Source organism: Triturus cristatus, chromosome 5_1, assembly GCF_964204655.1.
Source record: "Triturus cristatus chromosome 5_1, aTriCri1.1, whole genome shotgun sequence".
Taxonomy (NCBI): domain Eukaryota; kingdom Metazoa; phylum Chordata; class Amphibia; order Caudata; family Salamandridae; genus Triturus; species Triturus cristatus.
Window position 1 is genome coordinate 793415091 of NC_140587.1, and position 144179 is coordinate 793559269.

The 144179-nt window shown below is 45.5% G+C and overlaps 2 protein-coding genes across 2 annotated transcripts; one reads left to right on the forward strand and one right to left on the reverse strand.

Annotated features, from left to right (window-relative positions):
* Window positions 1-25209: 25209 nt before the first annotated feature.
* LOC146831489 (uncharacterized) lies at window positions 25210-101550 on the forward strand. Its single transcript, XM_085605818.1, has 4 exons — window positions 25210-25310; window positions 76347-76488; window positions 99796-100175; window positions 100898-101550. Exons 1-3 carry the CDS (start codon window positions 25284-25286, stop codon window positions 100173-100175), a joined length of 549 nt encoding a protein of 182 aa, XP_085461944.1. The 5' UTR covers window positions 25210-25283; the 3' UTR covers window positions 100898-101550.
* LOC146831490 (uncharacterized) lies at window positions 100440-101976 on the reverse strand. The gene is made up of 3 exons (XM_085603924.1): window positions 101544-101976; window positions 101060-101247; window positions 100440-100508 (listed from the first exon to the last, which is right to left on the reverse strand). Exons 1-3 carry the CDS (start codon window positions 101974-101976, stop codon window positions 100440-100442), a joined length of 690 nt encoding a protein of 229 aa, XP_085460050.1.
* Between the last annotated feature and the right edge of the window lie 42203 nt (window positions 101977-144179).

Here is a 144179-nt window from a genome sequence, read left to right on the forward strand (position 1 = left end):
TTCATTCTGTGAATAGCAAAAGTAGTAAGTTCATTCTGTGAATACCAGAAGTACTAAGTGCATTCTGTGAATACCAGAATGGTACTAAGTTTAGGATTTAGTCTTAAGTTTGTTCTGTGAATCGGGCCCTAAATATTCTGATACATGTTTATACTACTATAATGTGCCTCCTTAACGTACAATAATCTATGAATGCCAATAGCCATGCATTACCCACAAACATAACAATGTAAAAAATGTCATTCTCATGAGATGATCACTATTTCGAGACATCACAAAGCCAATTTTGAATGTTTCTCAGTGCTAGAGTCGCAGATGTTGCTAATCAAATTAGATTACATGATTCATTTTGCAAAATTTAACCATGGATTAACAAACTCCCAATACATCATGGACTCTGTTGTTACTCACAATTATGCCGTTAAGCGTATGGATAGAAAATGGAAGCGAGGTCGTTGGAAGAACAGCATTTACAAAGATTCTCTTAAATACAAAGTGTGACCAACTTAAATATTTTCTATATTCAAATTCCTCTGTTTACAATTTGCTGTCCCAATCCAACATCAATCACTCTCACGTTATATATCATTAAGCTCAAACATATCTTAGTAGTCCAAATATCTGAATACATTTCATACAGTCAAATTTTGTTGACAAAAAATATCCTTTGGTTGAGTTAATGTCAAATTGAAACTTTTCACAAACCTTGAAAAGCTAATAAACTCAGAGAACCTTCATTAGCAATCCACCTTTTCTACCCATGATCGAGGTTGCACTTGATGGAGCGGGTAGTACAACATTTTGTATACCTCCCCCATTCTGCATGAAAATACTAATTGAATAATCTATTAATTATAATATTATTAAATGAGCTTGCATGAATATTAAACCAACACTACTAATGTCCGAATTACACGTGGGATTGCATATTGCATGGCTAAATAACCTTTATGACTAAAATCTGTATGCATATTAACAGTAGTATATGTAATAAATAGAATACTCATGATATATGTTGCTTTTGTAATGTCTCTGTAATGTTGCTCGAGAGGAGGAACAAAAGGGTGAATATAAATGCTTTAAATGTTGCTATACGCTACATAAATACAAGCACATAGAGGGATTAGTAAGGGGTTAACATTAGATTTATTATTTCTGTGCATTGTAAATGTAAATGTCAAGCTACTTATAGAGCGCACTGTCACCAGACGGCCACCTTGCGGTGTCGCCTTTGCGGTTTCCTGGTGCTGATACTCATACCGCTGTGGAACCCCCTCCTGGCTTTCCCTGTGAAGTGTCCACTCCTGGGCACCCCCAGGGTGAAGCCAGGCATCCTTAGCGCTGTTGGGGCTGGTGTGGAGGCTAAGCAAGCTATTGCCCAGAGTTGCAGCGTGGGGCCCGTGATTAGAATAGGCACCGAGGCGAGAATGGACAGGTCCGAGGAAATTGAGCCCGAGCCCTGCCGAGGCAGGAATCGAACCCTGGTCCCTGGCCAGAACTCTGCTTCAGGGTCTGCCGCTCTAACCATTGAGCCACACTCCTCTTTTGTGTTTGTTTCGCTTAAGTTGGCGTTTGGGCCTGAATTAAAAAATGGCCGCCGACGTGACACGACAAAGTGGCCACTGACCCACGAGGCATGGAGTGAAGTGCGCAGAAGCGACAAAGTCTTCCAGACCTCGTCGTGAACCCTGATCTCTGTGTTTCAAAAGCAAGGACACTGTGGGATGACGGCCAAGACGAAAGACAATAGACTTTCACAGTAAACCATAACGGACCGACTTGTGACATCACCCCTTGAACTGTACCAAAATCCCAAAAAGACTCAATCAAACGATCTCAACCAACCAATCACGACCGTAGTAAAATAACAAAATGTATCTTCTTGCTTTGATTTTATAAAAATACATGGTAGAATAGATAGGGTCTCAATCGTTCTTTCCGATGACAACTACGACGACGGTGATGCTACGCGAACTCTACTACTTAGGGTGACTGCTGCGCTTTCCTGAATCCTAGATGGTCCGGATGCTGCCCAATTACCTGATGACTGCAAACTTTTCCTAATTCCATGGGCACTGACAGATGCTTGCACGTCTCTGGTCTTTACTGATCTTTTGAGACTGTAGCGTGCTGAGCAAAGAACTTTGAACTTTTAGACTAATGACGACAGATTTGATATGCAGACCCAATGATTTAGAGGACTTCAGATAGCCAGATTAGGTAAATATGATGTTCTGCGATTTACTTGAAATTTGATATAAACTTCCAAACGCAAATTTAACTCTTTAAATAAATTTTAGATAAACAGATATTGATTAACAAGAAATGAGTTTGTGGTTTATTAAGAAGGGTAAGATCTAAATCTTAAGATGTGTTTTAGCTGGTTCTAGATCACCATCAACCAATCCAACTATTTGGTCCATTGACCACGTGGGAGGAGTGCCTTGATGTTTAGGATTGAGATCTGTAGGTGGAAGGGATATTGATGTATATTTTGAAAATTAACTTTTCTCTCCCTATAGGTTATAAGGTGTTCCCCTCACATGTCGAGTACTCGAACCGCTCATCCCTCCAACTGCGTGCAGACCGGGGAATGGTTAGTGTGGTTGTTGGTGTTATGGGCCCCACCAATGACTGCATGTGTGAATGAGTTAGTCATCATCATGAAAACTTTATTGCGGCTATTACAGCCATAAAAGCACAATGGAAGTTTACATCGATTTGGAATCCATACTAGATAAAAAGTAGAAGATCATAAAATACATTAGAGTATAAACGTGTATAGATAAAAATGCCATTACGGTAAATAAAAACAGAAAATCGTCATAAAAAAAAAATTCATAGCTTAAAACATATAATTTATAGAAATCTAAAAAAAGCCCGGGGTCGGCTTCCAACCTGCTAGTGGAAGCTTCTGCCACTCCCTTAGGTTTACCTCCAGTAACATCGTACTGGCCATAAAAATCACAGAAAACACAAGGTTAATCAAAGTGGTGGGTGCAAAGAGGGAGAAAGCTCAGAATTACTTGTGGTCTGATCTAGTTTTAGCAAATTCCTACGTATTGACCACATAGAAAAAAGGAATTTCGAAATTGCAACCACATGAACTGGGTCGGTGTCAGATTTTAGGATCCTAAAAAATTCACAATAGTTCCTAATGCCCAGGTTTCTACAAAGTTGGATGATCCATTTCAGCCTAATCTGTTTGTATGCCACGCAGAAAAGCATAACATGGACTATTGTTTGTTCCTACACGTGGCAACCAGGGAAAAGGCAGTGGGACACTGCCGCCCACTTATTTGTTATCGCATGTAGCGGTAGTGTCCCATACCTAAATTGCAAGAACAGCTTCTTAGCTAATAACGGTTGTATAGAATCCAGCACCTGCTCAAGTTCATAGTGACACTTAAAATCCAGAAACCCATAAATTAAACTCGTGGGATTAGCTGACTGCAAAATGTTTGTCAATTTATGCTCTTTCAGTGCAGTTGCCAAGATTTTTTTAGAAATGGCTGCTCAGAATTCTTCTGGATTGATCCATAGATTCTCCCTTCCAATTTCACGAAAGGAGTGCCTTACAAATGATAGCCAGGGTATACTGCCAGCCCAACTCCGGAGTGCTCCAGAGCCGCCGCCAATAAAGCAACGGACGGAACGAAATAAGATCCGCTAATGGAAGGATATTCGAATCCATCCTTAGCGGTACAAGTGGGGTATTTTTTGGTAAAGTCAGAATTTGTCTAATAAAATTATTTTCAGTTATTGAGAGAGCATTAAATGGACGGTGCCCCCAGAGTTCCGCCCCATATAGGGAGGCTGACCTAGCTTGGACTTTATAAATTTCAAGCGGTGGACTTATAATCTTCAAGATACAACTCTTCTGGACTTTTGAGATTCCTCCAGCAGCCTGGGCTAGCTTTAGATTAGTCTTATTGATTTGGGGACCCCATCCCATTTTATCGTTTAAGGTGAGGCCCAAGTAGTCAAATATGGAGACCCTCTAAAGGGCTCTATCATCCATCATCAGGTGTGGACCATGTATTTAGTTTTGTTGATGTTAACCACAAGGTTCCTCTTTTTACAGAACTGGCTGAACCCCTTTAACACACGCTGAAGTCCCATAGCTGACTTAGAGAGCAGCAGGGTATCATCCGCAAACATTAATGCGGGAAATTTACGAAGTGCCAGTTTCGGGGAATCTATATCCTTGATGGCAAGTAGATCTTCGATTAGCCCGTTGAGGAAGAGGGAGAAAAGGGTCGGCGCAAGCACACAGCCCTGCCTCACCCCCTTGCCAACGGGAAACGGTGCCGTCAACTGCCCGTTCTTGCCATACCTTACTCTGGCAAATGTACCTTCGTGAAGGCGTTTAAACTGGAAGCAAAGATATGGTGGAACTCCCATGGCTAGCAAAGTACTCCACAGCTGGTTACAGTCCACCATATCAAATGCTGATCTCAAATCCATGAAGGTTAGGTACAGGCTCCCACTTTCCAGAACTACATGCTTCCAGTAAATTAACTGAAGCCTAAACAACTGATCTACAGTGGAAGTTTTAGCTCTAAAACCTGCTTGCAACGGGGTCAGGGTATCATGGTCTAGAATCCATTCCTGCAATCTTTCCAATAGTACCCTTGCAAAATATTTTTGAGATACATCAATGAGGCTAATTGGCCTATAGTTGGCTTGTTCAATGGGGGACCCTTTTTTGTAGATAGGTATAATCTCTGCCCCAGCCCTTGTAGGGGGAGCTGGGAGACTGTGGAGAATTGCGTTAAAAAGTGATTGGAGATAAGGAGCCCACACTACCTGTTCGTTTCTGTACAGATCCCCAGGAATTCTATCTAATTCTGGCGCTTTATTCAATTGTAGCTTGCCCAAGGCTGATAATACCTCAGCCAAGGTACATGATGGTATATTCCATAAGGGATCAAGGGTAGAGCAACGGACTAAAGGCTCGCTCAATTCAATTGGCAGAGTTGAATATAACTCCCTAAAATGTAGACGCCAGGCTTCCTCACCAATATTTGGTTCAATATTGATCTTGCCCTCTATTTTTCCAGTGTGAATCAGATTCCAAAAAACTCTTGCGTCTTTTGAGTCTAGGGCAAGCTTAATAGCCTGCCATCTATCCATTTCCCATTCTGACTTAGCTTTAAGGAGAATTTTCTTAAAAGCAGCCCTGGCTTCCCTGATACACAAGTTGACATCCCCCTTAAGAGATGCTAACAGGGTTTGCTTTGCCTCTCTACACCCCGTGCTGAACCAAGGGTTTTTATCTCCACGGTGTTTACACTTGGGAGGCCTATTACTATAGAAGAAGTCTGCCAAGGTTGTAACCACTGCCTGGTGGATTTTCCCCAGGTCTTCACCCTGTCCTGGATTAGCAAGATCTCCGGATGCGAAGCTTGTCTTTTCTAGAAGGGGGATAATACTGTTGTACATTTTTGACATTATTTCCAGGGATTGGTTTATTGTGGCCCAGCGGATGCATCTCCCTCCATCAATCACTGTGAGATCATTTGTAGGGGGGTTTACAAGACCTTGATCCAATTCAGTCATACAAAATTCTAGCAATATGACCAAAGGATTATGGTCGCTTTCAATACGTGAATCAACACTGATGTCTGCCACTTTGTGCCAAATTTCGACACTAGATAAAAAATAGTCAATTACTGATTCCTGGCCTAATCTCTCAAAGGTGGGGTGCCCTGGATTATCTCTCGGAAATCGTCCATTGCAAGCCCCCAGAGAGAAGGTAAGGGTGAGAGATGTCATTTGGGGGACTAGTGGGGTCCACCCCCTTATCGGATATGTATTAGGCGCTGGGATTGACCAGATTGCATCCTCATCACTGGTAATAGGTTTCATAAGACCATTGAGGGGTTCATAGAGACAATTAAAATCCCCACCAATCAAAAAGAACACATTACCCGAGAGGGAGTTAAGAAGACTAGCCAAGGAGTCTAGAGTCGAGGATGTCCCCCGTACTGAACTGGCCGAGAATAAATATTAATAATGGCCAGTTTTGGTAGATTTCTGTGGGTCAGGAGAATGCAAATAATATTTGGGGAGTGGGTATCAACTCTTTTTACCACGCATCCGAGGTGAGTTCCCACCCATATACATAAACCCCCCGATGGTCTACCTCTAGGACCCTTGACGGCTGGCTCACAATACGCCACAAATCCTACTCTATAGAGGGAACTTAGGGCCCAAGTTTCTTGAAAGAGGCAGATCTCATGGGAGTCGATATAATCTCCCCAGTTCAGCAAATCAAGTTTGGCCGCAAGGCCCGCAAAATTCCATGACAGTATTCTAGGGCCACCGGATTGCAGTTCCAGACCACTCTCTGCATTTATCTCCAACCCCTCGCTATCTGACAGTCCAGGGAACTCAGCACAAAAAGGGGAGGGGATTACTAGTGCGGGTGTGATCTATCTTTACTAGATGGGATGTGTATATCCGTTAAAAAAACAGAATTCTCATCCTCTGCATCAAAGTCAACTGTGGGTGCTCTTTCACTATCAGTGGGGCCTATTGCTTCACTAAACAGATGGGCTCGATTTATCCCCCCGTCCACCTTTCCACTGGTGGTGTCCCTCAGCCTCTTGGGCATTATCACTGTAGGCGGGACGGTGGAAGGTAGTCAATCCACAAGATCTAGTACGCTGAATCTATTACTTACTGGGACACCTGGTGGATAGAGATTGCTACCCACCTCTTCTCTATGACCCTGCCTGACCTGTTGGCCTCACCATCCCCTGTTTCTACCATAGTAACCTGGGTTAGCACTATAATTTGGGGGACGGTAGAAGTAACTTAGATCCAAAGTCTGGATTCTAGATCTAAAGTTTTTAGGGAAACCCATACAAACGTATTCCACCACCCTACTGTTCTTAAAATTTATGACAATGCAATCCCCCTCTATATCTTTGGGTCTATGTCCTACCCAACTCACTCTTCTGGCAAATAGGATTTGGCATTGAACATTTATCGGGAGAGTTCTATTGTAGTTCAACCAGTGAATGGATTCAGTTCCACCATTTTCCAGTTCGGGGACCCCGGCCAAAACAACAGCATAGGGAGAGCTTTCGGGGGGTAGGTCAATATATGGAAGGGTAATCTTCGGATCTTCGACATTAGATTTCCCCTTCGACACTCCATTTGAGGTTTTCAACTGACCTTCTCCCGATTGTTGTTGGGTTTTGCTTATTATCGGTTTGCAAACTGTGGTTAAATATTCCTCTGGTCCAATAACAATACTTGAGTCGTCTGCAATTTCCCTAGTCACCATAGGGTCCATAAGGTTTGGTGGACAGGTGCGGGTCAATGGGGGTTTAGAAACCAAAGAACCCTCAGATACATACTTTGCTTGTACTTGCCCACACTTCGCCATTTTATCCTTAATAAAATCCGAACTAGCCCTAGAAAGTTCTTCGATTTTTGTTAGCCTTTTCTCGATTAACAATAATCTTTCCTCGCAAGGCTGCAATGCCGATGATATAAGGTCACCTATTTTCAGTAAAAAGGTCTCTTCCACCATAGATAGTGGGCTCACAGTATTGGCCACATGAGGACGGTTTATAACGAGTGGGGTCTCCAACGGGTCTTCGATGGCTTTAGGCCCCACAACAACCAAGTCATTATTATTATTACATTTTGGAGTCTTGGGCTTTCTTCCCCGCTGGACAAGTCCTCCTCGCTTCCTCTTGGGAACCACCTCCTGAGGGTGCCCCTGTCTCTGTAGAAAGGTACCGGGGGCTTCCGTTTTGCGAGTTACTATACTGCCATTGGAATTTGTCAATACTCTATCAATATTTGCATCCGAGTGGTACGACTCTCCGGTCAAAGAGATATTGCCCAAATCTTCTAATGACTGACAATTAGTCTGGTTCAGGGGCCCAGCGACAGCTGCCCTTTGCTGGCACCGCTCTGGTGTACAAGCCTTCGACAGGGCCCCCAACGAGGATCTTTTCATAAAAACTGGGTCCTGAGAGAGCCGGCGCTCTGTTACGGCTATCCCATGAGCCAAAACAGACGTGGCCCTCGTAATAAATTGGTCTAATGACCCAGCTACATAGCCACCCGTTGTTGCTTTCTGCCCCCTTCCATCGCGCCCAGCCATTATAAATAGAGATGCAAACAATGAACTGTTGACAGTCAATGAGTACTTACACAACAGTGAGCAGCCCACGATGATTTACATATTAGAGGGGAGGCCCGGCCGGTCTCCTCCGGGCTCCAACGCGTTTAAACGGGCCCACCCTTGGCACAGGCTTCGCCCGGCGCACGTCCGCGCGCGTCCACGTAGCGGATCACGTTACGCGTTAAATAGTAACAGTATTGGCGCCGATGCAGCAGGCTCAGGTGTGGGCTCTGGCACATGCCCCCTGGGACTTGTAGTTTCACTCCTGACAAGTACCAAAACGGGGAAGCGGCTCCCGCGCTAGCGGGAGCGGCGAGGCGTTATGTAAGGCGCCGATGCAGCAGGCTCAGGTGTGGGCTCTGGCACACGCCCCCTGAGACTTGTAGTTTCACTCCTGACAGGTACCAAAACGGCGAGGCGTTATGTAAGCGCCGATGCAGCAGCCTCAGGTGTGGGCTCTGGCACACGCCCCCTGGGACTTGTAGTTTCACTCCTGACAGGTACCAAAATGGCGAGGCGGTACGTAAGTGCCGATGCAGCAGGCTCAGGTGTGGGCTCTGGCACACGCCCCCTGGGACTTGTAGTTTCACTCCTGACAGGTACCAAAACGGCGAAGTTAGTGTGACGTCGGGTCTGTGACGCAGGGAGGATACTGGTACGAGTTTGCTTTTCCCGTTACCAGGGTTTTTGCGCTCCATCAGTTTTCTGGTAGCAAGATGATGGTTATATTGTTTTGGTTTGGTGATTATTGTTTGTAAATTGCTTATTGATTATTGATTATTATTGGTTTATGTATTAACACTCTATGTTGAGTTACATTGAGTTCTATGTTGTTTGACGACTTCTGGGATGTAGGAAGTCGGAAGTTTGTAACGGTTCCATAGTAGAGCAGAGGTAAGCGTGCTCTCGGGAAAAACGGAATTGTTGTTGCCCTGTAGGTACACAGGGAAAACGTGTGACGATTGGAGTTGCACAACGCATTGTCTGGGTTTGATTTGGGAACATCGTTGTGTGTTGCCATTAGGGACATTTTCTGTATGAGAGAAATGTATGGTAGCGAAGGTCACCTGTGAAATTTTGGTCTTAGGTACCAGGAGTCCAAAAGGAGCTCTGATTATGCTTATCACTGGAAAGGTAATAGGTGTTCCCTAAGCTTGCTAGCAGGATAAAGTAGAGGGAAGTGCTACTTTATGAACATGTGTCATAATTCTGTAGTAGGACAGACTGTTCGCTGTTCTCGGGAAAGACAGAATTCTGTGTGAATGTACTACATTTTCTGTGTGAAAGTGCGTGAATGAAAAGGCATTCAGGTTAATTGTGAAACTCTGGTTTTATTTCTCAGGAGCATTACGTCTCCAACTAGGTGTCTTAATTCTGGAGAAACGGTTAGCTGATGCTTGCTAGAAGGGTGAAGTAGAGGGATGTGCTACTTTATCAACGGAAGTAACGATTCCGTAGTAGGATAGAGGTAAGCACTGCTCTCGGGAAAGACAGAATTCTTGTGAAAAAGGTCATTGACTATTCTTTGGTTAGCGAAACAGACAATGGTGGTGTTTTTATGTCGTTACTAACAGATTTGTAAGTAAAAACAGTGTAAGAAAAGGTTACCGATAAATTTTGTAAAGGAGGGGTCAGCAGGAGCAGGAGCTGCGACAGCGAGAGAAGCTGACATCAGAAAAACCGCGCTGGGATTGGCTAGTCAGTAAGAAACATAGATGCCCCTGATTGGTGTGTTAGTGTATACCGCGCTAGGAATGGAGGATTAGAGGGTGACGTAGACGCTGCTGATTGGTGCGTTAGTGTGAGTCGCGCTACGATTGGTTAAAACAACAGAATAGTCGTAGGGAAAAACTAGCGATACACGGAAGACAAAATGATGTATTACGGTCCACCAGAGAAAGAGAAAAAGTCCTGGTTTGGAAAAATCAAGAGATTATTTAAAAAGGACAAACCGATTGTGACTAGAGAGGGACAGTTGCTTCCTCCACCGAAATCACCCGCATCCTTTATGGTTGCGAAATATGGATATCATACATGTATTTGGTTGGGCAATTGAGCGAAGTATACGAAAGATGATGGAGTTTTAGCATTTCCAGAGCATGGTTCATTTAATTTAGCGGTTTTGAGAAATTTGAGAGAGAGAATGATGAATCTAGAGCCGAGACCTAGACCGACACAATTTGAAGCATTGACGGAATGGGAAGATGAGATGCATGACAGAGAAAGACAGAGGAGTGGCGGGAGGTATAGGTACATGTTTGGTAGATCACATGGACAAGAAAATCATGATGACAGAATGAGGAGATGGCGAAGTGCAAATATGGCTGATGGTTTGTTTCCTGTGAGACATGTTGAAGACGCTAGTGGTAGAAAATGTACGGAAAAGAGACATAATATAGAATCAGGAGGGTATGGAGTGAATGAATCGGAGGATGATGTTCTTGATTACATGTTTTATAAAAATCCACCCCCGTATCAACCAGATTGTGAAATGTTGACACCAAGTGCCGCAATGAGAGAGACTTTGCGAATCATTAAGACTGAACCAGTACCCAAGAGTTAGGGAAAAATAATTCTTTCAGAGAAATAGAGAGAAAACAGCATAATAAGGTAAGTAGTGAAAAATCAGCAGAATTAGCAAAAAGCACCTTAGAATTAACCTAAAAGATTAGGGAGTTGACTAAAAACATAGAACTTTAACTGTTCCCATAACCATAGGTCCAGTAATGCCTATTGTTGATAAACAAAAAGATAATGAACACTGTTTGACGGTTCCTTATAACAGTAATAAAAAGACAGAGAGGCCAAGGATAAATTCAGAAGAGAACCCATGGAGACAAACAGTAAGTACATCAGAACAGAGTATGCCTAAAAATTTGACAGCAAATCCAGGTTTAATCGAAAGACTGATAATGACTACAGATTCATATCAGAAACCCCAAGAGACTCAGAACGAAGCAATGAGGAGAAACCAGTAGGACCTACTTCAGAAGAATTAAGTGAATGGTTAAGGAGTTAACAGAGAAAAGACAGAGAATCTCAATCTATAGATGTGGCCAAATTAAGGATGGTTTTGGAAGAGTTAATAGTAGGGACTATCCCCACAGAAAAATGTAAATCCTATCAGGATGAAGAATTACTCTTTTTGTGCAAAAGTATAACTTGGAGAGCAAAGAATCTACATGAGAGACTAGAGGAAGTAGCAAATGAAATAGGTATAGACATTGAAAAGGTAAAGGCTTTGCAAAAACCATATTGAGTAGATTTTACTGAGAAAGATATTGAAAATTTGAACACCACAGGACGGATAATCCAGATTAAAGACATAATCATTTTGTTGAGAAAATGGGGAGATGTGGATAAATGGAGAAAGAGATGGTTTAGAAAAAGAGATGATGCCTCAGAGAAAACGTTTGCAGCTTTCCCTGTAAGAGAAAAAGAAAAGATAGTGACAGAATGCCCTATGAGAGAAATTCCAGGAGGAGGATATGTACATGTTCCTTGGACTAGGCAAGATATTTTGTCATTTACAAATGATTTCCCTCGACTACGCGAAAAGCCAGTTGAGTGGTATAGACAAGTGGACAGATTTGTAAAATTGTCAAAAGTTTTGTGGATTGATTTGAATAGCCTATTTGACTTAATAGTGCCAGCGGATTTATGGACAGAGTGCAAAATTATAATAGACTGGCCTACAAAAGAATACATTAGAGATCCAAAGACAGGTGCCCCTGATCCGGAGGTGATGAAAAAGTATGAACAAGTAATTAACTTTTTGAAAAACAAAGTACCTCCTAAGGAGACCGATTGGGTAAAAATAGACCGAACTCATCAAGAAACTAAGGAGTCAGTGCATGCATATTATGAAAGGTTAATTCTTGCATGTAAGCAATTTAGTGGTGACGAAAATTTGAGTGAAAAAGATTTAAGTCATTTTGTATACAGATTTGTGTATGGTCTACGTCCTGAAATTAGTGAAATGATTAAGCAGCATACAGTGGATTGGCAAAAGAAGCTAGATGAAGTACTGAGACATGCAAAGTATTTTAGTGATGGAATTGAAGCCAAACAGCGTAAATTAAAAGAAAAAGCTATGTGGGCACGAGTAAAGGTAGCAGAAAGACAGGAAGCTCAGTTGATTGAACAAGCAAATAATGCAGGACCAAAACCTAGATTTAATACTGGAAAAGGAAAGGGACAGTTTAATATTGAAGAAGCCAAAAAGAAAGGCCATGTCATAGTTGCGGAAGAATAGGGCACTGGAAATCCGAGTGTAAATTTCCCCCGAATACTAATGGTGATAATGCATCATTGAATCCGCAGGTGCAGAAAGAGGTGAGTGGTCAACCACAGCGACAGCAGCAGGTTGTTACCCAACAGAATCAGGTGCCAAAACCGCCTATTCCACAGAGCGTAAATTCCCAGAAATACAGTAATGAGACAGGATTCTACAACGAAGAACAGTAAGCTGCCGCGCGCTAGAGCTGTTTCGCAGTATTGGCTACAATGCGATGAGAGTGAGTCAGAAGAAGGTTCTTGACGGTCCTGAAGGGAGGAAGAAGAGTGCGTACTTGGCGCAACTCTAGAAGTAGACCAGACAGGCCCTTTTGTGGACGGAAAGGTAAATGATGAAAATATTACTTTCCTGGTAGATACTGGTGCTACTCGATCAACTGTTAGGTCAGCTGATGTTAAGAATCTTCCTCTCTCGGATGAAACAATCCAAGTGGTTGGAGTATCCAACAGACAGATCAAAACGTATCTCACATAACCAGTAAAGGTCAATATAGGGAAATTTTCTGAAATGCACCGTTTTATCGTGTGCGATTCAAGTCCTTTAAATTTATTAGGAAGAGACCTATTGCGCAAAATGAATTGCACTATATTTTGTACCCCTGATGGTATAGCATTTGAGACCCCTGATGACGATCTACTGTATAAAATGACTATGGCTTATATGGAAAACGAGGTTACTGAAGCCTATGCTGTCTTCAACCCTGAAAAATTACCAAAAGAATTGAAACAGACAGTGAAAGCAGAAGTCTGAGATTTCACAGGAGAAGATGTAGGATTGATGAGAAAAGTGGATCCTGTAAAAGTAACAGCGAAGGAAGGAATAAGTTACCCAAATGTTCCTCAATATAAATTGACACCTGAAATAATTGAAGGAGTTACCCCTATAAATGAGAAAATGATTAAACAAGGAATTTTGAGAGAAATAATGAGTAGTCCATGTAATTCACCAATTATGGGACTGAAAAAGCCTAATGGAAAGTGCAGGATAGTGCAGGTTTTGAGACAGATAAACAAAATTGTTGTGTCATGCTGTCCTATTGTACCAAATCCATCTGTGATTTTGTATCAGATTCCTCATGATGCAGAATGGTACACAGTAATTGATTTATGTCACGCTTTCTTTTCCATCCCGTTGCACCATGATAGCCAGCAGAGTTTTGCGTTTCGTTTTGGCGAACGTATTTTGGCTTGGTGCCGAATCCCACAGGGGTATACAGAAAGCCCCTCGATATTTAATCAGATATTTAAAAAGTCTTTGGAAGATTTAGAAATGCCCGAGAATTCAGTGCTAGTCCAGTATATCGATGGCCTGCTTGTGGCATCGAAAACTCGAGAAGCTTGTGTAATGCACACCATAGCATTACTAAATCATTTGGCAGATGGAGGACTTAAAGTGTCACCATCGAAATTGCAATTTTGTCAGAAAGAAGTACAATATTTAGGTCACAAAATTGAAACAGGATTGAAGAAAATAACAACAGACAGAATCAGAATAATAAAAGGAATGAGAGCCCCAATGACGCAAAGAGAAGTGAGAATGTTGTTTGGAATGGTTGGATATTGTCGACAGTGAATATGTAACTTTTCCCTGATCGCAAAACCTTTGGTACGCCTGACAAGAAGTGATGTGAGAGATCCCATTGACTTAGATAGGGAAGAACTAGCAGCATTCAAGAAATTGAGAGACAGTTTGTGTGAAGCGCCAGCGTTAGGAATGCCTGACTATGAAAAGGAGTTCGAGTTGTACTGTAGTGAGAGGAATGGATGTGCACTTTCTGTATTGATACAGAAACATGGAAAATTGAGAAGACCAATTGCATATTTTTCAGCTATGCTAGACCTTGTAGCTGTACCCTTGCCAGGTTGTTTGAAAGCAGTAGCTGCTACTTGTAAAAGTCTGAAACAGAGCGAGGGAATTGTGATGGGATATCCTGTGCAAGTGTTTGTACCTCATGATGTAGCAAACCTTTTAACAATGAGTCACACTCAATTCATGACACATAGTCGGCTGACTAAGTATGAGAAAGTCATATTAGGTGCAACAAATGTGAGCCTTGTGAGATGCTTGAATGTGAATCCTTCTACGCTATTGCCTGATGCTGAGAATGTTGAAGTCAGGGACGAAGTGGATCATGATTGTTTGGATGTATTGGATTTCTGTACCAAACCACATCCTGATATAAAAGATGTACCTTTGTCTGAGAGTGACTTTGTGATGTTTGTAGATGGGTCATGTTTGAGAACAGACAAAGGAAATCTGAGTGTAGCATATGCAGTATGCACAGTTACAGCAGTAATGGAAGCATCTTACCTGAAGGGAGTAAAATCAGCCCAGGTTGCTGAACTTGTAGCCTTAACTAGAGCATGCAAGATCGGAAAGAATGTGAGAGTGACTGTGATAACTGATAGTCAGTATGGTTTTGGTGTGGTGCATGACTTTGGACAGATATGGCTGCAGAGAGGGTTTCTGACTTCAAGTGGAACTCCTATAAAGAATGCTGAAGTGGTTGGAAAGTTGCTTGAGGTGATACAGCTGCCAAAGCAATTGGCTGTTGTGAAGTGTGCTGCTCATGTGCAGACCGCTGATTATATCGCGGTCGGAAACAAATATGCCAACGATATGGCCCAATATTGTGTTCGAAATCAGAACTCAGTAATCAGGGCTAAAGAGAGGAAAATTAATTATTTACCTCTAATGTTTACTAACATTGTGGGTACCTGGGAAGAAGTGAGGCAATTGCAGGAAGAGGCAGGAGATGAGGAAATGAGACATTGGGTTAAAGCAGGATGTGCACCGAGAGAAACAGATCATGTGTGGGTTTATCGAGATGGAAGACCAGTCATGCCTGACAGCATGATATCTGCCATGGCACGGTTGTATCATGGACAGGGACACATAGGGAGGGACGCGATGATTTGGTCCTTCAAGCAAACATGGTACAATGCAAAATTTAGACTTGTAGCTGAGAGTCTTTGTCAAAGATGCCTTATAAGTCAGCAGTTCAATCCAGGAAGAAAAACAGTGGTAAGCCTAGGAACGATAGGTCCAGAAGGAGGGCCTTTCACCAGAATGCAGATTGATTTAATTGAGATGCCGCCCTGTAATAGGTTGAGGTATGTTCTAGTAATGGTCTGCTTGTTTTCTAGATGGGTGGAAGCATATCCCATAAGAAGGAGTGATTGAATTACTGTAGCAAAACTGCTTTTGAGGGAATTCATCCCTAGATTTGGGTTCCCAGCTACAATTGAATCAGATAGAGAAAAGCATTTCCATAATGAGATCATGAAATTGATTTGTGAAGCATTGAATGTTCAACAGAAACTACATTGTGCCTATCGCCCAGAGGCTTCTGGTGTGGTGGAACAAATGAATGGCACTATTAAAAACCGATTGGGAAAAATGTGTTAAGCCACGGGTTTGAAATGGAATGATGTCTTGCCTCTGGTACTCATGACTATTAGATCAATTCCAGATAGAACCACAGGTTTGAGTCCGCATGAAATAATCATGGGAAGAGCAATGCGCCATGTATTCATACCAGTCAACAAACTGTTGCCTATATCTGATGACTTGGTGTTGGATTACTGTAAGGGGCTGGCTGACGCAGTTCATTCTGTGTTTCATCAGGTGGGATTGGATGCCACCACCCTTGAAAAGAAGCAAGCTCATGATCTGAGCCCAGGAGACTGGGTGAGAATTAAAGTACACAGAAGAAGGAACTGTCTGGTCCCACGTTGGGGAAAACCACGACAAGTGATTTTGACTACAACAGCTGTGAAGTGTGCTGGAATCAAGAACTGGATTCATGCTAGTCACACACTGAGAATCCCAAATCCAGTTGATAACAAAGAAGGAGAATATTTTGAGGATTCAGAGACTAGTTCTGAATGGATGCTGAAGAAACAAGAACAAGAGAAAATCCTGAAAGGGGGAGTCGGAACCAAGTTCAATCATTGCCCCAGGGAATATTCCCTTGAGAAGAAGATTACAGATTTCTGATACCAGCTCAGACTCAGAGACAGAACAAATACCGTTATGCTCGGGAAAAGAGAGAAGCAGTGAAGAAACAATCAAGGAAGTTATTGATAAGGAGATTCCTGATGGAAAGCTGAGAGAAATTCCGCCTGAAATAACAAAAATAGATTAACAGGTGCAAGATACAGAAAGAGAGGGAGAGAGTCTTGCGGAAGACCCCCAAGGAGTTGTAGGGAACTCTAACATCCAGTTAGAGGAAGGGACAGTTAGTCAGCAGGAAGATATTGTGCAAGAAACACGAGGAGGGAAAGAAGTAGGGAAAATAAAAGAAGTGGTGGAAAGAGGAATAACTGAAAGCAAAAAGCAAGTTGAAACAGAATCAGAAGAAAGTGATGAGGAAGAACCAGAAGGTTGAGTCCTGAGAAAAAGAGCATGGAGAGCTAAAAAGAATAATAAATTGAAAAGATCAGCAAGAGATGAAATCTGGCCTAACAAGATAAAGAGATTAAGATATCGACTGACACGAGTAAATTCACCAAGAGCAGAGCAGGTGAATGAAGTATCAAGTCAAGAAAAGTGAAAACATTAGAAAATAACTACAGCAGACGAAAACAAGAGAACAAGAAAGCCCAATCAGAAGTATAAGTCGCCAGAATGGTCATATGTGGCCCTGCCTGAAATAAAAGAAGAGGCAGATAGCCAAGAAAATCAAGAGGTGACTGTACCGGAAGTGGTTGAGGAAGACGAAGAATCGGAAATCCTGAGAGTTATCTTGTCCGACATTGGAGAAGAGTCGGGTGTTCAGGAAGTTCTGTATCAAGATTATGAGATAAAAGTGAAAGACGATCAAATGCCAAACTGAACAAGACGAAAGCACTGATAATGGAAAGAAAATAGAATACTGGAAAAGACATAGCAAATAGAACCAAGTAGGTGCTTAGAGCCTTGGATTAGACAAAACTAGTTGTGAAGTAGAAGAGGCTAAGTCAAAAGACACTGATCATTTTGCAAAAATGGCAAACACTGAAAGTAAAAAAGCTAAATGTGTATTTTTAAAGAGATTGTTTAAAATGTGCTGTTGTTGTACAGGATTACTAATGCTTCTATGGAGTGTGTTAGCATTACTGATTTCATTTAAGGTTACGATAGACACAATAGGAGGACATAATGAGAATAAAACTAATATAGAGAAGGTTCAGAAAGTATATCCGACTAGAATAGATAGAAACTATCTACATAAGGACAGGTCTATAAATGATTTCTCTAACAATGTGTTTTCAAAACTTTTGAACGAATATGTAAAGACAATGGATGTGAGGGATTGCTACGTGTGTATGCAGTTACCTGCATCTGTATCGGAGGGAGTGACCTACCATCACCTCCCTATAACATATGGAATAACATGTGGTGTACTAGCTAGTTTATTTTACCAAATAGGGAAATTAGAATATTATTTTTCAGATGTAGTTAACATATTTTCACAAGTCCCTGCAAATAACAAGTTGAATAAAGTAAAGCCTGCTAAGGTGAATTTTTCTCAGAAACTAAAGAACTAACTTTAGAATATATATTTTGACGTTTTTGGATATGGTTGAAGAAAGGAGATTGAAAATGCAAAAGAAAGCGTCTGAGGGAAAGGAAGAAAAGACAGTCTGGGATGTTGAAATGGAAAAACACTTGAAGGGAGAAGCTAGTCCAACTATGGCTTTAGATTGGCTCCAGAAAGGTTAGTTGTGTATTAGAAGGAATCAAACTGCATATGATAATTACTTTGTAGGTAACAGTGAGTGCCATGATACATACCGAATCATGGGTGGATGGGGATATAAAGGAGGAAATGATCCAGTTTTTCCTGGGTTATATTTTATCTGCGGGAACAAGGCATATTATCGTTTGACGGACCATTGGTATGGCACATGTTATGAAGGTCTGGTTTTCCCAAAGATATTTCACATGGGAAGTGGAGAAGATGATGTACATAAGTTAGGTAGTCATCTAGCACGAAGAAAGAGAGAATCTTGGTCAGAAATTGTAGGAGACATATTTGGAGCATTGATACCAGCAGTGGGAATATCTCTGAATGCACACAAAATTAGAAAACTATCAACAGTAGTGGATCGCTTGTCAACAAGCACCGCTGGAGGATTTTTATTGGTAAATACCGAAATGGTTGCCATGAGTGCCATGGTAATGCAAAATCGACTTGCCCTTGATATATTATTGGCCAAAGAGGGTGGAGTCTGTGGAATGCTGAAAGTTCAACATTATTGTACTTACATTCCCGACGAAAGTAAAGATCTGAAAATCTACATTAAAAATATAACTGAATTGCATGAGGAAATTACATCACTGGAGGATGAAAGTGTTTGGGAAAAGATTGGGAAGAAACTTTCTTCTATTAAGGATTTCTTATTTAACTTAGGTGGTACCTTTATAGGTAGGATCTTATTTCCATTAACCTGTGTGATTTTCATAGTATTAATTCTAAGATCAGGATGTCTGTGACATAAAAGAAAGAAAATACAGAAAAAGATAAAAAGAGAAAATTTGAAAAGAAGGCAGAATAAGAGACGAGAGGGAATTTGAAGAAGTAGAATTGGAAGAGATGAAAGAAAGCATGTATAAAACTGCCAGAAGAGAAGAAATTGGGGAAACAGAGATGTAAACTAATTAAAGAGAATTCATTTCACTTTCTTGACAAATTGTTACAAAATGTAATGGTGTGGTGATAAAATCATCAAAGGGGAGATTGATGGAGCGGGTAGTACAAAATGTTGTATACCTCCCCCATTCTGCATGAAAATACTGATTGAATAATCTATTAATTACAATACTATTAAATGAGTTTGCATGAATATTAAACCAACACTACTAATGTGCAAATTACACGAGGGATTGCATATTGCATGGCTAAATAACGTTTATGACTAAAATCTGTACGCATATTAACAGTAGTATATGTAATAAATAGAATACTGCATGATATATGTTGCTTTTGTAATGTCTCTGTAATGTTGCTCGAGAGGTGAACCAAAAGGGTGAATATAAATGCTTTAAATGTTGCTATACGCTAGATAAATACAAGCACATAGGGGATTAGTAAGGGGTTAACATTAGATTTAATATTTCTATGCATTAATTACTCTTTTGTGTTTGCTTCGCTTAAGTTGGCGTTTGGGCCTGAATTCCACAATGGCCGCCGACGTGACACAACAAAGTGGCCACTGACCCACGAGACATGGAGTGAAGTGCGCAGAAGCGACAAAGTCTTCCAGACCTCGTCGTGAACCCTGATCTCTGTGTTCCAAAAGCAAGGACACTGTGGGATGACAGCCAAGACGAAAGACAATAGACTTTCACAGTAAACCATAACGGACCGACTTGTGACATCACCCCTTGAACTGTACCAAAATCCCAAAAAGACTCAATAGAACGATCTCAACCAACCAATCACAACCGTAGTAAAATAACGAAATGTATCTTCTTGCTTTGATTTTATTATAAAAATACATGGTAGAATAGAGAGGGACTCAATCGTTCTTTCCGATGACAACGACGACGACGGTGACGCTGCGCGAACTCTACTACTTAGGGTGACTGCTGCATTTTCCTGAATCCTAGATGGTCCGGATGCTGCCCAATTACCTGATGACTGCGAACTTTTCCTAATTCCATGGGCACTGACAGATGCTTGCACGTCTCTGGTCTATACTGATCTTTTGAGACTGTAGCGTGCTGAGCAAAGAACTTTGAACTTTTAGACAAATGAGGACAGATTTGATATGCAGACCAAATGATTTAGAAGACTTCAGATAGCCAGATTAGGTCAATATGATGTTCTGCGATTTTCTTGAAATTTGATATAAACTTTCTAAACGCAAATTTAACTCTTTAAAGAAATTTTAGATAAAAAGATATTGATTAACAAGAAATGAGTTTGTGGTTTATTAAGAAGGGTAAGATCTAAATATTAAAATGCGTTTTAGCTGGTTCTAGATCACCATCAACGAATCCAACTATTTGGTCCATTGACCACGTGGGAGGAGTGCCTTGATGTTTAGGATTGAGATCTGTAGGTGGAAGGGATATTGATGTATATTTTGTAAATAACTTTTCTCTCCCTATAGGTTATAAGGTGTTGCCCTCACATGTCGAGCGCTCGAACCGCTCATCCCTACAACTGCGTGCAGACCGGGGAATGGTTAGTGTGAGTGTTGGTGTTATGGACCCCACCAGTGACTGCATGTGTGAATGAGTTAGTGTGACGTCGGGTCTGTGACGCAGGGAGGATACTGGTACGAGTTTACTTTTCCCGTTACCAAGGTTTTTGCGCTCCATCACACTCTTGATGTTCTCCTCACAGCCCAGCAAAATGTCAACTTGCTACCTTCTAAAGTGGTTGATTTCTCAGACCACTTTCCAATTTTGTTCGAAATACTTTCCACCGATCCTCCGTTAGACTCCAATACTCACACACCAAAATTGTTGCCTTCTACAGTCTTCTACCTTATTTTGATCACATTTACCCAAGAACCACTATCAATAACAGTACAAAATAATATAACAAAATTATAATGTTGATGTTAACATATTAGCCCTGCTCCAGATAAAACTATGGTGCATAAGCTGTGTGTCAAAGACTTTTCACATATGAAAAGGAGAGCATGTTAGAACTGAAAGAATAAGTGATGAAAATGGAAATCACCAACATTCTGTACCAAGTAAAGGCTGTAAGAAAAGAATAAAAACAATTTAGTATCACCTGTAAGGCCAACTATATACAAAGCCAAAAAACGATCCCCAACCGAAATACAACTGTTTTTTCAAATTCATGATTGCAAACACCCTCATACCAGCCACTAACATTTGAATACATAAACAATTCAATTCGTTCATCTCTTTATTTCAAGGAAAGGTCAAGTTTGTTAGAGTAAAAGTCCCACTCGTCAATTTGGAAACAAAAGTCAGGTTTGAGGCAATGTACACAGCACCTTTTTTCATATCAGGATCATAATATTGACATGAATACAATTTCTTAGGAAGTGCAGAAGTCAAAAAAGGACAAACCTCTTTCCTTTTAACATCAGGGAGAACTCCTGAGTATTATATATTATATATACATTGAAGACTGAGCACATCCTTATGTATTACCCCAAAGTCATAAGACAAGAGGATCCTTATTCAGCTTTCAACAAACAATAGTATAATTGCAAAGACTCCTAGTTCATCATTGATTCCTTTATTTACAATTCTTTAAAAACATCTTGTCACCTGTAGCCAATCCGTTTCATCCAAACGGACTTCTTCAGGGCTACAATAGGTCTTTCTTCTTTCAATATTAAGAAAGTTCTTCTACAATCACCTACTTCGCACACTTTCAAGTTCATGTGAAATCCGTATTTTGGCAGCGCATAGTCCATCTCCTCAGTGGTTATACTTCATGATGACACCCACATGTGAGAATATTCCTTATTGTTATCGAGGGATGTGGTATTCCCTCAGATGTCTATGCTATATCGGATTCTTCAGATTTATCGAGGATTATTCTGATTTATCGAGCACCAATGCTGGCGATTCAAACCAACCACTGTGCCCCCTCAAGGGAATGGAGGTTATGCACAGGTTAATTTGGGGTTTGCTGTTGCCTTACCCTGACAAGGATTGTGGTTGCTACTTGACCAGGGCTCACACCCTATTCAATTAACAACCAATTTCTTACACTAAGTGTAAGTGTGTAGTGTCCAGAACTCAGAATCCTGTTCCTAGGGTTGTTGCGATCACACCTTTTTTTGTGATAAGTGTGTTACCCTTCCAGAATTACAGAGAGGTTGTTGGTTTCACAACCTTGAATCTTGAATTTTTCATGCAAAAATGCAAGCAACTGGATTTTCACCCTTGAGTCTCTGTTGTTTCTTTCACAACCTTGCGGAAGAGACCTGGTTATGTGTGATTTGATTCCCATGTGTGGGTTTTTGATTGTCTTGAATGTTTCTACTTAACATCAGTGGTTAGGCTAAGCACTTAGAATTGACTGCACATGCATGTGATCACTAACCAATGACCATGTAGCTTTGTCTGTTGTCTTTCTATTTTGCAGGTTAAATCTGGTTCAAGGTGCGGTTGATATTAAAAAGAAAATCTATGTGCTGAAGAGGTACAGAACGAGGTGAGCCATTTTAAACGAGTTCCTTTACCAAGAGCAGGAACAAAGTCAAGCAAATGGGCTGGGTCTTGGGTGTGGTTAAGTACTCTCGCACCCAAGATTGCAGCCTGTTCTTGCAAGGAATGAAGAGCTTGCTGTAGTTTTGTGAGATTTGCAAATCAAGTCCAGCGTGAATAACTGAAGCTGCAGGTTTAAGCAAATATTCTGGCTATATGTTTTGGGTTCTGGGAACCATATAAAAAACCTCCACACCTTTCATCTATGTGACCATGTGAGAATGGGGGCCCATTCTTTTATAGCAGCATCATAGTTTGAAATCCTGAAAACTAAGTGAATCCCTTTGCATTTGCTGGAATATGAATCCAAAACATTACAGCTGTCAGCTGAAAGAAAAACTCGGTTGCAGTTGTGTAAAAATAACTTAGAAGTCTCTAGTTTCATCTGCTCTAGAACCTCTAGAAGAATCCTCAGTTGCAATTATTTCTAAGGTGCCCTAAGTTGCTGGGAATGACCTCTCCCCTAGTTTTCAAAGGTAATGAATTTGGAATAGAACGGGCATCCTTAGCTAAAATCAAAAGTGGATAGAACTTTTAAAATTTCTTCAGAGAAGCAAATCAATCAACAATCCTTAGACTGTGCATCACTGATGGACATACATGAGACTTTTCCTTCATTAACAGACCTCAAATCTGTTACTCACCAAGGGGCATATTTACAACGAGGCAATAAAAAATTATCGCCGCTTTTGCGGCCGTTTTCGGCCGAAAAGCGGCGATAATTATATCACTATATTAGCAAGGTCACGCTAACGCGTGAAACCTTGCTTTAGCGTGGGGATTTCTAACGCCCATCTTTGCATCTCTAATGAGATGCAAAGTGGGCGTTCATGACCTGACATGATAGGAGAAATGTCGCTAGCGACATTTCTCCTGTCATCAAGCCCCACGCTATGAAGCATAGCGTCAGGAAAAGTAGCGATAACACCTGTTATCGCTACTTTCCTAACACCTGCTTCAGGACTGACTTAGCCATGATAAAGGAGGATATCATGGCTAAGTTTGTGAGTCCCTATCAACAAGCTAACGTGAGATTATCGTTGGGTTTCCAGCGATAATCTCACGTAAGCCAGTTAGCGTGAGGATTTTTATCGCTATTGAGATAAGCGTTGCTAATAGCACGCTATCTCAGCGATAAAAATCCACGCTAGCCGGCGATAATCATCCTAGCGCTAAGTGCGCTTTGCGATAATTATCGCCGGTTGTTGTTGATATGCCCCCAAATTGGCTGTCTGAGAACTTACCTCGCTTTTAACCATGCCAATTCTTCCAATGGAAGCCTGCTGCGACCATGTGGAAAAGGAAACTGAAAAGAGAGCACCATAAAGAATTTGGAAACAAGGCACTGGGAGATTTCAAGGGCATACCCTTCTTAGTTGTGGTAACTGGTTATGCTCAACTTATCCAGATGCCTCTCTTTCCAACAGCAAGAGACACACGTGAATATGAGCACCCGCTCCTCCACATATGTAAGGGGAAATTTACTAAAATGTGATGCAGTGCAGCTAATCAACCAAAGTTGCTGCAGTGCATTGTGCCAAAGGGAGAGTAAAAAAACAGTGGCATATCTACAAAGATATGAAGCTGTTTTTCTTTCCCTGATGATGGCGCATTTTAGGCAGCCAGGTGAACATGCACACACCTTTTCATTATAGTGCGAGGGTGTGTGTTCTGTGAAGCATAGGTTTTGTACTGGAAGGGGAGCTTTTTTTTTAGTACAAAAGCTAGACTTTAACACTTTTCCATGTTTCCAGTGTGTACAATTCAGCACATATGCAAAATTTGGAAAGTTTGGAGAATAAAAATATTTCCCCTCCATTGCTCCTGCCTCGAGGAGTCATAAAGTTTTGGCACAAACCACTGTATACAATTATTCTTAGAAAGGGATTGCATCAACACCCACAGGCAGTTGCACAGGAACACCCAGGTACCACCCATGGAACATTCCCTTGACACAAAGTAGCACATATCGCTAATTTGCATTACTTTAGTCAACTTAACAACAAAATTTCAGATTTGCGTCACAAAGTAAATTCCATCACAACATTTTCGTAAGGGTTTGCATTCCAAAAGTATGGAGGCAGCAGGCGGGTCCCACATGCTCTGTTGCTAGGACAAAATTCAACCCCTCCCTTCCCCCAAATCGTTTTGCATCGCTTCCGGCAATGCAGAGACGTGGAGACACGGTATACACAAAGCGGCGGTAATGGTGCTTTCTTGATGGGCATGGCTGCCGGGTTCAAACGGGACTGCAGCAGCCGCGGTCGGTAGTAGGAGTAACTGCAGGGCGGTGACGTGGGGAGGGGGAGGGGCAGGGTGGGGGGTAGAAACTATGGATTACGGAGGTTTACCGGTAATTTAACATATAAATTAATAAAAACGAATTTCGTTGTGTGCACAGCATCGCATTTGGGGATGCTGTGCACGCAACTAAATTCATTTTATTAATTTATATGTTAACTTACCTGTAAACCTCCGTAATCCATAGTTTACTACCCCCCACCCTGCCCCTCCCCCTCCCCACGTCACCGCCCTGCCGTTACTCCTACTACCGACCGCGGCTGGACTGCAGTGGTGCTTTGTTCTCCCTCGACAGCGGCGGGTGAAGCTGTCTGTCTCAGTGGAGAGAGGCTGTTGTTTTGGATGAGGGAGGCGAACACTTCAACCACAGTAAGTCTCCAAGATGAATTAATGACCCCAACAGGAAGTAAGGCCTTTGTGGGGTGCTGTGAGTGGAGAACCGCCAGGTTTTACACCAGGGTAAGTACCTGGCTGTGTATAGCCATCTGTATTGTTTACCTGGTAGTGGGTCGCTGGGCTTGTTTCTCCCCTATCTAATAGGCATCCCTTTGTGGGCTTTGGAGCTAGCTTGGAAAGTTATTCCTCCGTTTTTTAGTTATTTGTTTTTAGAACAGAAAGTACAGGAAAAAACAATAAAAGCCTAAGAACTTAAGTATGGGGAAGCACTTAAAGACAGGTAATTTGATTGGGAACCTGGATGTTGCCTTGTCACTGGTACTTAAAGCAAAGAAAAAACATGGACAGCCCAAGCAAAATCAGCATCTGCAGCAGCAAGAGCAGGGTGTAGTCTACAGCTGTGCCAAGGGTTAGGGCCAGCATTAAGTGCATTGAGCTCAGAGGATGACTTAGTAACAGGTAAAGAAGGTGGGTCAGCCTTGGCCAATCTCCCTCAAGAGTTGGCAGCAGCAGAAGGGGCCTCGGAGCCGTGCTTGCACATACAAATGGAAACACCATACCAGTGTATAGAAAACAGCAGCGCGATACAGCACAATGAAAATGAGGAAAACGAAAAGGAGAACAAAGCTAAAACAAAATCTCCTGCAGGTGTATACTAATGAAGTAAGTGATAACACAACTCTGGGTAAAACGAAACACTACCTGCTCTTCACAAAAGTGAAATAAATGCAGGTGGGGCACCAGGAGTCAGTCTCGCACACAGAGTTGGGGCTGCTAGCTATCCCACAGACTCTCATCCAAAGCTCTACTAAACGGCTAGCAGAGATCCAGGATAGTGATATCCAGCAACTCCTACAATCTCAATCTCCAGCACAAACGCAGTCCTTTAGTCTACCTGCTGTTTCAGAGACAGTCTTGGAAGACCAGCCCCAGTTCCAGGTCCTGGAGTCAGCTCGGTCGCAGGAGGTGCATCACTCTAATAAGCAGCAAGGTGAATGTGTCACAGGACAGATGGATATAAAGCCTATGTTGAACATTATTCTTGTTGAAATCAAAAAATGAAAAGCTTCCCAAGCAGTTGAAATAGCATCCCTGCCCCAGCGACTATCTAAATTTTAAGAAGCAATGGGGAACTTTCCTGAAAGAATGCAGGAGGCTAATTCAAGAATCTCGCAAATTGAAAGACCTGGTTAATGTAATGCAAGTTAATCTAGTACGGAAGCAAAAATTTTAGCTAAAAAAACTAAAATCAAGGAGTTGGAAAATACCTCACATCACTCTAATCTAAGACTGGTTGAAGTTCCAGAGGACTGTGAAGGTCCGCAGGTCCTTCAACGAGTTGATGTATTTATTAAGCGGCATGTTTTACCTGACTACTCAGGGATTCTGACAATCACACAGGTGCAGAGGGTTCCGGCTCAACTATTCTCTAACTCAAAACTGCCACGCACAATATTGGTGAATTTTTCTATTGCATAAAGGAGAGTATCTTAGCTAAAGCTATTGAAAAGAAACAGTTTCAACTGATGAAATACCTCACTGTAGTGTCTTTTCTGATATGTCGGTGGTGGTAGCCCAAAGGAATTTGCTCAACAGTCAAAATGAAGGGTACTGGTTAAAGGTCAGTTCCACTTGTTCACTAATTTGGGTGAAGCCCAGGAGTTTTGCAAAATATTTCTAAGTGTCTAGCCATTAATGTATAACAGTGGAAGTGAAATAGATGGTTATAATGTCCATATTGGAGATGGAGGATGTGTGTCCTCCAGAAGGGCAACATCATAGCACCCAGGGAAGGCGTTGATTGCCGCAAGAGGGGTATTGTGGGCTGTTCTCCTCTCTCCAGGGTCTAGGGCTTCAGGGGGGTCACAAGGTATCATGGATGGAGGGTGGTTCTATGAGTGGAGGGGAGCATGTTTAGCAAAAAAAGAGCAGAATCATATATATCTTCAAAAATGTATCATAAAGGGATGGCTCAATCCAGAGCAGGCTACCAGGAAAATGAGTCTTAAAGTCAGAATTATATTGTGACATGTCAACGGAACGTCCAATAAGCAGAACCAAGGGTATCAGATTAGATGGCGTAGCGGTCTATCTGGGCAAAGGGGTGGAGTAGTCGGTTGCCCAAGTTTGTAGGGACCTTAATGGCAGATGGATTTGGCTTACAGTCAGTGTTAATGGCAACCCTCTGAATTTGGTGAATTACTATGCCCCGATAGAGGACGATACAAACACATTCATACAGATCATTAACATGGTAAAGGGGGCAGTAAGTCCAATAATTCTAGGGGGGGGTAATTTTATTCAGGATTAATCTGGGATACATCTAATAAAACTAAAAAACAACTGAAGCCAAAAACTAAAAGGGTGCTTGATGTGATGACTGATCCATGGTGCAGAGACCACTTGGGAATCTCACAATATACCTGCCTCTCCAACCATTTTCAGTCAGCCTCTCGTATAGACAATTTCCTTATTTCCAGCTCTCTGAAAATGTGTAGGTTCAGAAATTGCAATTCATTTTCAGACCACTCTCTGGTCGGCATTGAAATTGAATTGGAGGTAGGAAAAGGGAAAGGTCCAGATGGCAGGTGGGCCGTAACCTTCTTGCCAAACAGGAGTGATTAAGAAGTATTAAAACATATATTGTGGAGTTTTTCAGCTGAATAAAACTACAGCATCATTTTTTTCAGTCTGGAGAGTTTTTAAGGTAGCAATTCGGGGTCAGATGGTGGCATTTATGGATTTACAATCTAAAAATCATGCAGCACGAATAGCCGAGCTCTAATCAGCAGCTTGGGGGCCACAATTATTAAAGGACACTCAGCTGGCTGAAGCACAACACAAACTGAGGAAATTGTTTTTATCTTAGAGGAGACCAATAGCTTGAGGCTGATCCAACAGAGAGTAAATGTGGAAAGTCAGATGGTTGGTGAATTTCTGGCTTGGCCAGCTAGGGTTAAACACCAAGCTCCAGAAACCAGGGACAGAGGTTGTGGTCTCTGACAAGATCGAGATGTCAAATATTTTCTTACAACACTATAAAAATGTGTATGCAAGCAAGTGAATACATGGTCAATACTTTCAGTCTATTAGGCTGACAAATACCCATGCAGAGGGAATGGTTTCAGATATATCAGTGTTAAAGCTCCAGCAGGCTTTGGCATCAATGCCTTGTGGGAAGGCCTATGGCAGCGATGGTCTTCCAATAGAGTTTTAAAACCATTTTCTACCGAGCTTGCACCACTCTTGATGGAGCTTTTCAATTTTATAAGAGAAGGAGTTGGGGTCCCATCAACTTTTAAGGAATCAACAATCATTTGTTTTTAAAAAAAATCCAAGAGATGTCAACTCATTCTGACCAATAAGTTTATTAAACACAGATTATAAACTGTTAATGAAAATATGGCCAAACAATATCATCCCGGTAGCCCAGCCAGTAATACATTACAACCATACTGGGTGGTGAGCTGGAAGGATGATGTCAGCCAATATTATTTTTTAGTTCATGTACTAGAATATTTTAAGGTGAATCAGACATCTGCATTCATAATCATGGTCGATGCAAGGAGAGTCTTTGACCTGGTAAACTGGGATGCCTTCTTCTATGGTCTAATGAGGTTTGCTTTTCCTTCTCAATTTACTTCAGTGCTCCAGAATCTTTATCAAGGGGCTCAGGCTAAGGTGTTTGTTCATTCTAATCCAACTGGGATGGTGACTATAAATAGGGTAACATGCCAGGGGTGTCCTTTGTCTTCTGTTTTATTTACTTTTTTCAAATAGAATCTTGGCAGTCAGTATTCGGGAGAATCTGGGGATAGAAGCACCAAAGCTCAAATTAATAGCGGATGACATAATTCTTTACCTCAGGCCACAGGAGTAGAATATTTAAAAGTCATTGGGACGAGTCTGAGCAGTTCCAATCGGTCGAGGAAATAAAATTAACCAGAACAAAACAGAACTGCTTCTATTTAATAGCCATCTAAGCATTCTCTCTTCTACTCTTCCGCAGCAGGCCCGTTCTCTCAATCTGATTAGTTATTTAGGGATACATGGAACCAATCTTTATTCAGAGCTTTACCAATTCAATTATGTGGTGATGATGAAGAATATCAAGGACCTATTGGAGAAATGGACACTTCTTCCTCTTACACTAACAGAGAGGGTAGCCATTTTAAAAATGTCCATTTTACCCTTGTTGGTTATCTCTTCTCTAATGTCCCAATCAAAATAAGTATGGCTTATTTTAAGGAACTAGAGGTACTTTTCCGACATTTTGTTTGGAACAAGAAGCCTTGAGGGATAAAACCCTAAGTACTTAGAACAATCTATAAATCAGGGCAGGCTGGCATTGCCTCAGATACGCACCTATTATGAAGCCTCCCTAATGGATATATTAGCATAATCTATAGATCTTTAGAATCCAGGGGGTCTCTAGACTGTTAGTTTTTTTAGGGGAAAAGATGGTACAGAAGCCAGGATCCCATCTCCCGGTATTAATCAAAGACAAGATACAAGATAGTTCAGGAATTCAGTGCGAGACTTCAAACATTTTATTTATCAACTAGTTTATCTGCAGGTTATGAGTATTTGCAGCTAAATTAATGTAAATATCTTGGCCTAAATATCATGCAGGCATTTAAGATTCTCGAACATAAATGGTTTTAAAGAACTAGGACACTTTTTGGTGAGGGGAAAATATATTACTTGGCAAGATCTCCATGCAAGGTGTGGCGATCGATGCAAGCTTTTCTTTCTAGGGTCCCAGCAGATTATTCAGCTATTGAAAAACTGTTGCCCTGAGTCCAGTGCAATCTCCTCCCCAGCAATATAAGCTTTATTTAGGACAAAACTCAGGGTTAGTGGTAACTGGTAGATTATTGCAGAACCAAGGAGAGAGCCACCAGTTGAAATTTTTCTAGATAAAATCACCCTATCTACACAATGCTACTTCTCAGAGGCAAAGTGGCAGTCAATCTTGCTACTAGGCCATAAGGCTTTAAGAGAAGCAAATTTAAAGAGGATGTATTTTTTATCTCGCTGGATGGCATATTAAACTCCTAGGGCTCTTCAAAGAATGTATTCCGCCGTCAACAGGGGATGGGCAGCTGGTTATTTTTTTTCTACTTGCTAAATGGTTGCACAGTTTTGGGAAAAGGTTTTTGCTGCCCTAAGTCTAGACTCGCAGACTAGGATCGATCCGGAGGCTGGTGTGGCACTCTTTGGATTTTTAAGACAGAGGCAGACTTTTCCGATAGGTAAAGAGGCTCTGGCTTTTACCACGATAGCCACTTTAATAGCTCACTCCTTGATCCTTCAGAATTTGAAGACATCTAGATAAATCTTTGATTGCTCTATGAATCTGCTCAATAATATATATATATATATAAGGGAGCAGCGGTCACCACCCACTGGGGCAAGGACTTTCACATGTTTCACTGTAGCCAGTCAAACTCGGGGCAGCGAGAAACGCTCTGTTACTTGAAGTGGACAGTATATCCAAAACAAGGGATGGCATCTGAGGAAGGCACGGAGTGCCGAAATGCAAAATGCTCTTTGTTTCTGTAAGCCCCCACCCTGAAGAGTTCGGCGGACCGTGGCAACTGGTGGTGCATCTCAAGGCGCTTGAGAAACGCCAAACCACCGCAACTCACAGCGTATTGCCAGGACAGAAGACTGGGTGAGGATTGCATCGCGGCGCCTCCGCTTACTTAGGCGAAGGTACACCGGCACGCTGTGATTATTGATGGTAGGGTGAAGGTCAGCAAATCGAGCTGCCAGAACACTACAAGAACCATAACTCCAAGGGAGCTGCAGTCACCGCTCACTGGGGCAAGGACTTCCACATGTGTCATTGCAGCCAGTCAAACTCGGGGCAGCAAGTTTGAAAATCTTCCCAACATTGGTGGAAGGAGTGTCTCCGCATATTTTAGAGAAACGCTCCGTTACTTGAAGTGGACAGTATATCCAAAACAAGCGATGGCATCTGAGGAAGGCACGGAGTGCCGAAATGCATAATGCCGTTTGTTTCTGTAATTAAAGGAGGACGATTTTTAACTTACCTGTGTGGGCTCACGTCCTTCCTAAAGGAGAGGTCGTTTGGTCGTTTGGTCGTATATATATATATATATATATACGTAAAAAAGTTATGCAACTCGCTGCAGAGTGTTAGTTAAACTGGGCCTTAGTACTGAAGCCCCAGCACATGACCCATTTAGTTTCAGGTACAGACACACATTCATAAAGGGGGCCCAATAACTGAATTGGGTGACACTGTCTATCACATCAGGAGATAATCTTCAAACAAACGTACTTACGGCAGACATTTGAGTTGGTGCACCTGGGATGGTTTGGCTGTCCCCACACCAGCCACCCGGTGTTCTGCTATACATGGAATCACAAGGCTAAAATAGTGGCACAAATGTAGCACAAGTACATTGCAGCCCAGTTATTGGAATGATGACAAAATTGCACTGCAAATTTCAATAGAAAGACTGCTTTATCCAACAACTGAACTGGCCCATATGAGGGAGGGACAGATTGCTAAACCTTGTGAATGTGGCTTTGGCCTACAACAGCATGCATCATGGGCAGTAGAAGGAAAACATACTTACAAAGAACTTCTCATCTTTGTTTCATTTATTAACAGTTATCATTTAGTATCTATTCATATCAAATAAAATCCAATTATCTATATCCGTCCTTATATATTTCTATAAAACTTATAAGACTGGGGTGGTCACAGCCCTAAAAAAGTGCTGGCCCACTACCATTTCAAGATGGGCGACTCCTACATTGCTTATTTCTATTTCAAAATGGCTGACACCCTAAACTCAGTAAATTGGGAAGAGTTATAATAGGGACCACAGTGTCAACATTGGGAAGAACATCCTGCTTATACACTAGTGCAACTGGGAGGCACATGCTGGGAGCCCTTCTAATTACATGGAAAGGGATAGCACCACTGGACTATACCTCTCTGCTGAGTGACAATGATCCTGGCACCAAGGAGGAGTACCCAATCTTGAGCATAGATTATATGGGTAAGTGATCAGTGTGACACCAACTTGACGTGGAGGGGTTATTTTGCAAACTGCAACTCTGGATAACTAGACAGCAAAGCCTGGGGAAATGGAATAGCCAAAAGGCAGAAAAAAGTGGACAATGATCAAGGTTGCAACACACCAGAAGTTTGGCGAGATCAGGGCTTAGTGCCCACAACTGACATGGTGGCTGCACTGCCTCTATGACCCACTTCCCATTACACCGGTGTTGGACTTGGCCCTTCTGGCAGGTTCACCCCTGAACTTTTTTTTGCTTTTATTGGTGACTTGGTGATAGTGGTTTTTGGTTTCTGCGCACTTTCCCTGTGTCCCAGGGTAAAGTGCGTGCGCACTCTGAGTGCATGTGGTGAGATAGGCCTGCCCTCTCATAGGAATGCATGGGGAATGTATGTGTCCCTAGTAGTTCCTGATGAGTGGGGTGTGCAGGCCCGAGTTTGGTATGTGCGGACTCGTGTGATCGAATGCTTCGCAATGATATATAATGCGTGATTATGTCATGTACGGAAGTGCCACTTCTAGGAGTTGGCATATTAGTGTAAAGTGTGTCTGGTGTGTGATTGGCTGGAGCTGGCTGGTGAACCTGGCTCCAGGAGTCTGGTTGGGTCTGCCCCAGTGGTGAGTGTGAGATTAGCATGCTGATGGCTGGGGAGGAGTGCACCTTGGACCTGAATAGGGCAGGGCTTTCCCCACACAATGCTGGCTCCGCCCCCTGTGGTGCGACTGACGACCCTAGCCCTGCCAGTGAATAGAGTGAGGGGCTGAGCACATCAAGGGTGCTCCCCAACCAGCTGCGGTTTTCCCCCTCACCCTGAACCAAGAACAAAGGGTTTTACTGTATAAAAATGGGGCTGTGTCCCCACAGAAACTGTTCTCTTCCAGGATCCTACCTGAGGGGGGCTGCTGCTGCTGCTGGACCAGAGGACCGCCACTTGGACTACCTCCCTGCCTGGAGGCCCAGTGCGCTGGCTCTGGGTCTAGCCTTGCCCCCCCCACCCCTGCCTTGCTGTATGCAGGGAAGAACTTTGCTGGACTTTGTTATTATCCTTCTTAAAGCGCTGGGAGCGCTTTATTTGCATCCCAAAGCGCCTGGAAGCGCTTTTATTTGTCCTAGCGCTCGGAGCGCTTTATTTCTGAAAGCCGGTGCCCACCCGGCATTTGCCCCATCATTGCCGATTCTGAAGTCCCCTGGCAGGTGCCCACCCTGCCAGGGACATTGCCGCCCATATCGAGTGCCCACCTCGATTTATTGCATTTTTTTATTGGCTGGCGGGTGCCCACCCCGCTTATCTCCTTCTCTTTAAACGTGAGTACGAAGGCGGAAGCCCACCCCGCGCTTCGGTGTAAGGAGAAGATCACCGCCGCGGCCGGGCTCGAAGGAAGTCAGGCGGGCTGGGGGCGGGCCGCCGGGACAACCGGAACAGGAAGAAGGAGGGCGGGAGCCTAACCCGCCTCCCTCCGAAGACTCGCAAATGTTTGGTTGGGCCCCGGAGCAGGCAGGAGCCTACCCTGCGCCCCGGTGCCCTCGCCGGAGAAGAGGAGAGCCCCGCCGCCTTTGGAGACGTCAGCGCCGCCTCTCCAGAGTCCCGGTGAGTGGGGGCCGCATGGGGATCGAGCGCCTGCGCTCCAACGAGGCCCGCATTATTTTCTTTGAGCGCTGGTGCGCTCCAACGGGGCCACAGTGCTCATAGAGCCTGCGAGGCTCCAACGTTCTTTGGGGCATAATAGTGACAATCAGAGCGGCCCCGGAAGGCAGTGGGCCGCTCCAACGGTAACGGGGGCAATCTCGATTTAGAGCCCCGAGGCTCTAACAAAAGGGGGCATTTATTTGAGTGAGTAGAGCGGCCCCGGAAGGCAGCGGGCCGCTCCAACTTCGCCCCACATCTGGTTTAGAGCGCTAGACGCTCCAACGTTGGGGACGACATTTTGTAGAGTCCAGAGGGACTCCGGGGCCACGATTGTTGAAAGAGCCTGTGAGGCTCAACGCCCGGCCCCGCACTTCTTGCTGTTTAGAGCCCAGAGGGGCTCAGGGGACAGTCAGTTGGACAGAGCCTGCAAGGCTCCAGCGTTGGCCCCAACATTGTCCTACAGCTGCCCAGCACTTCGTGGGCAGCTGCTCCGTTTAGGCCCCTGACTCTGCTGGACGCAGGGCGTCCAAGCCCCTACGAGGCTAGTTGGCCTAGGGACTGCCACAGGTGGTGGCGAATGTGAGTTTTGCGCTAATGTGCCTTGTGTTTACACATCTGAATGTGCTTTTATGCGTCATGTGTAATGTGCTTTTACCCCTACAGGTATTGTGATACTTAGGTGGTTGTTTCTCTCCTAGTACAGGTGGTACTAGTGAGGTCCTGATTCCCTGCGCAGTATTTTCCTAAGGTGGTTAGGGTTGCGTAGGTGGTACTTACCTGCTACCAGTAGTTACTGGTTGTGTGCTATATGTGTTATTTTGTGCTACAGTCATTTTATATCCTATGTGCTAAGTTCTAAAAGTGCTAATTCCTGACAGTGGTCCATGTGGCCCTGTCCCCTGTACATATACCTTGTAAATTCTGCCCGTGCCTGTTGGCACATTGTAAAGTGTGTGTTTTTATCTAATGTGTTTTGGTAATACAAAGGCTATTTTTATATAATACCTTGTGTGGAGTTTCTTTAGTGGTGGGCCTTGGGTGTTGTTGCTGGGTGTGCGCGCAAACGCTTTACACACTGCCTCAGAGATAAGCCTGACTGCTCGTGCCAAGCTACCAAGGGGGTGAGCAGGGGTTATCTTTGGCGTGTAACTCCCCAGCCCTGACTAGAGTGGTGGTTTCTGCCTGGCTTTGGCGCAAGCCCTAGCCAACCAGAAATCCCATTTCTAACATTGGTGATCAGCGGTGGGATTTGGACTTGCGTTTGCGCTGTACCGCAGCAGCAACTGGCTGCACCACAAAACTCTGCATTTAGATAGTCACATGGTATAGGGATTATTGTTCTAAGGTTGCTTTTAAATGTCATTTCTTTGGAAATGTGTTTCTTGTGCACTGTGAGTTAGGTGTCCCTAGCTCGGGAGAGTAGATCATCCCCCTAAGTGCATTGTGTTTTCTGGATTCACCAGAGGGTGGGATCCAGTGGTGGCAGCATAATAGTGTCCAGTACATTTGTTCCCCGCCCTGCGCCCAGAGTTGGTACCTGTGTCACTTGTGGTCAGGTTGAGGAATCAGGGGTGGTAGAAACTGCCTTACCAGTCCGAGGGGAGGGTTGTGTGTGGATGAATGGTGTGTGGCACTAGACAAGTGAGTTTGAGTTCTCAGGGATAGAGAGCTTGCTGAACCCCTTTTTTGTGATTTGTGTACTCCTGTTAAGCTCAGACCCCTAGGTTCCCTGTGTAATCTCTTCACCAGAACGTCTGCCAGAATGGAGCCTGCTTTTGATCTCAGTGATCTAGTTTATTACAGTATGCAGGAGTTGGAAAGGTTCTGTAGAGAGAGACACATAGGGGTGAGAGAGTCAGACACTGTGTACAAACTGAGGAACCACATGATAGGATGGCAAAAAGATGAATGGGAACGTGAGCGCAGTGAGGAAGAAAGGGCCCGGGCCTCACACCAGGAGGGTGGTGGGTCTGTGGGGAGCCCTGAAGATTCAGAAGAAGATGACAGTACCTGGACGCCAGTAGAGAGTGAGGACCCCGTAGGTAGGGAGTCCCTTGCTGGGCCCAGCGTAGGAGGCAGCGCCTCATCCCTTTCCCTGTCCCCTGAGCGCAGGGGTAGTTTTCTGGATTCCCCAGTGAGGGTGGAGTCCAGTGGTGGCAGCGGTATAGAGTGCAGTACAGAGATATCCATTCCCAGTTCCCCGAGTGGGGTACCTTGATCCCGAGAGGAGGAGTATAGGTTGAAGTTCTGGGGCAGTAGGAAGCTGTCTCACCATTCTTGGGAGGAGTTTTTGGAGGGATGTAATGAGGCACTGTCCGATTGGGTGGTTCAGAACTCGGAACGTACTTATGACGACCTGTATGATCTGGTTCTCAAAGAACACCTGCTCAGTTATTGTGTGCCGGGGTTGCGCCAACACCTGTTGGGGTGTGGATTGTCTGAGCCATTTGAGCTTGCGGATGAAGCAGAGCGCTGGGAAAGCGCTAGAGGTTCTCTAGAGTCATTAGTGAGTGATTCCAACAATAGTGGGTCAGAGATCCTCCAGCCCAGCGTGGTGGAGGAGGCTCAGTGTAGCCCAGCTAGGTCCCGGGATAGCGAGGAGGGTGTAGGGGCTTACTGCCTGGCTCAGTGGAGCGGGAGTAAGAGGGTGACCGAGGGTCCCCAGACGCACGAAACCCTGCCTCAGGACTTGGATGGTTTCTTGAGGGAACACCAGGTTGGGGACCTAGGCTGTCCTGTTAGTCCACTTGAGGAAGATCTCTTAGTGAGTAGAGGACCTGGAGCGCCTGTAAACAGGGCTCCTGTGGTTCTAGAGTCTGGCAGTACCGCTCCGGTAGGGAGGGTACAAGAGTCCAGCGTGAGGAGTGATTGGGGGATGAGTTGCCCAGTGGAAGAACCGGTGGGTCAGGGACTACCCAGTTGGGCTAGGATCCCGTGTAGTGACCAGGGTGACACCACTTCTGTTCTGGGGGATCTCTACGCACTGTCAGGTGGACAGGGGACGGGAGATCAGCGCCAGACAGACAGTCACTCGACATATGTGTTGTTTGTGAGCCTCAGGGGGATGAATTGTAAATCCTCAGAAGTCCTGGAGTGCCAGGCAATTATTCCACCAAAGGTTCTAGGCCGAAGGTTGGAAGGCCAGGTTCAGGATCAGCCTGACCTGAAGGGTGGGACGTCTGTAACCAGCGTCCCGACTGGTTCTTCTTCCAGAGGTACCGCCCCAGTTGGTAGGGAGCAGGGCTCTGGAAGGGGGTGCAGAGGGTGGGAGAGCTCACCTCTGACCCCGGTGCAACCTGAGGGGTTAAACCCTGGGTTGGAATGACGTTCTAGGTGTACCCCTCGCCAGAGGAGGAGGACACCTAGGAGAAGAGGTAGGGGGAGGAGAGCCTTCCCTGAGACTCCTGGTCCGCCTGAGGGTGTAGACCCTAGGCTGGAGAACCAGTGGCAGTCTAGTCCTGTCTTGCAGAGAGGAAGAGTGGAGAATGGCCGCTATGTGCCAGGGGTTACTACCCCCCACTCTGTGATTAGGCAAGGGCCGGTGGCACCTGGGTGGCCTAGGGCCTGGTCTTGGCCGCGGACAGCTTGGGAGTACCAGTGGGGTAGCCCAGTTGGTCCAGACAGTGGTTTTAGAAGGAATTCCATGGGTTCACCGTGGCGTAGAACCGGAGGGTGTCCCTGCAGTTACGGGCCCGCGTCCGTGTTCTATCGCCCCAAGCAGGGAAGTCCATCACGGTGGTGATTGGTCTGCCCTGCGTTTTGGCTGGAAGGGGGTTGTGTTGGACTTGGCCCTTCTGGCAGGTTCACCCCTGAACTTTTTTTGCTTTTATTGGTGACTTGGTGATAGTGGTTTTTGGTTTCTGCGCACTTTCCCTGTGTCCCAGGGTAAAGTGCGTGCGCACTCTAAGTGCATGTGGTGAGATAGGCCTGCCCTCCCATAGGAATGCATGGGGAATGTATGTGTCCCTAGTAGTTCCTGATGCGTGGGGTGTGCAGGCCCGAATTTGGTATGTGCAGACTCGTGTGATCGAATGCTTCGCAATGATATATAATGCGTGATTATGTCATGTGCGGAAGTGCCACTTCTAGGAGTTGGCATATTAGTGTAAAGTGTGTCTGGCGTGTGATTGGCTGGAGCTGGCTGGTGAACCTGGCTCCAGGAGTCTGGTTGGGTCTGCCCCAGTGGTGAGTGTGAGATTAGCATGCTGATGGCTGGGGAGGATTGCACCTTGGACCTGAATAGGGCAGGGCTTTCCCCACACAATGCTGGCTCCGCCCCCTGTGGTGCGACTGACGACCCTAGCCCTGCCAGTGATTAGAGTGAGGGGCTGAGCACATCAAGGGTGCTCCCCAACCAGCTGCGACTGGTTTTCCCCCTCACCCTGAACCAAGAACAAAGGGTTTTACTGTATAAAAATGGGGCTGTGTTCCCACAGAAACTGTTCTCTTCCAGGATCCTACCTGAGGGGGGCTGCTGCTGCTGCTGGACCAGAGGACCGCCACTTGGACTACCTCCCTGCCTGGAGGCCCAGTGCGCTGGCTCTGGGTCCAGCCTTGCCCCCCCCCACCCCTGCCTTGCTGTATGCAGGGAAGAACTTTGCTGGACTTTGTTATTATCCTTCTTAAAGCGCTGGGAGCGCTTTATTTGCATCCCAAAGCGCCTGGAAGCGCTTTTATTTGTCCTAGCGCTCGGAGCGCTTTATTTCTGAAAGCCGGTGCCCACCCGGCATTTGCCCCATCATTGCCGATTCTGAAGTCCCCTGGCAGGTGCCCACCCTGCCAGGGACATTGCCGCCCACCTCGATTTATTGCATTTTTTTATTGGCTGGCGGGTGCCCACCCCGCTTATCTCCTTCTCTTTAAACGTGAGTACGAAGGCGGGAGCCCACCCCGCGCTTCGGTGTAAGGAGAAGATCACCGCCGCGGCCGGGCTCGAAGGAAGTCAGGCGGGCTGGGGGCGGGCCGCCGGGACAACCAAACAGGAAGAAGGAGGACGGGAGCCTACCCCGCCTCCCTCCGAAGACTCGCAACTGTTTGGTTGGGCCCCGGAGCAGGCAGGAGCCTACCCTGCGCCCCGGTGCCCTCGCCGGAGAAGAGGAGAGCCCCGCCGCCTTCGGAGACGTCAGCGCCGCCTCTCCAGAGTCCCGGTGAGTGGGGGCCACATGGGGATCGAGCGCCTGCGCTCCAACGAGACTGCATTATTTTCTTTGAGCGCTGGTGCGCTCCAACGGGGCCACAGTGTTCATAGAGCCTGCGAGGCTCCAACATTCTTTGGGGCATAATAGTGACAATCAGAGTGGCCCCGGAAGGCAGTGGGCCGCTCCAACGGTAACGGGGGCAATCTCGATTTAGAGCCCCGAGGCTCTAACAAAAGGGGGCATTTATTTGAGTGAGTAGAGCGGCCCCGGAAGGCAGCGGGCCGCTCCAACTTCGCCCCACATCTGGTCTAGAGCGCTAGACTCTCCAACGTTGGGGATGACATTTTGTAGAGTCCAGAGGGACTCCGGGGCCACGATTGTTGAAAGAGCCTGTGAGGCTCAACGCCCGGCCCCCGCACTTCTTGTTGTTTAGAGCCCAGAGGGGCTCAGGGGACAGTCAGTTGGACAGAGCCTGCAAGGCTCCAGCGTTGGCCCCAACATTGTCCTACAGCTGCCCAGCACTTCGTGGGCAGCTGCTCCGTTTAGGCCCCTGACTCTGCTGGACGCAGGGCGTCCAAGCCCCTACGAGGCTAGTTGGCCTAGGGACTGCCACAGGTGGTGGCGAATGTGAGTTTTACGCTAATGTGCCTTGTGTTTACACCTCTGAATGTGCTTTTATGCGTCATGTGTAATGTGCTTTTACCCCTACAGGTATTGTGATACTTAGGTGGTTGTTTCTCTCCTAGTACAGGTGGTACTAGTGAGGTCCTGATTCCCTGCGCAGTATTTTCCTAAGGTGGTTAGGGTTGCGTAGGTGGTACTTACCTGCTACCAGTAGTTACTGGTTGTGTGCTATATGTGTTATTTTGTGCTACAGTCATTTTATATCCTATGTGCTAAGTTCTAAAAGTGCTAATTCCTGACAGTGGTCCATGTGGCCCTGTCCCCTGTACATATACCTTGTAAATTCTGCCCGTGCCTGTTGGCACATTGTAAAGTGTGTGTTTTTATCTAATGTGTTTTGGTAATACAAAGGCTATTTTTATATAATACCTTGTGTGGAGTTTCTTTAGTGGTGGGCCTTGGGTGTTGTTGCTGGGTGTGCGCGCAAACGCTTTACACACTGCCTCAGAGATAAGCCTGACTGCTCGTGCCAAGCTACCAAGGGGGTGAGCAGGGGTTATCTTTGGCGTGTAACTCCCCAGCCCTGACTAGAGTGGTGGTTTCTGCCTGGCTTTGGCGCAAGCCCTAGCCAACCAGAAATCCCATTTCTAACATTGGTGATCAGCGGTGGGATTTGGACTTGCGTTTGCGCTGTACCGCAGCAGCAACTGGCTGCACCACAAAACTCTGCATTTAGATAGTCACATGGTATAGGGATTATTGTTCTAAGGTTGCTTTTAAATGTCATTTCTTTGGAAATGTGTTTCTTGTGCACTGTGAGTTAGGTGTCCCTAGCTCGGGAGGGTAGATCATCCCCCTAAGTGCATTGTGTTTTCTGGATTCACCAGAGGGTGGGATCCAGTGGTGGCAGCATAATAGTGTCCAGTACATTTGTTCCCCGCCCTGCGCCCAGAGTTGGTACCTGTGTCACTTGTGGTCAGGTTGAGGAATCAGGGGTGGTAGAAACTGCCTTACCAGTCCGAGGGGAGGGTTGTGTGTGGATGAATGGTGTGTGGCACTAGACAAGTGAGTTTGAGTTCTCAGGGATAGAGAGCTTGCTGAACCCCTTTTTTGTGATTTGTGTACTCCTGTTAAGCTCAGACCCCTAGGTTCCCTGTGTAATCTCTTCACCAGAACGTCCGCCAGAATGGAGCCTGCTTTTGATCTCAGTGATCTAGTTTATTACAGTATGCAGGAGTTGGAAAGGTTCTGTAGAGAGAGACACATAGGGGTGAGAGAGTCAGACACTGTGTACAAACTGAGGAACCACATGATAGGATGGCAAAAAGATGAATGGGAACGTGAGCGCAGTGAGGAAGAAAGGGCCCGGGCCTCACACCAGGAGGGTGGTGGGTCTGTGGGGAGCCCTGAAGATTCAGAAGAAGATGACAGTACCTGGACGCCAGTAGAGAGTGAGGACCCCGTAGGTAGGGAGTCCCTTGCTGGGCCCAGCGTAGGAGGCAGCGCCTCATCCCTTTCCCTGTCCCCTGAGCGCAGGGGTAGTTTTCTGGATTCCCCAGTGAGGGTGGAGTCCAGTGGTGGCAGCGATATAGAGTGCAGTACAGAGATATCCATTCCCAGTTCCCCGAGTGGGGTACCTTGATCCCGAGAGGAGGAGTATAGGTTGAAGTTCAGGGGCAGTAGGAAGCTGTCTCACCATTCTTGGGAGGAGTTTTTGGAGGGATGTAATGAGGCACTGTCCGATTGGGTGGTTCAGAACTCGGAACGTACTTATGACGACCTGTATGATCTGGTTCTCAAAGAACACCTGCTCAGTTATTGTGTGCCGGGGTTGCGCCAACACCTGTTGGGGTGTGGATTGTCTGAGCCATTTGAGCTTGCGGATGAAGCAGAGCGCTGGGAAAGCGCTAGAGTTTCTCTAGAGTCATTAGTGAGTGATTCCAACAATAGTGGGTCAGAGATCCTCCAGCCCAGCGTGGTGGAGGAGGCTCAGTGTAGCCCAGCTAGGTCCCAGGATAGCGAGGAGGGTGTAGGGGCTTACTGCCTGGCTCAGTGGAGCGGGAGTAAGAGGGTGACCGAGGGTCCCCAGACGCACGAAACCCTGCCTCAGGACTTGGATGGTTTCTTGAGGGAACACCAGGTTGGGGACCTAGGCTGTCCTGTTAGTCCACTTGAGGAAGATCTCTTAGTGAGTAGAGGACCTGGAGCGCCTGTAAACAGGGCTCCTGTGGTTCTAGAGTCTGGCAGTACCGCTCCGGTAGGGAGGGTACAAGAGTCCAGCGTGAGGAGTGATTGGGGGATGAGTTGCCCAGTGGAAGAACCGGTGGGTCAGGGACTACCCAGTTGGGCTAGGATCCCGTGTAGTGACCAGGGTGACACCACTTCTGTTCTGGGGGATCTCTGCGCACTGTCAGGTGGACAGGGGATGGGAGATCAGCGCCAGACAGACAGTCACTCGACATATGTGTTGTTTGTGAGCCTCAGGGGGATGAATTGTAAATCCTCAGAAGTCCTGGAGTGCCAGGCAATTATTCCACCAAAGGTTCTAGGCCGAAGGTTGGAAGGCCAGGTTCAGGATCAGCCTGACCTGAAGGGTGGGACGTCTGTAACCAGCGTCCCGACTGGTTCTTCTTCCAGAGGTACCGCCCCAGTTGGTAGGGAGCAGGGCTCTGGAAGGGGGTGCAGAGGGTGGGAGAGCTCACCTCTGACCCCGGTGCAACCTGAGGGGTTAAACCCTGGGTTGGAATGACGTTCTAGGTGTACCCCTCGCCAGAGGAGGAGGAAACCTAGGAGAAGAGATAGGGGGAGGAGAGCCTTCCCTGAGACTCCTGGTCCGCCTGAGGGTGTAGACCCTAGGCTGGAGAACCAGTGGCAGTCTAGTCCTGTCTTGCAGAGAGGAAGAGTGGAGAATGGCCGCTATGTGCCAGGGGTTACTACCCCCCACTCTGTGATTAGGCAAGGGCTGGTGGCACCTGGGTGGCCTAGGGCCTGGTCTTGGCCGCGGACAGCTTGGGAGTACCAGTGGGGTAGCCCAGTTGGTCCAGACAGTGGTTTTAGAAGGAATTCCATGGGTTCACCGTGGCGTAGAACCGGAGGGTGTCCCTGCAGTTACGGGCCCACGTCCGTGTTCTATCGCCCCAAGCAGGGAAGTCCATCACGGTGGTGATTGGTCTGCCCTGCGTTTTGGCTGGAAGGGGGTTGTGTTGGACTTGGCCCTTCTGGCAGGTTCACCCCTGAACTTTTTTTGCTTTTATTGGTGACTTGGTGATAGTGGTTTTTGGTTTCTGCGCACTTTCCCTGTGTCCCAGGGTAAAGTGCGTGCGCACTCTAAGTGCATGTGGTGAGATAGGCCTGCCCTCCCATAGGAATGCATGGGGAATGTATGTGTCCCTAGTAGTTCCTGATGCGTGGGGTGTGCAGGCCCGAGTTTGGTATGTGCAGACTCGTGTGATCGAATGCTTCGCAATGATATATAATGCGTGATTATGTCATGTGCGGAAGTGCCACTTCTATGAGTTGGCATATTAGTGTAAAGTGTGTCTGGCGTGTGATTGGCTGGAGCTGGCTGGTGAACCTGGCTCCAGGAGTCTGGTTGGGTCTGCCCCAGTGGTGAGTGTGAGATTAGCATGCTGATGGCTGGGGATGAGTGCACCTTGGACCTGAATAGGGCAGGGCTTTCCCCACACAATGCTGGCTCCGCCCCCTGTGGTGCGACTGACGACCCTAGCCCTGCCAGTGAATAGAGTGAGGGGCTGAGCACATCAAGGGTGCTCCCCAACCAGCTGCGACTGGTTTTCCCCCTCACCCTGAACCAAGAACAAAGGGTTTTACTGTATAAAAATGGGGCTGTGTCCCCACAGAAACTGTTCTCTTCCAGGATCCTACCTGAGGGGGGCTGCTGCTGCTGCTGGACCAGAGGACCGCCACTTGGACTACCTCCCTGCCTGGAGGCCCAGTGCGCTGGCTCTGGGTCCAGCCTTGCCCCCCCCACCCCTGCCTTGCTGTATGCAGGGAAGAACTTTGCTGGACTTTGTTATTATCCTTCTTAAAGCGCTGGGAGCGCTTTATTTGCATCCCAAAGCGCCTGGAAGCGCTTTTATTTGTCCTAGCGCTCGGAGCGCTTTATTTCTGAAAGCCGGTGCTTACCCGGCATTTGCCCCATCATTGCCGATTCTGAAGTCCCCTGGCAGGTGCCCACCCTGCCAGGGACATTGCCGCCCATATCGAGTGCCCACCTCGATTTATTGCATTTTTTTATTGGCTGGCGGGTGCCCACCCCGCTTATCTCCTTCTCTTTAAACGTGAGTACGAAGGCGGAAGCCCACCCCGCGCTTCGGTGTAAGGAGAAGATCCCCGCCGCGGCCGGGCTCGAAGGAAGTCAGGCGGGCTGGGGGCGGGCCGCCGGGACAACCGGAACAGGAAGAAGGAGGGCGGGAGCCTAACCCGCCTCCCTCCGAAGACTCGCGAATGTTTGGTTGGGCCCCGGAGCAGGCAGGAGCCTACCCTGCGCCCCGGTGCCCTCGCCGGAGAAGAGGAGAGCCCCGCCGCCTTCGGAGACGTCAGCGCCGCCTCTCCAGAGTCCCGGTGAGTGGGGGCCGCATGGGGATCGAGCGCCTGCGCTCCAACGAGGCCATCATTATTTTCTTTGAGCGCTGGTGCGCTCCAACGGGGCCACAGTGCTCATAGAGCCTGCGAGGCTCCAACGTTCCTTGGGGCATAATAGTGACAATCAGAGCGGCCCCGGAAGGCAGTGGGCCGCTCCAACGGTAACGGGGGCAATCTCGATTTAGAGCCCCGAGGCTCTAACAAAAGGGGGCATTTATTTGAGTGAGTAGAGCGGCCCCGGAAGGCAGCGGGCCGCTCCAACTTCGCCCCACATCTGGTCTAGAGCGCTAGACGCTCCAATGTTGGGGACGACATTTTGTAGAGTCCAGAGGGACTCCGGGGCCACGATTGTTGAAAGAGCCTGTGAGGCTCAACGCCCGGCCCCCGCACTTCTTGTTGTTTAGAGCCCAGAGGGGCTCAGGGGACAGTCAGTTGGACAGAGCCTGCAAGGCTCCAGCGTTGGCCCCAACATTGTCCTACAGCTGCCCAGCACTTCGTGGGCAGCTGCTCCGTTTAGGCCCCTGACTCTTCTGGACGCAGGGCGTCCAAGCCCCTACGAGGCTAGTTGGCCTAGGGACTGCCACAGGTGGTGGCGAATGTGAGTTTTGCGCTAATGTGCCTTGTGTTTACACATCTGAATGTGCTTTTATGCGTCATGTGTAATGTGCTTTTACCCCTACAGGTATTGTGATACTTAGGTGGTTGTTTCTCTCCTAGTACAGGTGGTACTAGTGAGGTCCTGATTCCCTGCGCAGTATTTTCCTAAGGTGGTTAGGGTTGCGTAGGTGGTACTTACCTGCTACCAGTAGTTACTGGTTGTGTGCTATATGTGTTATTTTGTGCTACAGTCATTTTATATCCTATGTGCTAAGTTCTAAAAGTGCTAATTCCTGACAGTGGTCCATGTGGCCCTGTCCCCTGTACATATAATCCCTTGTAAATTCTGCCCGTGCCTGTTGGCACATTGTAAAGTGTGTGTTTTTATCTAATGTGTTTTGGTAATACAAAGGCTATTTTTATATAATACCTTGTGTGGAGTTTCTTTTGTGGTGGGCCTTGGGTGTTGTTGCTGGGTGTGCGCGCAAACGCTTTACACACTGCCTCAGAGATAAGCCTGACTGCTCGTGCCAAGCTACCAAGGGGGTGAGCAGGGGTTATCTTTGGCGTGTAACTCCCCAGCCCTGACTAGAGTGGTGGTTTCTGCCTGGCTTTGGCGCAAGCCCTAGCCAACCAGAAATCCCATTTCTAACATTGGTGATCAGCGGTGGGATTTGGACTTGCGTTTGCGCTGTACCGCAGCAGCAACTGGCTGCACCACAAAACTCTGCATTTAGATAGTCACATGGTATAGGGATTATTGTTCTAAGGTTGCTTTTAAATGTCATTTCTTTGGAAATGTGTTTCTTGTGCACTGTGAGTTAGGTGTCCCTAGCTCGGGAGGGTAGATCATCCCCCTAAGTGCATTGTGTTTTCTGGATTCACCAGAGGGTGGGATCCAGTGGTGGCAGCATAATAGTGTCCAGTACATTTGTTCCCCGCCCTGCGCCCAGAGTTGGTACCTGTGTCACTTGTGGTCAGGTTGAGGAATCAGGGGTGGTAGAAACTGCCTTACCAGTCCGAGGGGAGGGTTGTGTGTGGATGAATGGTGTGTGGCACTAGACAAGTGAGTTTGAGTTCTCAGGGATAGAGAGCTTGCTGAACCCCTTTTTTGTGATTTGTGTACTCCTGTTAAGCTCAGACCCCTAGGTTCCCTGTGTAATCTCTTCACCAGAACGTCTGCCAGAATGGAGCCTGCTTTTGATCTCAGTGATCTAGTTTATTACAGTATGCAGGAGTTGGAAAGGTTCTGTAGAGAGAGACACATAGGGGTGAGAGAGTCAGACACTGTGTACAAACTGAGGAACCACATGATAGGATGGCAAAAAGATGAATGGGAACGTGAGCGCAGTGAGGAAGAAAGGGCCCGGGCCTCACACCAGGAGGGTGGTGGGTCTGTGGGGAGCCCTGAAGATTCAGAAGAAGATGACAGTACCTGGACGCCAGTAGAGAGTGAGGACCCCGTAGGTAGGGAGTCCCTTGCTGGGCCCAGCGTAGGAGGCAGCGCCTCATCCCTTTCCCTGTCCCCTGAGCACAGGGGTAGTTTTCTGGATTCCCCAGTGAGGGTGGAGTCCAGTGGTGGCAGCGGTATAGAGTGCAGTACAGAGATATCCATTCCCAGTTCCCCGAGTGGGGTACCTTGTTCCCGAGAGGAGGAGTATAGGTTGAAGTTCTGGGGCAGTAGGAAGCTGTCTCACCATTCTTGGGAGGAGTTTTTGGAGGGATGTAATGAGGCACTGTCCGATTGGGTGGTTCAGAACTCGGAACGTACTTATGACGACCTGTATGATCTGGTTCTCAAAGAACACCTGCTCAGTTATTGTGTGCCGGGGTTGCGCCAACACCTGTTGGGGTGTGGATTGTCTGAGCCATTTGAGCTTGCGGATGAAGCAGAGCGCTGGGAAAGCGCTAGAGGTTCTCTAGAGTCATTAGTGAGTGATTCCAACAATAGTGGGTCAGAGATCCTCCAGCCCAGCGTGGTGGAGGAGGCTCAGTGTAGCCCAGCTAGGTCCCGGGATAGCGAGGAGGGTGTAGGGGCTTACTGCCTGGCTCAGTGGAGCGGGAGTAAGAGGGTGACCGAGGGTCCCCAGACGCACGAAACCCTGCCTCAGGACTTGGATGGTTTCTTGAGGGAACACCAGGTTGGGGACCTAGGCTGTCCTGTTAGTCCACTTGAGGAAGATCTCTTAGTGAGTAGAGGACCTGGAGCGCCTGTAAACAGGGCTCCTGTGGTTCTAGAGTCTGGCAGTACCGCTCCGGTAGGGAGGGTACAAGAGTCCAGCGTGAGGAGTGATTGGGGGATGAGTTGCCCAGTGGAAGAACCGGTGGGTCAGGGACTACCCAGTTGGGCTAGGATCCCGTGTAGTGACCAGGGTGACACCACTTCTGTTCTGGGGGATCTCTACGCACTGTCAGGTGGACAGGGGACGGGAGATCAGCGCCAGACAGACAGTCACTCGACATATGTGTTGTTTGTGAGCCTCAGGGGGATGAATTGTAAATCCTCAGAAGTCCTGGAGTGCCAGGCAATTATTCCACCAAAGGTTCTAGGCCGAAGGTTGGAAGGCCAGGTTCAGGATCAGCCTGACCTGAAGGGTGGGACGTCTGTAACCAGCGTCCCGACTGGTTCTTCTTCCAGAGGTACCGCCCCAGTTGGTAGGGAGCAGGGCTCTGGAAGGGGGTGCAGAGGGTGGGAGAGCTCACCTCTGACCCCGGTGCAACCTGAGGGGTTAAACCCTGGGTTGGAATGACGTTCTAGGTGTACCCCTCGCCAGAGGAGGAGGACACCTAGGAGAAGAGGTAGGGGGAGGAGAGCCTTCCCTGAGACTCCTGGTCCGCCTGAGGGTGTAGACCCTAGGCTGGAGAACCAGTGGCAGTCTAGTCCTGTCTTGCAGAGAGGAAGAGTGGAGAATGGCCGCTATGTGCCAGGGGTTACTACCCCCCACTCTGTGATTAGGCAAGGGCCGGTGGCACCTGGGTGGCCTAGGGCCTGGTCTTGGCCGCGGACAGCTTGGGAGTACCAGTGAGGTAGCCCAGTTGGTCCAGACAGTGGTTTTAGAAGGAATTCCATGGGTTCACCGTGGCGTAGAACCGGAGGGTGTCCCTGCAGTTACGGGCCCGCGTCCGTGTTCTATCGCCCCAAGCAGGGAAGTCCATCACGGTGGTGATTGGTCTGCCCTGCGTTTTGGCTGGAAGGGGGTTGTGTTGGACTTGGCCCTTCTGGCAGGTTCACCCCTGAACTTTTTTTGCTTTTATTGGTGACTTGGTGATAGTGGTTTTTGGTTTCTGCGCACTTTCCCTGTGTCCCAGGGTAAAGTGCGTGCGCACTCTAAGTGCATGTGGTGAGATAGGCCTGCCTTCCCATAGGAATGCATGGGGAATGTATGTGTCCCTAGTAGTTCCTGATGCGTGGGGTGTGCAGGCCCGAATTTGGTATGTGCAGACTCGTGTGATCGAATGCTTCGCAATGATATATAATGCGTGATTATGTCATGTGCGGAAGTGCCACTTCTAGGAGTTGGCATATTAGTGTAAAGTGTGTCTGGCGTGTGATTGGCTGGAGCTGGCTGGTGAACCTGGCTCCAGGAGTCTGGTTGGGTCTGCCCCAGTGGTGAGTGTGAGATTAGCATGCTGATGGCTGGGGAGGATTGCACCTTGGACCTGAATAGGGCAGGGCTTTCCCCACACAATGCTGGCTCCGCCCCCTGTGGTGCGACTGACGACCCTAGCCCTGCCAGTGATTAGAGTGAGGGGCTGAGCACATCAAGGGTGCTCCCCAACCAGCTGCGACTGGTTTTCCCCCTCACCCTGAACCAAGAACAAAGGGTTTTACTGTATAAAAATGGGGCTGTGTTCCCACAGAAACTGTTCTCTTCCAGGATCCTACCTGAGGGGGGCTGCTGCTGCTGCTGGACCAGAGGACCGCCACTTGGACTACCTCCCTGCCTGGAGGCCCAGTGCGCTGGCTCTGGGTCCAGCCTTGCCCCCCCCACCCCTGCCTTGCTGTATGCAGGGAAGAACTTTGCTGGACTTTGTTATTATCCTTCTTAAAGCGCTGGGAGCGCTTTATTTGCATCCCAAAGCGCCTGGAAGCGCTTTTATTTGTCCTAGCGCTCGGAGCGCTTTATTTCTGAAAGCCGGTGCCCACCCGGCATTTGCCCCATCATTGCCGATTCTGAAGTCCCCTGGCAGGTGCCCATCCTGCCAGGGACATTGCCGCCCACCTCGATTTATTGCATTTTTTTATTGGCTGGCGGGTGCCCACCCCGCTTATCTCCTTCTCTTTAAACGTGAGTACGAAGGCGGGAGCCCACCCCGCGCTTCGGTGTAAGGAGAAGATCACCGCCGCGGCCGGGCTCGAAGGAAGTCAGGCGGGCTGGGGGTGGGCCGCCGGGACAACCAAACAGGAAGAAGGAGGACGGGAGCCTACCCCGCCTCCCTCCGAAGACTCGCAACTGTTTGGTTGGGCCCCGGAGCAGGCAGGAGCCTACCCTGCGCCCCGGTGCCCTCGCCGGAGAAGAGGAGAGCCCCGCCGCCTTCGGAGACGTCAGCGCCGCCTCTCCAGAGTCCCGGTGAGTGGGGGCCACATGGGGATCGAGCGCCTGCGCTCCAACGAGACTGCATTATTTTCTTTGAGCGCTGGTGCGCTCCAACGGGGCCACAGTGTTCATAGAGCCTGCGAGGCTCCAACATTCTTTGGGGCATAATAGTGACAATCAGAGCGGCCCCGGAAGGCAGTGGGCCGCTCCAACGGTAACGGGGGCAATCTCGATTTAGAGCCCCGAGGCTCTAACAAAAGGGGGCATTTATTTGAGTGAGTAGAGCGGCCCCGGAAGGCAGCGGGCCGCTCCAACTTCGCCCCACATCTGGTCTAGAGCGCTAGACTCTCCAACGTTGGGGATGACATTTTGTAGAGTCCAGAGGGACTCCGGGGCCACGATTGTTGAAAGAGCCTGTGAGGCTCAACGCCCGGCCCCCGCACTTCTTGTTGTTTAGAGCCCAGAGGGGCTCAGGGGACAGTCAGTTGGACAGAGCCTGCAAGGCTCCAGCGTTGGCCCCAACATTGTCCTACAGCTGCCCAGCACTTCGTGGGCAGCTGCTCTGTTTAGGCCCCTGACTCTGCTGGACGCAGGGCGTCCAAGCCCCTACGAGGCTAGTTGGCCTAAGGACTGCCACAGGTGGTGGCGAATGTGAGTTTTACGCTAATGTGCCTTGTGTTTACACCTCTGAATGTGCTTTTATGCGTCATGTGTAATGTGCTTTTACCCCTACAGGTATTGTGATACTTAGGTGGTTGTTTCTCTCCTAGTACAGGTGGTACTAGTGAGGTCCTGATTCCCTGCGCAGTATTTTCCTAAGGTGGTTAGGGTTGCGTAGATGGTACTTTCCTGCTACCAGTAGTTACTGGTTGTGTGCTATATGTGTTATTTTGTGCTACAGTCATTTTATATCCTATGTGCTAAGTTCTAAAAGTGCTAATTCCTGACAGTGGTCCATGTGGCCCTGTCCCCTGTACATATAATCCCTTGTAAATTCTGCCCGTGCCTGTTGGCACATTGTAAAGTGTGTGTTTTTATCTAATGTGTTTTGGTAATACAAAGGCTATTTTTATATAATACCTTGTGTGGAGTTTCTTTTGTGGTGGGCCTTGGGTGTTGTTGCTGGGTGCGCGCGCAAACGCTTTACACACTGCCTCAGAGATAAGCCTGACTGCTCGTGCCAAGCTACCAAGGGGGTGAGCAGGGGTTATCTTTGGCGTGTAACTCCCCAGCCCTGACTAGAGTGGTGGTTTCTGCCTGGCTTTGGCGCAAGCCCTAGCCAACCAGAAATCCCATTTCTAACAACAGGGATGTATGACGTTACAATGCATGCTGTTACAACGAAAGTTTTACAACGCGAGTGCATTGACAACGCAGGACATTACAACGCAAATCTTTACATCGACTTGCACTAGATGGTGTGCTAACATTAAAAAAGTGTAATGTACTATTCCAACTCCAGTCCACGTAACAGTAGGGAAGGTGTTGGGATAGTAAACTACACTATTTTTAATGTTAGCACGCCATCTAGTGCAAGTCGATGTAAAGACTTGCGTTGTAATGTCCTGCGTTGTCAATGCACTCGCGTTGTAACAGTTTCGTTGTAATGGTAGTGCGTTGTAAAAGTTGCGTTGTAAAGGTTGTTCCCCTTACACAGCTGTTTAACACATGAACCTCCTGCACATTCTAGATTTGACCGACTCACCCAAGATTCCCCTTACTATAAGAATCTCGTTCTCAGAGAACCTGAAGCAACCTCCGTGCTTGCCACTGCACCCTCCGTGCTTGCCACTGCACCCCTCCAAGAGAAACCCACCATAGCCATGCTCACACCTCCCAAGGTGCCAAGTACATGACATTCATCTGACCTCCCAGAGCAGGCTTTGCCAAATCAACAGTAGGGGCAGTGAGTAGACAGCCAGACAATTACTTTCCTTGTCACTCATCCATGCAGATGTGGCTGGTTACGTAGAGTGGTAATTCATGTCCCTGTCCCTTGCAAGCTCCACCCCGTTCATTGCCCTCCTTAACAAAGTGACTTGTGGAAGCTGGATGATCAATTTTGGGGGCGACAAACAACTGTTGACCACTCGGATCAGATCACCCATGCCATTAGTTTCCAAATAGGTCATAAATAGACATCCTGGCCCCCCTCACCCCCCCCCCCCCCTAACTTTAAAACTGAGGAGTCCTCCTTAAATCGTCATGGGCACTGCATACAGGCATACTGTTTGGGACCTTGGGCGTTAACATAGGGCTCCCCACTTATCATCAGGAGAGCCCAGGGCTTTAAGTGGGATGAAAAAACTGGGGGGTCTCTCAAAGAGGCGTGGCCAAAGTAATTAAGGGTGTGGCTTAAACACTTAAGCCTAAAATCTTTGCCTAGCATAGTGTGCCGCCAGACTTGTTTTTGGCTGTTTCTGTCATTGCATCTAGATATATGGTACAACAGGTAACATCATCCCTACAAGAAGAACTATTGGCTGTGTCAATGGTTGTTAGTTGCATAAGACAAATAAGCTGCAACTACGGCTTGTATATATTATTGAAAAAGCTTCCACTTAAAGCCCTGGTGACACCACGACAATGTTGCTGCTCCTGAGTTTCGAAAAGAGAAGGGAAATCCAGAGAGAAAATGACTCTCTTTAAAGGATTTCCCTTCCGTACAAATCTCACCTGGCATGACGTCATGCCGTAACTTCTCCACTAGTGAGAAGTGAGCAGTATGAGCAGTGTGCCTGCTGTCACTGCAGTCCGGAAAAAAACGGACGCCTGTGCCAGGGCACAAAACAGAGCACGATAGAGACCCGTTTCGAGGCCTCCTTTAAAAAAATGCCACCGGTGAGACCAGGCTCACCTAAAGCCCTGGGAGAGCCCACATATTCCTGTCAGCGCCTTCAGATGTTGTGAAAGGTGTTGAACGGCGGCTAGAACTAAACGAGAGCCCCTCCAGCTCATCTGTCCAGCAGGTCCAGTCCAATAGAAAAGGGCGTCGTGGCCGGCCTCTGGCACGGTTTGGGCGCACCGAAGAAACACTACTTTTCTGTGACTGAGAGCTGCCTGGGCACGATACACTGTGCATCTACAAGACACGGATTCAAATCCTTTCTGAGCAGACCCAGCCTTTCATTCTTTTGATGACGATAAATCAAGGACCATTGCGTTGTTTATTAGCAACATCTCTTTTTACTGTAGTTGCAAACACACATTATTCTGTAGGAGGTGCTATACTAGAGGGTTGTTCGTCTTGGTTTTCTTTCTATTGTTGCTAGCGGTATTTTTGTTGATGTATTTTTCGTTAGGCTGGAACACCTCTATGTCTTTGCGTTGACTTGCCCTGTATGTCCCTTACAATACTCCTTTCACCTTTTCCTGTGGCGTGAGATTAAGCTGTGTTTTGTATATTTTGATTACAATTGAACAGAATTTCTTTATTTTAATTTCGTCTCAAAGTCTTCTTTAGTGGAGTCTGACGTTTAACGAATACATAAATATTAGGAGTGATAAATATGCAGACAAACGGAAAAATAATCGTAATTATAATAATCATAACAAATATTACATTCCTAATAGCTTTTAAGGGTTATGATCGCTTCTAAACGTTCCACTGTGTAATATCATTCTAGTCTCCATCCAAAAACTGACATTTGTTATCAATTATAAAAAAAACCTCCTTATAAACATCTCATAATGTTCGAGCATTTACTATCCTCCAGCAAAAACCTCACTTTTCTTTTCAATCGCCAAAAATGCCGATGTTCTATATAATGAAAGAACATGGGGGCATATTATCAAGACAGGCGTTAAAATTATCGCCGCTTTAGCGAAAACGGCGATAATGGGCTTGATAATATGCTCTGTGGAATTCCAATTGAAGCCCATGTTAGATGTCCTTCACGTCTAACATGGGCTTCAATTGGAATTCCATAGAGCATATTATCAAGCCCATTCTCGCCGTTTTAGCGGCAGTTTTCTGCCGCTAAAGCGGCGATAATTTTATCGCCTGTCTTGATACTATGCCCCATAGCGCGCATTGGCAAATAGAATGTTAAAATGGTTCCCTCCCTTGCCTATCTTCAAATAACATCGCCACACAAGGGTGCTCAAGAGCTCTAGAGGTCGTCTAGATGGCCATCCATTCATGAGATTGTTGCTTCTTTCATTCCATTTTGATTGATCGCCTCGAAACAATCCTCCGTGACTGAGGTCATCTATCAATATATATGGCTCCATCTTCGTTTTCAACTCAGTGTCTGGCAGACCTGCAAGCTAATCCCCAAACCTTTGTCCCGTAGCCTCCTTCTTGCATCATGGGAAATGGCAGGTGGCGCTGCTGCTTACCCACAGCCAGTAAACACGCAGGCCAGCCTGAGGGGCAGACGCTTTCTTTCATGGCCCGGCACGCGCCTTTCGGCGGATTTCAGATCACAGCTGGCCAATGAAGGCCGGGGTCCTTCGGATCCACATCCTTGAATCAGAGAGGAGCCAGGCATTCAGGATAGCACCTGAGCCCTGTGTTTATCCTAACCCGCTCCCCTTTGAAAGGGAAATATCAGGTGTTCATGCTGTTTAATTAGCATTACCATGCTCGCCGTGTTGTCGTGCTTTATATTCGGTCATGACAGAAGTCACTTTAGCGGAGCGTGGCAGTGGCAGGCCAGCAGCAGGTTGTTGGCACAATACCAGTCGGATACACAAGCATTCTCAAACGCCAAGTTTGCATCTGATTTTTATTTTAACTCAGATTTCCTTTACCTGGGCGAACATGGCCGCCACGCAGGGAAGGAATGGGAACCTTTTAGAATCTAATGCAGAATTCTTTTTACTCTGTGCCCCCCTAAGCAAAATGTTTTGAGGTCGGGCCCCCCTCCAAAACTTTATGGAAAGGATTGGGAGAGACGGAGAGGGACATGGCTGTGTGCAGGCAGGTCAGGAATACTTTTTCTATAGCTTATGTACAGCACTAAATGTGAGACTTATAAAACAACAAATGCATCAACCAACAACCGATATTATCCCAAACAAACTGCTCCCCATAATTGGGGTGTTATGAGCCCCTCAATCTCATTGACCCCTATCCAGAGGCGCAACTAGAGCTAAATTTCAGGGGAGGCTAAAAAATTTTTTAGGGGGGGGCTGAATCTTTAAGCAATAGGCAGAGTGGAGCTGCAGGGGCTCTTAGAAGGGGTGAAACAACAGGAAGGCCTCATTAACATGCAAATGGTCTTCTAAAGACCTGTGAAGTGCTCGGGTGCGGCTGTGTGTGTGCCGGGAAGCTGTCTCAGCCGGGCTGCCACACACGACGGGGGGGCTGAAGCCCTTTGAGTCCAATGGGTGTTGCGTGCCTGCCCCAATGCAACTACACCTGCTGCATTAATGATAACAGCAGTCCTGACTAGCAGGCTATCTCCTCTGCATCGTTTACCTCTTCTCCCCCATGACAGATCATCACCTCGGTCCTAATGCTTGAAAGGAAAATAAGCTCCGATGGCCCTTTTTTAAAGGTAGACAGTCATAACTGTGATGCAGTGAGCACCTCAAATCCCTGGGCCCCAGTCCTGCTGCATCTGCTTCCTTAATGATAACCAGCAGTGGCTTCTTACACACTTGGCAGAAGTACCAGCTTCACTAATGAATGTCCCTTTAAAAAGAAAAAAAACACACATATTGTCCCCTTCTTTGGGGTATCTCTCTGAAGAAGCTGTCTCTGGTCCTTTGTACACATAGAAACGAGTCCGCACACAGTGCTCCCTATTCTGGGCCTTCTCTTTGACAATATCTATGAATCTTGCTCCATTCCTCTGTCGCCTAGACCATTACTGTGAGGCCCCATGGATCGAGAGGATTAGGGCTCAGCATCTGAATGCAACCCTGCTGGCCTTCTCCCTGCCACCCCATGGACTCAGCTTTCACAAAAAAACTGCCCCTTAATGCTTAATACTGACTTTGAGGTGCCTCTGCCTGAAAGTGAAGGGTGGGGTGGTAGCGCAGAAGTTAAAAAAAGAAACCAGCATTCTTACCAGCTATTAATTGTTGAGTCACTTAAAGCCAGGGCCACTGGAATTATGAGTTTCTGCAGCAGCAGCGTTTTCAACATAATTATCAGTTTATTGCATTTGCTACATAATCTGCAGATTTCAACAACAAAAAAACTTGATTCTAGCTCAAAAGGAACAAAAGTTACTTAAAGTGTGACAAAGTGTTCCGGAGCAGTGGAAGGCCCTTTGCAAAGATTGACTGGTAATCTTGTAGTTGCTTACTGCTGTATTTGGGTGTTAAACTAGTACCAATGGGGTGAAATATTTCCCCTGACAGCATTACCTTGAGTTAAAATGACAAAATAATGAAGTAATGCTAACCATAATATGTGGCGCATTGTGCTGCATAATTTACCTTTACTTGCTGCATAATTTAGTCAAACCTGCTGCATAATGTGGTCCTCTGCTGCTGAATAATTCTAGTGGCTCTGCTTAAAGCTTCATGGTGGCAAAGATGTATTCTTTTTGAGATGTAATGTAAGGGTGTTATCAGCTGAGATCTGGAATAGTGGAGACACTTACAAAAATGTCTGCATTAGATACGTTTGATTACTTATTACTAAAACGTATATTTTGTAAGAACTTGTTTTATCTCAGTCACTGCATCATTTTGTGGCAGCCTAGCTATGAGTTTGTAAATACTGTTTTAAAATAATGGCTTATATATTCACAGTGGCTTCTGCCACAGTCATAGCACTATAAACAGGGCCACTGGAATTATGCGGCAGGAGAAGGCCAAATTATGCAGCAGGGTTGACTACATTCTGCAGCAAGCAAAGGTGAATTATGCTGCATGATGCTGCATATTTTATGATAGCATTACTGCATTATTTTGCAATTTCTACACTTGTGAACACTGTCCTGGCTTTTATTGCCCCTCATAAGTACCACATTAACGCCCACATATAGCAATAAGCAACCGAAAGGTGACCAGTCATCCTTTAGAAAGGGCCTTCCGCTGCAAGGTAACATGTGTTGCTGCATTTTTAGTAACTTTTGAACCGTTTGAGCTAGAAACAAGTTTTATTTTTAAATCTGAAAATTATGCAGCAGATGATGGATTATGTGGTAAATTCGGGAAATCTATAACTATGTGCTGTGAGTGCAGGGTGAGCGTGAAAGTGAAGGGTGGGAATGAGGAGTGAGTTGTCTGAATGCAGGGTGCAGTCCCAGATACTTGAAGTAAATCAGCATGTTATTGACGGCAGTGTTGGGTTTCAGATATATATTAAACTATTGATATTATGGTAGTAATAAGGGATCGAAGGGTGAGGAAATAAATAATGTGCTGATCCTGCAACAAACTTCCAGTCTTATGATTAGGGTTGCCAGCTCATTATTTTGATGTCTCAGACGCTAAAAAAATAAACACCTAAAGCTGTATTTTCAGCACTTATCTGTGCGTCTTTCAAACAGCAAATATAAATAGAAAGCACTTTTATTTGTGTTCTAGGTCGGCCTGAATGATTCATGACTGATAATTAAAGGAAACAAAGACAGAAAAGTAACATTACAAATGAATACATACTTTTTTATTTATAACCCTATTTAGTGTCAAGACAAGGTCTTTGCAGGCTCTTTAAAAAGCACATGGCTGGTATTTTTCTTTTGGCAATCCCACTTTATATTGCTTTTCATGAAATGCATTCTCACACTAGTAAATGTAAATTACAAATGTAAGGAATAGGCAGAATGGGAGCCCAAGGGGTACTGGAACCAGAAAAAAAACTAAGCCTCGGTGACAAGTTTAGAAAGGTATGTAAATATGCAAATGTTCTTTAAAGACCTGTGAAAAACTCGGGCATGCCGAAGATAAGACTCCAGACACTGCCCAGCCAAACCCACAGCAGCACACTCACTGACCTCCTACCCCACAGCACTCTGATCTCACTTCAAGGGCTTCCAAGTAAATGAAGACAGCCTCAAAATGCAGCAAATATACATGGGCGCACTTCCAGGCCATCTTATTTTACATTTACTTGCAGAGGCATTTGCGCACCCTCCAGGAACCTATCCACGCCTCCCCAGGTGGGCACGCCCCACAGATTGAAGACCTCTGATCTAATGTAATATAGGATGATGCATGGTTACTGGTTACTGGGGTTAGGGAAGGCTGTAAGGGAGGAATACGTCTCTTGGTAGCTCACAATATCTCAGCAGCCTTCAGGAAATCTGAAATCCGCTTTCCATTAGCATTGTGTATTGCCATAATGACTTTGAGAGGCTGACCTTGTATATGATGTCCACTAATGTAAGTGGGTACCCTGTACTAGTCCAGACAACTCTTATGGTGATTTAAGAGGCCTTAGACAACCTTAGAACGCTCTCTAAGTGGAGAGCAGCCTTCGGCCTTAGTCCAGAAGGAGTATAAAGCAGCTTGTTTTACCAGAATGCAATCTTATATGTATAGATTAAGTGAAAAAGAACCACAAAAATTAATTATAAAAATATGTATTTATTGTCTAACTTTCACTAATACGTAAAAATATCTCCTGCCCAGAGATATACATAATGAACACAATCCTTTGCATAGAAATCAAGTAAATAGCACAGAATACACAGTGGACCCCAGGGGGGACCAAACCATATAGTAAGACATTGGTATAAGAACCACGACTCGTGTCAAGACAATATCCAGAGGACGTAGAAGTGTCAGGGACTCAAGAAACAACCCAAGGTGAGTGACTAAGAACTCCACGGCGATTGTGTGCAGTGTGGGTACATGACTGCATTCCCAGTACAAATCAACGTGTAAGTTGCGATTGCAATTTTAAAGAAAAAGGACCCTTACCAGTGGACCCTAAAGAAACCCTGTGCAAGACAGAAGGTTGGAGAGCCACCTCATCTGTTGATACCCTAGTACGCACGTTACCTACACCAGGGAAGCCGGGTGCATATGTGTGAAGTTGTGTCAGAGACCGCTGTCGAACCCAATAGAGGGCTTCAGGAAAGTGCTGCTGCTGGAGAAGGAGAAAGTATCCGGTGGAATCTGAAGGTGGATTCAAGGTGAGAAGTACCTGCAAGCAGAGGGGACAGAGTCTGTGTCACTCAGGAGTGTCCCAGAGACCTGGAAGACGAATGCCCACCGATGTCGGGCGTTGCAGGAGAGTTGATGGAGACTTTGACTCTGTAGCTGTGAGGACCAGGTGATGCTTAGGAAGACCAGGAGCCATGCACAAGCTGTCCCACGTCGGTTGTCGAGAGCTGAGGGGTCGTTGTCCATCGGCAGCGCCAACAAGCCTTGGCAGCTGCAAACAACTTGGATGTCAAAGAAGATGCAATGCTGGGACCAGCAAGGGCCAGGGGACTCACCACAAGCAGGGGAGTCAGGGCAGGCCCCAGCAATCAGGGGACCCCATAAGAAACAAAGGTGACCCCCAACAGGACCCACAGGCCGGAGGCACTGGAGTCGCAAGAGGACCTCTAGCAGCTCACCAAAATATGCAGACCACGGTGCAAGCAATGTGGTGTGGATAAAGATTCTGGTCAATGGAGATGCTTGAGGTTGGGGTTACTTGAAGCCCAAAGATCTTGCTGGAAGGAAGCCAACAAGCCTTTGTAATGACAAGTCAATGCGGTGCACAGGAGTTCGGTTGAAGTTGCTACCACAAGGGATACTGGCCTCAAACTTGGTGAAAGGGCAGGGCAGGCCTCGAGAGCTGTGGAGAACCACAACCTGTGTTGTTGAACCTTTCGGAGTCTGTAGGAGCTCAAGATCAGCAGACCAGTCAGCTTAGTTGCAGTGCCTGCAGATGCAGGGAAGTGAATCCTTCACTTAAAGGGAGACTTTTTCAGGTGTCTTGGATGCCCACAGGACTTGCCAGGTTCCTGTATGGTGAACAGGCACAGACGATGCAGCAGTCTGGAAAGGGGATGAAGTCAAGCCCAAACAAAGTCCAGCAAAGTCCAGAGTGCCCCGACGGCAGAAGTTGAAATGGTGTCTGAATTGAATCTTGTCCCACGACAAATCTAGGAACCTACACTCAGGTAAGCCCTTAAGTACCCTAAAGGAAGGGTTGGGGGGGGGCGTGGTTACGACGCCGACGAAGATGGCCGCCTGATTCGGGACCTCCAACGCACCGGGTCTAATCCCTGCCTGCCGGTCCCGGTTTTTGTGTATTTCGGGACTATTTGAGGCCTGTTTCATGTGTCGGAGCACAGCATGCTTCAGGTGAGCGCTGTTAATTTCACTTATGCTGCCAAAATGACTCTTTTTACACCGCGCTCGTCTTCTCCTCAGAGCGCCCGCCATCTTGACTAATGCGCGACGCTCGCGCTCGTTAATGGCTTTATATTTTTTTTCTTCTTTTGTCTAAAATTGGCCTCCTTGATGTTCTTCAAGCCCCGGAGACCGTTTTTTCTGCTAAACTGGATACTGGACTGCCCTCATTAATGCCTTGCCATTTTATTTTTTTGCATCACAGAAATGAAGTAGATTTCACACTGTTGCTGTCATAATGTGTGTATTTTTCCTACTGCAGCATTTTGCCACACCTTTGGTTTGGATATGCATTAAGACAGTATTTGGCGCCAACCTTGAGGACTTATTTTTGTTGAATGCTTTCGTTCTTCTATTCAATCGACTGCCCTCTCATGGATGTCTATTACTGTTCAGGTTTGGGGCATTTTTCCTGTCTTCAGTCTTCTTCACAATAAGGTTTTGCCCTTTCTTTCCTTTAACGCAGTCATTGCATTGGCTGTCCTCAAGTTATCTTTCAAGCCATTCCTCTGCTTGCTCTTCAATGGACATTGTTATTACCTCTGAGTGGATTCCCTTACAGCCTCTGCTCCTTCATCATACAGTTTCCTCACTTATTCCACTGTTGCAAGGAATTAGATTTCTATGGGCAAACTACGCAATCCAAAATGTTTCTTTGTTCCCTCGAAGAGCCCTCCTGCGGCATCATCTTTACTTTCCTTAGCAACAGGTTCTTCTTCCAACGCAGCCCAAATGGCGGGAGTTGCTCTACCTCGCTCTTCTCCCTTAACGCAGCTGATTTTGAATAAGTCTTCTCCTCCATCCACATCTACTAAGCGTCTGAAGCATGACTCTTCATCCCCAGACAAACCGCCATCTCCTATCTCCATAGAATTGTTTTTAGAGGAAATTCGTGCTTTGCACCCGTTTGTAGAGGAAACCAACAATAAAATGCAGTTTCTTGAGGAAAAATGGTCATCCATGGATAACAGAGTGACATCTGTGGAGCCGCAGGTTTCGGAGCTTCAATCTACTTCTCAGCGCATCTCCTCCTTGGAAAAGTCAGTTTTGGCTCTTCAACAACATACTGAGGAATTGGAAAATAGAAATAGGAGGAATAACCTTCGCATTTATGGTTTGCTGGTGTCTCTGGAAGGGGATGACCCTGTACTGTTTTTCTCCTCCTTTCTTCTGAAGCTTCTGGATATGCCGGCTACCACTTCTCTCAGTATTCAGAGAGCTCATAGACTTGGCGCTCGTTCATCTACATCAACCAAACCACGGGGAGTCATTATTCTTTTTTTGAAATTCACGGATCTTCTTTCTGTCCTCTCTGCAGCTAGATCTAAACGTCATGTTTCCTGGTTGGGTCAGAGAGTGTTCCTCTCTCAGGATGTTTTGAATGCAACTGCATCACGACGGAAGGAATTTTTGTCTCTACGTGCTCCTCTACGATCTCTTGGTGCTAGATATGGTTTATTTCATCCATGTATTTTCAAGGTTACTTACCAAAATCAAACATGGACTTTTCAAGATCCTGCTGAACTTAAAAACTTCATTCATATTCATTCTAATAGTGTTATGGAAACTTCATCCTCTTCCTGTGGCTGACTGTTTAACTTTTTCTTCTTTTACAGGTTCTCTGATCGTGTTTAACTTTTTCTTCCCTTACAGGTTTTCTAATTATGTTTTTGCCTCTGTTTCCATATGTTAGATTTTAGATTGTAGGTTCGCTCCTTCCACCAATTTTATCTAACTACAATACAGCTCCTTCCTCTGTTTATTAGTAATGTATACTTCCTGTTTTGTCTTCCGATCTTTTTAGACATCTCTACTCTCTGATACCCTCATGTCTTTCACTTGCTTGTCGTTCTTTAGTATTTAACCTTCTGTACCTCTTGGTGTATTTCTATTACCTCAAATATTTATTTATTTAGATGGATTGATTTCTTCCGTATTTGGCTCTTCATTTACGTCTTCCATCTTGGTGCGGCCCGGTTTGGACTCCCGTTTGGGGAGACCCGTCTCTTTGAGTGTCGCCACTTCCCCGTTGTCCTATTTCGTGTCCCCCTCAGGTATGTTAGTCTCAGTCATCCTTTCTGGATATGTACTGTCTCTTCTTGTCATTTCTCCCTTTTTTCCTCTCCCTTTCTTCCTTTTCTTTCCATTTTACTTGCTGACCAAGTAAATATTTCCTTCATTTATATTTCCTCCCTACTTTTCTACTCTGTCCTATTTTTCTATCCTCCTTTTATTTCTCTAATTTTTCGGCTTTTTAGTCCACGCATGTTTTTTGATATTTTCTGTCTCTCTTGATTTTATGTTATTTGTAAATTCAAAGTTGTTTCTTGGAATGTAAAAGGTTTTATTAATCCCATTAAGTGGCAGAGAGTTCTTTCCCATTTAGCCTCTTACAACCCGGATATAGTTCTTTTGCAAGAAACCCACCTCACTGAAATTGAATCTCTTAAATTAAAAAAGAATTGGGTAGGTACAGTCTTATTTTCACCTTCCAACAACAAAAAGAATGGAGTTGCCATCCTATGTCACAAAAACCTAAAGTGCACTGTTTCGTCACAAGAAAAGGACACCGATGGACGATGGATATTAGCTAAATTGCTCCTTAACTCTATTCCTTTAACTGTTTTTAACGTTTATGGCCCTATGCAACCGGATTGTTCTTTTTGGCCTTTAATCACAAGAAAATGTATTCAACATAAGGATGAATCGTTTATTTTAGGTGGAGATTGTAACCAGATTGTTGATCCATTCTTGATCATAAATCTGCAGTTTGCTTCATACCACACAAATCTCACAAACAATTTCTTGACACTATCTTGCAATCACATTTCATTGATTCTTGGCGACTTTCACACCCTGACACTTTGGACTACTCTTTTTTCTCTCCTCCTCACTCATCTTTTTCTCGTCTCGACTATATCTTTCTTTCTCAACCTTTATCTCAAAACTTATTGTCTTCTTCTATTGAACCCATTGTTATTTCGGACCATGCCTCTATTGTAACAGATCTTGATCTGCTTCCACCACGTCCCAAGCCCTCCCATTGGCGCTCTAATAGCGCACTTCTTGCCGATCCCAATTTCTCTTCCTCTTTTTGTTCTTTTGTTACGGAATTCTTTCTATTTAACTGTGACCCTAGTTCCCCTCCTCATATTTTTTGGGACTCCTTCAAGGCCACTGCAAGAGGATTCATTATTGATTTTGTCTCTAGGAAAAAAAAAGCAATATCTTCAAAAATGGCAAACCTCCCTGGCACATATCAAATCTTTGGAACACAAGTTTTATACCTCTTCAGATAAATTTATGTCACCAGATCTCTTACGTGCAAAATTGGAATTCAATAAATTAACTACTGACAATGCATCTTCGATTCTTCTTCGTAGTAGTGCTCGTTATTATGGAGGCCGCAATAAGTCAGGAAAACTCTTAGCTAATTATCTTAAATCTCGTAAAGAACGTACTCTTATCGAATCTATCTACTCTTCTGACAATGTTCTTCTCCATAAAGTTAAGGAAATACAAGACCAATTTCAATTATATTATCAACAACTCTACACCCCAGAATGCCCCCCCTACTCCTTCTCTTATTCAGAATTATTTTGAGAAACTTCCTAAACCTCCCAACTCTCATCTTAACTTTGCGGATCTTGAACTTGACCTCTCATTACATGAACTTTCTATAGCTTTGACCTCTCTTACCAAAGGTAAAATGCCCAGTCCTGATGGTTTTCCTGTTGAATTTTATTTGCACTTTTCTGATCTTTTATTGCCCAAACTTTTGACCCTTTTTCAATCATTTTATTCATCTGGTGAGGAGGAAGGTACTTTTCAGGATGCTACTATTTGTCTTATCCCAAAAGAGGGGCGTGACAATCAGCTATGTAAAAATTACCGTCCGATCTCTTTAGTTAATGTGGATTATAAAATCTTTGCCAAATTACTTGCGATGCGCTTAGATCCCTTTATGCCTCATTTCGTTGGCAAAGAACAATGTGGCTTTGTTAAAGGTAGACTTACATCTGATAATTCTCGCTTATTTCTTTATGTCCTAAATAAAGCTTCCTCACTTTCAACCCCTCTTGCCGCTATTTCTGTTGATGCGGAAAAGGCTTTTGACAGGGTTGATTGGTCTTTTTTGTTTGCTTCATTACATTGGCATGGCTTAGGTCCCAAATTCATATCCCTTATCTCTCTGTTATACTCTGCTCCCAAGGCCTCGGTGCTTGTAAATGGTCAGCTCTCTTCACCTTTTACTCTTCGGCGGGGCATTCGTCAAGGTTGTCCTCTATCCCCACTTCTTTTTGTCCTGGCTCTTGAACCATTTTTATCTTCCATTCGTAATAATACCCTATTTCTGGTTTTCCTTATGGTAACAATCAATTGAAGCTTTCTGCCTATGCAGACGATATTCTATTGTTTATTTCTGACCCAGAAACATCTGTTCCCCCTTATTATCTGAATTCAATTCCTTCTCTTTGGTATCAGGATATAAGATTAACTCAGATAAGACTGAAATCCTTCCTCTCACCACAACCTGTCTTCCTCATCTTTTCTCCTCTACCGGTTTTGCTTGGAATAGCTCAAAGATTAAATATCTAGGTATTTGGTTCTCTAACTCTATTTCCTCTTCAGTTAAATTAAATATGTCCGCAGTTTTCTCTAGAATTGAACAATTGTTCTCAGCCTGGAATCCCCTTTTTCTCTCCTGGTGGGGTCGATTGGACTCAATTAAAATGATGATAGCCCCTATTCTAATTTATACCCTCTCCATGTTACCTGTTCATATTCCTGCACTATACTTTAAACGTATCGACTCTCTCCTTTCGCAATTTCTTTGGAAAAATAAAAAATCCTGAATCTCTCTTGCAACTCTTCATAAACCCAAATCTAATGGTGGAGTTAACTTTCCGGATTTCCGTCTCTACCATAGGTCCTTTTCTTTACGACAAGTCTCGAGATGGATCTCATCAAGTCCTTCCCCTTTTACTCCTCTTTGGCTCCTCATTGAGCAATCAGTACTATTGCCCTTTTCCTTCGCCGAAGTGGTACGCTTCTCTGCCAGGAATCCCTATTCCCTATTTCCCTTATTCAAACACACTTCTTCTCTTTTAAGATCTTTGGTTCTTCCTACTATCATTACACGTAGCTCATTTTTGAATACCCCCATTTGGTATAATTCACTTATCCTTTTAAATAATAGACCCATCTTTCTGAAATCTTGGAGAGTGAGGGGCGTAATATGGGTTAACCAATTCTTTGATGGTGCATTACCTTGCTCCTTTCCCCAATTTCAACTTTTATTTCATTGTCCTCTGTCCTTTTTGCTGAAATTTACTACTCTCATGGCAATAATTCTTGACCACTATTATTCTCTCCCTTCTTCATCCCCATTAATACCTCCATCTCCTCTTCTTAGAATTCTCACTACCCTCCCTAAAGCATCTCTTATCTATACATTTTTCGCTTCTCCTAATCCGGACCGTACCAAAACTAAAGTGGAGCTTTCCTGGGAAGCCGATTTTGTTTGTACTTGGTCTGTTGCTCTTTGGGATAAACTTTGGTTCAGATCTTTAAAAATTTCTCGCTCTGCTTCTCTTACTCAATTCTTATTTTATCTGTATCATAGACTTTATCTCTCTCCTCTTTCCTTGTCTCGCTTCTTACCCTCTTCTGACTCTAATGCTGGACTTGTGGTACTCCTAATGCTGACCTTCTACATATGTTCTTTTTGTGTCCTGTCATTTCTACTTTTTGGGGGAAAGTCTGGATATGCCTTTCTCGCATCTTCACTCTTTCTACTCCTTTCTCAATCACTTCTCTCTTTTTGGGTAGTCTTTCTGATTCTTTAGATTTACCCGTACACTCACATGGTCTTTTCGATCTCACGCTTGCTCTTGCTTTCCAGCACATCTCATCTAACTGGAAATCTCTCGCAAACATCTCCTTACAAGGCTGGTGGAACTCTTTATGTCATTTTCACAGACTTGATGTTTCCTTTGCCTCCGCTTGCAAACCTATACGTAATGTTGATCTTTTTTGGTTATCCCTCACCACATATCTCGATCGATTGGCTTTGAAGAAATCTATGCATATCAATTCAGAAAATTTTAAACCCCCTTGAACGACTTCAACTCTCCCCTTCTTGTTATTTCTTATAGGTTTATCCTGTTATATTTCTTTTTTATGCTGATCATTTTGTATCTATCATTTATATAATTTGCTTGCATGCCGTAATTATTTTATAGTTTATGGTTTGTAATGCTATTTCTTTATCCCTCCCCCTCCTTTCCCTTCCTATCTCTCTCCTTCTCTTCCTCCCTTTATTTTTAAAATCCTCATAAAATGCTTTTTGTCTTTTTAACATTGATATTAGTATTGTTAATGTTTTATACTAGATTCATGTATGTTTCCTATGTACGCTAATATCTTTATTTGTTAAATTCTTCAATAAAGCTTTTCAAACATAAAAAAAAGAAAGGGTTGGGACGATTCAGGGGACCCTCCCAGGGGAGGATTTGGACAAGGGGGAGGTTGTCCTGTGTCCAGTTTTGCACCAAAGCGAGAGCCAAAGGCTCCCAGAGCTATTTTGAACTAGACTATGCCAGGAGGCACCAAATGGATCCCTCATGCAGACTGAGTGGCTCTGCCAAGCACACCCACCATACACCAAATCCTGCCTGGTAGGTGGTCACACCTACAAGATACCTATTGTCCGGCCTCCCCTGCTCAAACTTGGCTCAGCAGCAGGGGGGCAGAATCGTGTCTCTGGTCAGCAGCAGCCATGTTGTGCTGTCCGGATCTTGCGGACTGGTACCGGGAGCACTGAGAGCCTAACGGAGGCCCGTTCCAGTGCTTGGAATCATACCTCCCCCACCGTTTATGGTGGGGGAGGTATGATTCCAACATGTTTGATACCAAACATGATAGGATTTGTTGCAGCCAATATCGAGATGGTCATTGTGTGATGAGCGGTGCCCCTCTCTATGGTATATGGCTGATTCACTGACAACCCGGGAGAATGGACTCTAGGGGTGTCTTGCTCATTCAGGGACACCCTCACGCTAAGAACCGAGCACCCTACATTCAGGATTAATAATGCCTGCTATAGGGGTGGCCTATAGGTTGTTTTTAGTGCAGTGACCCAAGATATAATAAACCTATATCTTCAGTAAGTGGTGCATGCACCAATGTACACAGGATGCAAAGACTGGCCTATAGTTCCATTTTAAATGGTCTCTCATGGGTGTCATAATACATGCTACAGCCCATGGGAGACCTCTGGGGTACCTATGCCCTGGGTACCTTAGTATCATATACTTGGGACTGATAAGGGTACCCCAGTATCCAATCTGGGATGTACCTAAGCACTGACCACAACAATTTAAAGGAGAAAGCACATAGACTGGTGTCCTGATTAGCAGGATCCTAGTCAGACTAGTCAAAAACTGCTTAGCACCAGGCAAAAAGTGGGGGTAACCATAAAAGCAGATTCTACTTTCCTACTTAACCCCCCAACGTAAGGAGACGAGACTAACCTTGCCCAGTTGAGTCTTCATTTTCTAAGTGGAAATTTCTGAAGAGTCCATCTGCTTGCCATGGCTACTCCTAGGTCTATGTTCCACTGCATAGTCCATCCCCAGTAGGGAAATGGACCACCTCAAAAGTTTGGGCTTTTCATCCTTCATCTGTATAAGCCATAAGAGGGGCTTATGGTCTGTTTGAACAATGAAGAGCGTGCCAAACAAATATGGCCTCAACTTCTTCAGGGCCCAGACCACAGCAAAGGCCTCCCTCTCAATAGCTAGCCAATGTTTCTTTCTGGGGGTCAACTTTCTGTTGATAAAAGCTACTGGTTGATCCTGGCCCTCTGCATTCAATTGTGATAACACAGCCCCTACCCCAATTCAGATGCATCTGTCTGGACAATTAAAGTTTCAGAGTAGTCAGGACTTTGCAGATTGGGAGCTTGTTCTTAACAGGTGAACTATCACCTGTGTCCACTTCATGTGTACACCAGGTGGTTTGACTGGGTATCAGGGAAAACATATGCCTGAACTGATTGAGGACTTCTCTGCAATCAATCTGCTGTTGATCAGTGAGGATGCATTCCAAGGCCACGCCATCTGCTGATCCATCATCAGGGTTCAGTGAGAGGAGATCAGGGAGAGGGTCACTCTCTTCCTCCTGTCCCTCATCAGTTGCCATGAGCAAGCCCATGTCAGCCCTGTCAGCAAAAGGTTTCAGCCTGTCACATGAAGTACCCTGTGGGGGGCTTCTTGGAGTACCTAGGTCCACCAAGTAGGTGACCTTACCCTTTTGCTCAAGTATAGTGTGTGTTCCACTTCATTTGTCTTGGAGAGCTGCTGGGGCCACAGGCTCCAACACCAACACCTTCTGACCTGGCTGGTGAACATATACTCAGCCATGCGAGAAAGCAGGCCAAGTACATAGCCCATTATGTACTTTTCAGGAGGTTTGAGAGGTAACTCCCATCCCTCCTTCACTAGACACAATAGACCCCTAACTGGATGTCCAAACAGAAGTTCAAAAGGGCTGTAGCCAACCCCCTTCTGAGGAAGGCAGGGTAGTAGGACATCCCATTTTCGCCTAGGCTTTTCTGGGCGACCCATGATCATACCCTTTAGGGTCTTGTTGAACTTTTCAACAAGCCCATTACATTGAGGATGATAAGGTGTGGTGAATTTATAATTCACTCTACACTCCTTCCACATAGTAGTTATGTAACTTGACATGAAGTTTGTACCTCTGTCAGTCAAGACTTCCTTAGGGAAGCCCACTCTGGAAAAAATTCCCAAGAGGGCCCTTGCCACTACAGGATCTGTATTGGTTCTAAGGGAATAGCCTCTGGGCTACTAGTGGCATGGTCCACCACTAGGATATAACTGTGCCCAGATGCTGCTGAATGGTTCATGGGGCCAATTATGTCAATTCCTACCATTTCAAGGGGAACCCCAACCACTGGAAGTGCAAGTAAGGAGGTCTTTGTGATGCCACCTGACTTACCACTGGCTTGGCAAGTAGCACAGGAGGGTCAAAACTCCTTAAGTCCTCAGACATATGGGGCCAGTAAAAGTGAGGGACAAGTCTTACTTTGCCCTAAGTGTCCTGCCAGAGGAATATCATGTGTGAGGGTGAGTAGGAAACCTCTAAACGTCTGTGGTAATACCAACCTCCTGGTGACACAAGGCTTGGGATATCTACCCTCTGAGTAAAGAAGTCCTTCATCCTGGTAGATCCTATGGGACCCTCTGATATTCCATGTTGCCTCAGCAGCAGCTTGCTGTCTGAGGCGGTTCAAGAGAGGGACAGGATATCTGTTCCAGACTAAAGTCCACCCTGGAAGGGCCCCCTGCACCCAAGAACTCAGTCTGATCAGGCCCAAGTTCCTCTGGGGCAGTGCCTTCACAGGGGCTAAGATCATCTCCCCCAGGAGACTGATCTTCACTCTGAGTCTGTGAGGAGGGTAAAGCCTTACCCTTCCTGTTCTTTCTCTTGGAAGGCACCTCATCCATTGTTCCAGGATCAAGGGCCTGTTTAGCCTGAGCCCTTGTGTCAGCAAACACACTTGCAGATATGTCTAACAGTTCTGCATGAGTCCTGAACTCTACTTCAGCCCAGACTGAAGTTTGCAAATCATTGCCCAACAAACAATGTACAGGTAGGTCTGAAGATAACGCAACATTCTTAGGTCCAGTTACCCCTCCCAACCTGAGATTCACAACTGCCAAGGAATGGTCAGTCCTGACATTGCTAGCATTGGTCACTTGGTACACTTGTCCTAGTATGGTCTGGTCAGGAGACACAAGTTTCTCTGTCACCATAGTGACCCTGGCCCCTCAGTCCCTGTAAACCATTGTCTCTTTTCCATTTCTTAAAGGATGCTGACTGTACATGCCCAAGTTAGTGGGCTTACCAGTAAGCTGGCAATATATATGCCACCATCACAGACTAAAACAGCCTGAGCTGGAGTTCTGACTAAGTCAGAACCCATCTCAGAACCTAAGGTTAACCCCACTAATCCCTTGTACTTGTTCTAGGCGGAGAAGTTGCCTTTGGGCCAGTGGTAGTAGGAGTAGTCTCCTTGGCTTATGGCCAATCAGCATTCTTTGTCCAATGGGTCTTTACCTTACAGACATAGCACCAAGGTTTCTTCTTGCCTTTCTTGGATGTTTGTGACTGCCCCCCAGGTTGCATGTTTTTGGTAGGCCCTTGGGAAGAGTCATTCTTATCTTTGCCCTTGTCCCCACCCTTATCCTGGGATTTAGAGGAATCTTGCTTCTTCTGGTCACCACCATTACCCTGTTTTTTTCTGCTTCACTCTGGTGCGAACCCATTTGTCTGCCTTCTTTCCCAATTCTTGGGGAGAGGTCAGATCAGAGTCCACCAGTAGGTGGTGCAAAAGCTGGTTCTGACAATTATTAAGGATCTGCTCCCTCATAATCAAATTGTACAATCCGTGGAAGTCATGCACTTTGCTTCCATGTAGCCAGCCTTCTAGAGCCTTAATGGCACTACCCACAAAATCTACCCAGTCCAGGGTTTGTGCTTTCTGGGTGTTCCTGAACGTAATCCTATATTGTTCAGTGGTTAAGCCAAACCTATCTATGAGAGCACTCTTCTGTACTGGGATATTATCAACATCCTTTTCTCGAACAGTGAGCAGCATATCTTTAACTTTGTCACCAAAGGAGAGCCACAAGATAGCTGGCCACTGCTCCTAGGGAACCCTTTGAAATTGACAGGCCCTTTCCAAGGCAGTTATCCATTTGTGGATGTCAACCCCAATATGGTAGGGAAAGACTACCTTGTTCAGGTTCCTATGGTCAAAAGAAGTTTCTCTAACTCTAGGGACACAGTTTCTGCCACCACGGGACTCTAGTCACAATTTCTTCCTTGCTCCCTGGACTTCTAGGGACATTTTGCCAAGAGCCAACTGCTCTTGCCTGAGACTAAGCTTTGCTTTCTCACGTTCAAGCATTTGGTATTCCCTATCCAAAGAGTTTGCCCTCATACTAGATTTGGAGGTCCCTAATGAGTGAAGCATTTGATTCTCTAGATGAGGATCTAAACCTCCTTGGTCTACTCTGAACCTTTCCAGGAGAGAAAGGGGGCACACTCTGGGCCATCTCTAGTATCCTCTGAGAGATCTAAGTTTTCCAGGTGGTCAGTGTTAGATTCAAGTTCATAAAGGGGTTCCCATACTGACCTATCCTCAGTCCTCTGCCCACCCACTCTTTCCTGTTCATCTGACCCACTTGCTTTCTGTAGGTCATCTAACATTAACATCACTAGGATGTGTTGAGTGCTGGCTGCTTTTCCTGTCTTCAGCTCTCTAGAGGCGCACAGTGCTTTCAATTCTTGGAATAAAAGTTCACTGTAGCTCACTGTCAGAAAACCACTGGTTTCTCCTTTTCAAGACATACTAAGTGTGGTGTGATGTTGCACCTACCTAACCTAGTGGGAACTAAACTCACTGAGGCTGGAGAACAGGTGTGCTTGACATTTGGCTGACCCAACCCTAAATTCAGTAGAACTTACTATTCTAAGATTGTATTAAATGTGCCTAGCATTAGTGTTGGTTTTTCAATTAATCAACAAAAAGATTTATCTGGTAAAACAATGCAGGCTTGAATCCCAACCGCTGCCACCAATGTGAGAGGCTGGCCTGGTATATGGTATCCACTAATGTAAGTGGGCAACCTGCACCAGTCCAGACAACCCTTATGGTGATTTAAGAGGTCTTAGACAACCGTAGAAAGCTCTCTAAGTGGTAGCTGTGGAGAGCAGCCTCCAGGCTTAGTTCAAAAGTAGTGTAAAGTAGCTTCCTTTACCAGAATGCAATCTTATACATATAGATTAAGTGAAGAAGAACCACACCATGTATTTATAAAAATATGTATTTATTATGTAACACTCACTAATACCTACAAATATCTCCTACCCAGAGACATACACAATGCACACAATACCTTGCATAGAAATCAAGTAAATAGCACAGAATACACAGTGGACCCCGGGGGTGGGGGGGGGGGGGGCAAACCATATACTAAGAAAGTGGTATAAGAAACACAACTCATGTCAAGACAAGTTCAGAGGACATAGAGGTGCCAGAGACCCAAGGAACCACCCAAGGTGAGTGACTAAGAACCCCATGGAGATCATATGCAGTGTGGGAACATGACCACATACTCTGTACAAATCAACGAGTAAGTCCCAGTTGCAATTCTAAACGAAAAGTACCCAATTCCCAGTGGACCTTGAAGAAAACCTGTGGAAGTAAAAAGTTTCAGAAGGCACCCCACCTATGGATACCCTAGTACCCATGTTACCTACACCAGGGAAGCCAGGTGCACAGGTGTGAATTTGTGTCAGAAACCGCAGTTATGTTATGTTAATTTTAGTTTATAGAGCGCTTAATACCTGCAGGTCTCTAAGCCTATGAGCAGATCTACGGGAGTTCCAGGAGGGGCTGCATCGCAAGAAGAGGGATTATGCCCAGGCTTCAGTGAATAAGATGGTCTTTAGTTTCTTCCTGAAAGGCAGGAGGCAGCTTTCAGAACAAAGCTGACCTGGCAGCCTGTTCCAGAGTTGAGGCATAAGGGTGGAGAAGGCTCGACCACCTTTAGAGGAATAGTGAAATCGTGGGCATTTTAGAAGGTCTTCCGTGGAGGACCTTAGTGTGCGACAGGGGGTATATTTCTCCAGGCGTTCCTTGATGTACTTGGGCGCTTGCCCAAACAAGGCCTTATGTGTAATGCAGAGGCCTTTAAATTCGACCCTCTGCTTGATGGGTAACCAATGCAATTGTTGCATTAGGGGAGAGGCCCGAGTATGCCTGGGTAGTTTGAAGATCAGCCAGGCCGCATCGTTCATTTCCACCTGGAGTCTGTGCAGCAATGAGTCTGGTAGTCCGATATAGAGCCGGGCCAGGATTAAGGCGGCCACTACTGTCCTCATTGTTGAAAAGGAGAGGATGTGAGAGAGTCTCCTCAGCTGCCTGAGTAGGCTCACGCAGGTTCCGAAAATGGTGGTGATTTGGTTTGTCAGGGAGAGTTTGGCATCTATCTTGATTCCCAGACTTTTTACCACCAAAGCTGGTACAGGGATGACACCCAGCTCGTCTGGCCAGAAATGGGAGTTCCAGGGATTGCTGTCATTAGTGACAGCCAGCACCTCTGTTTTGTCTGGGTTAATCTTGAGTGAGTTAGTGGTCGTCCAACTGACCACAAATCTCAAAATATCTTTTACGCGGGCTTGGGCTTGAGGGCTGCTATCTATTTGGACAATAATTTGCGTATCGGCCGTATAGTTGAAGACCTGGCAATTCATCAAGGCAAGCTTCTTTATCAGGGGTCTGAGGTAAATGTTAAACAGGAGGGGGGATAGTGCCGACCCCTGTGGAACACCGCAGGGGATCGACCCCCCCTCTGACACCCAGTCCCCCATCTGGATTTTTTGGGTGCGGTCTGTCAGAAATGACTTGATCCATTGGAGGATAGACCCTCCAATGACGATGTCTTTTATTCTGTCCAAAAGTTGTGAGTGGTTGACCGTGTCGAACGCTGCCGACAGGTCTAGGAGGACTAGGACACATGGCTTTTTATTATCTGCTTTAATCCTAATTTAATCCAGTACAGATAACATCACCAGCTCCGTACTGTGGTGGGCCCTGAATCCAGCCTGTCTATCTCCAAGCAGATGATGGATCTCCATGAAACTGGAGAGAGTTTGGAGGACATGTTGTTCCATAATTTTTGCCAGGAAAGGAAGCTAAGATATGGGTCTGAAATTCTTCATGTTAGAGACGTCAGCTCCTGTCTTTTTAAGACGGGGAATGACTCTAGCTTCTTTGAATTGTGTGGGAACTTTCCCTGTTTCCAGCGAGAGGTTCATCAAGGCGAGGATTTCTTCCTCGATCGCTGGGAGAGCAAGATTAAAAATCCTCGGTGGACACGGATCTGCAGGTGAGCCTGATTTAATTTTTGTTGCGATGCATCGCAAGGTCTCAAGATCGAGGGGCTGAAAGGAGAAAATCAGCTCAGCCCTATTTTCCTGTGTCTCCACGTTGAGGGGAAACTTAAAGGGGGAGTTTTTAATGTTAGCCAGGATATCTTGGACTTTATCTGAAAAGAAGGATAGGAATTTACTACATGTTCCCTGTCTAGACGGCGCAACCGGTACCTGTTTTTGGCTCAATTCCTTAAGGATTTTGAATGTTTCTTTTTGTTTGTTGGTTGCCATCAGGATCCTGTTCTCGTAGTATTCGGCCTTCCTACTAAGCAAAGTTTTTTTGTAGGTGGTGAGTTTTTCCCTCTATTCTATGCGAGCCTGTGGCTCATAGGCTTTTCGTCATCGTCTTTCATAGTGGCGAAGCGTGCATTTCAGAGCTCGGAGCTCCTCCGTGAACCAGGGCGCGCCCTTACCCTTATTTCCTGTTTTTATTCTCCTTGCTGGGGCTAATTTATTCATGGCAGATGTTAGCTGGCTGCAGATGGAGTCAGTCCATTCTTCCATATCCACTGTTATTGGCCTCTTAGCTAGGTTTCCACGAAGGGTACTCTCTAAACTGGGACCCTTAATTTTATTCCAATTCCTTACTAGCTTCCAGGAGGGTGGCGGTCCGGAGTCTTGTCTAACTCAAGGAAGTAGAAGATTAATAAAGTAGTGGTCAGACCACCCGCAGGGGGTAGTGTCCACTAGATTCACAGAGGAATGAGTTGTCCAGACCAAGTCAAGAGTATGTCCTTTCTCGTGGGTGGGGGCTGATACTAACTGGTTAAACCCAATGGAGGACTTCAGGAAAGTGCTGCTGCTGGAGAAGGTGAAAGTGTCTTGTGGAATCCGAAGGTGGATTCAGGATGATAAGTAACTGCAAACAGAAGGGACAGAGTCTCGAGTGACCCTGAGACCTGGAAGACGAATGCCCACCAATGCCGGGTGTTGCAGGAGAGGTGACGGTGACCTTCACTCTGCAGCTGTAAGGAGCAGGCGATGCGGAGGAAGGCCAGGAGCTGTGCATGAGTTGTCCCACATCGGATGTCCAGAGCTGAAGGGTTGGTGTGTGTCGGGAGCACCAATAAGCCTTGGCAGCTGCAAACAATGTGGATGTTGAAGAAGGTGCAATGTCGGGACCAGCAAGGTCCAGGGACTCACCAAAAGCGGGGGAGTCAGGGAAGGCCAGGATCAATCAGGGTAGCCCAGAAGAAACAAAGGTGACCCTCAACAGGACCCACAGGCCGGAGGCTCTAGAGTCGCAAGAGGACCTTAAGCAGCTCACCAAAAAATGCAGACCACGCTGTAAGCATTGTGGTGTGGACAAAGATTCTGGTCACTGGAGATGCTTGAAGTTGGGGCTACTTGGAACCGAAGATCTTGCTGGAAGGAAGCCAACAAGCCTTTGCAACGGCATGTCGACGCAGTGCACAGGGGTTTGGTTCCTGTGACTCCCACAATGGATACTGGCCTCAAACTTGGTGAGAGTGCAGGGCAGGCCTCAAGAGCTGTGGGGAACCACCACCTGTGTTGTTGAACCTTTCAGAGTCCGTAGGAGCCCAGGATCAGCAGATCAGTCAGCTTAGTTGCAGTGCCTGCAGATGCAGGGAAGTGACTCCTTGACTTCAAGGGAGATTCCTTCAGGTGACTTGGATGCCCACAGACCTTGGAAGGTTCCTGTATGGATGTTGTGCTTCTAATTTGAACCAGCACTCCAGAGAGGAGGCAAATGTACTGCTGCACCTTTATATAACACACGTAGAACAGCATTCCCAAAAGACGAGGCAATGAAACAAGCACTCTCTTAAGGCGAGGCAAGAAAACAAATTCATGTGCATTTAAAGTGACACACACATATCTATTAATTCAATACTTTGAAAAGGAAGGCAGAATATATTGGTTAATGCAGACTCCCAAATATCGAGGGAACTTAGGCACAAAAATAGAATAACATGTAGCATATATACTGTTTTTTGAGTGAAATATTTCTCAAGACGAGCAAATATGTTTTCCTAGGAAAGAAAATATAGTTTTAACTCTGACATTCATTCCTGCCTTAAAAAGAACAACTCTTGACATGTCAATAAATGCCGTCTGACTTACAGTGTTATTTATCCTCTGCTCGTCCAGTTTTGAGACTGTTCTCTGAGAAACACAGTTCACCTAAAATAACACATGAGAGCAGTACACATATACATATCTATAGTCAACAGAACAAAGGTCCTTAAGCAATGTCTCTCATTTACAGACTCAGTCCAGTTCTTTTGCGGTTAATCTCACTGCAATCACTTCTTATATAATGTTGCCAAACATGAGAGTATAGTCTTAAATCCTTTGAGTTTATTGCCAAGCATCAAAACAGTCTTTTTCCTTCTTTGGAAAAAGGGTGCTCAGAAGTCGAGCAATCCGAAGTTTGTTGCCTTCTTAACAAAATAAAATACAATTTGAAAACTCACCGGAACGTCCTGAAAGTTATTCTGCAGCATTACCTTGCTTGAATGTATGATCATTTGACTTAGTTTTTCTGGTTCTATTTGTGTTTCTCTTGCAGGTTCCGGAGTTCCCAGCCAGGAAACAGGAAGAAGGAGGGAGCCGTGGAGAGCACCCACCGGAAGTGCAGCCAGCCGAAGGGGAATGGAGCCCGGGAAGAGGAGCCCTGGAAGAGACACCTCCGACAAGGGATCTGGAGCCAGGTAAGTGACGCAATCAAATGAGACTAAGCGAGTCTCAATGGGTGGGTGCTGTTTAAATACCTTTCATTGCAACCGCTACAACTCTTCCACACGTGCAGCACGTTTTGACAGTTTGCACGTGTATGCGTGTTTTAACTGGACAGTTGTTATCCTTGATACACAGGCTTGTTCAAAGTCTGTTAACCAGTTCAGAACCTTATTACATTATATAGGAACAAATGCAATGTAGCCCAGGAATAATAATTGACATACAGTAAGCATTATAAGTGTGATATACAGCAAATATGGAGGATCACAGCGAGGTGAGCTGGGCAGTGGCTAGACCCATAACATATACATGGAGCAGAGAAACTTAGAGATTATGCACATTAGGTAAGTAAGAAGAATACATCACTGTATGAATATTCATCATTCCGCCAACTCGACTGGAGGAGCCCTTGCCAGTCCAGGTGGAAGATCGATCGGGACTCTAAAAAAGATCCGTTTTCTTGTGATGACGTCTGCCCCACAAGCAACCTCCCGTCTGGGTGCCAAGGTTCCCCGCCTTTAATACCTTTACTCAACTTGAGGCGAAGGTTCTAGAAAGCTCGCCCCCTTTCTTCTCTTATAAAAAAACTGAGCTGAACATACTGGTCTGTGTCAAAGTGAAGACGGAAGCTGGCCAGGCCCCTGTATTTTGACTCAGAGACAGAGCTGTACATTCCACACATTTCTCTGGAAAAGGCAATCTTTGCCCTGAAAGGTACCAAGCACGCATCCCACACAACATGTTCCAGTACACTGTGATCGGTGAGGAGCGAAAACAAGTGAAGAGCAAAATCATTCCCACCCCACTTTGCAGCTATGTGCGAGCACAGAAAATAGAGTCTGTTACAGAAGATCGAGTCAGCACAGAAAATGGAGTGAGTTATGCAAAATCGAGTCAATGGTCAATATATCATTCTTAATAGCGCTGCAACGGTGCACAGGCACAGACGATGCAGCGGACTGAAAGGTGGATGAAGTTAAGCCCAAATGAAGTCCAGAGTGCCCAGACGGTTGAAGTTGAAGTAGTGTCTGAATTGAATCTTGTCCCATGACGAATCTAGGGACCTACACCCAGGTAAGCCCCTAAGTAGCCTAAATAAATGGTTGAGATGATTCAGGGGACCCTCCCAGGGGAGGGTTTGGACAGGGGGAGGTTACTCATGTTGTTTGTCCAATTTCACGCCAAAGTGGGAGCCAACAGCTTCCAGGGCTGGTTTAAAGTGGACTATGCAAGGAGGCACCAAATGTGCCCCTCATGCCAACTGAGTAGCGCTGGCAAGCGCACCCACCGGGCCCCAATACACTAAATCCTGTCTGGCAGGTGGTCACACCTCCCTAGGACAGGATACCTATTGTTCTGCCTTCACCCTGCACAAGCTTGGCTCATGTGGCAGGTGGGCAGAATCAGTCTCTGGGCCGCAGGAGCCATGTTGTGCTGGCCGGGTTTAGCAGAGTGGTACCAGGATCACTGAGAGCCTAACAGAGGCCTGTTCCAGTGCTTGAAATCATACTCCCACACCGTTTACGATGTGGGGGTATGATTCCAACATGTTTGATACCAAACATGATAGGAGACGTTGCTGCCGATTTTGAGATGTCATCGCATAATTACGTGGTGCCCCTCTATATGGTATATGGCTGCTTCACGTACAACCTGGGAGAATGGACTCGGTAGGCTGTAGGGGTGTCCTGCTCATGCACCCTCACACTTAGAACCAAGCACCCTGCCTTCAGGATTGATAAGGCCGGCAAATGGGGTGACATAAGTTTTAAGTGCAGTGACCCTAAATATAGAAAACCTGTATTTTTTGTAAGTGGTGCTAGCACCAGCTTACACAGGCTACAAAGGCAGGCCTGTAGTTGCATTTTGAATGGTCTACCATGGGTGGCATAATGCATGCTTCAGCCCATGGGGGACCTCTGGTGTGCCTATGCCTGGGTATCTTAGTACCATATACTAGGGACTGATAAGGGTACCCCAGTATCCAACCCTGGATGTACACAAGTACTGACCGCAACAATTCAAGGGAGAAAGGAGAGAGACTGGGGTTCTTGTTAACAGGATCCCAGTCAGACAAGTCCAAAACAGCTTAGCACCAGGCAAAAATTGGGGGAAACCATAAAAGCAGAACCTACTTTCCTACAATGACTAAATGATCCTGACATTATAGAATCTGGAGGCCCGAGTTTCAGTAATGTCATAAAACAAAGGTCTATCAATGGCAGGAAGACTCATTCCCCTGATGCAATCTACTATGTTATCAAGAGCAGAATATTTGGGGATTTCCATTATGATGTCACTTCATCTTAGAAAACAAAATTTCAACGGTAAAACTCACATATGGTGTGTTTTGACAATGCTGTACAGAGGAAAAATATTGGAGGAAAACTAGCTTCTGTTGTGGTGGTGTGGACTGATAAATAAAACACACAAATAGTGACTTGGAGGAAAATAAGTCTAATGACTGGCAACCTCATTTTTGGCCCAGACATATGGAAATTACTCTTGATCCTTCTCTAATAGGAACAGTTCAGCCTGTGGTGGTTTTATGACTCTGGGCACTTTACTTCTACTGATCAGTGCAAAGTGCATATGCTCTCCCTGTAAATTATCGTCATGGATTAGGTGCCTCACTTGAAAACAGCAGCTGTTCCTCCATGTTGTGTCTAAATGCCAAGCTATGGTGCCAGCCGATCACAGAAAAAGCAGGGCACGGTGTTGTTCGACCATGCATGAAATGTTCACACTGAGTCCCAGAAAGGAGAACTGAAAAATAAAAACATGTGCAGCAAATTTCTAAAATAAAATCGTAGCACAAAAACAAAAGTGCTCTGTTTAACATCTGCAAAGCAAAGCAGCCTACAACGTGCAGTTAGGCTAAAATAAGGGATAACTAAGTGGATCCCAAAGGGAACTCACAACATCTGCTCTCTCTGCATTAGCGCGAACAGTGTAGCCTAGTGCTAATGCAGTCACCCTTGCACCATGGTGCAAGGCTGCCTGCATTAAAGGCAGCATTGTTTTTGTGCAGAAAGTTTAGTTGATGGTATATTTATAGGTTCATGTTATATTAATTTTACTTCTGGAATAGGAACAGCTGTCTATATTTCAGTTTGTTTGTAGTTTTGGGCATTTGAGTTTGAGAAAGATGCAGAATGTAACACCTCCACTGTTTTTCTTGAGTACTCCTGGTGATCCACCTATTGGGTGGAGTAAGTGGAAGAAAATGTTTGTTCATTATGCTAGGATTTGTGGGACAAATCCTAGTGCCAAAAGGAAGTACTCTTTGTTAATGCATTGTCTCAGAGGTGAAGGTCAAGATGTTTTAGAAACCTTGCTTGATCTGAGCTTAGAAGAAAAGAGGGATCTGAATCAATATGAAATCCGTTTACTTCAAATGGATCAACATTATCTTCCACATGTGAGTATCATCATGGAGAGATACAACTTTGACCTGAGAGAACAAGGAAATAAAGAATTGGTGGAGGATTATTACACAAGTTTGAGAAAGTTAGCTGCTAATTGTAATTCGGAGCTGCAACTGATGAATGGATGAATGATCCAATTTGTACTCAAATGCAAAAGTGACAAAATGTGATAGGAGTTGTTGTTTAAAGATTAACCACCTTTGAAAGAGGTGTTGATAAGAGCAAAAAGAGTTGAACACATGCTAAAATGTGTGAGTTGAGCAATGATAAGAACAAAAGTCCATCTCAGACTGAGAAAGTGGAAGAAGTGGTTTGTGAGGTTAAAAGCATGGCAGTAGGGGCGTGGCTTCACTGGCCAACATGGTGGACCCTCACTAGTAGAGCTCCAAATGGATTCCCCTCTAATCCATCTTTAATCATGCCAAATGGTGGCCATCGGATACACAAAGCACAGCCCTGGTCCTGTCGGAGCTGAGCCACAATGACAAAGGTGTTTTGAGGCGGGGGTGCTGCCTCGTTGATCGTGACACTACTTACCCGCATGGACAGAGCGAAGAGGTCATCTCTCCCCAGGGGCTTGATGCTGTAGGTGATCGGAGCAAACGAGATTCCGCTGCTGTGGCTGTGACCTGCGACCGCCTTGCAAACGTCCTGGCCCACAGGAGCTGTGAGGGGGAGTGAGTGGAGGTGCCCTCTGCCTTCTGCAGCTTGGTCTATCCTATTGTGATTGGGGCCTACTGGGAGGTGCTGTTGGGAGGTAGATCTTGCCTTATCTGTTGGGCCTGGCGGGTGTTCCCCCTCTCCAACAAGTACCTGTCATCCTGCATATGGGTCCTGCCCATTGGGGACCCCTCTGGAGATCAAGGCCAGGAGCGTGCTGGTAGGAGCCAGTGGCCTTGCATGTTGAGCACAGCCACCCTGAAGATGCACCTGGATGCCGGAGCAATGGCGGTGAGGTGAGCGTGGTTTCCGAAGCATCCGGCGGCTGGGTCCCTTGTATTCTGGGCCTACTGGTAGGCGCTAGGGGGTGGCGGCCCCATCTTATTGGCTGTCATTGGCACGTCCCCTCCCCCTTCCTGAAGCCTGCTGCAGCCCGAAGTCTGCCCAAAAACTACCTGGGCCTGAATTCGAACAGCTGTGCCAGCCAGGGGTGCTTTGATTAGTGCAGTTCAGTGGGGGAGGGGTGAGTAGGAGGTCCCTGCCTGAGGAATCCCGACCTAGTGTTTAGCCCCTGGTGGGCCCGGGTGCTTGATTTACTGTCTGCGTCAAATATGACCCTAGAGACACTCCGGGGACCCTCCTTGGTGGAGCTGCCTGCCAACTGCTGTACCTGGACCAGGAATTGGGGGTGCGGTGGGGGTCACTTAGGGTTTCTCCCCTCCTACTGCTCTGCGGGGGGACCCTCACCCCATAGTCTTCAACTATCCCTGCATTCTTTGCTGACCAGGGGTGGTGGTGTCAGGACCCCAGGCATAGTCCAATGGTTCACCCACCTTTCATCCATCATCTAGGACACACTGTGGAACTGGGACTTTCTTGGCGAAGAATCCCTGGCTCTAGGACTGGTGCCTTAGTTGGAGGTCCCCTGGACTGGAGGTGAGGATGGTCCTCCCCTTGCCTCCGTCCTCCCTGCACTGTGGGAAATCAGACTACAAGACATTCAATGTTATATTGCAGTTGATCTGAGCCATTCCCTGCATCTCCTCTAGACCTACCTCTGTGAGCCTAAAAAAAGTCCTTTGCCTATCGCGGCTGCCGGAACTGTTGCGTAGCTGTGGCAAGCAGTTCATACTTCCTCTGCCAGAAGTGCCCTGCAGCTTTGCAGTGACTCAACATGGGTAGAGACTCACCCATCTATTCCCAGACAAGCATGGAATAATTTACCACTGGAACTGTGGGTGGCCCCCTGGGGGGTGCCGGGGGTGGATCAGCAGGCTCTCCTATGACAGCTGATCTGACTACGGAAACCAAAATAGGCAAAATGTGTATGGATGTGAGGCAGCTCCGCCAGGACCTCAGAAACACCACAGCCTGGATTACAGAAGCAGAAGCTGAGACATGAATTTAAGCAGTCTAAGACGAGGTCGCATCCCTTAAGGCTCAGGTCACTGGCCTTCACGCTCGCACGTCGGAGCTGCACCTTTAGCCTGAAGATGGCAAAAATTGATCGCCACCCAATAATGTATGTGTGATTGGTATCCATAAAGGGACCAAGCCTCAGCAAGTAGGCAGGCTTCCTGGAGACTTGGATACAATTCTGGATGTCATCAGACCAACTGTCCTCCTGGTTTCCAATTGAGAAGGCCCACCACACGCTGACCCCTAAGCCTTCTCCTGTCATCTTCCCAAGACCGACGATTGCATAGATCCTAAACTTTAGGGACAGAGATGCAAACTTGAGGGTGGCCCAATCCCAACTGTACTTTAGGTGCGTAAATGCAAAAGTTCTCATTTTTCCTGACTATACAAAGGAGGTGCAACAACAGTACCATTCATACTCGGTCAGGCAAAAACTCAGAGCAATGGGTCTCCAATATTATCTCATGTTGCCGGCCAAGCTCTGTGTGATTCATTCTAAAAAGTCATATTTTTTTAAAGCCTCAGTGAGCTTGGCTGTGGCTCACAGAAGAACAACCCCTTTGTGCTCATGCCGGGGCCTCACCTCAGGAGACTGGGAAGGAGGAACCAACTTGACACTGATACCAACTAAAAAGCGAGGATGCCTCACCAGCACCCGCTCCTGCCCCTGTAACCACTTTGCATTGGCTTCTGAGTCTCCTTTAGTCCAAGGGCCCTTTTCCCCCACGTAGGATCAATCTCTGACTCCTGGAGATCAGGGACTGGTAATGACTAATAATCCTCCTCGAGATTCAACACCCTTGTTGCCCTTTGGGAGCCTGACTGAATCAGACCTCTTGTGATCGCTTCACTAGGTTCCAAGTTCTTGAGCTCTTGAAACTGTTTTCTGCTGTGTGGTTTGGAGCTTACCCTGATGGCTACCATTCACCCATTTGTCCTTGCTAGAGGGGACCAACATGCATGAATCCCTTTCTTAAATGGAACTTTCTTTTCAGTTTTGCTTTTTAAGGGTGACAGATGCTTCTGGGGTAGAAGGTTAGGGTGGGAGTTGGCAGTTGAGGGGTGGGGATTTGAAGCGACACTGTTGTTGTTAATTAGACAGTTCCAGCATACACACTGTGATCCACAGCAGGGCATGGTCCCCCCCTGTTTATATATAAAGTATCAATGCTCTTGTCCTTAAGTCAATGGGGAGGTTTTCCCTCGCCTTTCTCTCTATTTACCACAATATGCCCCCGTGGCGCCACCTCTACACATCCTGTTGTGGAATGTTGATGGTCTACTGGACCGGATTAAGCGAAATGCAGTTCTGACATTTCTCACTGTTATCTCCCTAAGGTTCTCATTCTCGAAGAGACACATCTTCTGGGAAATCGCTGCCCCTTCTTGGTGCATAAGGCATGTAAGGGGTTCATTTGTGTTCTCCATGCGGGGTTCTCCCGCAGATCCCAAGGAGTAGCCATCCTGCTTCGACAGTCTTTTCCCCTCATGGTCTTCCGGGAATTTTGTGACCTACAGGGCATGCTTGAGTGCCAATCTTTCAACTTGGTGAGTGTTTATGCTCAACCTGCGGCTCACACCATCTTATTCTGTGATCTATCAAGGATGCTTCTGGACCTCTCACAAGGTCCGATAATAGTGGGCGGGGATTGTAATGCAGTCCCTGTCCAAAAGGCAGAGCCTACCGAAACCTCCCTTGGCAGTCAGGCACTCTGGGACCCGCCACCTGGGTGACTGGGCTACAGCGCTGGGAATCTGTGATGCCTGGAGATTCTTGCACACAAAAATGACACCAACACACTCACATATCGGCAGCATATCACTCCCACTCCTGTATTGGCTTTGTTTTTCTGCCAGCCCTTGACTGTCATGCAATCTCCCTCATCCAGATCTTTGCCAGACACATATTGGATTGTGCTCCAATTCTTCTTCACCTTCGTTTGTCCTATGAGGTGTCTTAATGCCTGGTACCTACAAGATAAGGACTATGTGCAAACTCCAAGTGTGGAGCTGCAGGCGTACTTCCATAATAATGAAGGCTCGACGGCCACCATTGGTACTCTCTGGGCAGCCAGCAAATTCACAACACATGAGTTTGTCAAGGGACGCATCAGTGCGCCGGAGCGGGCCCGCTCTCTGCACATTACCCAGCTTGAGACCCAAGCCCTGTGCCTTGAGGCCAAACTCACAACTGACTTCTTCATGAAGAAATTCCCCTTCAATCCTTAGAAGCAGCCGAGCACCTATGATGTGCCACTATGACCAGGGTGTTTGGAAGGGGGTGGACCAAAATGGGAAGCTGCTATACTTGTTGGCTTTCCACCACCAGATAAACAGAATCCTTCTTGAGATTACCAATGCCCACAGAGCCATGGGCAGGCAAAGAATGCTGGGCGAGAGAGTAGCTTTGAGGCAAGTCTGACTACAAGCGTCCCTCCCCTCCCCTGCAGAGCTCATGGGGCAAAGTTAGAACAATAATAAAATGAATTGAGACATCTTACCAAATAGGTATTATTGAAGTATTATACCAATTGGGTATCGTATAACGTCTAATGATATTCCATGAATAGGCACTTAAGAATACAATAGCCAATATTAAGGAGTGGTATTAGGGATCAATCATACTTGAAGGGAAGGGGAAGGCTTGAAACATGTGGAGCAAGAGTAACACATACATTATATTGTGCACCTCCAACACACCCATTTTAACAATACCAGCCACGGGATTCAGTATAGGTCCTTAGTGGCCAGGTATTCTTTAGACTGTTTGTTCATTATATCACTGACCCTTCAACTCTTATCTTTTAGTAATATAGCCCACACCTTCCAGAAAGTGCTCCCATGTCCCCGTTGGTTGCAGCATGCACGTCACGCAGCGGGGCGGGAAGAACCCGATGATGAAGCATGCCATTAAGGGACCTTTTGGTGGGTGAGGGTTATTTTAAGAAAAGTAAATATTTTCCCTTAAGGAATACTACTATATCTGGAAGGATATCAGTTTAAGCTTTCTAGTTGATTTCTTTTGGTTATCTATCTGAAACATGAGGCAAGGTCCACTATGCACCTCTCTCTCCCTCTTCTTGATTAATGTGAGATCATCATTGAACATGGGGTCTCCCTTTACTCCCTCCCTGAAATAATGAAGCTGTTCACCCAATAGTATCACCAATTATACACTGCCCCCGAAAGGGATCAAGCTCTGTCCCCCCAGTTTCTTGATGTTGTTCCCCTTCCATGATTCTTACAGGCAGAGATTGCAGCTCTCAACAAGCCCTTCTCGATTGAGGAGCTTGGGGAAGCCTTGTTGGCTGTGGCCCCGATAAAATTCCTGGTTCCGGTGGGTTCCCCGCAGATATTACCTGGCATTTTGAGATACTCTGACTCCACAGAGTCAGAGTATCTCAAAATGCCAAATACTTTTACGAAGAGGTGAGAAAATTGGGTGCCTTTCCTGGGGAAAATAGACACCACACCGATCGCAGTGATTCCCAAGACACAGCCTCTATCCACTTCATGTGTTGACTATCACCCAATCTCTTGAATCTCTCACTTCACCTCTTGGATGCTTTGAAGCGGTATCAGGTCTTAGGGTAAATCCAGTTAAGTCGGTATTGGTGTCATTTGTTCCCTCCTAAGACTGTTTTGATTGGCAAGACACCATACCCATCCATCGTCTCTCCTTTAAATACCTAGGCATCTGGGTCGCCTTCCACCCCGAGTTGGCATGGTCTGTCAATATAAAGCCTCTGGTGTGGAAGACTCAAGCGGATCTTATCAAATAGCACTCTCTTCTGCTAAACGCAATGGGAATCACCCTATACAAAAGGATGGTGCTGCCCAGTTTCCTCTCCATTTTCCAAAACTAGCCGCTCCCCCTCCTGCAGAGCTGGTTCCAAACCCAAGATGGGATTGCAGCCTCCTTTTTATGGCATGGCTTGAGGACCCATGTCCCCTTTGCATATTGTCAATGGGGTCCCTACGACAGCAGGTTAGGGATGGCCAACCTCTACCTATACCATTTAGCCTCGCACCTCCTGGTTCTTCATGACTGGTTAAACGGGGAATGGTCAGACTCCGTACATTGTCTAGAGCTCAGCCTTACAGGAGTTCCCTAAATCTTATCAATAGTATATGATTGCAGGCCTGGAGGGAAGGGTTACGCCACACCCGATTGGACACTAGACTTACACAACACACACCTCTCTGGCACGGTAACCGGTTGAGGAAGGTGGCATCCTTGCAAGGTCTTGGGGGATGGGACTCAATTGGTATTTCTCTGCTCGGGGATGTCTGGGCAGGAGCACACATGAGAGCCTATCAAGAACTTCAAATGACATACACGCTGTTTTGCATGCAATTGTATAAATATCTCCAGTTGAGACATGCTCTTCAACCCCATATTACCCAAACTACCTCACTCCCCGAATTCAGCTCGCTGGAGGCCAAGGTCCTAACGGGTGACTTGGGCCGGAGGGGGAAGTCTCCAAAATATATTGAACCCTTATAATTAACTTCCTAAGTACCTTGGACCACCTTGGAGCCCAATGGGAGGCATTGATAGGCCCACTGGAAGAGGATGACTGGCGCAATGCCCTGAAGGCACCAAGAACTACAGTGATCTCTTCCAAGTTACGTCTGGTTCAAACCTACTATTTATATGGAGCCTATCTCTACCCAGTTCGGATATATTGGGCAAGGATTCTCCCCAAACGCACTTGGCCTCGCTGTGGGGAGGCTCCTGCTGACTTCTATCATCTGGTTTGGCAATGCTCCATAATCCAAAAGTATTGGTCCCAGGTGGTGAGAGAAATGACTGAACTGCTAGGATGGGAGGTCCCTTGTTACCTTTTAATGCTCCTGCTTGGTGTCTTTGATGGTTCTGGAGGCATGACAGTAGACTGCTTTTTCTTGGGGCTGGCCCTGGCAGTGGCCAAACGTGGCCTTGCCGCCCAATGGAGATCACCTTCTCCACCTACTCTTACCCAGTGGCGCTGGTGGGTGCATTGGTATGCCCTGTAGGAGAGGTTGGTGTACAAGGCCAGGGGTTACCCCCTTAAGCACTACTGAGTATGGGGGGAAATGGTTGGGTCAAAATTGTACAGTACTGTATGAGATTGAAAATGCTGCAGCCAATGTCCTTGTTGCTTTAAAGTGGGATACTATGCCAACTCTGTGTATATGCCTTCCAATTGCATGCTGTGACCTTCCTTGCTGTGCACAATGTGTGTTGTACTGTTCTCTTATGCATACACTTAGTACAAATCAGTTTATCAAAACAAAAGAAGGCAGTGAGTAAAGATGTGCAAATTAAGTTTTCTGGAGAATGCTTTAGGTGTTGGATGAGTAGACACAGGGCTAATGCTAGAGATTGGCATGTGCTTAATGCTTTTTGTAATAATTGTAGGAAAACAGGGCATTATTTATAAAGTTGTAGGAATAAAGGAAGAAGAGAGAAGAAGAAAGAGGTGAAAGAAGTGTCACGGGAGACAATTTTTCAATTCAGTGGTCAAAATGATGTCCATCCAAGCCAGATGGCGAGGGTTCATGGCGTTGAACTTCTTATTAAATTTGAATTTTGTTCTCATTTAACTATAATTTCTAAGAGAACATTTGATCAAGTACGGCTGTGCAACCTGGAGGGTATGGTGGGAACCAATCAAGATACTAGGGGTTTTATATATTTGCTTCGATTTAAGCAACAAGTACATTGTGAGCAAAGTGTATATATCCAGGAAAGGGGATGATTTGATAGGCTGGCCACATCAGAAATGTTTGGGTGTGATATTGAATCCTTAGGTCCAGATGCAATAGGTGAGTTCACCTACAAAAAAAGTTTGGTAAAGAATTTGAATATTTGTTTGTTGACAAGTCAGGATACCTCAAATGGTACAAACCCCTTATTAGACTTAGGAAAAGTGCCATACCTGTTGCAGCAAAGGTCAGACACATTCCAGTAACTGTTCAGAGCAGTGTAGACTTAGACTTGCAAACATTATTGGAATTTGGCATGATTGAACCAGTTGAAGCCACTGAGTGACTAGCCCCTATAGTTGTTGCCATGAAGCCCAATGGGAATATTCGGTTCTGGGTAGATTTAAGAGCATTCAATAAGCTTAAGGTCCCCGTCGGGCCCAGCATCTATGTTGCCATGTGGGGCACCTCTGGGCAGAAGTGGTCAGGGCCCAGAGGCGGGGATTCACATGCACACACACACCCCTGCACCCACACAAAACATAAACACTTTGCACTCAGCTAGGCACACAGGGGAAGCTCAAATGCACTCACATGCTCAGAAGTGACACGAGTTGCTCCACTCGGTCTCCAGCCCCCTTTTGATTGCCTCCGGGTGGTCATGAAAGATTAAGGTAATCTAAGCTGACATTTTGGGACTCAGGTCTATAAAAGGCCATGCCAAATGTCATGCATTTGCTTGCCAATCCCTTATCCTGAACTTGCATCAAGGACTACTCTATTACTTTATTCCAGTCTCCTGGGTTCCCTTGAGGATATTTCTTAATGCAGCTAGCACCACCTGCAGGTCTTCTTAATCCTTGGGCAGCATCCTTGCAATGACGCTGGATCAAAAGAGAAAAAAGAAAAAAAAACATAGCTACGTACATTTCTATATCATGCCAGTGCAAACGAGTTCTGGACAAATATGCTATTTTAAGACTTCTGATACAAAGACTGCATAGCTTGTAATTGGAACTCCTGAGATGGCTTCTGCATAGCTACACAGCATACGTAGAGTAAACAAGTGGTTTATTAATGCTCAAGATGGAGAGCGTCTTTTGCAACTAACGCTCCAGTGAGATAGCAGTATTTTTGAACTGAGCATTGCAAACAACACAATATTGGGCTAAGCCAGCCAGTTTGAAGACTGGTTGAGTAATGTGTGATTGAGTACAAATGGTTAGAGTTTGAGTGAGAAAGAATCTGTGCAGTTGATGCATAGAATAGCCAAATAGTCTGTAAAATAGAAGTTCTCGCCCTTGAATGTGCCTCAACGTCGCTCTATCTGCGATCTACCCTTGTCACAAATGTTTACCTACCTGAGATCCGCCCTGATCAGGGACCTCAACTCAAGACAAAGGAAATCAAGAACCAGATGCACATCAACACGTCTACACTCCAGTACACCAACTATTCATTCAAGGACAATACATCATTGACAACAGTTTATTATGGGTTTCTTATCCTTAGGATACCGCCAGAGTAAGAAGTACTGAGTCTCCCTCCTTGGGTTCAAATACAGTGCACCAGCGGGAACCCTGGAGGGTGGTCACAGACAGCACAGGCGAAACCATTGAACAGATCCTCTTTCCCTGTTTTCCTTTTTATTTCCTCCCTTTACCCTTTACTCTTGGCGCTTCCTCCTGTTGGGTGCTTAGTTTCTCATCAGGGTAAGCACAGTTGGGCAGTGGTGGACTACTCACCTGGAACATCACTCCTGCTGGGTAAAACAAACTAAGGTTACTGAAATCATGTTGCAAGTATAGTAGTGTTCCGTGACAATAAAGAGGTCATAGTAGATTGATTTCCATTACCCAACATAATATCAACATTGGCAAATGCTAGGTATTTTTTCAACTTTAAAGTTAACAGCAGTTCATCTCCAGGTAGAGCTGGTTTATTGCTCACACGTACATACTTACTGTGTTTATAAAACCAATGGGAGATTATACATTTAAGAAAATGCCCTTTGGTCTTGTTTCTGATGCTTCTGTATTTCAACAGGTGGTGATCAAAGTGTTGAAAGGTTTAAGGGGAGTGAGGAACTACAAGGATGATGTGCCAATGTATGGAAGTACTGTGGAAGAGCATGATGATATGGTATGTGCTGTGTTGAGGAAGCTTCCGGTGGCTGGACTGACACTTAGGAAGGATAAGTGTAAGTTTGATGTGCATGAAGTGGCTTGTTAAGGGAATGATATTTCCAAGAAGGGTGTTGCACCTAAAAAAAGATTTAGTTAACACAGTTGTAGGGCTGAATGAACCTTGAGCAAATGAGAGTTAGTTTAGTTTGTGGGTATGGTCGAATATTATGGTAAATGTATCAAGAACTTTGCTGACAATTCTATATGTTTGAGATATTTTGTGGGGTAAAATTTGAGCTGAGAATGCACCGTGTTTACAGGCATATGATCCTGTTGAGGAGACTATGATTATTACAGATGCCAGTGGTAAAGGATTGGGTGCAATTCTTTTACAAAAAGAGATGGAGTAGAGGGATAGCATGTGCCTCCAGTTGTTTGTGTGGTTCACAGATTAATTACTCTGTAATATTGAAAAAGAAGTGTTGGCTATATTCTGGTCATTGAGAAAGTTCAAGAAATTGATTTGGGATACAAAAGTAAAGTTTGTTCCGATCATTAAGTCAGTATGAAGAAAGCATTAGATTCCATTTCATCGAGGATCCGTATGTGGGTGATAGCCCTGCAGGAATTTTGTTTTGATGGTAAATATATTCCTTTGGTCAGGAATGTGTAAGTTGATTGTCTGTCTAGACTGGTCAATGATGTGGACTTGGAGGAGGTTAAGCATAATTTTTTAGAAGAGGAAATGAGGGGCAGATTTACAAGCCCCTTGCGCCTTCCTGCGCCGCCATTGCGTTACTTTTTTTTAAGCAACTGCGGCACAAAAAATGAGGCTTATTTACAACGTGACGCATCTAGGGAGATGCGGCACGTTGTAAAGCCCAGCGTCACATTATACCTGCATCAGGTATAATGTATGCAGGGTGGGCGTTCCCACGCAGGAAGGCCTCGTAAAAGTGACGCAGTGAAATCGACAAGATTTCACTGCGCCACTTTTAGTACGCCACTGCGTCAAAACCTTACGCCTGCTTCAAGCAGGCGTAAGTAGTGACGCAGTGTAGTGGGAATAGGCCTCAACATGCATTGCTGGAGTTGCGTCGTGCTTCCGACACGACTCCAGCAATGCGTGACTTTTCCGCCAACAGATGCGTCAGATTTTCTGACGCATCTGTCAATCCTTGTGCCATAGTGCGCCGTATTGTAAATACCGCGCATCTGTGGTGGCGCAAGCATTTCTAAGGGTGGTGCAGTGAAAGTGACGCATCTGTACAGATGTGTCACTTTCTTGTAAATCTTCCCCTGAATGTCTGTGAGGTCACACAGGAGGTGATAACTGGGGGGAATTTAAGGAAGAGGTGTTGAAGGATTTGAAGTTAATGGAGTTGGTAACAGTGTGCCAGGATGAACATTTTGGCTCACTAAATAAACCATGGATTATGATCAAGAATTAATTGTCTGTGGATAGAGGCATGTTATTATGAGGCATTCAATCAATCAAAAGTATCTTTATTCGGATATTAAAACATCCATAAAAGAACAATGTATTTACACATTTCACATATAGTAATCTGAACATTTCATCTTAAAATATTAAAAAAGAAAACATATCTGATGGACCATTCCAGGATATCAATTGGGCTCAGGATTTAAACTAAATTTCATGTTAAAAGTTATAAAGTGCAGTGCGATGACGTCTGTACAGGTAGGGAATACCAAACTTATAACAGTGAATAAAATGCAGGATCGTAGTTCATATAAGATCAATCACGTTAAAAATAAGCCGTAGCCTAATTAAAACAAACATCTTATAACATCCCAGGTACTGTAAACATTACAGTTCATCCTTTGTGTAAACTCCATGAATCATCTCCTGTTCTGTGTACAATGTAAGACTATCGTACGGGGGGCCTTTTAATCCGGACGCCTACAGCGCCCGGCAATTAAACTCACTTACATCTCCCCTCTAGATTTCCTCAATTTCACGGCTAGTCTTAAAAAATTTACAGTACAGAACAGTGTGAAGGGTTCCACAGCCAGTTTTAAGTATAAGAGGGCTACTCTAACCTGGGTAAATTTATTCGCCCTTAGGATGGTTTTTAGAAAAAGAGCCCGCGGATATTCATAAAAAGGGCAAAAGAATACAAAATGTAGGGTATCCTGTGGAGATCCTAGATCGCAGCCACAGGGACCCTTTGTACCAATTTCTTTCGTGTACCCCGCGGGAACTGCTAAAATATGATGTAAAAGATCCAGTCTAAATCTGGTCATTAAAAATCTATCATTTTTGTTATAGATTAGTGCCAGGTAGGGTTCGAGACCTACAACAGATTTGGTTAATATATGAGATCTCACTGACCCTTTCAGAATTTCGCTATCTTCCCTGGCACAGGCTATCCGCCTCATGTATTCTACCTTTAAAATGCCCTTTAGCTGAGGTGTTAGTGTCGATGGTTCCCTAAAGTATTTTGCACATCCCAGCCACTCCAGTTTATCCTGAACATATTTAAGCCATGGAATTTTATGACCTTTGTCCCTGTTAATGCAGTCTGTTATTATTTCTCTGCTTAGGCTTGCTTCGGGGTTGGTCCAAATTTTAATCCAGCACAGTAACGGCCTAAAGCTTAATCTGTCAGAGATATACGGGATCCCTAGCTCCTCGTGAATGATATGGGCCGGTGTACTTTGGGGAACCTGCAAGATCCTCCTAAGGAACTTGTTTTCCTCTAGTTGTATGGAGTCCACATTTCTAAATCCCCAGACCTCACTCCCATACATAATTTTAGAACAACAAATTGAGTTATATAAATTCAATATTTCCAGCACTGACCATCTACCTAATCTCGTGGCACGATTCATGATTGAGCCCATGATGCTCGCGTGCTGTTTGCATTTATCAGTCGCTAGTGCTCTAAAATTAAGATGTTTGTCGAAGGTAATCCCTAAATAATTGAAAACCTCGACCTTCTCTAGTTTGTGTCCCCCAATTTTACAAATAAAATTCTTGGTTGGTCTTTTTCCTACTTCCATAATGTAGGATTTTGTGAGGTTAGGGGATAGATCTAGGTTTGCCATAAACTCGCAGAAGCCATCAATAAGAGATTGCAGACCCCTCCCTGTACGTGAGAGGAGTACTGCGTCATCTGCGTACAATAAGACCGGGATACTTCTACTTGCGACTCTCGGGCAGTCCACTCCCAGTGTGCACAGGGCCTTATCCAAACCGTTTATGTATAATGTAAACAAGAAAGGCGCCAAGATGCAGCCTTGTCTCACACCCCCTGTACAAGAAAAGTGGTCCGTTAGGTTCCCCTCGTTACTATACCGGACCTGAGCTGTGGTACTAAAGTGCAATGATTTTAAAATAAATAACAAGCTCGAATCTACCCCTAGCAACTCTAAAATCTCCCATAATTTCCCTCGATTAACCCGGTCGAAGGCTGCTGTTAAGTCCATAAAAGCTAAAAAGACTGTACCTTCGCCAGCCACCGTGTATTTAGCGACCAGATTATATAAATTGAGGCATTGGTCAGTAGTTGAGCGGCCCATTCTGAAGCCATACTGGGTGTCTGTGACAATATCTTTTTCCTCTGCCCAGTCCATGAGACGATTTAATATCACCTTCCCTAACACTTTTGCAGACACATCAATTAAGGAAATCGGTCTATAACATTGTGGGTTACTCTTATTTCCCTTTTTAAAAATGGGGACGATATGGGCAGTTGACCAGGACCTTGGCAGTCCCTCTTCCACGGCTGTATTAAAAATTCTTACTAATATAGGTGCCCACAGCTCGACCTGCGATAAAAATAGATCTGGAGGAATCCCATCTGGCCCCGGGGCCTTGTTTCTTGTCAGGGCACAAATTCCATTTTTAACTTCCTCCACTGTAAACTCTACCCATGAATTTGGCAGAGTCCCCACATCTGTGGCTGATTGGGTTGGATCACTGACATGATTGTATAGCTTGCTAAAATGAGAGACCCATTCATCTGGGAGGATATTACAGGCCATCTTCTCACTATTTGATGTCTGAAAAATTGGGTCATTTATCACCTTCCAGAATTTAGACATGTCTCTCAGCTCCGCTGCCTCCTTCAGATTCCCCCAAGCCTCAGATTGGATAGTTTGTTTCCTCCTTTTTATGGCCAGCTTATAATGGGCCCTACATTCCGAGATCCTGCTCTTATCTTTCGGTACTTTTTTAAGTGCCCGTTTTAATTCTTTTTGGGCACTAGAGCAAGCTTTGTCAAACCATTTCGGTTGACTGTTGGCCGTGGATGGTGCTTTAGCCCTGAGTAACTTATCGATTTCCTTTGCCATATTTATGAAGGCGTTTATCAATTTTTTGCCTTTCACATCCGGGTCTAGACACATCCAAATCCCACTATCGGGGGTTGCAATAAGATTTTTGTAAAATACTTCCCCATCTATATTCGACCAACGTATACGCCTGCCTTGATCGATTGCTTCTAGTTTGCCCCTCGTCATACTGGCCTTTGCCTTAGCGGGTCCATCCTCAACCCTTAATAACAGCACCAGGGGGTTATGGTCACTAAAAATACTAATCTGTATACTAAAATCTACAATCCTGTGTTTAAGATCATTTGAAATAAAAATAAAATCTATGATGGTGTCCCTCCCTCTGCCTTTAAACGTTGGATTAATCACATTAAAGTGAGTGGGCTTAATTAACTCCATCGTAGGGATCAGATCATATGAGCCCAGGATGTTACCAAGTTTGCTACCTTCTAGTGTATGTTCTAGGTGCCAGTCCTTGGTAGAGGGGCAACAATCCCATTTATCCCCTTCCCATTTTAAGTGTGGGCATTGGTGACAATTGAAGTCGCCCGCCAGAATCAGGGTTGGGGGGTTGTTTCCTCCAGCGTGTAAATCTGATAATCTATCCTCGAGCTCATTCAACCTATACGTTGGCTGGACTGCATTATAAAAATTTAATATGACAAAACCCAGGCCCTTCCTGCGGTAAGAGATACCCTGTAGATGATCCGAACTCCAGCCCATGACCTCCCAGGATCCTTGTAGTTTGAGAGACACATAAATCATTAGTCCACCTTTCGCTCTTCCCATATTAGATTTCCGGGCTGGTACGAAAAACATTTTGTATCCCTCTAGATGAACGGTACTACTATCTGTCTCCCATGTCTCTTGCAAACAGATGATATGGAATTTCTGGCTGAAATCCAACCACTCCTTATTTTTTAACTTGGAAGATAATCCTGCGATGTTCCAAGAAACCACCCTAAGCTCCTCCTCCTCGTAATTTGTTGGCCTCCTTACTAGGGTGGGCTGATTTAGGTCGAGGGGCCCTGCAAAACAAGTCTCTCCCATAACCACACTGGTAACTAAAGGAGTTGGTGAGGTTTCAATTCGCCTGAGGGATAGTTCTAGAGTGTTTCCCGTACTATCCAAACATTCCCTGTACTCTAAATTGACTATGGGAGAAAGGGGCTCTAAAAGCTCTTCATGGGCCAGTCAGTCCAATTCATCCATCACTGCTCTCTCACATAAAGGGGTGAACCGATTGGGGCCAGACCACGGGCTATTATTTCTTGTGGTGAGCTTTTCCCTTCTTCTCCAGTTCGTTTGTCTTTGCTCAGCTCGGTAGTCCCTATAGAAAAAATTAAGTGGGAGCATTTTAATTGTCGACCCACCATCAAAGAACCCGCAACTAAAAGCCAGTAGTTCTTTTACCATTTGCGGGTCTCTGAAGTTAACAACAACGCAATCTCCAGAAAATTTTTTCTCTGATGGTCCTACCCAAGCTACCCTTCTAGCCATAAGAATATGAGTGTTCCTTGTATTAACTCCCCTAACGTTATTCAATAACCAGTGATTAGTTTTATTTATCAGGGAGCTTGTCGATTCTTCTCTGTCGGGGTTTTGGGCTGGAACTCCCGCCAGGACTATTGTGTATGGGCAGGAGGCTGGGGGCAAGTCCAATATCTGAAGACCCGAGGTGCTTTTGGCCTGTGCATCAGGAGGACTGTGAGCTGTTACCATCCCACTATTCTTACCCTCCTGCTGTGATCTAGAGGTTGCAGTGATGGGAGGTGTAACTCTGTCCTTATTCACTATAGTGGCAGCTCTCGTATTGCTCCCTGCCAGCCTACTATTATTTAAGTCAGCGCTGGATGGACACAGGTCCTTCCTCGGCCCTTCCTGACTTGCATTATTTCGGGCCACCGGCTGTTCCCTATTTTGTGCGTCCAATAATCTAATTATTTTCCCCTCTATTTTGTTAATATGATCTACTAGGGGGGCCAAGTGTTTGACAAGAAGGGCTTCTATATTGGACTCTATTGTTTTCATTGCTTCCGTTAACCATTCCTTTCTAACTACCGTTGAACAAGATTCACATTGTGAACAAGTAAATTGGGATCTTGTGTCTTCAGTGGCTATGGGCTCATTCCTAGGTATACCTTTTTTGGTTTTATTAACGTTTCTGGCTTTTTCGGTACCTTTACGATGTGCATTTGGCAGGGACTTGGTATTCGTAATAGGACCAGAGAGACTGGGGTGGGGACTGTCCCTAGTAATGTTTTTTTTCGATCGGGTAATCACTTCACTTTCTCTCCCTAGTGGGATGTCAGGATCTCTCTCTACCCCCGTGGCGTTCCCGGCTTGAACTTCGGCTCTATTTTCCCTGATGCCCGGGGCTGGTGACACCACCTTATTTGAACTCGAGGGAGAAGTATGATGTTTACATGGGGAGGTTATAGACCCTTCCAAAATTATTACCTCTTGTTCCCCCTCGACTACCGTTGGAGTATGAACTAGCGCTGTAGTCACATGCTGGGTGTTACTATTGCTATTGGCTAAGGTGTTCTGACCTTCAAGGGTGTGACACATTCAGCGATTGCTCCCAGTGACGATCGTTTGTGGGCCAGGAGGGAATCAAGAGATAGCCTCCGCTCGGTCAATAATATTTCGTGTGAGAGTAAGGATTCTGCCCGTGTTATAAATGCGTCAAGGGTTCCCCTTGCTCCTCCCCCTGGTCTACTCTGGGGTTTTTTCGGTTTTACCATAGTCCAATTTTACCAGAAACAATAGGTGTTGTCCGCCAGAGATGTGTAGCCACAAAATTGCCCCCTGCAACTTATCTCCCCTGTCCTCTTGAGGGTATGACAGTGTTTTGGAAAAGGCTCAGGAACCAAGAGTTGTGGCCCGGCCCGGCCTCCTCCGGCCCCGGACGGCCACAGACGGTCCCGCCCTTGTCCCGGGCTTCTCCCGGCGTCGCCCGCGCGCGTCCCGCGACACGGAGGGAGCCTCAGCAATTTATGCGCCTCCGTGCGCGCAGCTCGTTGCCACCCGGAAGTGGTACCGGGAACTCTGGTAGCTGTAGTCTCCCCCCACAGCGGCCAGCGGTAACGGTGGCGGCGGGAGAGACCAACAGCGTGAGCAGCCCAGGAGAAGTGCAGCAAGAAGTGACCGGTGTCGGCGTCGTCAGGTGAGTACAATTTCAGGCCCCCACTCCACCGAGGGAGCCTCAGCAATTTATGCGCCTCCGTGCGCGCAGCTCGTTGCCACCCGGAAGTGGTACCGGGAACTCTGGGAGCTGTAGTCTCCCCCCACAGCGGCCAGCGGTAACGGTGGCGGCGGGAGAGACCAACAGCGTGAGCAGCCCAGGAGAAGTGCAGCAAGAAGTGACCGGTGTCGGCGTCGTCAGGTGAGTACAATTTCAGGCCCCCACTCCACCGAGGGAGCCTCAGCAATTTATGCGCCTCCGTGCGCGCAGCTCGTTGTCGGCGTCGTCAGGTGAGTACAATTATGAGGCATTCATTAGGTGCCTCTGATTTAGAGAGGTACATTGGTAACACGCTCATCTCGGTCATTGAGGGATAGTAAAAGTCTAAAGAAAGATTGCATGCAGATTTTTGGTAGCCAGGGATATATATTCAGTTGGAAAGGAGAGTCCATGAATGACACAAATGTCGAAACAGTGATATAATTGTAACCTCTATAGAGATACCCATGGTGTGCAGGCAACTTCCTGAGTACCCATGGGAAGAATTTGCTGTGAAACAGTTGGGCCACTTAGAAAATAGCTTTGTACACCTTAGTTGAAAGCTTTGCTAGATCTTTATTCAAGGTGGGAGGAAGTGGTGTGTGTGCAAGATATCACCTCCTCTAATGTGATTACATTTTTGGAAAAGGTGTTTAAGAGAGACAGATTTCCTAAGTGTTTTCTCTCAGCCAACTGGCGTCAGCTTTGTTCACATGAAATGGAGAGAATCTTTTCCTCAAATGGTATTCTTCACAAGAGAAGTTCAATCTATAAACCTGAAACAGATGGAGCTGTTGAAAGAATAAATAGGATGTTGAAAGAGTGTATACAGCTGACTAAAGTTAATAGTCTTGACTGAAGGGATAATCTACAACAAAGATTCCCTGCCTATTGTGTGACTAAACATTCTTTGACTGACAAAAGTCAGTTTGAGCTTTGAAGGGGAGGAGCCCTTGATGTTCAAGTTGAGGATTGGATGAAAATAAGAGCTCTAGGTGGGTGTCTCAGCAGCAAGGTTTACCAATGCCCAAAGGGTCATGAAAGTGTTTAGGAATGGCGTTGTGAGCAATGATGCTGTAATCTAGGGTGGTGGTACTAAATTCTGAGGGTTCTAAAAATGTATGTGTGGATGCAGGGGAGCAGACTGATGTGTGTGGAGAAAGTAAAGGTTCACAGATAGATTATGTGGGGTCTGTGAAGAGAAGTACCAGACTACACAGATGACCTGCCTGTTTAGATGTATATGTCAGCAAGCAAGGGACCATGGGCCATATGTAGGAAACAGTTTTGCGATCGCAAACAGTGCGATTCGCAGGAATCTGGGTGTTTGCGATCGCAAAACATACTTGAGCCATGTAGGAAAGGTATACGCAGAAGAGCTGTGCGAATCGCTAATTTAGCGATTAGCTATTTTGCGGAAAGTGGAGTCTGCGAATAAATCAGCGTAATCGCAGTCTGCGCACCAGTATTAGCGAAAATCGCTGTTACCGAACTCGCAAATAGCGATTGCGCAAAATGACATGTTCAGAAAACTCGCAAATAGCGATTATGCAAAATTCGCAATTTTGCACTTCCCAATTACCATCAACACTGAGCAGGTGGTAACCTACTGCAACCTATTTAAACAGGCCCACAATGCCACAGGGCCTTTCCACCATGGCTGGGCTGTACGTGATAGCCAGGAGGCTGCGAATCAGGGATGCCACACAGAGACGGAGACGCCAGGAAAGGATCTACAGAGCACGCATCACCCTCTTCCAAGTGACCGATGAGGAGATCCATGTCAACTACAGGCTGCACCCAGACAGCATCCTGGATTTAATTGCTGAACTGACACCCATACTTGACCACCCCACACGCAGGGCACACTCCATTCCCACCCATGTACAGGTGCTGTGCTCACTGCACCTCCTGGCATCAGGTAGTTTCCAGGGGGTCATTGCCACAGCAGGAGGTGTCTCCCAAAGTGCACTTTCGCGCTTCTTCCACGCTTTCCTGGATGCAATGGTACAGAGGCTGCATCACCACATACAATTTCCTAGCACAGCACAGGCACTGGATCAGACCAAGCAAGATTTCTACCAAATTGCACAATTCCCCCATGTCATTGGCTGCATAGATGGGACACATATCGCTATTTCACCCCCCTCACATAATGAGTATGTATTTCGCAACAGAAAGTCATATCATTCCCTGAACATCCAGGTAGTGTGCAATGCCCAACACTTAATCACTGATATTGTGGCCAAATACCCTGGAAGCACACACGACTCATTCATGTTTCGCCACTGTGCATTACATCGCAGACTCACAAATGGTGATTTTGGAGAGGGCTATCTGCTAGGTAAATGCCTGTTAAACACACACAGAGGCAGTAGAGTGATGCAGTGGCAGGACACTATTGAACATTAATCTGCTTATGCCCCGCAGGTGACAGTGCGTATGCTGTACGAGACTACATCCTCACACCGTACCTGAATCCATCAACTGCAGGTGAGAGGGGGTACAACAGCGCACACAGAGCTACACGCTGTGCCATTGAGAGGACATTTGGAATCCTAAAGAGCCGTTTTCGATGCCTCCATAAGAGTGGTGGAGCGCTACAGTACAGCCCTGAGACGTGTTGCAAAATAGTGGTTGCCTGTGCAATGCTACACAACATCGCTACCAAGAAAGGAACCCCAGTGGACCTGACAGACTCTGAATCATCAGATGAGGATGGAGCAGCACCACATCGCGCTCCCGCAGGAGGTGCTGGTGCAGCTGCCGGACGTATGAGACGTGATGAGATCACCCAAAACTACTTCTAAGTGAGTAATGATGACACAATGACACTGATTGGTGACTGACAGGGATGTTTATTTCTGTGTCATCAGGCATTGAGTGATCTCACGTTGTGACGTTAAAGTCCCTGCATGCACTTGTTTGTGTCACAGTGCAAAGAGTAACAACAGACACTGAGTCTACATGGACTGTGTTGCATCACACATGGCCATTAGTCCCTTGTGTCCCTTCACCTCCTACGTGCACGGCCTGGTGCGCCTCGCTGTGTGCGCGCTGTGCCCTCCCTTGACTCATCCTCCACTGTGCTCTGTCGTGCACTCCTGCGTCTTTCCTGTGGTATTGGGGGAGTGATGCTGCTCCTGCTCGATTGTTCATCAGTGTCCGTGGCTGCAAGTGCACCTATGCCACCTGTGGCGGTTGCGCGCATCTGGTCCACCGCATGTGTGACCTGCACCAAGACACTGCCCACGTCCTGGCAGCAGTGGGCCATCTCGCGCTGCATGCCAACACATCTTCTGGCCAGCAAGGATGTGGCGGTTGTGTGGCGGTTCACAGCCCTTGTGTATAGGTCCAGCCGTGTGTGAAGGCGATGTCTGTCCCGGCGCCGCGCTGCCCTGTCCCTCGCTATCTCCCTGCACAGTCCCTCCAATGCACCAGTCATGGCCATCACTCCTGCGCGCAACTCGGTCATGTTGTGGTTATGTGCTGTCAGCTGCCGTTGTATTGACCTGATTCCCTTCACTTGCAGGCGCTGCTGCTTCAGCATGCTGCCCTCCAGGCCCGAGAACACCGTGTCCTCTTCAACAGGAGCAGTGCTGGTGGACGGCCGTTCCCTGCGTCTCATCCCTCTCCCTACTCTTGATTGTTCAGGGGACTGTGTTTGTTGCAGTCCTGCACGCTGCCTGTGCACTGGCTGTTGCTCCTCTGCTGTGTCTGGTGCCTGTGTCTCCAAAAGTGGTAGTGGTGGGACAATTATGCGACGCCTGCATGGTGCTGTGTCGGCAGTTGTGGCTGCGCCCTGATCCTTCTGGCATGCCTGGTCCTCCATCTCAACTGTTGGCTCACATTCAGCCTCACTATCCTGTGTTGGTGGTGGTGCTGTGGATTAAATGACACACATTAGTACTGTGTCCTGTGTGGTATTTGTCATGCATTAGTTTCAAGCAATAGAATCTCATGGGTACTATCGGTCTATTTCTATCTCTGCATGATGGAGTCCTTCCTATTCCACCTGTCTGTGTCTCACTGGCACAGTTATCAGTGCATGTGACTACGTTTCCCATAATGCATTACTGTGTGTGCTGTGTGACATTTACTGGAGTTGCAGTCAGGTTGCCTTTTGGGGGATGTGGGTGGTTTGGGGATGTAGCAGGGGGTCTTGCCATGCACCTTACCTTGTCTGGTGTCTGGGTGTTCTGAGCTGTCCAGGTCAGCCACTCCACTCACGCTCTCAGGCTGCAGTGTGCCCTCCACCAGCTCCTCCAGGGGTGTCGGTTCGGTTGCAGTGGAAGGGCCCCCACCGGTTTTTTTAGCCTCTGCCAGTCTTGTTGCCACCCTCTCCTTTGACCTCTGCCGCATGTCATACCATCTTTTACGTAGGTCCTCCACACTGCGGTGTGTGACACCAATGGCATTCACTTTCTCTTGGATGTCACTCCAAATCTTGCGCTTTCTGGCCTCAGGTACTCTCAGGGAACTTTTCCCAAATAGGAGATCATGGTTGCTGACCACCTCCTGTGTGAGGACCTCCAGCTCCCTCTCACTGAATTTCTGTTTCCTCTTCCTTGATGGTTCCTCCTGCTGCTTTTCAGTCCCCTGGGAATCCATTTGACTGGTTTTCAAATGCAGAGCTTCACTGTTCTCCTCTCCACACAGGCTCTCAAACAGCTACTGGCTCACACACAGCTGCTGGCAATCAGGTGCAGCATGGGCAGTCACACTTCCTGGTTGTGATGTCATCATTCTGCACCTGAATTGCAGATTCCCAGATTTGCGATTCCTTAATAGCGTTCTCGCAATTAAGGAATCGCTATTAGGGTAATCGCAAAATAATTCTGCGAATTTTTGCGCATCGCTAATTATTCGCTAAAATCTACCTACATAGCTATTTGCGATTCGGAATTTGCGATTCGCGAAAAATCGCAATTTCCGATTCGCAAATTCCATTCTACCTACATATGGCCCCATGTTCTTTCAATTGCATTTCTCAGTGTGTACATTTTATCTGTATTATTATATAAGACATTTTTCTCATTATCTTTTTTTGTTTTTTTAATACACATATAGTTTCATGTGTAATTTGTGTTGTTTATATAGAAGGCAGATGTGTGATGCTTGTGATGTATAATGTACATCATGAAGTTCTATCTAATAATCTCTAATACTTGCTGGAATACCTGGAATGTTAAAGATGTGCAGCTAAGTTTACAGTTGATCACTGAGATGTTCAATAAACAACACTTACCTTCACACAATGTGGGTGTGTTCATTTAGATGCAACTTTGTCACATACTCCATCACTTAAAATCTTAAAATCCAAACATAAGCATCATATATAAAATGTGACATTATGGCATGACTATAGGTAGTCCTTGCACACAACCTTTTGACTGCAGTTGGTTCACATTTTTCTTACCTCTATATGCTTGCTCCTGTACATTCTGCTTGTGTAAACTTTCCTCGCAGTTGGAATTCTGTTTTGGTTTGTGTGTATTTTTTAAAGCGCTTATGGTATTCGTTCAGTTAGATATTCAACTATAAATCATAAGAAAGAAGTTGAAAGCACACCAAAATATAAGGCAACTATATAAGACCTGCGACAAGAGACCAGACCAGCCATGCATTACATCAATTCATCTTATTTTCTATTGTTATTCATCTTTATTTCCCTACTTTTTTATCACTACAAATGCATGTGCCATTAACTTGCCCTGTGGTTCTTCATAATATGTTGTGTTTATATCAGCATTCAGTTGTTTGTGCAGATTTTTCCTGTTCTCACATTGAACCCTTTGTTAGAAAGGACATTTATGGTTTAGCAGTCCTACACCTAGAATATTTAATCAAATGAATACATTGAATAATCATTTGCTGAATATTTGCTTGTTATTGTTTGTTTTTCCAAGCATGATTACGTACCTGCGTAGCACTTGAAAATGTGTAAGCTTCAGGTAGGTGTACTCATCTGTTCATTCTTTGAGAAACTATTCCTTTGTGCACTGCGTATTTTTATTAAGTGCAGTTAGTAAAGTAATATTTGTAGAGAATATGACAGAGTGAAACACCTTATTGGTTACTCCCTATGACTCTACATTACTTATATTTGTGTTCACCCAGTCTCTACCTCATTGCTTTCTGAAGGTACCAAACACACTTGAAGGTTATCACTGTTCACTACATAACTTGGGCAGCATTGAAAAGATGATAGAATCAATCTACATGGTTATTTTTTTCTATTAAAAGTGTGTATCTAGAAATATAAGGGCATATGTGAGATGTACCTGTAGTGTCGCAGTGCATGAATAGACGACACGGACACGATTCTGTGGTGGGAGCTTTATTCCTTACACGTCTTACTTCTTTTATCTCCTGCGTCTATCTGCCTCGCTGATCCCTCCTGTTCCGCCTCCCATTCTCCTCCCACTTCCAGACCTCTTGTACTGGTCCTAGTGACCGGCACATCCTGCAACATTACATCTCCCCCTTCTTAAACAATTTGAAACACCTAAGATGTGCCCATGCATATCAGAGTAAACAATAAAAGAAAACAACATAGTTAGGACAGTTCATGACTGTCAACTTGTTCACTCTGTCCGGATTCCTCCAGATGTCTCCAGCTGTTTGTCTGGATGCGATGTTTTACATTTTGCAGGGTGACATCTTCATTGGTGGCTTCAAGGATAGCCTTCAACGGCACTGCTGGTGGTTTAGCTTGAGCCACTACAAAATGTATGTATTCCTCCGCCAATGATGGATTTGATTTGGACGTTGCCTTAGGATGTCTCTACATATAGTCAGCTGGATTTGCAGCTATTCCAGGTTTGTGGATGATGGTATAGGTATACTCTTGAAGGTGGATACCCCAACGCTCTATTCTGGGTGGCATTTTGGCTCGGGGATTTCCAAAGATGGTTATCAGGGCCTGGTGGTCCGTGATAAGCATAAAGTGTTTTCCGTATATAAAGATGTGAAAATGTTCACAGGCCCAGACTACCGCCAAGCCTTCCTTGTCCATGAGACTTCAACTGGCGTATGCTACAATGTACCGTTGATCACCCTCCCTGTCATATTGAGCTAGTATCGCTCCAAGTCCCATGGGACTTGCATTCACGGTGATCTCAGTTTTCCGTCGAGGATTGAAATAAGCAAGGTCGTTAGCAGATTCAACAGAAGCTTTGATTGTGTGGAAAGCTTGATCACATTTCGTGGTCCATTGGAATGGGTGGCCTTGTTTGGTCAGCTTTCTCAGAGTATAACTGATAGTGACATAATCTGTGATATAGCGTGCACAGTAGCTGCCCATGCCTAGAAACGAACGCACATCCCCCGTGTCTCGCTGCCTAGGGGTATTGTTCAAAGCTGCGATCTTTTCAGGATCAGGTCTCATGCCTGCGCCTGAGAAAATGTGTCCAAAGAATTTTAAGGTGGATGTGTCGAATTTGCATTTATCTTTATTTAATGTGAGGTTGGCATCCAACAGAGCATGACAAACTCGGTCCAGTGCCGTGTCGTGTTCTTGCATAGTTGCTCCATATACGAGGATGTCATCACTGTAGTTTAGAGTGTTGGGAATGTGATGGATTTCTTTCCTGATGGCTTCTTGAAAAATCTCAGCGGCAGATGAGACCCCAAAGCTGAGCCTTTTGTATCTGAACAGGCCTTGGTAAGTCGAGAATGTGGTGATATATCTACATTTTTCGTGGAGGTCCAGCTGGTGATAGCCCTTGTTGAGGTCCAGTTTGGAGAATATTTGCGCCCCATTGAGTGACGCAATCATGTCGCTGATGGGAGATCCCGGGTGTCTCTCTCTTTCAATGGCGGTGTTGGGTGCTCTCATATCCACACAGAGACGCACTTTGCCAGGCGAGCCCTTTTTAGGTACTACGACCACTGGAGAGACCCAAGTAGTGGGTCGTGATGTTCTCTCAATGATGTCAGCCCGGAGAAGATCCTGCAGTTCCTCCTCTACGGACTGTTGAAGGTGAAATGGAATTTTCCTGTGATCTTGTGCTATGGGGGTCACTCGTCTCGAACTTGAAAATGAGCCATTTTTCCGAGTCCGGTGAATAGTTTTGGAAACTTATGAACTATGTCAGGTTCTTCATCAGCTTTATACAATATTTCTACTAGTCGAAGTCGTTCCGCCGTGGGCAGGCTAAGAAGACAATCTGCTTCAGGACCGTCAATAACATGAATGCGGGCTGGAATAGTCCTGTCCTTGTATGTGAGATTAGTCTGAAATTGTCCTAGACAAGGAAGAGGTTCCTTTGACATCCATGTGTATACCCACACGGCAGCTTTATGCAGGTGTGGTTGCGGATTCATTTTATTGTATTCTGCAACTGAGATATAGTTGAGAGAGGCCCCACTGTCCAATACAAACTTGGCCATGAGTGTGTCCATTTGAAGATGTAGTCGGGGGTATTTCTTCAGCCTGTCAGGATCCGCGACCATGCAGACATATTCATCGCTGTCTTGTGATACTGGTGACAGCGACCTCAACTCACGAGATTGTGATCGACGTGATTTATATGTGCCATGAAAATGACGGTTGGACCGTGAAGAGCCAGTGGATGAATCTCTGTGGTCCCACACTGCTTTGGATTGATGGCGAGTGTTGGATTGTCTGTAAGTATCTCTGTGGGTGTCTTTGCGAGGTGCTCCGCACACATTCAAAGTGATTGTCCCTGCCACACTTCCTACATCTTTGCAGGGCAAGTCTCCATGTGAGGGAAGTCATACCCACAGCAATAGCATTTTAGTTGGCGCTGCTGTCATTTGTCAGTCAGACTGGGACTGCGGCAACGACGACGACTTGTATGGTGAGACTGACCTTTGGGTCTTGATGATCGTTGCTTTGCAGGGGAAGACCTGTTTGTGTTGCGAGACTGGAGCCGGAATGCCTGTTCTCATTTTTCGCCTCTTCCAGCTTCCATTCGCTTTGCATGTTCTTCCGCCTGGTCATGTACTTGCGTCATTTCCTCAATTTCATCCAGGGAGTAACTTTTCTTTAATAGACATCTGCATAACGACTCAGACTGGCATCCTTCTATGATTCTCAGGAGAAGGGCGTCTTCCGTCGTGAAGGAGTCAAATTCACAGTAGCGGGCCAAACGTCTGAGTCGCATTATGAATGTGCCCATGGACTCATCTTTTTCTTGAGATGCCAGATTGAATGTGTATCTTTCATAATCAATGTTCCGTTTGTGAAGAAATTTTCTGTTTAGGGCGTCACGCACATTTGCATAGGATGACGCAGCATTAGCTAGGAGTTCCTTTATGATCTGACCAACCTCTTTCCCGATTAGATTGCATAGTGCAATCAGTTGCTGATCCTCCTCAGTCACATGTGAACCTTTAATGAAGTCTTCAAAATCTTCTAGCCATACCTACCAGCGAAGGCCCATGCCTCCCCGCGATATGAGGACTAGGGGTTCCTGCGGGCGTAGAAAAGGGACTCCGAGCATGCCAAGTCTGTGGCCTCCAGTTTGAGATGTGGATGTAGGGGACTCCTGCATCGTGCTGGCGCCAGCGGAGGCATGACGCTGTCTTGACGTCGGGCTCCAAGACATGGTGTATGGATGTTCAAAGTATAGTTGAGCAAATGATTTGGAAGCCTCACAGCGCCTATCACCTGGTGCAGATGCAGTAATGTTGACTCTAACAGCACTTATGGTATGGTGCAGGATGAGCAGCAAGAAGCCTCGGATTGTGGCAGTCCCAACAGCCACTTGCCGTAGGCACACCACCACTAGCAAAAAAGGTGGTCACATATGGGCAACAGGAAAACGTGTGGTCCACTCCACACGTTGACATTAGTCTGTAATTTTACTGAAAGTAAGTTTTTTTTAAAAAGCTTAATTGAAGTGTTTAAGGTTATTCACGGCACTTGCCTGACTTTGAAATGGCCGCTGGGCGATCCGTGCATGGGATTGGCTGAGGTGCCTGACCTCAAGATGGCCGCCGGTGAGATCTCGCTCCTCGCGAGAGTACAGGCCAGAATCAGAAGAAATCGGCAGCGCGGGAGCAGGCAGGCACTGGCACCTACTAGTGTGAAGAGAAGCAGCCACCGGGTCCAGGACTAGCCCCTCACGCCTCCGGGGACGCTTGCAGGCAGCAGCAGCACACAGGCACTTGCAGCCCTGATCCTGCGCGACTGGGGTGGGCTCCCGGGTCACAGTTAGGAGAGTGAACCCAGGAGACACACGCAACTGGGGTGAGCTTCCGGGTCGTCGCACAGCCCCACAGCTCCGAGGCAACGGAGCGGACGGCAGACACAGCAGGGGCACAACGTGACCGGGGTGAGCTCCTGGGTCGCGACACAGCACAGCAGCTCGGAGGCAGCGGAGCGCTCAACAAGACACTCCTGCACCAGGTAAATGCAGCTAATGTCCACAACCACCTTTGTCACCAGTTGTAGTGTCGCAGTGCATGAATAGACAACACGGACACGGTTCTGCGGTGGGAGCTTTATTCCTTACAAATCTTACTTCTTTTCTCTCCTGCGTCTATCTGACCCTCTGACCACTCCTGGTCCGCCTCCCATTCTCCTCCCACTTTTAGACCTCTTGTGTTGGACCTAGTGCCCGGCGCGTCCTGCAACATTACAGTACCCTACCGATTTGTGCTCATCAGGGTGTAGAAAAAAACTGTGGCTCAGTTAAAATCAGGTACTATTGGTTGCAATTTGTACAGAACTAAATCCAAAGCACCGCTTAGTAGGATTGGAAGGGTGTCCTCAACACCCAGCACACTTTCAACACTCACCTCATACAAACATATGGATCATGTCCCGATATCTTGAGCTTTCAAATAGTCCAATCGGACACATCGTTGGCCACAGGTCAGGTACACCACAAAAACCATAGTGCTAACTCCTCTGTGCAACCAGTTTTTAGTCATTCTAAGAGAAACATTCTATACTCACCTGTTCCGATCCACAGCAATTCAACTGTGCTTTAGTTCTGGTTCCTCCAATATCTGAAATACCTTCATGGATCTAACGGGAAGAAACAACATTAATATTAATCTAGCACATTGCACATAACACCACGTCTTCTTGCATAAAATAACTTACCTAGGCATTACATCAGCACCCTTTAAGCCCTCCAGACTGCATCACATGTACAACGTCTTACTACATGGTTCTTCGACAAGAGCACCCCTACAAACAAGAAAGACATACAGTCAAGGAAAGTGCACAGTCTGTCAGAATGCCTACTAACATGAATATACATTTGCATGTATGTGTGGTCTAATCCATGATATAATCTCTTGACATGAGGTTGAAAGACTTATGACTATGTTGTTTGCATTTCTTTAGTGAAGGTTGTCAAAATTATTATCAACAAGAAAAACATTGTTTATTTTTATCACTTCATGTTGTTGCCATAAAGTATAATGTTTGATGATCTACATGGAGTGTAGGTAAGTGGAGAAGTGATTCTCGAAACTCTAGAAAACACAAGTGACAGTCTTGTGATGCTTCAATAAGAGAGTACAGAAGAAACCCACAGTATCAGGTGTCATTGGGGTTAACTAGTCACAACATTAATTGCCTTCCTTCTTTCACTTGTATGTTTAATTACTAACTAAGTTTAAAGAACGTTCACTCTTGTCGGAGCCTAACAGTGTGTGCTTTAGGTACAGGTACAGATATTATCCCAAGAATTGTCAGTAAACGTAATGCATAAAGGTTAACACAAAAGTTCTTCTAATATAGGCATGGTCTGTTATAGAGAACAGAAAACTAAAGAGACACTGCAATTTAAGCCAAGCAGACCTACATACAAGACTGATGACCAGGCAATACATGCTATCAGAGAGAAAATGCTCCAAACCTAAGACAACAATTCAGTACAGCGGTCTGTCTTGCTCCCAGTGTAACCCTCTTTCTCTCACTTGGCACTGTGAACCCTGTAATAAATTTCAACGTTTCCATCACAGAGAGTTGGAGAGGTAGAGTAATCACAACTCCTACCAGGATGCCAACACACTGGTTAGTGTGTTTATGAGTTCTAACAATATGGCAGAGAATGTCAAAACAAAACTCTCCAGAAAAAACAAAGCCATACAAAAGCTATAATTATACATGAAGAGCCTTATACCTGCATTGCCTCTGAAATCATTAATATTGTCAATACATCATGCATTAAACGGTTATGTCACATGCACAAAACAATCAATATTCATACAGCCAAATTTGATAATCTAGCTAGCAATGGAAGAAAGGCACACTTCTATTTATCAAGTAAAATATTTCAAGTGGGAATTTAAAAGTAGTATAAGGAATTTTCAGTACAACTAATCTTTTTCATGACCATCGATGATATATCAGACCACTGATTAGAGCTGAAGTATGGCGAATAAGCAAGAGACCCTCCTAAATGAATGGCACAACTATTTTTCCCTCTTTTTGCTTTCTTGATGGCCTATCACACAATAGACTAAATCATTTTTGTTATTAAAATCCTGAAATAATTGATATGAATCATAAGGAATAAGAATGAAATGAAACATTCCTTCGAGAACATTCACAATCAGGAAAAGAAGTGGAAATCACAACATTTTCCAATATCAGAGGCCCGCATGGATTACCACAAAAGTAATTTTACCCATCTCTCTCATGTAGATTATAGAGAGTGTCTTCTGCAAAACAAAGGGCCCCATTCACAAAGGTAAACTGAGAGGAAAGTCTAACTTTATGAATTTTAGTATTCACAAAGGGAATTTATTAGTAAAGTTAGATTTTTGTCTAAGTTAAACTTTAAATTTTGCTTTTAAGTTTAACTGAAACCAAAACTGAGACAGAAGTCTAACTTTACTACTCGGAAATGCCCTTTGTGAATACCAAAAGTCTTAAAGTTAGACTTTCTTCTCAGTTTATTTTTCTGAATTGGGCCCAGAATGTTTGTTTCTGCTCAGCAAAATTGGCAGGCCAACACCTTTTGATCGCCTTGCCTATATAGGATGAACCTCTGCACTGACACAGAAAGTCTGAAAACTGAGTATGCTATCAGACTCAGACTTCACGTTCACTTTTGAGGGCATGTTAGATGTCAAAAGTTCAAATGTCCAGTCATCCGCATTTCATAAAATTCTCACACTGATTACAAATCAAAAAGGTCCAGATGCAGATACCTGATAAGTAAGTGCCTTTTATCATTATTTTGTGGTTATATCTGTCTCCTAAAATCTGATTTTTAAATTAAATTCACATCTAACTGACTGGGTGATGGTTCCTTTTGGAGCCCCGCCCACTTTGTGCTTGTGAGCAGACACCGTTTCCTCTGCTCCTCAGTGGGCCCACATTGCTTGGTTCTGTGGCCCAGCCCGACACAGCTTGGTCCACTGCAGTAGGTGCAAGAGTATCACTTAACAGGTAATCTCACTGAAACTCCATAAACCTGGGGAAAACACACAACAAATAAATGCCTCCAGTAGACTGCAGACACAGCTAGAAACTTGTGCTACCCTGTTTTTACCAGAATACAAGTCCAAAGGCCGTGCTGATATTCTACACAGGGGAAGCATCTTACGACTGTTAACATCCATAAGCAGACTGGAGGATCTAGGAACTTGTGACCTGAAATCCATTGACTTTGTGGAACTGGGGTCGATTTACAGAACTAATGTGAGATAAAATCCTAAACTTACTACTTTTGGTGTTCAAAGAAGGCATTTATTAGTAGAAAAGTTAAGACTCCTAAATTTACTACTTCTAAACTGAGACAAAATCCTAACTATACGGCTTTTGGTATTATAGATCCTCTTTAATTAGCAGTTGCAGGAGCACACCACAACAGCTCACTATATGTATGTAAGAGGAAGGAGAAAAGGGGTAAAGAGAGAGGAATACGTTTTCTGAACAAACTAGATAGACAAAAGTCTGTAAGCCTATATCCTCTCACTGACCCAAAAACAAATGAATAAAAAATGGGTTTCGCATACCTGTGTATTTATTATGTAGAAGTTCAAGTGAAAGCAAACTTGAACAACAAAATATGCTTTTGGATGAAGAGCGTCGTGAAATAGCCGTGAAGGTTTGATTTATGAAGTAGAGAGCCTGATGGAATAAAACATAATAACATAACTGTCAATTGTAATGTATGAACCACATAATGAACTAAAGAAGCAGGGTAAACGCCAATAATTGTAAAAAGAGGCATAATTCCTCAATTCATATCCAATAAAACGACAACATCAAAGATAATGTTCTTGTGGTTATATTTTGTAGACGTATTATTCAAAGGTCCAAAAATTGCCTCATTCGAAAACGTACTTAAAAAATCAAAAACTCGCCCTAACGCAATATTTAAAAAGAGCACATTAAGACAAAAACTCAAAGACTCAGGGGAAACTCGTAGCAAGATATAGACCACTGAAAAAAGGGGTCACAATACCTGTTGTGGCTGGTGTAGGGCCTAAACAGCTTTGGAGAATGTGGAACCATCCTCCACATCTCAGTGTATACCTATAGACAACAGCAGAAACAAGAAAGACTATGTCGATAAATATGAACCGTCCCATCTCATTGCGGAACATCTATTGAGTTATATCAACAATAGAATGCACTGAGTTCCAAATGTAAGGCAAATGGGGCATTGTTTTAAGCCTAAAGTCAGACTATAAACTCTCGTGTGCATTAAGAGTCAGTCGCCCCATATCATACTAATTAAAGTGGGCACCTTGCACCAGTCCAAACGACCCTTATTGATGATTAGGTTAAAGACAACCATTATAGAAAGCTATCCTAGTGGTAGCTGTGGAGAGCAGCCTTCAGGCTAAGTTTCGAAGGAATGTAAAGCAGCTTGTTTTACCAGATCAGAACCTCCTGAATGACCAAATGAAAGGAGAGCCACACAAGAGATATATAAAATATATGTATTTATTACTAAACATTCTCTACTAACCTCTTTATAAGATTAGAGCACAAAGCACACAATATCAATTCACTAGAATGACAGTAAATAGCACAATACACAGCGGGCTTCAGGGGGAGACCAACCATATACTATGAAAGTGGCATAACAACCAGGACTTAACTAGACACAGTGCCTCCCTAGAGCACGTAGAATCGCTGGGACCCTAAGAAACCACCCAAAGTAGTGACACAGGGGACCCACGGAGGACGGGTGCAGTGTGAGAACAGAGGCACGAGCTCCGTACAACCCTATGAGAAAGTCATGGTTGGAAAATTACAGTTTAAGGACACTTCAGAGTGGACTTCAAGCAAACCCTTTGGAACATAGAAGGTTCTAAGGCCAGCTCCCTTGTGAGTACCAAGGTACCGTGTTACCTATCCCAGAGGAGCCGGGTGCATAGGGGTCAATTGGTGTCGGAAACCCTCGTCGATTTCAATGGCGTGATAAGAAGAAGTGCTGCTGCCGGAAGATGAAAAGTGTCCGGTGGAATACAAGCCTGGATCCAAGGTGAGAAAAACCTGAAAGCAGAGGGGACAGAGTCTGGGTCACTTCAGGGTGTCCAGGGGCTCAGTAGACAAATGCCCACCGATATCGGGTGCTTCTGGTGAGAAGATAGGATGCCTTACTCTGCAGCCACAAGGAACAGGAGACGTCGATGACGACCAAAGTCTGGAGGTGAGCTGTCCCATGAAGGATGTCGAGCGCTGGGGGGTCAGTGTCCAGATCGAACACCAACAAGCCTTGGTAACTGCAACCCATGCGGGCAAAGGAAACAAGCTACGGTGAGGACCAGCAAGGAGAGTCAGGGCACATCTGGAGCAACCAGGAAAACCCAAGGAAAGTCAAAGTTACCTTCACAAGGACCAACAAGCCAACAGACCAGCCCACGGAACACTCGTGGAGTGAAGGCCGGAAATCTTCGGTGGAAATTCTGCTCGGGGTCAGGACTACACGTAGCCCAAAGCACAGCCTCAGGGGTCGCCAAAAAGCATATGCTGCTGCAAAAGTACACGGTGCACAGGGGTTCGGGTTGCATGGTCCCCACGAGGGATACTGGTCTCAGAATTGCTGAGAGGTCAGATCAACCTCAGTGATGCTCGGGAACCCACCTCCTGTGCTGCAGAAATCTTCGGAGTCCTCAGGAGCTCAGGAGATGCAAACTGGTCAGATGCGTTTAGGTGCCTGCTGCTGCAGGGGAGTAACTCCTTTACTCCAAGGGAGATTCTACAGTCGTCCAGCGAAGTGTAGATCGTCAAAGTACTTGGGGACATATTAACAAGGGCCGGCGATAAATATCGCAAAGCGCACTTAGCCGGCTATCTCTGGAATTTATCGCCCGGTTAGCGCGTTATCAATAACGAGCATCGCCGAGGTGATAAAATTCCAGAGATAGGTGGGATATCGCCGTTTTCCATGGTGGAAAACGGCGATAATACATGCTGTAGCCCCTGGAGTACCTATGCCCTGGGTACATGGTGTACCATATACTAGGGACTGATAAGGGCACCCAAGTATCTAATCTAGAGTGTACATAAAGTACATGCAATTTTTTTAGAGGAGAAATAAGCTAGACTGTGGTCCTGGATAGCAGAATCCCAGTCAGTCTAAGTCAAAAACAGTGATACATCAGCAAAAAGTGCGGGTAACTATAAGAGGCAGATCCTACTCTACTACACAACCCCCCCCCCCCCAAACGCAGGGACATTAAACTAACCTTGACCAGTTGAGTCTTCATGTTCTAAGTGGAAAACTCTGGAGAGTCCATCTGCATTCGCATGGTTACTCCCAGGTCTATGTTCCACTGTATAGTCCATCCCCTGTAGGGAAATGGACCACCTCAAAAGTTTGGGTTTTTCACCCTTCATATGTTTTAGCCATAAGAGGGGCTTATGGTCTGTCTTAACAATGAAGTGAGTGCCAAACAAGTATGGCCTCAGCTTCTTCAAAGCCCAAACCACAGCTAAGGCTTCCCTCTCAATAGCTGACCAACGTTTCTCTCTGGGGGTCAGCCTTCTGCTAATAAAAGCTACTGACTGATCCTGATCCTCTTCATTCAGTTGTGATAACATAGCCCCTACCCCCAACTCAGATGCATCAGTTTGAACAATTAGTTGTTTGGAATAGTCAGGACTTTGCAGAATGGGAGCAGTGCACATGGCCTGCTTTAGGTCATCAAATGCCTTTTGACAGCTGACTGTCCACTGAACTTTCTTAGGCATTCTTTTGGAAGTTAAGTCATTCAAAGGGGTCACTATGGATCCATATGCTTTGACAAACCTCCTGTAGTACCCAGTCAGGCCCAATAAACCTCTGACCTGAGTTTGGGTAGTTGGGGCAATCCAGTCCATCATGGTCTGAATTTTGCTCTGCAATGGTTGAACCTGACCTCCACCCACAAGGTGGCCTAGGTATACAACCTGACTCTGCCCTACCTGGCATTTGGTGGCCTTGATAGTGAGGCCTGCTTTCTGCAGGGCCTCCAAAACATTTCTCAGGTGGACCAGGTGATCCTCCCAGGTGGAGCTAAAGACAGAAATATCATCTAGATAAGCTTCACTATAGGCTTCCAGGCCTGTAAGGACTTTGTTCACCAACCTTTGAAAAGTGACAGGTGCATTCTTCAAACCAAAGGGCATCACCACAAATTGGTAGTGCCCACTAGGGGTTGAGAATGCTGTTTTTGGCTTTGCATCCTCAGCTAATCTGATGTAGGGGTCGGCGGAATTTGCGTAGTCGCGTTACGCAAATCTCCACGAAATTGTCACAAATCTCCGCGAGCATGCAAAATCTCCGCGAAGACACATAAATTTTTGTCCCACCCATTCGCGATGTGTTTTTGCCTACATGCGGGAAAATATATTGCTAACTTTGCCCATGCGGTCGCTAATGGGCGCAGCCATCTTGTTTTTCAGTTGTCCCGCCCGCTCGTGATGGTTATTTCCTGTTCTGGGTCGCGTATTGCATGCTTGCGATGCTTATTTCCTGCTCGGGGTCGTGTAGTGCATGCTCCCGCCAGTTCGCGCTAAGTATTTCCCGTTCGGGAACGCGTATTACGTGTTCGCGACGCTTTTGGGGTGAAATAACTTGCGAACTTGCCCACACGGTCGCAATCTTGTTTTTCACTCTATTGCTATGGTTCTGGGCCTGCTTTTCAATCCTCCCTCTATCTTTTCAATCCTTTGTTTCCGGAAACTTTTTTTTAATCTTTTATATTTATTATCTATCTCTCTAGTTTCCTGATTCTATATTTTGAGTTTTTTTCTACTTTTTGTGTATTTTTCACTACTTTTTCACTCTTTTTCTATTACCTGCTTTTTTCATTTCTTTTACTTACTTTTTCATTCCTACCTTTTCTTTTCCACCCCCTGTCATACCCAGAACCATGGCAAAGGGCCGCAGGGCTCGTAGCATTAGCCATAGCCGCGACCGTCTTCCTTGACGAAGGCGGCGCCAACACGGGGGGCAGACACGGGCCTTATTGGGTGAGGCGGATGTGGCCGCACTGTTTTGTATTGTGCAGCGGCACCTCCCCTTAACCCTGGCAGCAGGTGGCAGGCCTGGGTCTGGGTACGGGCTCTGGGAGCATCGGCAGCGTTGGGGAAAGGTGCACCGGGCAGTGTTTCGCTGCTCTGGTGACCGGCGCACCTATAACCAGTTGACGCACTGGTGGTCCAATATCCTGGACCGGGAGCAGGACCTGCTGGACCTGCTAGGAGTGGAGGTTCCGGGGCTTGGTGAGTAGCTATTTAATATTACTACTTTGTGTCTGTTCTTCTGCTCTGTGTTATATATTGCGAATATATATTTTTTACATTGCAGGTAAATTACATTTAAAAATCTTCTGTGATTGTTATGACACAGGTGCTCGGCGCTACTAATCTTACTTGTTTGCAACTTTGCACTCGCTTAGCGTGATTATGTAAGAGTTTCTTTTAGAGAACTTAAGTTAGGTAATGCTAGAGAGACTCTAGTCCTTCCTTTGTCCTCCTGTCACTAAGAGATAGTGGTGGATTGATACTTAGGTTTAGTTACTTATTCGTATGATTTGGTAATTTTTTAAGTGGTCTGCGTGATGCACCCTCTGTTACGTCACATGCTGCTGAGTGCTGCTTACCCCAGTCCTTAGTAGAACCTTTTGTAGTTTGTTTAGTGAGTGGTAATAGGCTTAGCACTAGCAGAACATCAGCAGCAACCAACCAACAATTTGGTGTATGCAAAAATGTAGGTATGTGTCCTCCATTTATGCCTTTTTGAGGACTAAAATAAATGGAAATGCAGACTTAGTGAACAATTGGCCCGCATGGAATAGGTGGGCTAGGTCAGGTGGTACTTAGGCTTAGTTAGTATTCTGGAATCAGAATGGAACACTGGATTAGTGTTGATAAATAATAAGTAGTCGGTCTACAAATCCCACAATACTACTAGTCAACCAGATTAGATAGGTCAATTTTATTGCAATTGTTGTTTCCATAAATGTTTTTTTGACCGTTTTTAAAAATATTTTATTTTTTTCACACCAATCATCAATGTTTGTCTCTTTCTTTCTTATATCTTTCATGATCAGCATCCAGGGGCAAGAAGACGTGGTCGGTGGGAGCAGCTGGAGAAGAACACCAGGGACAGGAGGAACAGGACCAGGACCGCTCCTCTATCGAGGGCTCTGCTGCTGGCCCCAGTAAGTCTTCCTGTTGTTAATGTTAATAATTATTATTCCCTAACTTTTACTGCACCTTAGTTTTTCCGAACTATTGTTTCCATTTCCTAATCCTATTTTTTACCAATTCTTCTTCGATCTAGAATATCTGTTTCTAAATTCTTGTTATCCCTGCATCTAACTGCCTCTGCTATGACTCTCTGTTCTACTACTACTAGTCTGTCTGTAGCTAAGCTTGCCCAGTTGGCCACTCTTTATTTAAAAGGTTTTAAATAAAACTCAGATTCACCAATAGTTCTAGCCATTGAGTCCAGTCCTTTGTGTTGTCCTCTTCTACTACTTCTAGTCTTTTTAATCTTGAGGCTTTCTTAATCTTGAGGCTTTTCAACAATTCCCACCAACAAAATGCCCAACCAGATTTTACTATTTTTGATAGGATAGGGCATACTACCACTGTTGGAGGAATTCTGCACATACAGAACTTTGCACAAGAAAATAGGACGTTGGTGATGGGAGGTTGCACCTTCCTCACACCTCAATCAGAACCCACCACAATCCCCTGACCGACTAGTTATAGTGTCTCATTACTATTAGCTCTCCAAACCCACCCAAGATACCCAATGAGTAAACAATCCCAGAACATAACACTGCCGACCTCTCAGTCGTGGAAGCAAGGCACGCCCTTTCGCTCACTCACTCGTGTAAGTCCACACCAAATTCCAACGAGTCTATGTAAGTTCAAAAGGTTTATTTTCAACTGACAAGTTCTGTACGTTGTTCTATAATGCAGCACCAACAGCAAAATGCATAAGATTAAAAGAATAAACACTGTTACACTTACAACAACTACAAGTCCATAGAAGACAAAAGGCGAAATCATGATAACTGAACAGTGGTGGAAGCACCACCCTCCCCTTGGTAGGAATATAGTTTATATAACATTATAAATGAAGATCTCTGAGCGAATTCTGGGGACCCCTCACCTTAGAAGATCCTAGCACTGGTTACATCATAAGCTCTGCGGAGCTCTGGTTCGTAGAAGGGAATCTTCCGTCTGTTATGAGAAAATTGGTGCGCGTTAGTGTATTGCAAGCATTTTTCAGTCGTGCCAAAAAGTGTAGCATTTTTATGGATAAGCAATATGGACTAACACCAAAACTCCATAACAAAGTGGCTTGTTTTTCGACCTTGTATGCAGAGCTCAGACAGTAGCAGTATGAGCTCATGTGGGCTCAAAGGCATCTTACGCAACAAGCTTCCTAGTAACGTGCGCAAAAATAAAAGACACAAAGGTAAAATGGTTGCATGACTCGGGCTAACTAAGCAAAGACTAGAATGACCCTAGGGACCATATATCACTACTAGTGTCTACTCTACTACCTGATTTGTACTAGTGATGTATGTTATATTTGTATGTATTAACTTTTTTTTCAATCTTGCTAGTGAAAAATAGGTGGAGGTGTATATGGCACCTAAAAAATGTAATGTGTTTTTGAGGTGTACTACCGACCACCAGTGCCGGGGACAGCGGCGAAGGCAACGTGGCTGCTGAGGGGGGAGAAAAGATGCAGCAGTTGCAGGAGGAGCTGCAGGGGGTGAGCCAGCAGCAGTGGCGGGCGGTGGTAAGTTATTTTCCTAATCCTTACTTATTGACATAACACACACTGCAAGGGTGTACTGTATACTATACTGTTGAGACTTATTAAGTAAGAAGTTGTTGTGAATGGTTGAAGACACCCTTTACTTAGAATTAGTAAAAGCATTAGCGGCGGGAGTGTTGAGTAACCAATTGCCTCTTCTATCTGACTTCAACTTAGATGTGAAAGTTTTATGGAGAAGACTAAAGTCAGATCAGATGACCTTGATGGATGGGTTGAACGAAAAGTGGAAGGAAGAAGGACGGGCGAGATTTAATATTTATCACTGGCAGAGAGGGATACGTGGGATGCATGCATGCATAGGTGGCTGATAGGAATCAGATGCATGGGTGGTTGAATGCCTGAAACTCCCACAAATGTAAGAGGCCGAGGAAGTGGGAGGATAGATACAAACCACAAATGGTATGTACTGTGCTTACTACAGTGCCACTATGTGTAAAATTAATTTGTCTTACTGCTTTGCTAAGAGTATATTTTACAATAGTCTTGTTTTTTCTTCTTGATTAAGCTACTCCTTCCAAAAGGAAACCAGACAGTAAGGAGTTGGCAGCCAAGGCCCGGCGCCAGAAGCTGGAGGCCATACATAGGGAATACCGGTGGCTGGTGGTTCTGGCGAAGGAGGAGGAGAAAGAGGCGGCAGCAGCTGTAGCCTCCTTGAACACCCCACGCCCCAGCCACCCCCTCCAGTGTTACGGCGCCACCGTCATTTAATATCACTGCTGCCCCCCGCTGTGGATGCAATTGCCTAGCGTTGAAGCGCCACATGACTCAGCTAGAGGAGCAAGTTCGTGTCCTCCTGGAGAGGCGAGCTCGCCGATAAGACCCTTTTAATTACCCCTTTTTTATTTCTTCTTTTGGTGGGTGGGAATCGGGCGTTGGGGTTAACTTACTTTGGACAATTGGACATTTCATATAGGTTGGACTTTTTCGTTCTGGACATTGGTTGGGGTTAGATAGAGGGGTGAGTCAGGTGTTGTTGTGGGATTTTGTACATAGTTTATTTTTTTAGGGGATTACATTATATATTTATGCTTTACATATGATGTTGTTAATGTTTTGTGGGTGGGGTTACTGTTTTACGTCACACTGTTTCCTTGCCGGTGCAGGGCCACAGCCAGTGTTTGATTTAAATAATTGGCTAAATTTGTAAGACACAAACATATAAATGCGGTACCCCTCACTGAGTGCCTTATCCTACTAGTACTGTCAGTCTCTCCTCCTAGTCAATGCATTCTGCAACTGGACTCAAAGGGGTGTGTGAAATTGAATTAATGAAAACATTTCCATTATTAATTATGCCTCCCCCAAACTTCTTCTTTTACCTGTGCTTGATGTTTAACTTAGGCACAGCGATGGCTGCATGGTGATGATGGTTTTCTTTCCCAACATGCCATGGTTGTGGTGGTAGTAGTAGTAGACACTAGTAGTAGACGCTGGCAGTAGCATTTGCAAAAAAAGAAAATGAGACAGTCAGTCGCCTGAGAGAGACTGTTAGAGCAGTAGTGGAACGAAGTACAGTACAGACGTTACTGCCAAACAATAATATGCAAAAATATAATTAAACATAATGGTAGCGGGATAGCCTAGTACATAGAGTTACAAACTCTAGTTGTGTCGAGTCACTCGACTAGCCCTACAGTACACTCGACACAAGCGTAATCGTTAGTGCTGTGTAGGAGGATGACAACAAATACAGTCAATGCCATCAATTAATGCTGATGGATTAGGTTCCTTTGGTAAAAAAAAAACCTCTCAAATATACTGCTCATGGGTGGGCAAGCAGAAGAAGAGCCTCGCCCTGCCTTGAAATTGAATTAGTGTTGCTTTTGCCACACCCACCCCAGCAAGCGTGTGATACATTATTGGTGTCCATTTAATTTAGTCCCACCTCAATAATTCACACAGCCTGGGGTAAGAGGGTTAGGGTTTGATGAATGGTTCGGAAGGGGGGTTTTGGGAATGGTTTGACAAAGAAAAACAGTATGCATGGACAAACAACAAAACACAATCTTGGCAGACGACCATATCCATATCCATTAATCTGTTAAGGGAGAAAAAGGAAATGCATGCATGATGATGATAACTTGATGGTTAATGAGAAGTAGTACTTACTAACTACTTCTAGACAATTAGACAGTACAGGGCAGCAGTATATTATGCAATTTGCCTTGCCTGTCTGCCCTCAGAGAGACTCGAATTACATACAGTTTCTGTTCTGTTGTACCGGGCTTACTTTTAAAGATAGCAAAAAATATGCAAAAATAGCTGTAGGGATGAATTATTAAGCAGAGAGCAAACATAATAATAACAACAACACACAGTAGTAATGATTGAAGACAAAAAATGAATCAAATTATTTAAAAGATGATGAAAGTTGATACTGTTACTGTATGTTATCCAGGTCAAAATGGGGAGCTGCATCTCGGCATTCCTCTTGGTCCTCCCTACTATGGATGCTCCATCCATCAATCTTGGGTGATGACACTGCCTGCCTGGCAGGTGTAGATTCATTGGTAAGGTAAGTGTGAGTTGTTTTTCCCAGTATAGCACGGGGTAAAGGCTGGCCTGTAATTGTAGATGGAAAAACAAAAGGGATATTGATAAATCAAGTAGAAAAAAATGCATAAATTATGGTGGAGTGCAACAAGAACACTTTCAGAGGCGACCTGGATACATCATGTCTACTCTAGTCTTTTTCAAGCTTTAACCTACAACAACAACAGGATAGAGCAGGCCCACGGCACCCTTGACCCATTCTCCATTTAGTGTACATTTTTTGACTGAGTCAGACAAAGCACATGTACTGCAACATAGCATTTTTCAAATTAAGTTCCTAAATCAATACACCGCTGTCAGTCATACCACCACTACACTTGACTCTACCAGTATACAGACATGTAGGTCTGCTGTGGTTGTTCTTGACTTGTATACCTTTTTTATGCCACTCATGAAACGCCCTGACTTATTCCATCAATCATCTCCAATCCTACTGGGTGACTGCGAAGATATGTCACTGTGGTCATCATCATGGTGTTGTCCAACTCAGTGTGTGCAGCGTAGAGATTGAGTCCCCTTTCCATAATCAAAATGCAATGGATTGGCTTGCAGTGAAGTACAAATTTGTTATTAAAAAGCAAGGATGGAAACATTGCCTTGAGTTACTTTTAGTGTGTAGATTAGATAATAGTACACAACGAATTAACTTCATGCACAACAAACAACAACAACACACATCACTTAGTCAGCCTCCAATGCATGGCATCATACATTACCTGTTCCTTCTCATCTTCAGTTAATGGGCAGTCTCTCTTGGCTCAGAAAGGAGGATAGCTACAGTAGTCATCATCATGTTCCACTTCTTTTGGAGGGACTCAACGAGGCAAGATTTTCTTTTATTTTCTATTATGCTACATCCAATCATCGTCTGGCTTGAGGACAATGGACTTAGGGCGATTCAGGAGGATGGAGGAGCAGGACTCGGAGGAGTGGACTGTGAAAGGCAGAGAGCTAAAACTCATATATGGCAATACAAATTAAAAGGACTAGAAGACGGTGGTGAGGGATTTGTTGTGATTTGAAGTTTTGAACTAGAAAGACAGACACACAAACAAAAGTAAATAAGGGAGGAAGACAGTAAGAAGTGCAAGCCTAAATGTCAGAGAAGTATAGCTCTTCCTCAAACTCTGGGGGTTCAACCGGAAGTAGGTAATCATCTAACACACTACTTCCATCCCCTGAGCCGCTGTCCTCATCTTCCTCCGTTGATTCATGTATTGTGTAATTCGGTGGTATAAAGTGCTGATTCATTTTGATCATGGTCAACCTCTCCACGTTTTGGGCGAGAGACTGGTTCTTCTCACTGTTACAATGGAACCAGAAGCACTGAAAACACGTTCAGAAGAGACACTTGCTACAGGGCAAGCCAGATAATTTGTTGCCAGCCTGCTGAGCGGTGGTCATTGGCCCCTTTTCCCATACCAATACCGCAATGGGTTTTGATCAATGTACACCTCTGTTGGGTCACCCAGATAGGCCTGGACCATCCGCTCAATGTTCAGGGGTGCTACACCTTGTTCGGCCTCTTTAGTCTTTGCATCAGCACTAGACCTAGCAAATCCTTGCTGTAAATACCAATCCTTTAACAATTTTACTGGGGCTGATGATCTGGTTCTTGCTGTTGTTGATAGTGTTGGTGAGTGTTCTGAGACAAACGCACTGACCTTAGGCTCCGAAGTTGAACTTGACGCCGGATGCCCTGCCACAGTACTTGTTGTGGGTTTATGTAGCGGGCTTTTAATTACCAGCCGTTCATTTTCCAAATTACTGGCTGCCTCAGCTATCCAAGTTTTGTACCTGGCAAAATCCACTTCTGAAAAAGTAATTAATGTCTTACTTATCAGTGCCGATTTGGACCGTGGATCCAGAATTGTGGCACAAATGTAATGTTTTTGTGACAAAATCTTATTTTGCACCCTTGTATTTTCATCTAAGCAACGGGATAAGCTCTCCACCAACTCATATGCTTCTTTTTTTTCTTCTACACCTTTGTACGCTTCAGAAACCTCCTTCAGCTGTTGCTCTAGCATGTGCAACAATGAGATAGCTTGGCCCATAGTACAGTCCTCCTTGCTGACTTCACGTGTGAAGACCTCGAAAGGAAGAAGAATCTCAGTCAGGCATTTAACAAGGCACCATTGGTCCATCTGAAGGGTCATGCCTTTCACAGTAGCATTCCCACTTCGCATAACATATTCATTGATTGGTCTGTACTGCTAAAACAGACGGTCAAGCATTTCATAAGTTGAGTTCCAACGTGTTGCCACCTCCTGGATGAGTACTTTGACTGGCATTCTATAGTCATGTTGAATGATCCTCAGCTGCTTCCGAGCTTTAAAAGAATGGCTGGTGGTCAGTAAGTTGCAGACTATGGCTTCTTTTTTCAGAAAGTCTTAAACTATAATGTTAATGCAGTGCGCCAAACACAGGACCCTGAAATAGGAACTAAGCTCCATGGCCTTACGTACATTACTGCCATTATCTGTGGAAACAAAACCAATCTTAAGCCCTTTTGGGCGCAGCCATTTAAAGACCTTGCTGTGAAACTCTTCCAAAATGTTTACAGCAGTATGAGATTTCTCCATGGCGAACATGGCTATAGTTGCATGTTTCCGAGTAGCGTTAAAAATCTCAGCTGTGTCAACAGAACCTACTTCAGAAAGCTTATCTCTAACCCCTACAAAAGAGACCCAGTGTGCAGTGACGCACATGTAATCAGTGGCTTGGCAACTGGTCCACATGTCTGTAGTCAGGTGGATAATGTGAACAGCACTCTGCTGCAAATCTAGTCCAACCAATTCCAGCACATCGTGATGTAGTGCTGGAACAGCATCTCTGCCGAAATAGGACCAGCTGCTAACCTTCCATTTAGGGCAGATGGCTGACACAAATTCAAGGAAACCCACCCCTTCCACAAATGAAAAACGGAGAAGGTCCAGTGCTGACATTTTAGCCAGCTTTGCATTGTACAAGCATGCGTTGGGTGGTTGCGTTGGTACTGCCCCTCCATTCTAAGCATGCTCTCAATGGTAGGCTGGATTATTTTCCTTTGTGGTGCAGCTGTTTCCGTGACCCAGTTAGGCTCAACGATGCACCTTTTTTCATTGCAGTACTCGGTCGCCTTGGTGTCTCAGTCTGACTCTGAGCATGGCTCTTATTGCAGTGCCACTGAGATGTTGCTGAGGATGTGGGCGGTACCACTGCTGGGGACAGGGCTAGAAATGTCTCCCTCTTGTTCACCTTCCACCGCAATCATATCTTCCCCTAATTCTTCCTTCCCAACAACAGCAATGGGTTCAGTTTTACTTTTTTGTAAGCGAAGAAGGTGAGCATCCACTGGATACTGTGGTGTATTTTGAGGTGACTTGTTTGGCCTCCGGTACCATAGTTTGTACCAAGCTTACCCCGCCTAACAGCCTGTCGACAAATTGAGCATATGGCAATGTTCTCCTCCTTACTGCTAACCAAAAAGAAGTCCCAAACTGGGGAGAACTTTCTAGCGCTGCTGGATGTGCCACTTTCAATACCAGATGAACTGGAGGGTGGACTTAGAATGTGACTCTGTGCAGCTACACTACCACTACCTACTGAGGTGGTGGTTGAGCTGGGTGTAGGTCCCTGCCAGGCCTTTGCAAATGCAAATATGGAAGCTGGAGGTTGTGGTGGTGTTACCTGTGTTGATGGTATCCGTGCTACATCCCTCAGAGCCATTTTGGATAGGGTAATAATGTTGGTCTCCATCTCCTTTGGGCCGGTAGTGATGTTCGTGATGACTGGCTCATCATCATCCCCCTCTTGTACATCTACCTCCATAACTCTAAGGCTTTCTTGAACCTTCCTTTTTTACTAGCCTTGTCTTGTGGCGTGCATCACTCTCAGACTGAGCTGGTGGCTTCCAAGTGGCATCTCGACCATCAGAAGCGGGGCTTGAATAAAAAGATGATGGACTAACTCTCCTTTTCCTTGCTGGGGTTCTGGAAGATAATGGATCTTCTGAAACAGTGGTTTGCTCCACCTTGTCTGCAGGAAACTCGATTTCCTGAAATGCCCCTACTTCAGGAGGAACAACTACTATTGTGGGCTGTTGTTGTGGCTTCTTGCTACTGTTCTTGCGGCTGCGGCTGTGTGTGCTGCTGTTCTTGCGGCTGCTGCTGTACTTGCGGCTGCTGTTGTTCTTGCGGCTGCTGCTGTTCATATGGCTGCTGCTGTTCTTGTGGCTGTTGCTGCTGCGCATGCTGCTGCCCACTTATCTGCTTGGTACTGGAGGACCTGTTACCTTTCTTTGGGCCCATCTTCTTCAGATGTCAGCAGGACGCAGGTCCACAATTTGCAGAGATATCTGTGGTCACATGTGGACGTGACGTGGTGCGCAGCAGGACTTCTGTCTGGCAGTACAACATGTGATGATGATGACACCTCCTCCTCTGTCTTTTTGTGCACCTAAAAGCAAAGAAGCCAGGAGAAGAACATCAGTGAAATGTTGCATTTGTTGTTGTGGTTCAATTACTACTAGTACAAATAAACAAATAAAAGATATAGTGTAGCCATTTGTGAGACTTTGTCAACAAGGGCTTTCATGGTATACTGTGTACACTACACTCGGGAAGGATAGGAAAGAGGAACAACAATAACAAAAATACAAATGTAATGGAAGTGGACCCTGTTTGGCATTACATTATTTGTTCATCACATCATTCAGGGAGCTGTTGCTGGCAAAGGGGATGGATGGAAGCAGTAAGCTAAGAGGAAACCCATGCAGGCCTATATGGCAAAAGCAGCACACTAATAACTCCCACCAGAAATGGCCACCAGCCACATGGACACTCACAAATCACAAGCAACAAGCAGGAGGCAAAGGATGCATGCTAAACCACACTGCTTTGCCGTTTAATGCAATAAAATGGAAAACACGAAAATCCACAGGGCTAAACAAGGTCTGCAAGGTACACAACAACACACCACACACAACAAAGGTATTTATTTAACACACACCCAATAACAGAAATAACCCCAAAAATACACATTTTGCAATTCAATCCAATGCCATCCATGCCCTAAATGATGTTTACATTCAACATAACACACAAAAACAGTTGTTTCATGCACCTGTGACTACCTCTGAGCCTACTGGGTGAGGGTGAAAGGCCTGTTGGCAGACTAGGCCACAGGCTTGTAGGCCCATGGCAAAAGCACACTACCAGGCTTCAAAATGCCCACCACCCACATGGCCAGACCCACACAACTACAAGAAACTGAAGACAGACAATGCAGGCCTATTGCAAAACACACACTGCATGACTTCAAAATGGCCTCCAGCCTCATGGCTGGGCCCACAGCAAGAAGCCTAGGCCACAAAGGAATAACATGCAGGCCTATATGGCAAAAGCAGCACACTAATAACTCCCACCATAAATGGCCACCAGCCACATGGACACTCACAAATCACAAGCAACAAGCAGGAGGCCTGGAAAACAATGTACTGAGAAAAGGCCTATACTAGCCATGCAAAGGATGCATGCTAAACCACACTGCTTTGCCTTTTAATGCAATAAAATGCAAAAACGAAAATCCCCAGGGCTAAACAAGGTCTGCAAGTTACACAACAACACACCACACACAACAAAGGCATTTATTTAACACACACCCAAAAACAGAAATAACCACAAAAATACACATTTTGCAATTCAATCCAATGCCATCCATGCCCTAAATGATCTTTACATTCAACAGAACACACAGAAACAGTTGTTTCATGCACCTGTGACTACCTCTGAGCCTACTGGGTGAAAGGCCTGTTCGCAGACTAGGCCACAAGATTGCAGGCCTATGGAAAAAGCACACTACCGGGCCTCAAAATGGCCATCAGCCACATGGCCAGGCCCACACAACTACAAGAAACTGAAGGCAGACAATGCAGGCCTATTGCAAAAAACACACTACATGTCTTCAAAATGGCCGCCAGCCTCATGGCCAGGCCCACAGCAACAATAAGCATAGGCAACAAAGGAATAAAATGCAGGCCTATATGGCAAAAGCAGCACACTAATAACTCCCACCAGAAATGGCCACCAGCCACATGGACACTCACAAATCACAAGCAATAAGCAGGAGGCCTTAAAAACAATGTACTGAGAAAAGGCCTATAATAGCCAGGCAAAGGATGCATGCTATTGCTAACCCACACTGCTTTGCCTTTTAATGCAATAAAATGCAAAAACAAAAATCCACAGGGGTAAACAAGGTCTGCAAGGTATACAACAACACACCACACACAACAAAGGCATTTATTTAACACACACCCAAAAAACTGAAATAACCCCTAAAATACACATTTTGCATTTCAATCCAATGCCATCCATGCCCTAAATGAATTCAACAGAACACACAGAAACAGTTGTTTCATGCACCTGTGACTACCTAAGAGTCTACTGGGTGAAAGGTCTGTTGGCAGACTAGGCCACAAGCTTGCAGGCCTATGGCAAAAGTATACTAACGGGCCTCAAAATGGCCACCAGCCACATGGCCAGGCCCACACAACTACAAGAAACTGAAGACAGACAATGTAGGCCTATTGCAAAAAGCACACTGCATGTCTTCAAAATGGCCGCCAGCCTCATGGCCAGGCTCACAGCAACAAGAAGCCTAGGCCACAAAGGAATAACATGCAGGTCTATATGGCAAAAGCAGCACACTAATAACTCCCACCAGAAATGGCCACCAGTCACATGAACACTCACAAATCACAAGCAACAAGCAGGAGGCCTGGAAAACAATGTACTGAGGAAAGGCCTATAATAGCCAGGCAAAGGATACATGCTTCTAAACCACACTGCTTTGCCTTTTAATGCAATAAAATGCAAAATCGAAAATCCACAGGGCTAAACAAGGTCTGCAAGGTACACAACAACACACCACACACAGCAAAGGCATTTATTTAACATACACGCAAAAACAGAAATAACCCCAAAAATACACATTCAATCCAATGCCATCCATGCCCTAAATGATGTTTGAAATAAATTCAACACACATCAAAGGAACAGTTGCTTCAGCATGCACCCACCCATGACTAGCACTGGGCCTACTGGCTACCCACAACAATTAAAAAAATAAAATAATGATAAGTACCAAAATTGTAGTTGCAGCAACTGCAATGCACCAATCAAACAAACAACAACACCAACTTACTTGTAAAATATCAAATTCAAAAGTCCTCAAATCCAATGATAATGATGCAGCAGACACAAAGAGTGATCCTTCCAGCTCAAAATCCAAAGGCAGAATAAACAGGAGATGGACAAAGCACTGGGAGGAGCCTGCTGGACAGAAACAGAAAGTTGGAGACTCTGTGGCACTTCCTCACTCTCCCTTTTTAAAAAAGGTTTTATGCTGCTCGAGATATTATTCTTCTCTAGATTGAAAATTTTGCGTGTTCGGGATTGCGAGCTTTACCACACTTCCGCCGGATATCGGATAGTGCGTCCAAATGACGTGTTCACGATCGCTCGCTCTCTCTTGCGGTGGTGAATGATGTGTTCGCGATTGTAGACATCTCGCGGTGTCCGATGGCGCGGCAAATGACGTGTTCGCGATCGCAATCTTTCGCGGGATAGTGCGACTGGCTACATCTCGTAGCGTACGCGAACGGATCGGAAAACTTGTCGGCGAACGTAGGGATCCCGGTAAGTCAACCGCGTTCACGAGAACGCATTTTGAAAGCGCGAAAATGAAAAAATCTTCGCTATGCCGCGGATCGCGGAAAATTCAACATCTCCGCGTTCACTGCAGAACGCAAAAATGCCTAAATTTCGCAAATTCCACTAGCAGAACGGAATTTGACGCCCACCCTTACTGATTTGCCAGTAGCCAGCTGTCAGGTCAAATGTACTCAGAAACTTGGCTGAGTATTTATAAGTTCATCTGCCCTGGGTATTGGATGGGCATCAGTCCGAGTGAGTGCATTGAGGCCCCTGTAGTCAACACAGAACCTCATCTCTCTCTTACCATTCTGGGTGTGAGGATTTGGTACCAAGACTACTGGACTAGCCCAAGGGCTATCTTAGGGTTCAATTACTCCCAGGTCCAACATTTTCTGGACTTCAGTCCTGATGCAGTCCCTGACATGGTCAGGTTGCCTGTAAATCCTATTTTTAACAGGCAGACTGTCACCTGTGTCCACTTCATGAGTGCACCAGGTAGTGTGACTTGGAGTCAGTGAGAACATATGTCTGAACTGATTCAGGACTCTCCTGCAATCAGTTTGCTGCTGGTTAGTGAGGCTGCCTGCCAAGGCTACACCATCAACTGATCCATCACCAGGGATATGTGAGAGCAGGTCAGGGAGTGGATCACTCTCTTCCTCCTGGCCCTCACCAGTAGCCATGAGCAAGCCCATGTCTGCCCTGTCAACATATGGTTTGAGCCTGTTCACATGGAGCACCCTATGGGGGCTCCTGGGAGTTCCAAGGTCTACCAGGTAGGTAACCTCTCCCTTTTGCTCAATTATTAAATGGGGGCCACTCCACTTGTCTTGGAGGGCTGCAGGGGCCACAGGCTCCAACACCCATACTTTCTGCCCTGGCTGATTAACCGTCAACACAGCCTTTTGGTTATGCCAGGCCTTTTGCAATTCCTGGCTAGCCTCAAGGTTTTTGGATGCCTTCTTCATGTACTCAGCCATCCGGGAGCGGAGACCAAGTACATAGTCCACAATATACTGTTTAGGGGGTTTGAGAGGTAACTCCCATCCCTCCTTCACTAGACATAAAAGTTCAAAAGGGCTATAACCAACCCCCTTCTGAGGAACCTCTCTGTAGGCAAAGAGAAGGCAGGGCAAACATATGTCCCTTCTACACCTGAGCTTTTCAGGGAGACCTTTAATCATGCCCTTGAGGGTTTTGTTGAACCTTTCAACAAACCCATTGCATTGTGGGTGATAATGGGTGGTAAATTTTTAATTTACTCACACTCCTTCCACATAGCAGTCAAGTAACTAGACATAAGGTTTGCATGTCTGTCTGATACTACCTCCATAGGAAAACCCACCCTCGAAAAGATTCCCAGGAGGGCTCTAGCCACAACAGGAGCTGTGGTAGTCCTAAGTGGAATTGCTTCTGGATACCTAGTGGCATGGTCCACCACCGCTAGTATGACTATGTGCCCAGATGCAGTTTAAGGATCCATGGGACCAACAATGTCAATCCCAACTCTCTCAAAGGGAACCCCCACCACAGGTAGTGGTATCAGGGGGGCCTTTGTAGTACCACTGGCTTGATACAGGAGTGACAAAACTCCTTTGTGTTCTCTGACATATGTGGCCAATGAAAGTGTGGAACAAGTCTGTCCCAGGTCTTGTTTTGGCCCAGAGTGTCCTGCTAAGGGGATGTCATGTGCCAGTGTCAATAGGAAGCCCCTAAACTTCAGAGGTATAACAAACCTCTTGGTAGCACCAGGTTTGGGGTCTTGACCCTCTGAGTATAAGAGTCCATCATCCCAGTAGATCCTATGGGACCCACTGGCACACCCAGCTGCCTCAGCAGCAGCTTGCTGTCTGAAGGGTTCAAGAGAGGGGCAGCTCAGCTGCTCCTGGCTCAGATCTGCCCTTGAATGGCCCCCTGTCCCCAAGAACTCAACCTGATCAGGTTCAAGTTCCTCTGAGACAATTCCTTCTTCAGGACTAAGATAATCTCCCTCAAGAGTAACCCTGGGCGTAGTTTGCGTAGTCACGCTACGCGTAGCTACATGAAGTTGCACATGCACTTCGCGAGCTACGCGAGCGCACGTAGTTGCTTGTCCAGTCCGTTCCCCATGCGTTTTTCTTGCTCGCGAATGCGTATTGCGTGTTCGGGAGTCTATTTGGGTGCTCGGGGGATAGCATCTCGCGAACTTACCCATGCGGTCGCCTATGGGCACAGCCATCTTGTTTTTCACTTGTCCCGCCCGTTCACGATGCCTTATTTCCTGTTCTGGGTCGCGTATAGCATGTGCGCGATGCGCATGCCATGTTCGGAACCGTGTTTTACGTGATCACGATTAGGGGTGGGCGGAATTTGCGTAATCGCGTTACGCAAATCTGCGCGAAACGGCAAAAAATCTCCGCGAACACGCAGAAATTCCGCGAACACGCGGAATTGCTTGTTCGCGATACTTTTTTCCTGTTCGCGATCTCTGTTAGCGTGCTCGGGGTGAAATATCTCGCGAACACGCATATTGAGAACGCGAACAAGCAAAAAATTTCGCGAAGTCGCGTAACGCAGATTTTTGGGCAATTTCGCGTTCTCCGCATAACGCGAAATTACCCAAATTCCGCAAATTCCGCGAGTGGAACGGAATTTACCACCCAGGCCTATTCAGGATGCTGTTTGCGTGTTCGGGGGGATATAGCGCTCGAACTTACCCAAGCGGTCGCGATGGGCGCGGCCATCTTGGTTTTTCACTCTACGCTATGGTTCTGGGGCCTGCTTTTCTATCCTCATTCAATCTTTGCCATCCTTAGGTTTTTACACTGTTTGTCTGATCTTTTTTATTTATTATCTATCCATCTCTGTCCCTAAGTCTATATTTTGCATTTTATTTCTACTTTTACTGCGTTTTTTTCACTTTTCTACTGTTTTATATTACTTCCTTCTTGAATCTTCTACTTCTTCCCCTAACTTTATTTTTTCCTTCTAAATATTCTTTTCCGCCTCCCGCTCACCCCAGAACCATGCCTAAGGGTACCAACGGCTCCAAGGGCAAGGCGCCTGCGCCCAAGAGCCGCCTGCCTTGCGGCAGACTGTGCCCTGCAGGGGTGCAGGCCTGGGAGCTTTTCGGCGAGGCGGAAGTGGCCGCCCTTGTTTTGTTTGTGCAGCGCCACCTCCCCTTGACTTTGGCAGCAGGCGGCAGGCCTGGCTCCGGGTACCCTACCCAGGAGCATCACCGCCGGTGGGCGAAGGTGCGCCGGGCAGTGTTTTGTTACACAGGGGTCCGGCGCATCCATAACCAGTTGACCCACCGGTGGTCAGACATCTTGGACCGGGAGCAGGACCTGCTGGACCTGCTAGGTGTCGAGGTCATGGGGCTTGGAGAGTAGCTAATATACTAGTAGTATAAGTAGTGTGTATAATCTTTTTCCAAATAGCAAGAATACTGGTGCTTACATTGCAGGTAAATTACGTTTCAAAATCTTCTGTGATTGTAGGACACAGGTGCTCGGCGCTGCTCTTACTTGTTTGCAACTTTGCACCCGCTTGGGCTGATTATGTAAGAGTTTACTTAGAGAACTTAAGTTAGGTAATGCTTTTGCTAGAGAGACTCTAGTCCTTCCTTTGTCCTCCTGTCACTAAGAAGAGATTGTGGTGAATGGATTGATAGGTTTAGTTAGTATTTTTGGTAACTTTGTAGAGGTCTGCATGACGCATCCTCTCTGTCACTGAGTGCTGCTTAACCCAGTCCTTAGTAGAGCCTTTTGTAGTTTATTTAGTGAGTGGTAAGGCTTACCAGTTTCACTAGCATAACATCATACACAACCAACCAACAATTTGGTGTATACACAGATGTATGCATGTGTCCTACACCTATGCATTTTTGAGGGCTAACATTTAAATGCAGAGTTATTGAACATTTGGCCTGTCTGGAATATGTGGGCTAGGTCAGGTGGTACATAGGCTTACTTAGTATTCTGGAATCAGAATGGAGCACTGGATTAGTGTTCATAAATAATAATGAGACGATCTGTGAGTCCCGCAATAATACTACCTGTCCATCTGATGAGATAGATCAATTTTATTGCAATTGTTATTTCCTAAAATGTTTTTGAGTGTTTTTCAAAATATTTGATTTGTTTCACAGTACACCAATTATTATTGTTTGTCTCTTTCTTTATTATATCTTTCATGATTGGCACCCAGGGGCAAGAAGACAGGGTCACAGCCACAGGTGGCGGGACAAGAAGAAGATCAAAATGCCTCCCAGGGCCAGGACCGCTCCTCTACCGAGGGTTCTGCTGCTGGCCCCAGTAAGTCTCCAGTGGTTAATAATAATAATTATATCTCCCTAACTTTTACTGCACCTTATTTTTTCAGAACTATTATTTCTGTTTCCTAATTCTATTTTTTTTCCAAATCTTCTTCGATCTGGACTGTTTCTAAATTCTTGTTGTTATTCCTGCCTCTAACTGCCTCTGCTATGAGCCTATGACTCTCTGTACTACTACTATTAGTCTGTCTGTAGCTAAGCTTGCCCAGTTGGCCACTCTTTATTTAAAAGGTTTTAAATAAAACTCAGATTCACCAATAGCTCTAGCCATGGAGTCCAGTCCTTTGGGTTGTCCTTTTCTGGTCTTCTTCATCTTTCTTGAGGCTTTTTCGACAATTCCCACCAACAAAATGCCCAACCAGATATTTGACTATTTTTGAAAGGATATACTACTACTGTTGTGGGGATTCTGCGCAGCCACATACATAACTATGCACAAGAAAATAGGATGTTGGTGATGGGAGGTTGGACCTTCCTCACACCTCAGTCAGAACGCCCAATCCCCTGACCGACTACCTATACTCTCTCATTAGGTCCCCGAACCCCCCCCCCGAAGATACCCAATGATTAGACAACCCAGAAAATAATAACACCCTTTCGCTCACTCACTCGTGTAAGTCCACCACACCAAATACCACAGAGTTTTTGTGTAAGTTGAAGTTCAAAAGGTTTATTTTCAACTGACAAGCTTTGTACGTTGTTCTACAATTCAAATCATTATACTATATGAGCCAGCTACAAAAGCAAAATGCATGAGGTTAAAACAATAAACATTGTTACAAGTCAACCGAAGAGTCAGACAAACGATCTCTGTGCGAATTCTGGGGGATCCCTCACCTTAGAACGTAGAAGTACTGGTTACATCATAAGCTCTGCAAAGCTCTGGTTCGTTCGTAGAAGGGAATCTTCCGCCTGTTATGAGAAAAATGGTGCGCATTAGATAGTATAATGCAAGCATTTCTCTGTCATTCCAAAAAGTGTAGCATGTTCTGGCTAAGCAATATGGACAGACCAGAACTCCATAACAAAGTGGCTTGTTTTTCGACCTCTTGTACGCAACACTCAGACAGTAGCTGTATGAGCTTGTGTGGGCTCAAAGGCATCTTACACAACAAGCTGCGAGGTAACGTGTGCACAAATAAAAGACACAAAGGTAAAATGGTTGCATGGCTCAGACTAACTTTGCGTAGAGTAGACTAGAATGACCCTGGGGACCATAACACTACTAGTGTCTACTCTACTCTAGTACCCAATTTGGACTAGTGATGTATGTTGTATATGTATGTATTCACTTTTTTTTCAATCTTGCTAGTGAAAAAGAATGAATAGTGGGAGGTGTATATGGCATCTAAAAATGTGTAATGTTTTTTTCTAGGTGTACTGCCGACCACCACCAGTGCCGGGGCCAGGGGCGATGCGGCCATTCCGGAGCGAGCAGGAGATGCGGCAGCGCAACATGCAGGAGCTACTACAGGGGGTGAACCAGCAGCAGCGGCGGGCGGTGGTAAGTTATGCTCCTTTACTTATTGACATTACACTAGTGGGAAGGGTGTACTGTACACTCACTGTACTGTTGAGAGTTGCAGTAAACATTAGACAACGGTTGAAAAAGACACCCTTTAATTAGCAATGGCATTAGCAACAATAGCATTAGCAGCGTGAGTTGAGTAACCAATGGCCTCTTCTACCTGATTCCAACTCAGCTGTGAGTTTTATGGAGAAGACTAAAAGTCAGATCAGATGACCTTGATGGATGTGTTGAACAAAAAGGGAAAGAAGGGTGGAAGGAGGAAGGACGGGCGAGATGTAATATGACTGGCAGAGAAGGATACGTTGGAAGCATGCATAGGTGGCTGATAGGAATCAGATGCATGGGTTGTTGAAGGATGGGTGGAAGGTCAAAGAAAAGATGCCTGCATGGGTGCCCACACCGTATGGGTAGATAGGATAGCAAGAATTGTCAGCGGTGTTTGGGTCAAACTCAAAGCCAAGGCCAGCAAGAAAGGACGCATGGGTGGTTGTTGGTGAAACAAACTAAGGTTTGTTGAGAGATTAAGAAGAATGATAGACATTTACTTTGAATGGATGGATGCTTGGATGTATTAATCATAGATAGCATAGGTGGCGACTGTCACTGGATGCAGACCAGTCTTTGAAGAGAATGTAAAAGAAACCGCGCCACAGTAGCAAAGTCAAGGGGAATATATATAAATTGTATTTTCAGAATACTCCCTTGACTCACAGTAGTTTGCAAGCACATCATATATATATATTGTGTATGTATGTAGTTATCAGAGCCTTCCTCCGACTCAGAGGACCACTCCCTACCTATGTTAATTTTACTGTCAGCCAGCCTGCTATGGTGGGTGGCCTATCTGTTGGTTACACAATCAATCAAAATAAAATACCTCATGTCGTCCCATATATAAGCAATGATCATTGGATCAGATATATAATATGCCTTTTTGTAGTAGGCAGGGCAGGGTGAAAGTGAAATTGAGCAATTGCCCTTGATGTAACAGAGAGACTATGTCCAGTGCCCCCCGTAATAGAAAATTACGAGCTTCCCCACCTGCAGACAGTAGTAAATAGAACTAATGTGAGTCTGCATCATGAGTCAGACTCGAGTATGTTTGTCTTGGGCTGACTGAGCTGGCATGCCGGCTACAATAAGGTTATGTAATTTCGCTAAACTAAAGAGAAAAAGAAGACTGGTGTACTGTGCCATAGTGCTAGTATAATGCCTGAAACTCCCACCAATGTCAGAGGCTGAGGAAGTGGGAGGACAGATACATACCACAAATGTTATGTACTGTGCTTGCTAGTGCTACAGCTACTATGCCACTATGTGTTGAATTAATTTTATGTTACTGTTTTGCTAAGAGTATTGGTAAAATATTTGTTTTTCCTTTCTTGATATAGCTCTTCCCAAAAAAACAACGAGGAAGGAGTTGGCAGTCATGGCCCGGCGCCGGAAGCTGGAGGCCATCTGCGCCAAGTACCGAAGGCTGGTGGCTCTGGCGGATGAGGAGGAGGAGGCGGGAGCAGCTGCAGCCTCCTCCAATGCCCCGGGCCCCAGCCAGGCCCCTGCAGTTGTTCAGCGCCGCGGTCAGGCAGCCACCCATTGCAGCCCACCAACAACACCCAGCACTACTACCGCCCCCCCTGTGGATGTAACTGCAGGACATATGCGTGCTGCATGCTCCTCCGGAATGCGCGACTGGAGGAGGAGCTAGAGGAGGTCAAGAAGAGGCTCAAGGTTCTGGAGACAGACATCCGAAGAGCCCGCCGCTAAAGACCTGTTCAATTGCCCCTTTTTTATAGGTTCTTTTGGTGGGTGGGAATTGGGCGTTGGGGTTTTTATGGACAATTGGACATTTGGTTTTTTGGACTTTTTCGTTTTGGACATTGGTTGGGGTTAGGGAGAGGGGTGGGTCAGGTGGTGTTGTGGGATTTTTTACATAGTTTATTTTTGTTAGGGGATTAAATAATATATATTTATACTTTACATACGATGTGGTTAATGTTTTGTGGGTGGGGTTACTGTTTTACATCACACTGTTTCCTTGCTGCTGCAGGGCCACAGCCAGGGTTTGATTTAAATAATTGGCTGACTTTGTAAGACACAAACAGATAGATGCGGTACCCCTCACTGAGTGACTTGTCCTACTAGTACGGTCAGTCTCTCCTCCTCCTAGTCCATTATTATACCTTCCCGAAACATCTTTTCTTTTCTTACCTGTGATTGATGTTTAAGTTAGGCACAGCGATGGCTGCATGACGATGAAGGTTGGGTTTCCGAAGAGAATGCAGAATCAGATGCCATGGTTGTGGTGGTAGTAGTAGTAGACACTGGCAGTAGCATTTACAAAAAAAGAAAATGAGACAGTCAGTCGCCTGAGAGAGACTCTGGGAGGAGTAGTAGAGTGAAGTAAATAAAACATAATGGTGGAAGGGATAGCCTAGTACAACAAGTTACAAACTGCAGTTGTTTTCTAGTCACTCAACTAGGTCTACACTAGACACAAGACTAACCTTTAGTGCTGTGTGTAATAGGAAGGATGACAATTAAATCGATGCCAGCAATTAATGATGATGGATTAAGTTCCTTTGTTAAAAAAGTTAACTCGCAAATATACTTATCTTCATGGGTGGGCAAGCAGAAGAAGATCCTGCCCCTGCCTTGAAATTGAATTAGTGTTGCTTTCGCCACATCCGCCCCAGCAAGCGTGTGATCAATTATTGGTGTACATTAATGTAGTCACACCTCAATAAACCACACAGCCCGGAGGAAGAGGGTTAGGGTTTCATGAATGGTTGGGAAGGGGGGTTTGGGGAAAGGTTTGACAAAGAAAAACACTACGCATGGACAAACAACAAAAGAAAACACAATCTTTGTAGACTGCCATATACATAAATGTGTTAAGGGTGAAAAAGGAAATGCATGCATGATGATGATAACCTGATGGTTAATGATAAGTAAAACTTACTAACTACTACTAGACAATTAGACAGTGAAGGGCATCAGTATATTAATATTATGCTCTTTGCCTTGCCTGTCTGCCCTCATAGAGACACCGATTACATACAGTTTGTGTTCTGTTCTGTTGTACCGGGCTTACTTTTAAAGATAGCAAAGAAAATTTAAAAATAGCTGTAGGGATGAATTATAAGCAGAGAGCAAACATAATTAATAATAACAACAACACACGGTATTAATGATTGAAGACAAAAAATGAATCAAATTGTTTAAAAGTTGAAGAAAGTTCATACTGTTACTGTGTTATCCTGGTCAAATAGGGAGTTGCATCTCAGCATTCTTCATGGTCCTCAGTCCCTTCCATGGATGCTCCGTCCATCAATACTGGGTGACGCCACTGCCTGCCTGGCATATGTAGATTCATTGGGAAGGTAAGTGTGCGTTGTTTTTCCAAGTATAGCACAGGGAAAAAGCCGGCCTGTAAGTGTAAATGGAAAAACAAATGGGATATTGAAAAATCAATGAATAAATAAAATGCATCAATTACGGTGGAGTGCAACAAGACAGAGAAGAGAACACTTTTAGACTGAGGTGGCATGGATAGATACGTCATGTTTGTCTACTGTGTTTACAGCATTTTTGAAGCTATATCAACAACAGGACAGAGCATGCCCACGGCACCGGGCCATGACCAAACCTCCATGTAGCTGAAATTTTGACAGAGCCAGACAAAGCACATATACAGCAACCTAGCATTTTAAAAATTAAGTGAATAAATCAATGCACCGATGTCAGTCATACCACTGCACTCAACTCCACCACTACACGGACATGTAGGTCTGCTGTGGTTCTTGTTGACTTGTGTTTACCTTATGGCACTTCATGAAACGAAGTTATTCCATCAATCAGCTCCGATCCTAAGTACTGACTGACTGCGAAGAGTATATGTGGTCATCATGATCATGGTGTCCAACTCAGTCTGTAGTGTACCGAGTGAGTCCAGACTCCATATTCAAATGTCCAATGGATAGCCCTGCAGCAGAAGTACAATTTTGTTATTAAACAACAAGTCTGTTTACAGCGCCATTAACCAGAAACAGTTGCAGGAGGACACATATACAGCAACATAGCATTTTCCAAAGTAAGTAACTAAATCAACACACAGCTGTCAGTCATACCTCCACTAGTACACTTGTGACTACTCGACTCCTCCACTACACAGACATGTAGGTCTGCTGTGGTTGTTGACTTATTTACCTTTTATGCCACTTGATTTAAAATGCCCAGAGTTATTCCATCAATCATCTCTGATCCAACTGACTGACTGCGAAGATAGTATGGTCATCATCATGGTGTTGTACATGTTGGCCAACTCCAACTCAGTCTGTAGTGTACCAAGTACGACTCCGACTAAGTCCATATTCCATATTAAAAATTGCAACGGATATTGGCCTGCAGTAGTAGGAGTATAATTTGGTTCTTAAACAACAAGAAGGGAAACATTGACTGTCACTTGAGTCACTTTTGGTTGGTAGATTAATTACTAGTATAGTTTGACTTCATGCACAACGTCATCAACATCAACACAAAAAACAGCAACCACTCTTAGTCTGCATACAACACATGCCAACATTACCTGTCTTGCTCTTCTCTTTGGCTGTCAGATGCCTAGTTCTTTCTGACAGGTGTGTGTTTTTTTACCAAGCCAGTGGCCTCATTATATTACTCCACATTCATTTTGAGTGTTAGTCGCTGTTTCAGTTTTCTTACTCATCTGTGGCACTTTGTCGCAGTTGAAGTTGGTTCACATGGTCAGTGCTGTGAGATGGGCCGCGGCCTGGGTAGCGGTCATTGGTCAATTGAGTTTGCAGAAATGTGACATGTCAGCAAGTTTCTTCGAAGAGTCTCTTGTCTTTCTCTGCCAAGTACCTTCTGTTCTGACATTGATGAGCTTTTATGCCTGCCAAAGTGGTAGCCTAGTTCTGACAGTGATGAGTTTCGGCTCGGAAACAAAAGAAGGATAGCTATAGTCACGTTCCACTTCTTCTGGAGGGACTGTTAGAGGCAACATTTCTTGTACTATTCTCCATCCAATGTCTGGCTTGAGGGAAATGTATTTATGGCGAGTCAGGAAGATGGAGCAGGACTCTGAGGAGTGGGCAGTGAAATGCACAGAGGTGCAACTTCAATAGGGAAATAAAAAGAGAAGACAGTGGTGATGGATTAGTTGTGATTTGATTTGAAGCAGAAAAAGACAGATACACACACAAATAAAGGAAGGTAGAAAGTAACAATTTGAAAGCCTAGTTGTCAGGGAAGAGGAGCTCGCCCTCAAACTCTGGTGGTTCGGACAGAAGTAGGTCATGTAACCCACTACTTATGTCATCTACGTCGCTCTCCTCTTCCTGCTGTGATTCACGTATTTTGTAGTCCGGTGGTATAAAGTGTTGATTTATTTTGATCATGGTTAACCTCTCCACACTTTTGGGCGAGAGACTGGTCCTTTTCAAAGTTACAATGGCACCAGCAGCACTGAAAACACGCTCAGAAGAGACACTTGCGACAGGGGAAGCCAGATACTTTATCGCCAGCCTGCTGAGCACTGTCCATTGGCTTCTTTTCCCATACCAATACACCAATGGATTATGATCCATGAAGATCTCTGTTGGGTTATCCAGATAGGCCTGGACCATCCGCTCAGTGCTCAGGGTTGCTCCGATGTGCTCGGCCTCTTTTGCCTTTGCATCAGCACTGGACTTACCATACCCCTGCCGTAGAAACCAATCAGTTACCGATTGTAGTCTGGATGACCCTGTCCTTGGTGTTGTTGATGTTTTTGGTAGTGTTGGTGTCACTGACTGCTGGGAGGCAAACGCACTGCCCTCAGTCTCTGAAGTAGAACTTGACTCTGGAATCTGCCCTGTAGTACTTGTTCTGGCCTGGGGCGGGGGACCTCTAATTACCAGCCGTTCATTTTCAAAGTCAAAGTTTTGTACTTTGCAACATCCACTTCTGAAAAAGGAATTACTGTCTTACTGTTCAGAAATACTTTGTACCGGGGATACAAAATTGTGGCAGTAATGTAATGTGGATGTGGCACAATGTTATTTTGAATCCCTTTATTTTCAGATAAGCGAACGGCTAAGTATTCCGCTAAATAATGTGCGTCTTGTCTGTCATCCACACCTGCGTACGTTTCAGACACCTCCTTCAGCTGTTGCTCTAGCATGTGCAAGAATGGGATAGCTTGGCCCATAGTACAGTCCTCCCTGCTGACTTCACGTGTGAAGACATCAAAAGGAAGTAGCATCTCTGTCAGGCATTTAACAAGGTCCCATTGGCCCATCTCAACGGCCATGCCTCTCACAGTAGGATCCCCTAATCTTCGCATGACATAAGCATTGAGTGGTATGTACTGCTCAAACAGACAATCAAGCATGTAATAAGTTGAATTCCAACGTGTTAGCACCTCCTGGATTAGTGCTTTGACTGGCATTTTATGCTCACGTTGAATGACCCTCAGCTGCTTCCGGGTTTTAAAAGAATGGCTGAAACGTGTGCATATTCTTCTGCAGGTGATGAGTAAGTTGCTGACTTTGTATTCATTTTTCAGAAAGTCTTGAACAACAAAGTTAATGAAGTGTGCCAAACACGGGACCCTGAAATAGTCACCATATTTCATGGTCCTAACTACATTACTGTCATTGTCTGTGGCAACACAACCAATGTTAAGCCCTCTTGGGCGCAGCCACTCAAAGACCTTGCTGGTAAACTCATCCAAAATGTTTGCAGCAGTATGAGATTTCTCCATCGCAAACATGGCTACAGTTGCATGTTTGCGAGTGGCATGAAAAATCTCAGCAGCATCAACACCAGCAGATATCTGTTCTCTAACCCCCACGAAAGAGATCCAGTGTGCAGTGATGCACTAGTAATCAGTGGCTTGGCAACTGGTCCACATGTCTGTTGTCAGGTGGATACTCTGAGCAACACTCTGCTTCAAGCCGTTTCCAAGTAATTGCAGCACGTCGTGATGTAGTGCTGGAACAGCAACTCTGGCAAAATAGTAGCGTCTGGGAACCTGCCATTTTGGGCAGATGGCTGTCACAAATTCCAGAAAACCCACCCCTTCAACAAAAGAAAAAGGGAGACGGTCCAGTGCTAACATTTTAGCCAGCTTCGCATTGTACAAATGTGCTATTGGGTGGTTGCGTTCGTACTGCCCCTCCCCCCTAAACATGCTGAGAATGGTGGGCTGCATGGTTTTTCTTTCTCTTAGGCTCAACGATGCACTTTTTCTCATTGCAGTACTCCTTGCTGTCTCAGGCTGACTCTTACTCTTGTGCGACTGAGATGTTGCTGAAGATGTGGGCGACTATAACACTGCACTGCTGGGGACAGGGCTACTTTGTGTACCACTACCAGAGAGAATGTCTCCCTGTCCTTCCTCTCCCACCGTGATCGGATCTTCTTTTTCTACTCGTTTATCCCCACAAACACCAATGGTTGCAGTTTTTATGCCGCAAAGGTGGTCCTCCCAGTTGATCAAGTGGTGTTTTTTCAGATGGGTTATTTGGCCTCCGGTACCATAGTTTGTTCCAAGATTACCCCGACTAACAGAGGTATTACAAATGGAGCATATAGCAATGTTCTCCTCCTTTTCGCTAACCGTAAAGAAGTCCCAAACTGGAGAGCTTAACTTTTGCCTCCTGCTGGAGGTGCCACTTTCAATGCCGGATGAACTGGAGGGTGTGCGTTGAATTTGACTCTGCGCTGTACCACTACCTACTTCTACTGAGGTGGTGGTTGTGCTGGATGTAGGTTGCTGCCAGGCCTTTGCTAATGCAAATATGGAAGCTGTAGGTCGTGTTGGGGTTACCTGTGTTGGAGGTATGCGTGCTACATCCCTTGCAGTGATTTTGAATAGGGTAATAATCTTGGTCTCCATCTCCTCGGGGCAGGGAGTGATGTTCATGATGACTGGCTCATCATCATCATCCTGCTGTTCTACATTAACCTCCATAAGTGTAAGGCTTTCTGGAACCTTCCTTTTCCCTAGCCTACTCTTGGGACGTGTCTCCCTCTCAGACTCAGTTTGTGGCTTCCAAGTGGCATCTAGATCATCAGAAGGGGGGCTTGGCGAAGAACTTGATGGACTAACCCTCCTTTTCCTTGCTGGGGATTTGGAAGACAATGGATCTTCTGAATGAGTGGCTTCCTCTTCTTCTTCCTCTGCATGAGGCTAAATTTCCTGTACTGCCCCTACTTCGGGAGGAACAACAACTACTATTGCGGATGGTGGTTGTGGCTGTTGCTGTTGACCTCTTATCTGCTGTGTTTCCTCCTCCGTTGATTGGGTACTACTTTGAGATAGCGATAAGTTTAGCACAGTCTCAGCATCACTGGATTCCACCATTAGGCTGGCTACCTCTTCCACACTCATGTGTTTGGGCCTGGGCTGGTGGGTTGGGCCCACTGATGCGGAGGTGCTGCCCCCAGCTTGCCCCCCGGACACTGCTGCTGCAGGCATAATTTTTGGTTTCCCAAAAAAGGTTTTGGGCGGCACACAAGACTTAAGTGTCACTTCATTCTGTTCCTTCTTCTCAATAGCAACTTTCTTGGTACTGGAGGACCTGGTACCTGCTTTCTTCGGGGCAATCTTCATCAGATATCAGCAGCACTTAGTTGCACAAGTTGCAGAGATGTCTGGTCAGGTCACTCACACGTCACGTCGTGTACAGCAGCAGGACGTCTGTCTGGCAGCACAATGGGCAATGATGACACACCTCCTCCTCAGTCTTTTGTGCACCTAAAAGTAAAAAAGCCAGAAGAACATCAGTCAAAAGATAGTACAATCAAACTAATATAATATATAACTTCTTAGTGTGTGGTGGTCACAATTAATACATTTTAGTAACTCAGTGAACAACAACAGTGTAGCCATTTATGAGACTTTGACAACAAGGCCAGGGCTTTCCTGGTGTACCGTGTGCACTCAGGAAGAATAAGAATAGCAAAGAATAAAAACAAAAATGTAGTGGAGCCTGTTTGGCCTAAATTTGTGCATCACGTGGGATGGATGAAGCATCAGGGAGCTGCAGCTGGCAATGGGGATGGATTTGGAAGCAATAAGACAAGAGGAACAATGGAAAGACATGCAGGCCTATGTGGCAAAAACAGCACACTACTAACTACCACCACAAAATGGCCCCCAGCCACATGGTCGCTTACAGGCATGGCAAACAATGAAGTCAAGCAGGCCTATATGGCCAGACAAAGGATGCCTGATAAACAACACAGCTTTAATGCAAAAACGAAAATCCACATGGCTAAAAACAGGTTGGAAAGTTACACAACAACCACAACAACACATACACATGCAAAAAAGGCATTTATTTAACACACCAAAAAAGTGAAAAACACCCCAGAAAAAAACCCACATTTTGCAATTCAATCCAATGCCATCCATGCCCTAAATGAAATTTAACAGAGACCACAGAAACAGTTGTTTCATGCACCCATGA

What these genes read in the sequence shown, in the direction of transcription:
- LOC146831489 (XM_085605818.1), top strand. Translation starts at nt 25,284, where the DNA reads ATGAGGGAGGCGAACACTTCAACCACA. An exon ending in AGGCGAACACTTCAACCACA is followed by an intron (nt 25,311 to 76,346) that starts GTAAGTCTCCAA and finishes TTTCTCTTGCAG; the next exon opens with GTTCCGGAGTTCCCAGCCAG. An exon ending in GACAAGGGATCTGGAGCCAG is followed by an intron (nt 76,489 to 99,795) that starts GTAAGTGACGCA and finishes TATGCCCCGCAG; the next exon opens with GTGACAGTGCGTATGCTGTA.
- LOC146831490 (XM_085603924.1), bottom strand. Translation starts at nt 101,976, where the DNA reads ATGGATTCCCAGGGGACTGAAAAGCAGCAGGAGGAACCATCAAGGAAG. An exon ending in ACACCCAGACACCAGACAAG is followed by an intron (nt 101,248 to 101,543) that starts GTAAGGTGCATG and finishes TTTAATCCACAG; the next exon opens with CACCACCACCAACACAGGAT. An exon ending in CAGCAGAGGAGCAACAGCCA is followed by an intron (nt 100,509 to 101,059) that starts GTGCACAGGCAG and finishes ACAATCGAGCAG; the next exon opens with GAGCAGCATCACTCCCCCAA.